We start from the raw sequence: 135,585 nt of genomic DNA, 5'->3' as shown, positions 1-135,585 counted from the left end.
TTTTGTGAATTTACTGAAAAAGATTGAAGAATATATTGTACAGTAATGATTATTTTTGGACAAGACAAATTAAAGTTGACAGTGGTGGTCAATTATTTAACTCACCTTCTGCAAGATCATTAATCATTCTTATAAAAAGAATCATTGTAATCGCACAGGTCATCCATGTCAGTGAATTGTTTGTGAACTTTGAGTCTCCTTCTTTCTGTTATCAGTTTTTGTCCCCAGTTGTTGGATTAAGGTAAGTGCTGTTCCCTACGTTTCTCTTGGAGTTGTCATGCAGAGGAAATAAGATCTCTTTATTAGTCACATGTACATTGAAACACGCAGTGAAATACATCTTTTTGCGCAGTGTTCTGGGGGCAGCCCGCAAGTGTCGCCACACTTCCGGTGCCAACGTAGCATGCCCACAACTTCCTAACCTGTACGTCTTTGGAATGTGGGAGGAAACCGGAGCACCCGGAGGAAACCCACGCAGACACAGGTAGAACATGCAAACTCCCTACAGACAGTGGCCGGAATTGAACCCGGGTCGCTGGCACTGTAAAGCGTTACACTAACCGCTACACTACCGTGCCTCTGGATGGTTGTAGACCACATCACAATTCAAGGAGCAGCTCTTTGGTGACTGGGAAGAAGCGGCTGAGAGGGACTCAGTCATGCTGAATTTGAACCTATGTTAGAGGCAAAACACTGACAATACTTAAGCTTCATTCAAACTTTTAATTGCAAGCACTCAGAGCTTGTTCAGTACATTACCTGTTAAGACACAAGGTGACCAATCTCAGTCAGAAACTGGGCACCCAACATTCTCTGAATCCCAAACTCAAGGACTCTCCTTGCAAGTGATAGTCCCAAGTTCTTGTGCTGTTCCAGGGCTTGGTAAGGAGTTAAATCCTGGTTCGAAGACCCACCTACTCCTTCTGTTCTTTGATGATACTCTTCCACCTTTGCCATACAGTCCCGATCCATCCCTTTCCAGCCACCTTTGTCCCATTGTACTTTTGGTTGTCACAGTCTCACCTTCCACATACAGCTTCACCGATGTGTGGCACCTTTGTTAACAGTACTAAGCTAGTCAGGTACTGAGGAACAGACGATAGATGGTCCCTGAGAGCACTACAAGGATCTTATTCTCCTCATGGTCTGGTGGTATCAAGACCGGGCATCATCACTTTGTAATTTCTCTACCTCAGCCTAGACCATTGGTTGTCTCTCTCCATTACCTCAGAAACAGCCCATAGAGCTGTTGAAGCTTTGGTTTCTACCAGGGATGTCTTTTCACATTCCACTTGAACTGGCTCCAGCCATTTACAGCTTTAGTTACCACAGGTGGCTTCTTCAGAATGACCCCTGATTCAGAATTCTGCCATCAATCAGTCTCAAACACTGATTCTCTGAGTTTACAGTCAGCTTCTGACTTCTACTCCATTGGATTCTCAGAGGGCAGAATCAGACCATTAGCCAACCTCATAGAAGCCATCTCTATTCTTCTATCCTGTGGTGGTTGTTTTAAAACATCTGACTACCACAGTGCCCCTGTTTAAACATGAAAGTTATGCCTGAAGGGATCACCTCACACTCTTGCGTCTCTTCACGGAGTACACTAGGAAAGACCTTCTATACTTTGCGATTTCTTAAACCATTTCCCTAACTTACAATCTGCACACATCTTTACAAATAAGATAAATATCGATATTGTGACCAAAGTATGAGATATAATCCTTATCCAGGGGATGTATATTTACATTCATTTCACAATCCCGAATATCATTCCATCAAGTAATTCCTCATACTTTAGTAACGTCTGCCTGGACTTCCTCACTTTCCGCTGCAAAGGGTAATAAAGCCTTATCCGTAATCTGCCCTTGTTTAATTTTTTGTTAGCTGTTCTGGTAAGAGAGGTATGAAGTAGGAACACTGATTTACATACAACCCTAGATTCTCTTTCAAACATTCCACAACATTAAAAACTATCATAAAGCCTTATCCGTAATCTGCCCTTGTTTAATTTTTTGTTAGCTGTTCTGGTAAGAGAGGTATGAAGTAGGAACACTGATTTACATACAACCCTAGATTCTCTTTCAAACATTCCACAACATTAAAAACTATCTCCTCTGGTCAGCGTACGTCCACCAATTCCATTTGTTTGATTCTCTGCCAAACCTCACCGAAGTCTCATCTTCCTGTCTACTCTTTCTGTCTTTACTACAAAACCTGCTGCAGCCAACTGGGCCCTTGCTTGCTAAGGCTAGACAGTAGTTATAACTCAAAATCCTGGATCACATTCCCCTCCTGATCCTGCATATGTCTTCCACATCCTGCACGGTTGTGTAGCGGTTAGCGTGACGCTATTACAGCGCCAGCGACCCGGGTTCAATTCCTGCCACCGTCTGTAAGGAGTTTGTATGTTCCCCCTGTGTCCGCGTGGGTTTCCTCCGGGTGCTCCGGTTTCCTCCCACGTTCCAAAGACGTACGGGTTAGGAAGCTGTGGGCATGTGATGTTGGCGCCGGAAGAGTGGCGACACTTGCGGGCTGCCCCCAGCACATTCTCAGTAACGCAAAAAGCCGCATTTCATTGTGTGTTTCGATGTACATGTGACTAATAAATAAATATCTTAATAGAGCTCCTTTTCCTCCTCCTGAGTGTTTTTGACATATAATGTCTGTAGGGGTGTTAGTTATCAAAGCATGAGATTTATGGAATTCACTGCAGGTAAATGGGACTAACTCAGATAGACGTCTGGGTTGGCATGTACAAGTTGGGCTGAAGGGCCTGTTTCTGTGCTGTCTAAATCTAAGACTCTATGACCCTGATACTTGAAATTCATTGGATTTTGCTGACTTCAAGTAAATACCCCTGTCCTGTAAAAACAATGTCCACTGAGTGATATGATTCTGGCTGATCCTATCATCATTGATACGATCTATCCAGCAGTGACTGTATTGAAGTATGTTTTGTCAAAATGGACTTAGGTCAGTACGTACGTAAAATCCTGGACTGGCCAAAGGACAGCCAACAGATGTTTCTCCAACATTGTGAATGTCTGTTATACAAATGTCAATGAATGTGCTACATTCTTTTCCTGAAATTTAATTGTTGATAAGTTGGCCCATGTGGCAGCCACTTGGAAAGCAAAGGGTCAGGAGGGGTCTGGTACTTGTAAGGATGGTGCTAAAGCTGCTTTTACAACAACTGAAGTTCTGGAGCCTGGAAGCACTCTGAGCACACAAACCCATCAGTGTGTCTCCAGCAATAGCGCACCAACTCTAGGAATGACCTCAGAGCTCTAATATCCTGGGGCAATGGCAAGCTAAGGATAGTTAGCATTTGTTTTTGTTTTAATTCTTGCTTTCCCTGTGTGATTGCCGTCCCTAAAAACAATCCCTTCTCTCTCATTATTTGTGCCTTTACCCTCACTATCTGCAGGAGCGGAAAAAGTTCTGTTTAACGGTTTCAAAAATTCCTCTGTGCTCTCCTTTAGAAGCAGAAGGTCATCTACATTTTGTATCAGCTATTCTCTTTTTTAAAATTTTATTTACAGCGTGGTAACAGGCCCTTCCAGCCCAACGAGTCCGCACCGCCCATTTTAAACCCAAATTAACCTACCCGTACGCCTTTGCAAAGTGGGAGGAAACCGGGGCACCCGGAGGAAACCCACGCAGACACGGGAGAACGTACAAACTCCTTACAGACAGCGACGGGAATCGAACCCCGATCGCTGGCGCTGTAATAGCATCGCGCTAACCGCTACGCTACCGTGTCTGATCAAGAGGAGCTTAAACCCCGAGCTAAGCCTGGTGAAATATGGATAAGATGTAATGGAATCTCTGGGGAAGACAAGTCCAGGTATATTACTGTCCCTGGAATATAAATGCAAATTTATACTGACATTCCTGAGCTAACAAAATGGACCAAAATCTATTGCTAATGTCTAATACCATAAACTACTTGGCCTGGGGAAACTGTTTCATTATTGTCCTGGGACTGTCAGCCACAGTGGGGGCCATTAAGGGAGTCACTTTATTTAATTCCTGGCAATCAACTGTCGGTCTGCAGGACCCATCAGGTTTTTGAGCAGGCCATATGGGAGAATTGTTAGTGGAAGTGCATGGGTCTAACTCCCCGCTGTAAGAGACTGTCAGTCACCCGTCAGACTTCAGACACTGCCTGCTTGAGAAATCCATGCTGTTTCTGGGGCTGGTGATCTGGTCCTTTAATTAACACATTTCCTTAGACTCTACCATTCTACCACAGCCCTGCTTCTGAGTGGCAAATGAGCTGCAATGTTCCTCTCTCTGCAGTCATTTTCTCTGGCTCAGCAGCGGTGCGAATTCTTTTTGTGTATAAACCTGCTGGCAATATGTTAGACAAATCAGTCTCAGTAACCATCTTCCAAATGCACCAATTCACTGGGTCAAAAGGTAAATCCTGTTTTCTCATTACATCTGATCCAAAAAATTCTGTTCCTGGATTTTCCCATTGGAACAACCAGGCGTGAGTGTTTAAAAAAACGTACTTCCCAAATCTGAATAACATGGGCTGTGTTTCCATTCCAGTCTGCGAGTGGCAATCTTTGTACTTATTGCTTACCATGAGGCGTCTATTCCTTTAATCAGATTTAAAACCGTTCAGGAGCTCCCTGCATCACATAAAGGCCTCCTACCTCACTCTGCACCATTGGGTACCCGACCTAATCTCACTCCCCTTTACAAAACTATCCTAACTAGGCCTGTCACCACTAATCATCTTGATTGGCATCTGGAACCAGATCTCGTGAAATTAATTTGGTCATTTTCCCTTCAGGTTGTCCCAGGATCAGCATCGCATACAGAAGCCTCAGGATGACTTGGTTCATTTTGTCCCAGCAGCAGTGCTGTGGGTTGATGACATCCCTTTGTTGGTCACCTAGTGTTAGTGCGTTAAAGGTATGGAATCCAGACAAATCTGCAACAATTTAAGATCTTCTCTGTCATCCAGTCTGTGTAGTGCATTTAGGTTACAGATCCTCCAGCCCATTATACAGAGGCACTTCCTTTATCATGTCAGATGACTGGATTGTAGAACAAGGTAGGAAATATGTCAAGGTCTTTCTATCCAGAGCCCCAACCCAGGAGATTGATGATGGTGCCATAGACAGATGGGGAGCTGTTGGTTCTGGTGGCTCAGGAGAGAGTCCATCTCATGGGTCATATCAGTCAATGGGGTATCTAGCAGCCTAAAACAGCTGGATCAGTCCAGTTAATCTCATCATCAGCGTCGCTCAGTGCTGTGATTCCCACAGGCACAAGTTATGCCTCTACGGGTTGAAAGCTGAGACTGATTTACTTCATAGAATCGGAAGAGGGCCTTTTCACCCCAACTTGTCCACATTGAACGTGATGCGTATTTATGCAAATCCCATTTGCCTGTACCCCTCTATGCCTTTCCTGTCTAAGTACCTGCACAAATGTCTCTTAAACGGTGTAATTTTATCTGCCTCCACTACCTCCTCTGGCAGCTCGTTCCAGATAACCACATGCTTATACAGTCCAGTCCATCACACCAACCAGCCACCCCTCCATTGCTGGAGGAACTCGGCAGGTCATGCAGCATCTGTGGGAGGAAAGGAATTCTCAACGTTTCGGGTCGAAACCCTGCATCAGGACACACGTCAATTCTGTGTATGGTCACCCGTCAGACCTGTGATGGTCAACCCTGCATCAGGCATCAGGACAATTCCTTTCCTCTCACAGATGCTGCTCGACCCACTGAGTTCGTCCAGCACCTTGTTTGTTGTTCATTCATTCTTCTTCTACCACCTTCAATGCTTGTAATATTTCCTCATTTTCTTTCTCCCCTACTTCTAATTCATGTGCACACAATGTTATCACAACCTTTCAATCATTAATACACTCTTCTCCCTATTGGGTGTGTGCGTCCTCCCAATGTTTCACCCAATGGACCCCTGGCCTCTACACTCTTTAACTACATGTCATTTACGTTAACCATTTCTTATCCAAATACTTTAACCACTAATTTGGCTGTGCCTCTTATAAATGGTTCACCAGTTCATTCATTATGTCTCTTTAATTTTTCACCCGGAGAGGAAGAATCGATATAATCCACTGCACAACTCTACAAATTGGTCGCGACAGTGTCCGAATGTTACGCTGAATTTGCACTTTATTGGGGACGCACCACTGAACATTGGTGAAAGGTAGCTATAGTGGTAGTGTAGTGGTTAGCGTAACACCTTACAGCGCCAGCAACCCGGCTTCAATTCCGGCCGCTGTCTGTAAGGAGTTTGAACGTCCTCCCCGTGTCTGCTTGGGTTTCCTCCGGGTGCTCCGATTTCCTCCCACATTCCCCCCCCCCAAAACCTAACAGGGACAGGGTCCCCCTTTGCCCTCACCTACCACCCCACGAGCCTCCGCATCCAACACATCATTCTCTGCAACTACTGCCACCTCCAATGGGATCCCACCACTAGGCACATCTTCCCCCTTCCTCCCTCTCTCTGCTTTCCGTAGGGATCGCTGTCTCTACGACTCTCTTGTTCACTCGTCCCTCCCCACTGATCCCCCCCGATACCTATGCCTGCAACTGCATGCAACCTGCCCCTACCCCTCCTCCCTCAACACCATTCAGGGCCCTAGACAGTCCTTCCAGGTGAGGCGGCGCTTCACCTGTGAGTTCGAAGGGGGCACTTATTGCATCCGGTGCTCCCGGCGTGGCCTGCTCCACATCAGTGAGACCCGACGCAGATCGGGTGACCGCTCCGCCGAGCACCTTCGCTCCGTCCGCCGCAACAGCCCAGACATCCCGGTGGCCGCCCGCTTCAATTCCACATCCCACTCCCATACTGACGTGTCTATCCACGGCCGCCTCTACTGCCACCTTGAGGCCAGACGCAGGTTGGAGGAACAACACCTTGGGAGTCTCCAACCTGATGGCCTCAAAATTGTTTTCTCTAATTTCTGGTAACCCCCCCCTCCCCTCTTCTCCCTCCTTTGTCCTCACTCACTCCTACGCCCCCTTCCCCCTTCTCTTTCCCCTTTCCCCGCTCTCATGACCTGCCCATCTATTCCCCACCTCCTTCCCTTTATTCCATGGTCCACTGCCCTCCCTTACCGGATTCCTTCTTCAGCCCTTCGCCTCTTCTACCGATCACCTCTCAGCTTCTTACATCCCCCCCCCACCCCCCACCCACCTACCTTCCCCCTCTCACCTGGACTCACCTCTCACCTGAACTCACCTATTCCCTACCTGCATGTACTCCTTCCCCTCCCTTCTTATTCAAGCTTCTGCCCTCTTCTTTTCCAGTCCTGATGAAGGGTCTCAGACCGAAACGTCGACTGTTTATTTCCCTCCATAGATGCTGCCTGACCTGCTGAGTTCCTCCAGCGTCTTGTGTGTGTTGCTCCAGATTCCAGCATCGGCAGAATCTCTTGCGTCTCTCTCATTCCTTCTGTTCTCCTCCAGTGAGACAGTTGCACCTTGTGGTCTAGTCCACATCAAACCCATTTCAGCTGGACTGGGAGTTTCACCTTTTTAGCGCTTCACCAATGTGTAGCATCTTAGTTATCAGTACTGAGCCAACCAGGTACAGAGGAACAGATGATTGATGTCCTCTGACAGTGCACGTGTACAAGGATCCCTTTCTCCTCTGGGTCCGGTGGTATTTCTCTATCTTAGCCGAGGCCTTTGATTATTTCCATTACCATAGAAACAACCCACAGAGCAAATTAGTCTTTGGTTTCTTCATTTCACATTTCAGTTGAACTGGCTTCAGTTATTCACAGCTTTAATTACCACAGGCGGCTTCCTCCGAACAATTCCCAATTCTGAATTCTGCTATCAATCAGACTCAAACACTGCTTTTCTGAGCTTGTTACTAGTTTCTCAGAAGGCTTCATCAGACCATTAACCAGCCCCATAGGGGCCATCTCCAGATGGCCATTCTTCTGTTGTGTGATGTTTGTTTTAACCCTGTGGGTTCCACAGCCTTGGCAATGATTTTCCCTGTGGCAGGCAGCAGGGGGACCCCTCTGTAGTTACCACTGTGGGACTTTCTTGAAGAATGTCCTCCTCTTCCACCAGGTTATGAGTGAAGTTCTTCTCCACCAAGTTTTAGCAGGATGACACCTTATTTCTCAGTAGATGTGTGGCCTTTTCAACTTCTTGTTGGTCCCGGGTGACAGTGAGAATGGACTGGTTGGTTCATTGTGGGACTGAATTGGGGTGCTCATCTCAGAGACAGAGTCACACCTGAGGAGCTCTTCCTTACACTGGACACTGTCTGCCACTCTGTCCTTGCTAGAGGCAGCATCAAGAGACTGCTGCACCCTTTTACCTCACCTATCCTTCAGTTGTAATGTTAGGCTAGAGATTTGTCACAACTCAGAAAAATAGCACTGTGCTGTTGAATATCAGCTTCAGCTGGAGTAGGTCAGCTTTGTGCACACTTGTGGCTGTCTTACTGCCCATTGGGAAATTTATCCGCTCGTTTTCAACCCTTCAAGTGATGGTAATGGGAGAGCGACGCGCAAAATTCATCTGCAGTTTATTTACTCATAGAAAATAAAGGCTTTTACTAACCAGCCCTCATAGAAGTTGTGCCAATTAAACTGTGATCTTTATCCTCACTGGGATGTGACCTAGGACCTCAGATACAGCCTCACTGACAAAACCCGAAACACTACAGTTTAGCAACAGCATAACCACTTTGAACTAAAATAGATTTTTTTTGTTCTAATTGTGTTCTTTCTTGTAAAATTTGTGTATAATTTATGTTTTTCTTGTGAATGTTGTGTATCTGATGCTCTGTGCCTGTGATGCTGCTGCAAGTAAGTTTTTCCTCGCGCCTGTGCACACATGGACTTGTGCAGATGACATTAAACTCAACATTGACTTTGATACATCCCTGGACTGCATTACCCAAAGAGATCAGGATCAGGTGATTCCAGACTGCTGCTACATCTCACACTCTGCTCTTCGTCCCTGCTTTAGGGAGGCCACCCAAACTCTTTACTCAACGAAAGGCGGCTTCATCTCAGCACACAGGAACAGGCAGGAAATATATCGGCATTTGCATGTCTCCCTAATATGCAGATATTCTTTGCCAGAACCCCCCTCCCTCCCTCCCCCTGGCATCCTCCTGGCTGCACACCTGATGAACCTCCTCAGCCCCCTTACACAAAGAACATGCCTGTCATGGTTCCGAGTGCTAGTTCTCGATTCTGCCCCTTATCCCCATTGATGGGGCCTTGTCGTGCAGCACATGGTTTCCATGCACTACTAGTTGCCTAATGACACACACCTGAGTTCCATCAGGATACTAGTATAAGAACCCTGGTTTCACAAACACTGGTTGCCAGATTATTAGTCAATTTCTGGGTATACTTTGTCTCCTGGCTGCTTAGAGCTGTCAACTCTAGAGCAGTCCTGGTTTTGCTGTTTCTCCTAGAAAACCCTGTTTCCATGTCAGAACTCTGTCTCAGAGCCCCGAGGCAAGATTCTTTCTGTTTGCCGTTCTGCGTTTGGTACTGAGGAAGCATCCTGACTCCAGTCTTGGACTGGTGTTCCACATTTGGGTTCTCCGCGATCTCGCTCTTTGTGTGACATTGTGACAATTCCTTCTCCAAGCAGTGTATTTTACAAGACTGTTCAGCTCCCTCTGACACCCTGGGAACCTTCCCCCACTCCCCATACTCTCTCATCGTTACAGCATCCATTTATTCAGCAGCAACTCAGTTTCTTGTACTGTGGATTGTCCCTTTAAGAATACAAGAAAGTAGGAGCAGGAGACCAGGCTCCTCAAGCCTGTCCTGCCATACAATGATAATGGCTGATCTATGCTGGCTTGCACTTCCCTTCTGATCCCCATAGCCCTCAATTCCTCAATCTTTCAACTATTTATCTACCTCCATCCTAAATATTTCCAGTGAATCAGCCTTCACCACCCCCAGGGGCAGGGAATTCCAGAGATTCACTCCCCTCTGCTTGAAGAAATTTCTCTGCACTTTAGTTTTAAATGACTGGCCCCTTATTTTGTAACTATGTCCCCTTGTTTGTGACTCTCCCGTGAGTGGAAACATCTCAACGTTTACCCACTAAAGATGTATGTTTGAATAAGGTCACCCATTGGTGTTCTAAGCTCCAAGCGATACAGATCCAAACTGTCCAGCCTCTCTGGCATACACTAAAGATGCTAATGACACAAACCTGAGTTCCATCAGGATACTAGTATAAGAACCCTGGTTTCACAAACACTGGTTGCCAGATTATTGGTCTATCTCTGGGCATACTTTGTCTCCCCAACCCTAACCATTGCCAGCTCCCTGACTAACCCTTGCCAACTCCCTGACTAACCCTTACCAACACCCCCACATAGCATTACCCTCCACAAACACAATTTCCCACCGTATTAAGATATGGAGTCTGGAATAAGGCACAGATTGCAATAAAGGCGGGTGGAGTGAGACCAGGATAATGAAGTCGTGAGCCAAATCAAAGTGGCAGGGTCCAGTGAGACTGAATGTCCAGTAACGAGATCAATGAACACAAGGGGGATAATTTTCCCACTGCCCGCTAACTCACGACCCTAACCCTGTTTCCGCAAAACGCGACAATGCTGGAGGAACTCAGCAGGCCAGGCAGCATCCGTGGAGAAAAGCAGGCGGTTAATGTTTTGGGTCAGGACCCTTCTTCAGGGCTGAAGATAGGAAAAGGGGAAGCCCAGTATACGGGAAGAAAAAGCAGACAAGTGATAGGTGGACATAAGAGGGGAGGCGGGGTGGGCACAAGGTGGTGCTCCAAGCGTGGCCTCCTCTACATTGGTGACCAAACGCAGACTAGGTGACCGTTTCGCAGAACACCCGCGTTCCGTCTGTAACCGCGATCTGCATCTCCCCGTTGCCGGTCACTTCGACTCCCCCCTCCCACACTATCACTGATATGTCAGTGCTCGGCCTCCTCCACTGCCGGGAGAATTCCAAGCGCAAACTGGAGGAACAGCACCTCATTTTCCGTCTTGGAACCTTGCAGCCTGACAGCATGAACATTGAATTCTCCCACTTTAAGTAATCAACCCCCCCCCCCCACCCCACCCCCCCCCACCCCCCCACCATGCTTCCTCTCTTCTTCCCTTTCCTAGCCTATCTCTCTTTTTTCTATCCCCCTTTGTTTCCCTCTCTCTCCTTACCTGTGACCCACCCCCCGGTGGATCTGCTCTCCCCTCCTCCCCCGCACCTGCCCATCACTGTCTCTTACCTGCATCTACCTATCACCGCCCTGTGCCCACCCCACCTCCCCTCTTCTGTCCACCTATCACTGCTCTGCTTTTCCCTCCTATATATTGGGCTTCCCCTTTTCCTATCTTCTGTTGTTGTTCAGTGTTAAAAGTGTCACATTAAATGCAAGTTATTGTCATTCTAGGAAGCTCATGTCATGTTAAGAAGCATGTCACCAAATACTCTAACAAACTTATATCGATGTACTGGGGAAGGTATCCTGACTGGTTGCTACATGGTCTGGTACGGCAATTCCAACATACAGGAACGCAAGAGGCTGCAGAGAGTAGTGAACACAGCCCGGGTCCACTGTGGGCACAGCCCTCCCCACCATTGACAGCATCGACAGGAGGCGCTGCCTCAAGAAGGCGGCATCTATTATCAATGATCCCCACCATCCGGGCCACGCCATCTTCTCACTGCTACCATCGGGCAGGAGGTACAGAAGCCTGAAGTCCCCACACCACCAGGTTCAAGAACAGCTACTTCCCTTCAACCACTCAGGCTTGAACCGACCTGCACAACCCTAACCCTACCTCAGCAATGGGACACTACGGACCAACTCTCGCACTAACATGGACTTGTCTATGATTGTGTTTTTTTTGAACTAAGGTCTTGTTTTTTCTTCACTGCCTTGTACAATTTATGTATAATTTATGTTCTGTGTGTCGTCTGTACCTATATACCTGTGATGCTGCTGCAAGCAAGTTTCTCATTGTACCTGTACCTCACTGTAGTTGTGCACATGACTTTAAGCTTGACTTGACTTGTTGTGTGCTACGCTGTATAAAAGAATATTCCTCTAAAGGGTATGGGTCACTTTGCTGTATCAGTTTTAAGAAGTCACAGTTAGACAAACAAACCTGAAGAAGTTATGTAAGCAATAGAAAGAAACCACTTGAGCACAGTGCAGAAGGTTTCAGCCCTAGAGCAAGCAACTTGGCAAGTATTCATCACAACATCAGCCCTGGAGCAGAGGTACTTGCACCCATTGGGTCATTCTCCTTCCTGGGAGGTAGGTACGGCTGCGTCACCTCAATCTTGTCCTGACCTCTTGGAGAAGGTACTCTGGAGGTAAAATCCTTGAGAGGGAAATTACCTCAAGTATTCCTCCTCTTGTAAATGGGTTAGGACCAGCCTGGGGACACAGTGGGTGGACAGATGTGTTAGTGTCTGGTACCAGAATGTAGAACTTTACAGCACAGAACACTGTTAAAAAATTTTAAAATTTAAAAGGTTATGTTAAGTCTTGGTTCTTGCCCGAGGAAGATGTTTCTAACACCTGCAGGATCCTTATTTACATCCTCCTATGATTATATTTGATGTTCCCATAGAATACATTATGCTTGATCATTAATTTTATTCTTCTTCAAAGGGATCTGTTTATCCGCAAACTTTTATGTAGCCGCCGGAAAAAAAGTGTCAGTCAGGTTTATAAAGGAGATGCAGTTTTAAATACCAGGAATAAACATCTGTGTGTGGTTCATCCAAGGCTTGTAACAACTAAGACAGAATCCTGTGTTAGGTTTGAGACCAAGTAGTGCCTGGCTGAGGTAAGAGATAGTTTTTCTGATCCTTTTAAATGTACCTCCACATTAATTGAGGATTTTGCTTGAGGTAGGAATTACTTACTTAAGAATCATCCCTTTGAGGAATGACGCCCTTCAGAGTGGATTGGTTAACCTGAACTGATAAGATAAGAGAGGATCCCACACAGCTGCAGGGTCCTGCTTCATGATTCACATTTATTGTTGATAACTTGCTTCACATAGACAGCTTGCCATGGTGCGTTCCAGGATTTCAAAGTAATCCATCTAACTTTTATGGAAGTAAGGGACAGGGAGTTTTATTTAATCTCTTTGGGGCCAATGGCCACAGAATAAAGTTCTCTTCTATTGGCCTTACTCCCTAGCAGGGGTTTAAAGAAATACTGAACTATGAGTGGTTTTGCACTTAGAACATAGAACATAGAACATTACAGCACAGTACAGGCCCTTCAGCCCACGATGTTGTGCTGACATGCTCATATCCATCTAACCCTTCCCTCCCACATAGCCCTCCATTTCTCTATCATTCATGTGTCTATCTAAGAGTTTCTTAGATGTCCCTAATGTATCTGCCCCCACAACCTCTGCCGGCAGTGCGTTCCATGCACCCACCACTCTCTGTTTAAAAAACTTACCTCTGTATACCTTCCTCCAATCACCTTAAAATTATGTCCCCTCGTGTTAGCCATTTTTGCCCTGGGGATAAATCTCTGACTGTCCACTCAATCTATGCCTGTTATCATCTTGTACACCTCTATCAGGTTCCCTCTCATCCTCCTTCTCTCCAAAGAGAAAAGCTCCAGCTCACTCAACCTATCCTCATAAGACACGCTCTCCAACCCAGGCAACATCCTGGTAAATCTCCTCTGTACCCTCTCTAAAGCTTCCACATCCTTCCTGTAATGAGGCAACCAGAAGTGAACACAATACTCCAAGTGTGGTCTAACCAGTGTTCTACAGAGCTGCAACATCACCTCGCAGCTCTTGAACTCAATACCCCGACTAACGAAGGCCAACACTCCATACGCCTTCTTAAATTTAAATGGGAAGAGCAAAATTGAACTGGGGGAAACTCCAAATGACTGGAATGAAATTCAAGTAAAAATATCTGTGACCTGAAATAAATAATAACAATAAATAATAATCTGTATTAGTAGATTTATACAGCATGAAACAGGCCCTTCAGCCCACTGTGTCTATGCTGGCCATTAGGTACCTATTTCTACTAAGCCTATTTTCCACCACTTGCCCTGAAGCCTTCTGTGCCATGGCATTTCATCTGCTCATTTAAATACTGTGGGAGTACCTGCCTCGACCAGTCCCTCAGTAAGTGCACTATAGCTTTCAAATGCTCTGTGAAATTCTTCAAATCTCCCATGCCTTAAAACTATGCTCTCTAGACAGACACCTCTGCTCACTGTCTCTGCTCTTCATAATTTTGTATACCTCAATCTGCACCCCACCACCCACCTTCTCTGCTCCAAGGTAAACCAAGAAGCAAGCTCAGCCTGCCCACTCTCTCCTCAAGGCTGAAAGGCTCCATTTAGGCAAACATCTCAAGGAATCTCCTCTGCACTCTCTCCAGTGTAAATCACATGTTAGTCTTCTACCCTGGCAAGTGAATGTGCCGAGAGGAGCAATAGTGACAGAAGCTGCAAGTCAACACGTTCAAAGAACAGGTTCAAGAACGGCAGGTCCCCTGCCTCAAACATTTCAATCACAGCCTTAGTCCATGCTGTTTTAATCTTTGGCTGGACTTTATCTGTTGAAAATCAAAAAAACTGCAGTTGCTGGAAATTTGAAATAAGGAACACAAAAACACTCAGCAGATCAGGCAGCACCTATAGAGAGAGAAAACAGAACTAATGTTCCATATTTTCTCCTTTTATTTATTTTTGAACTATTTATAGTAGGAATTAGTTAACCTTCGTTTGGGACGTGGACTGGCCTGTAACATTTGCTGTGTGTCACCACTGACAGTGTTAGATTCAAACACCTGGAAATTCAATTCAGCCAGAAAACATAGAAACGCAGAAAAATAGTAGCAGACCATTCATCCCTTGAAGGCTGCTGTTCAATATGATGATAGGATCCCATAAGGTTTCTTTATTAATCACATGTACATTGAAACACACAGTGAAATGCATCTTTTTGCATAGAGTTTTCTGGGGGCAGCCCGCAAGTGTTGCCACGCTTCCAGCGCCAACATAGCATGCCCTTAACTTCCTAACCCGCACATCTTTGGCATGTGGGAGGAAACCGGAGCACCCGGAGGAAACCCACGCAGACACAGGTGTATACGTTCTCCCCGTGACTGTGTGGGTTTCCATAGAACCACAGAACCATAGAACTATACAGCACAATACAGGCCCTCCGGCCCACCATGTTGTGCCGACTATTAAACCACGCCTAAGACTATCTAACCCCTTCCTCCCACATATCCCCCTATTTTAAATTCCTCCATATGCTTATCTAACAATATCTTGAACTTGACCAATGTATCAGCCTCCCACCACCACCCCAGGCAGCGCATTCCATGCACCAACCACTCTTTGGGTGAAAAATCTCCCTCTGATATCTCCCTTGAACTTCCCACCCATTACTTTAAAGCCATGCCCTCTTGTATTGAGCATTGGTGCCCTGGGAAAGAGGTGCTGACTGTCCACTCTATCTATTCCTCTTAATATTTGTATACCTCTATCATGTCTCCCCTCATCCTCCTTCTCTCCAATGAGTAAAGCCCTAGCTCCCTTAGTCTCTTCTCATAATCCATACTCTCTAATCCAGGCAGCATCCTGGTAATCTCCTCTGCACCCTCTCCAACGCTTCCACATCCTCTTACAATGAGGCGACCAGAACTGGACACAGTACTTCCAAGTGTGGTCTAACCAGAGTTTTGTAGAGCTGCATCATTACCTTGCAGCTCTTAAACTCGATCCCACAACTATGAAAGCTAACATCCCATAAGCTTTCTTAACTACCCTATCCACCTGTGAGGAACTTTCAGTGATCTGTGGATATGAACCCACAGATCCCTCTGCTCCTCTACACAGCCCAGAATCCTGCCATTTACCTTGTACTCCGCCTTGGAGTTTGTCCTTCCAAAGTGTACCACCTCACACTTCTCTGGATTGAACTCCATCTGCCACTTCTCAGCCAGCTCTGCATCCTATCAATATCCCTCTGTAAGCTTCGACAGTCCTCGAAGCTATCCACTACACACCGATCTTTGTGTCATCTGCAAACTTGCCAACCCACCCTTCTACCCCCTCATCCAAGTCATTAAGAAATATCACGAAAAGTAGAGGTCCCAGAACCAATCCTTGTGGGACACCACAAGTCACAGCCCTCCAATCTGAATGCACTCCCTCCACCACAACCCTCTGCTTTCTACAGGCAAGCCAATTCTGAATCCACACGGCCAAGCCTCCCTGGATCCCTTGGCCTCTCACCTTCTGAAGAAGCCTACCATGCGGAACCTTGTCAAATGCCTGACTAAATCCAAGTAGACCACATCTACTACACTACCCTCATCAATCTTCCTGGTCACCTCCTCAAAGAACACTATCAGGCTTGTGAGACATGATCTTCCCTTCACAAAGCCATGCTGGCTGTCCCTAATCAGTCCATGATTCTCTAAATGCTCATAGATCCTATCTCTTAGAATCCTTTCCAACAGCTTGCCCACCGCAGATGTAAGACTCACTGGTCTATAATTCCCTGGACTATCTCTACTACCTTGTTTGAATAAGGGGACACATTTGCCACCCTCCAATCCTCCGGTACCATCCCCGTGGACAACGACGACTCAGATCCTAGCCAACGGTTCAGCAATCTCCTCCCTCACCTCGTGGAGAAGCCTGGGGAATATTCTGTCAGGCCCCGGGGACTTATCTGTCCTAATATTTTCTAACAGCTCCAACACATCCTCTCTCTTGATATCTACATGCTCTAGAACATTAATCTTACCAACACTGTCCTCAGCATCATCAAGACCCCTCTCCTTGGTGAATACTGAAGAGAAGTATTCATTGAGAACCTCACCTACTTCCACAGCTTCCAGGCACATCCTCCCACCTTTGTCTCTAATCGGACCTACCTTTACTCTCATCATCCTTCTGCTCTTCAAGTACATGAAAAAACCCCTTGGGAATTTTCCTTAACCCTACTCACCAAGGCCTTTTCATGTCCCCTTCTCGCTCTCCTCAGCCCCTTCTTAAGTTCCCTCCTTGCTACCCTATATTCCTCACAAGCCCTGTCTGATCCTTGCTGCTTACACCTTATGTATGCTGCCCTCTTCTTCCTAACTAGTTGTTCCACCTCTCTTGTCACCCACGGTTCCTTCACCCTGCCATTCCTTCTCTGCCTCACCGGGACAAATTTATCCCTAACATCCTGTTTCCTCCGGGTGCTCCGGTTTCCTCCCACATTCCAAGACGTACAGGTTAGGAAGTTGTGGACGTGCTATGTTGGCGCCGGAAGCGTGGCGACACTTGCGGGCTGCCCCAGAACACTCTATTGCAAAAGATGCATTTCACTGTGTTTCGATGTACATGTGACGAATAAAATGTTATCTTTCTTCTCTCGGAGGGGAATTGTCTGTCCCTGAAGGGTGGTGGGGGTGTGCTATGTGAAGGTGGAGATAGATAAATATTTGAAAGATGGGGAATTGAGGGCAAATGGGGAACTGTTGCAGAAGAGGAGTTGAAGTCAGTGTGATCAGGTTGAATGGTGGAGCAGGTTGGAGGGTCGAGTGGCCAGCTCCTGTTTTCTAATGCCCTTGTGTCCACCCACCGGTCTCCGAGGGCCTCCAGGGAGCCACCGTACGCTCTTCAGTAATAAACAGCATCTCATTCGTCGGTGTGAGCTCGGTCAGTCTGCTCCTGTGTCGTTGTCCGGTTGACCATGTGCTCTGGCAGACCGAGGCTCGCTTGGTACAGTGTATCTGATGGGCCATTCTGGTCCTGAAAGCTCCCACCTAATCCTGAGCAACCCCCACCTCCCCCTTCGCATGATCCTGCAGAGGTGTTGAAGTTACATTACACTTCCTTCCCTGGCCGGCCATCCCAATTTACACGGCCATCCCAACATCCCAACCCAGGACAGACTGCACACACCTCTGCACCAACACACTCAGCCGCCAGCACCGACCCGAGGGGACCGGCGAACCTCTCGCTGTCTCCGGGGACAGGAGGGACCGTCCCGCCACACCGACCCCTCCCCTCCCCTCAGCCCCCATGAACAACAACGGACGCACTTTGTCCACTCTTCATCTTTATTTTTAAAGTGTTTATTTTTTGTTGTTTTTAAAACGTGATCGCCGTAAAGCGACCACAATCGTCTGAAAACAAAAAAAACCATAAAAATAACTGATTAATATTGTCACTTAGAACCATTTTACAAATGCGTTAAACCATAAGAGTAGGCGATGCCGGGCGGGAGGGGGGGGGGGGGAGGTTGGGTCTACAACCCAACACTGAACACCAGGGCGCTCCCGGCGCAAACGCCGCGCCGAGGGATGGTTCGCTGCGTCGGGACCCCTGCGCTGGTGTCGGCCGTTCGAGGAACGCGGTGCCTCGGCCCCTCCGTTACTGCTCCCTCCCGTTCCAACCCGTCTCTGGAAGCTCGGCTCGCTCAAGTGAACAAATGTTTGCGCGTGTGTGTGTGTGTGAGTGAGGTGAGAGAGAGAGATTGAGGGACGAGGGGGTTCACTGGTGAAGATAGAAGATCACTCGGACCCAACGGGCATTGTCTTAAAACAAAAACATCGGTCACAATGCACACAGAAAGCTCTTAGAAAAAGGATCTGCTTTGGAAAGGCCAGTTTAGCGAATCTACTCACTACACAGAGAGAAACCATCATTTCTCGCCTTGAAAAGTGCAGTATATATATATATATATTTATCTTTACACAAAGTTTAACCAGTAATTGTAAGCTGAGGCTTTGTTTGGGGGAAAAAAGCTCAGTTTTAAAAAATAAATAAACCTTCAAAATCAAAGCATTGCCTAACTGAAGGCTTCTCCCCCCCAGTTATAAAGGTTACACCGCTAAAAGCTGGAGCGGTGTCGGACACTGGGGTCGAGTTTAACTTCAGTTAAACCCCCTTCCCCGGACCACACTGGGAGTTCCCACCCTGGCTCACGGTTCAGCTCAGTGGACATCGCTGAGTTTCTTTATTTTCTCTGTAAGCTGCCGGGAGCCTTTCAAAGAGTGGAGGTTTCCCGGGAGAGCTGGGCTGCGGTCAGCACCGATCCGGCGCCGCCTGCTCTGGATTCCAGAGAGAACGGTGCCTGCGACTGAGCGGGGGCTTCACCCAGGGGCAGGGGGCGATGATGCTCAGAGCGCCGAGGGAGAGACGGGGGCTGGTGTCCTTTGCCACTCCGGGAGACTGGCGAAAGGCAACGGGAGACGTAGAGCATTGCAGTCTGAAGGTGCATTCATTTCTGACGGAATCTGAGTCCGGGGTTAAAATGAAGGATCCCCGTTGGATGCGGGGATGCTCCAGCCCCCCCCCCCCCCACCCCGTTCTGCAAATCACTGGCCGTGGAAGAGGGTTTGGGGAGAGAGGGCCGGGAAGGGGTGCAGGCAGCTCCCACACCTCCGCAGCGATGCCCGGCTTGGATCAGATTTAGTGCAAACGTTTCTCTTTAAAATTTCACCCCCACCGAGACCAGTCTGGCTTTCAGATACTAGAGGATGGAATAAGGGGAGGACGGTGGGTGTCAGGGTGCGGCCAACCCACAGGGACCCGCACCGCTCAGTCAGTAAACAATGGTGCTCCGGCTGCATTCGGGCTGGTTACATACAGTCGGAATTTAACGAAACTGGCACTATTGAGGGTGACTGGGGGAAGGAGGGGGGTGGGAAGTGAAACGCTGGCCGGCGCCGGAGGAACTCAGCGGGTCTGTGGCGGGGGAGGGACCCAGCATCAGGGGCACCGCTGCTGTTGCAACGTGTCCTAGTGCAGGGTGTGAAAAATGTCGACAGTTCCTCACCCCTCCCCAAAAATGCTGCTCAATCTCTCCCCCCCCCCCCCACCCCCTAAAATGCTGCTCGACCCGCTGAGTTCCTCAGACGGTCTGTTGCTCCAGATTCCAGCAGGCAGCTGCAGTCCCTTGTGCCTCCTACCTGGGCTCCCACCAGCCTGCCGAGGACCCAGCCCACCTCACCACCCACACCCAGCCCACCTCACCGTCTGCTCTCTGATCCCAGAACCATTTTCACGCGACTCTGAACTGCCTCAAATCCAGGGGGTATTTCGTACCAGCACGTCCTACAGCGCTAGTGATATATATTTTTTTTTACAAAAAATCCAAATTCCAAAAGATCAGAGTTGGGAAGGAAAGGGACTATCGTTTGCTGTTTATTGCGAGACTAATATTGGAAATAAACCTGGCAAAATAACTATGCCTTTAATGGTTCCTCTAATCCATCGGGACTAGACCGAACAGATTCAGACTGTAACAGTATTGAACGGCGCTGCAGGCTTGGTGGCACAGATTCCATTCATTTGGTTAATACTATTGTTTAAACTACATGCTAATCATACAATATCCATAATATGTGCATAGGATATCTGCATAATATATTCAAGTTATACACAGCACCAGAGAGAGAGAGAGAGAGAGAGAGAGAGGGCAAGAATTGGTCAAAGCAGCAATTTAAACGAGGCACATTTACAGAGCCTGGGAGGGGTTAACAAAGCTGAAATCTTAAAAAATAAGCTCATGTCTTTTCTCCCCTTCCGAATTGCACACAATTCCTCTCCCAGCCTGTAGAACTCTCAACAGACCCGACATCAAAACAAAAACCGCCTCAATCGGGCAATTTTCTTTTTAAAAAAACTGGAATAACTATGCATAAATCACATATGAAATACAGGTTGGTGAAAGGGCAGTGCAGTACTTTCAGAGAAAGCAACCCCCAGTTTACGAAGGGAGGGGGTGGGAGTGTTCCTGTCACCAGCCCAGGCAAGAACTCCACTCCCTGCACCGGAGAGGCGAATACCAACAGCAAAACACAGACAGCAATTCATAAACACGGACTTCTGGAAGATTGAAAGGAAACCAAATTGAGGCTGAAAACCACCAGCAGGAGAGCAGAAGGGAATCAAAAAGGAAGGAACCGGGGGAAGAGTGCTGATTGACGAAGGCCACTAATGACCGGATGTATCACCAGCCCCGGGATAAATTTAATCCAACCCATCCATAGGGAAACCGAGGTCAGGAGTAACACTGGACGAGGTGTTTTCCTTTTAAAAGAAAGTCACTATTATCTGATCCAGCCGCTTGGGTAAAAAAAATTACCTACTGCCTCTGAGTTTGGGCCAATGATTTTTGGGTGTGTGTTGGGCATGTTGTAACTTTGCACCGTCCTCCTAGCAGCGGTGCACCGGTTTTGGTGCATCGCAGTGAAACCGGGTACTGGTTTACTCTTACCATCTAGGCAAATAAAAACTCCTTAGGTGGGTCCAACATCCAGTGAGGACAATTTCAGAGACCAATGCGTGCCTGTAAAAGTTGCAGGACCCTGTTACCCATCTTGTGGGATAGCAGGTGTTAAATAGATTTGAAGTGAACCATTCAAAGATATCCCATGAAAGGCCAGGATGCCGGCAACAATGGTGTGAACAAGATATCACACCAATAGCCAAAGTGATTTACGCCACTTGTGATTGGCGAGTTTCATGCATCCAAATTCTGCTTCCAACTATCAAGTAGCAACTTTCTGGGGGCCCAGTCCCATTGTACGCCATACAGAGAATTTTTCAAAGGAAGTATCATACACAGGGGTGTAGTAATAGGCACCACCATAAACCAAAAAGATGGATTCATACCACATTCACTCACCATTTTCAACTTTATTTGGCCAATAATGCAACAAATTGCAATTGGATGCCATTTTGAGGTGTGAGCTCATTTTAAAAGCCAGACTTTGGGGGAAGCTTTAGTCACTGAAACTGCTAATTCTGAGAACCAGGGAAAGCTATACTATAGACGCCAGGCTGCAATTGAGAACTTCAAACCTTCCTACCAGATACCTTGACAGAGGCAAGAACATTTCAAAAGCAACTCTCAATTAACACATGCCCACAATGCAATGGAAATCCATCAGGACTTTCAACCAATGAGAATCCTCAATTCCTTACCCATCCTGTCACTCTGAACAACTGGGATCGGTCAAATTGTGGGCTCCTCTGCTCTCCACAACCAACTGAGCAACTTCTGACAGAGGGAAGAAGTCCGGTTCTCCAACATCATAATCAAAAATGGAACCTGTTATGTGGTGAGCAAAATGCCAATAGATTTTCAATAAAAAAAAATTCCCTCTCTCGCCTTCCTTTTCCCAATCAAATCATCTGTAGTTTGTTTCTCCCATCTTCCCAAGTCCTCAGTTAGGGAACTTTGAGCTCAAGGCTAATTGAGGTGACCAATCAGAATAATTCTGCAGTGTGGAGCCACCTCACCTTAACCAGACTATATTTCAACCACAGACTCTGGGGAAGACTGCACCTTGCTCCCACTGTGCCAGAGTCCCAAAACGTGCAGACTGCTTTCTAAATTTTCGACGGGTTCCAGTCCTCACCACCCCCATCTCTCAGGCAGTGAAAATGAGGCTGGTCTCCACATCAAAGGGAATGGTTCTGCACATTGTTGTGCACCTGCTAAGAGATACCAAAACCGCCACAAATGGCGTTTTATTCCCCCTCTCTGGGTATAAAAAGGACTTAATGTCTTTGGTTATCTTCCCAACTACCTTGTAGCCTGACAGTTTTTTGTTTAAGCTGTACTGCACACTGGATTCACAGTATTAGCTCTGTCACGTAATGCTTTAGCTTTGCTCTATGTTCTAGTATAAATGCAATTTCTTTTCCCAATGGAGCTGGGACTTTACCTACAAATGTGTGTAGCTCAGCATCCCTACAGTGAAGAACGTATTTGCTTGCTTGTACATCTGTGGCAGACACTGGAGGCCATTGCTATTACAAGCATCTGCTTGTTACTCATATTACAAAATAGTGCAATGTTTTAAAAGTGTTCATAAATAACTCTAAACCCCTGTTTTTTTTAAATACAGAATGTTAGAGACACATTGATACGGCACTCAAAAAAACTGCCATCTCTCTCATCTGGGAACTAAACATATAGGCCATTTCTGTTACAAAAATACGCCTACTTCCACATGCAAATTTCTCATTAGACATATTGCAGGTTTTTCCAAACATAAAATTTTGTGCAAATGTTTCTTTAAAGTTAAGGTAATTAAAGACAGCATTTTTACGCACATTGTGTTACTTTTAAAAGAGACCTTAGTTTAAACAGGGTACTGGAACTCCCTTATCTAATGTAGCTCGTAGAACCACCTGAACCTTTTTGCTCGAGTGTTCAATTCAGATGCGATATAACTAAGTATTTTATACAACGGAGGAGTGTTTGGGGAGGGAGGGTGGGGGGGGGGTGGGTGATGGGGGGTGAATGGGAGACAGTGAGCACAGCCGGGCTAACCCTCCTGCTTGCTCACCCACTGCTCTCTGGCTTTTTGTTGAAGTGCACAAAGTTGGTCTCAGAAGGGATGTCCTGTCTTTTTGTCTTTGCTGCTCCGGAGAACTGTCCCCTCAAGGCCATTGTTCTGAGGTTGCTCTGGTCTGCTGCCACCCATCACAGAATGAACACCATGGCTCTGCTGGTGTTGGAAAAACGTCGACCCTGGGTAGTGGCCAATCACCTCGTTGTAGGTGGGCGGTGGTCCTTCCATGCGGCCGTTGCTGCTGTAGCTGGTGGCACTGATGCCCGAGTTACTGCTCGGAGGGCAGGGTCCCGCATTGTAAATCGACGCGTCTATCAGGTCACTGTCGAAGATCGTCCTGTTTGGGGGAGCCCGCACCGACTCCCGGTTCAGTTCCATCTGCTGCTCGGGGTCGCGGAGCTGGAGGGTGCAGGGGCCCTGGTAGGGAGGGGGCTCCTCGCCGTCAGACAGTGAGATGGTGGGAGGGAGGTCGATCTCGTGCTGCAGGTAGGGGTAGGTGGGCTGGAAGCGGCTGAACCGATCGCGGTGTAGGAACGACGGCACCGTCAGTCTGTCCGTCGACCTGGGCGTGTAGATCTGCTGCTGGAAGAGAAGAGAGGCAGTCAGTTGTATCCTTCCCAAGGGGCACCCGGCGTGGAAGGCAGCAGCCTGGGAAAGCTCGGTCAATTTCCCCCAACCGGGGCAGAGGGGAATTGTCTTGATTTACTGCCATGTACTTTCAGTGTGGTCAAACGGCTGTTTTATTTTAATATAAACATTTATTAACTAAGAGCACTACAAAAGGACAACCAGTATCAAAACACTACAACTAATACAGAAAGAGAAGAAAACAAACTACACATCTGCTTAATGCTCATGCAACACAGCAGAGAAAAACACCCGCACACTCAACACTTCAGAGAAGAATCGCATTCTCACCATCCACAACACACACGATCCCCTGGGGGGGCCCACCGAGCGCGGAACTCAACCACGGTGCCCGCGGATACCACGTGCTCCCTCTCCAAGGATGTAAGCCCAGAAGACGGGCGGGCAGGCAGGCGGACCAGCTGGAACCCTCGGCTGCCCGCCGCCGTGACCTGTGGATGGCCAGCTTGGCCAGGCCCGGGAGAAGACCCACCAGGAGATCCCCCCGGCACACCGGGTGACCGTAGATCAGCAGCATCGGGCTGAAGTGCAGCCAGAATTTGAGCAGCAGCCCCTTCAGATACGCGAAGAGGGGCTGTGATCTCTTGCACTCCACGTACACGTGGTACACCATCTCCTCCCGACTGCAGAAGTCACACAGCTGCTAATGTACAGACACCAGCAATGTACAATGTCACAGAGACCCCGTACATGTGAACAGATGTTTCGGAGACCGGCTAGATGGATTTGCTGGCTTCAGGTATCTTCTGCTAGGTGGGAATGGGGCTGGCCTCCCTTCCCCACCCCCCCAATCGAGGGCTGAGCAGAGATGGGAGGGTTCAGCAGACTCACCCACCCACTCGCTGAGTCAGTGAGGCTGGCTGGTGGCCACTCCTCCCGCGCCTGCCTGCTCTCCCCTCACAGCTGTTTCCCGTGACCCTCTCCCACACGCTGGCCGTTGCTCATTTCCGACTTGTGGACAGCCTGGGTCAGGAATAGTCCTGAGGAGCCGAGCCTGTCGTAACCTGGGGAACGCCTGTGGTGACAACCAGTCCAGTGAAGGAGATCCACCTCTGCCCTTCCTCGAGCATGCCCCTGGCACTCCACAGCCTCCAGTCGCCACTGCAGGCAGGACCTTGGGTTCAGCTCTCAACTGAAAGTCTGTGGTGTACGCGGAGGGGGCTGGTGGGTCGACAGCCTCCTGCCCCAGGGGCGAGAGTGTGCAGCAGTAGAGAGTGCTGGCAGGTACCAAGCTGTTCCCATCACTGCCTCGCCCTCCCACATCCGTCCTAATTCAAACATTACAGGTGGTGATTACGGGCTATTTAGTTTATGAAGGATGCTGCCCATATCCAGCCCGCCGCTGCTGTGTGTGTGTGTGTGTGTGTGTGTGTGTGTGTGTGTGAGATGCCCAGTTCCCTTCAGCCCTTTGATACCAGCCATACCATCATCACACGCCCCCCTCCCCTCCCCCCACCACCCCCCGAAATTGCCCCCGTTTGGTCCCAGCCAGTGTCTGGGTGGAGCTATTACAGCGATTCCTGCTTTTGGGTTGATGGGTTCACTGGCCACTGTCTAGTGCCCCTAGTGGGGGTGGGTGGTAGAATGTGGGGGGAGTGGATGAGAATGGGGAAAATATGCTACAGGAAAAAAAAGTGGGGTTCCTTCCTCCACAATGGGCTGAATGGCCTCCGTCTAGCTCATAAGGAAACGTGGTTGGTGGGACACGTTGTTCATGATCCGTGAGCCACCCTGGTCTCAGGCTGTGAGTGTAGCCCCTCCTCACCGTGACACCAATCCTCAGCTGGCTGATTGCTACACCCGTTAACTGAAACCCATTATCCGTTTAATGGAACTCAGTGGGTTGGGCAGCATCTGTGGTGGGAAATGGATGGTTGCCGCTTCGGGTCGAGACCCCACATCTGGACTGAGTGTAGAGCGGAGATAAAGAGGTGGGGGTTGGGGGGGGTGGGTGGGGTGAGGCAGGAGCTGGAAGGTGACAGGTGGAATCAGGTAAGGGAGGGGTGGCGGACAAGTGGAGTTGGGAAAAGTGAAGCGGAAACATCGGCAAGACCAAATGTAGACGAGCGACCGATCTGCAGACCAGCTGTGCTCTGTCCGCAATGGCCGTCCTGACCTTCCGGCTGGATGCTATTTTGACTCCCATTCCCATACCGACCTGGCTCTGCTGCCAGGGTGAAGCCAAACGCAGAAGAGGAACAACACCTCATATTCCTCCTTGAGTAGTCTACAACCCAAGGGCATGAACACCGTGTTCTCCAATTTCAGGTATCCCACACCTTGTCCCTTCCCCACTCACACCAGTGCACCCAGAATCTCTCTCTCTCTGTGGCAATCCTCACCTTTTCCCGTCCTCCCCCACCCAGACACGTTATCCTCCTCCACCTGCAACCACACATACACCTGGGTTTCCTCCCCTCCACCCACTTGCTTCCAACCACCACCCCCACCAGCTTCCCCCCCCCCCCCCCCCCCCCAACTCAGAGACACCAGTCACCTCCCCTCTACACACTCTGTCCTGATTCGGTGTTTCGACCCAAAATATCAACCATCCATGGACACTGCTCGACCCGCTGAGTCCCTCCAGCAGCTTGTCCTTTGCTCCATATTTCAGCATCTGCCACCTGGTCTCTCGGCTGTGTTTAGTGGACTGGGTGCTTGGCCTCTCATCACCTTCTGCTCAACTCAACCATCCCCCTCCCCCCCCCCGTACCAGTGAAGACAATCCAAGCTTGCTCAGTTCTGCCTCACGGCTAAACTGCGGCACGCTATGCAACTCAGTGAGTCTACACCTCCCTACACCCCTGCTGCGCCCTTCCTGTAACGTACACCGTGCTCCAGCTGTGGGCCAACTAACACTGGGCATTTCTCGCATAGCCACGTAGCTGTTATTTTCAGTGGCTCAGCCAATAAAGAGCCCAGTGTGCCCTCTTACCCAACCCGACCAGCCTGCTACCTTCAGGGTTCCTGAACACGTCCCCCCTTCCTCTTCCGTTCCATCACCTCATCTCTCCCTTGCTGAAATCGCCATGCGTTAATCAGCGACAGAAAACACCAATCGAATGCTCGTACAAAAGGTAAACGTGCTGTATCAATGCGTGGGGTGATGGATTCTGGCACCAACGAGAACACTGCCGACATCTGTGGCCCTGCCTCAGAACTCCTGGCAGCCAGTGCTGGGACTGGTCTCAAGCTGTCACCACCCGCTCTGACTGCACCCAAAAGGGGCTGGGGAGAGGGGCAAGCGATCCGTTAACCTGTACCCAAGCCCGATCTTACTATCCAGAACCCAAAACTCAGCACTCTTCCATTAGCTTAGATTCCCTTCTCCTTGATATATGGAGTCGGGGAAAAAGGATAATCAAAATCCTTCAGTGGAGTGTACATTGCAAGTAATCTTTAAATTCATTATTCACAAATTGTTCTCGTGACAGCTCATGGGACTATTACTTCAGTTAGTTTTGCATTTGCCCAGTGTTAATTATTTTAACATACATTCCCGATTTATACAGTGCGATTAACAACCTGAAGAGGAACAAGAACGTTCCCCAGTGTGCAGGCCAATAATACCTCTCTCTTGACTAACATCACTAACAGCAGATTGCCCAGCTGCTAACAAGCTGAAATGCACCACCAGGTGAAACAAGGGTCAGAGCTTCCAGCCTTACCTCAGACAATCCACTTGCTGACACTGTGTTGTCTGTTGGCCACAAGCTCCCTTCCTACACACAAAAAAAGAAAGGCGATCAACTGGAAGTGCGGGGGACTCGGGAACGGTCAGCTCCAGGTAGTGGAAGAGATGGGAGGTGCAGGAACCAGACCACGCTCGAGGTTCCCCACTGCACCTTAAAGTCACCGCCCCTGGCTGCAGTGGGGAGGTTTGAGAGACTGGCTCCCACCAACAAAAACACCCGAGGGACGTCCCACTTGGGAAGGAGGTTTCTGCGTGGCTGTGGTGGGACACACCCATCGGCCTCCACCTCCCAGTCCTGGCTCAGTGGGAACATTTAAAAACCTCAAAGGGCAGAAGAACATGGACAATGACCCCTCTCTGACAGAATACCAGCTACGATCCCGTTTGTTTTTTGATGACAGTGAATGACTGCCCAACACTGGGTGGGGGAAAATGTCCTTGTGACACCCTTCCCCACCTCCATCCCCATTGAGGCCAATATTCACATCAACCAATATTCCTAAAATTGATTACCTAGTTATCACTTGGCTGACTGAATTCTTGCAGTGTGCCTGTCGTGATCAGCAACAGTGATTGTGCTTTGAATGCTTGGAGGTGTCTCTTTGTTCATATGTTTATTAACATGGTGTTGGGAATTGAAACGCCTTCTGTTGGGATACTGGCTTTGTCAAACTACAGCACAGCAGCTTTGACTCTGCCCCAGCCCATTCCAACAGGAGGCAGCTTCCATCTCTCACACGAGCTACTCTGGAGTCTGAGCCACAGCAATGGAATGGGCTGTGTGGTGCAACCAGTCCAGCTTTGGTCAGATTCAGACTCCTTTGTGCTCCCATCTCTCAAACTGTTCTCTCTTTAACCGGGCATTTCCCCCCCACAGATGCTGCCTGACCCGCTGAGTTCCTCCAGCTTTTTGTGTGTTGCTCCAGATTCCAGCATCGATAGTCTTTTGTGCCTCTATTCTTTATTCTTACAGGCAGAGCAAAGCCTCAAAACACCCTGTGCAAAAAAAACCCTCCTGTGCTTGATCCTAATACTTTTTTGTACTTTATCTGTAAAGCACGGTAACAGGCCCTTCCGGCCCAACGAGCCCGTGCCGCCCAATTATACCCACATTAACCTACTAACCCGTACGTCTTTGGAATGTGGGTGGAAACCGGAGCACCTGGAGGAAACCCACGCAGACACGGGGAGGACGTACAAACTCCTTACAGACAGTGGTGGGAATTGAACCCCGGTCGCAGGCGCTGTAATAGTGTTACGCTACCGTGGCTGCCCATTATGTTTAATGTTTAGCCCTTCTCTTTACATTCTGTAGCTGAGCCTGAACCAGCAGGTGTGTGCTGGAAGTCCACTGGTTAACAAACCAAGTCCCATTCATTCCATGATCAAGTGGGGAGGAGGAAGGAACGAAGACCATCCTTTAGAGAACAGGAGACAGGGGCTGGAAGAGTGAGCAAAAGAAAATTGGTTGGGCTGGAGGGTGTATGGTGTTCTGCAATACAATTCGAGCAAACTGTTTTTGAAACAGAATACATTCAAGTAACTTTTTTCTGGAAAGCTGACAATAAGGCCTGAGGGTTAAGGAAAACTGGTACAGAGGCCAGCACAGATCAGCCACTATCAGACTGAATGGCAGGGCAGGCTCGGCTCGAGGGGCCGAGTGGCCTACTCCACCTCCTATCTTGTGGTGTAGCAAATTGGTTTGGCACAAAAATTCAAGGCGGGAGGGGAGAAGGAAGGTACGAATCACCACGTGTATTCTACAGGCTGTGTTTCAGCAAGGAAAGCAAAGCAACAGTGTCTGTTTTACAGAGACATGAACATTCCTCCCTGTACGCTGAAGCATATATCTAACTCAGCTGTTGCACAAAAGCTACTGAGATATTTACAGCCCCTTCTCCAAAGTAGCCTAGGTTCCTCTCGTACAATACATAGAAACAGAATACTGTCTCCCTGGGCAAGGGTCTCCTCCCTCCCCAGGTCTGCATTGCCCAATTCCTTCCCCCATCCCTTCTCCATTTCATCTCAACACATGGATGTCATCACAGAGTGTCAGATACTTGCCAAATGAAGGCAAAATTCATAGACGATGTAAACGGCTGCAACTTTTATACTAAAGAACAAGGAGGCAAAACTAAAAGCGTGGAACATTTCCTCCCCCTGCCCTCCCTCCTCCCATTACAAGCACTTGCAAGTGTTGAGACTTTGAAAAGCTACTCGACTGGATATCAAATTATTCTACAGGGAAGTTACTAAAGTCACATTCCTCTCCAAGAAGATTTTAAATTACTGACAAGTTCTGACCCCTGTAAAACACATCTTGACCTTTTCTTGTCACAATTATTCATAAAAAGGTTAGCTCAGAAGCACCTCACTAATCTGCGAGTGAGAAGTGACTGCCCATGAACTGTGCCTCCAGTAGGTGGTGCTGTTGCTCCAAAAGACGTACAGAGTTTGAACCTTTCCCCCGGCGTAGTGGCCGTAGTGACTGACTAGCGTGAAGGAGAGCGTCTAGAGGTGACTGAACAGTGCAGAGACACGTGGATGTCACCACGTATGACCTTTCTAGTAGCAACACTGATCTAGAACCACGTCCAACCACGTAGACGCCACGGCCAAGAAAGCTCACCAGCACCTCTACTTCCTCAAGAGGCTAAAGAAATTTGGCACGTCCCCTTTGAAACTCACCAATTTTTAATCGATGCACCATAGAAAGCATCCTATCTGGATGTATCATGGCTTGGCACGACAACTGCTCTGCCCAGGACTGCAAGAAACTGCAGAGAGTTGTGGACACAGCCCAGCGCGTCACGGAAACCAGCCTCCCCTCCATGGACTCTGTCTATACCTCTCGCTGCCTTGGTGAAGCAACCAGCATAATCAAAGACCCCACCAACCCGGGTCATTCTCTCTTCTCTCCTCTCCCATTGGGTAGAAGATACAAGAGCCTGAGGGCACGTACCACCAGGCTCAAGGACGGTTTCTATCCCACGGTGATAAGACTATTGAACGGTTCCCTTATACGATGAGATGGACTCTGACCTCACGATCTACATTGTTTGACCTTGCACCTTATTGTCTATCTGCGATGCACTTCCCTGTAGCTGTGAAACTTTACTCTGTATTCTGTTATTGTTTTTACCCTGTACTACCTCAATGCACTGTGTAATGAATTGACCTGTACGATCGGTATGCAAGACGAGTTTTTCACCGTACCTCAGTACAAGTGACAATAATAAACCAACACCAATAGAACCCTGCTCCTCTTCAGCACGTGAAGAGCAGTCATGTTTCTCCTTGCTCCGCATCTGTAATGTCAGAGCTCCCCTTCAACTGACAGGTCAATTAGGTGAGCGCAAGGGCTGCCAGAAAAGTGCTGAGAGCTGCAAATGTGGACAGGGTGGCCTCGGTTCAAAAAAGTGGCCGTGTCCTCAGCAGCCACTGGGGGCAGTTGCATTGTGCCTGGATGGGCTACATCACCTGTACCGCAAGTACACTCCAGAGGGAGTGTGCAGGAGCAGGGGGTGCACGAATGTTCATGCTTGGTCAAAGTCTGCCCATCGATATAACCGCGAGGGCAGTTTCTTTTGCTTTTGCTTCTTTGGTGTGAATTGGCTACTTTGCCAGAGCTGTTTCTCACAGAATGTACATCACACATCTATGTTTGTTCCCGGTTTTAACAGAAGAACTTGTGATGTTTCAGTGACAAGTCTAGCGATGTTGAATTATTCTGCTGAGTTCTAAAAAAAGGCATTGTTGCCAAGAGGCAGTTTTGGGGAAACATTCTCTCCAGAGCCTGAAAGAAAGCCATTTAAACAGAAAATGCTGGAAACACTCAGCAGGTCAGGCAGCATCTGTGGAGAGAGGAGCAGTTAATGTTTCAGGTTAATGACATTTCATCGGAACTGGGAAAAGTGGGAAGATGAGTGTTTAGATTGCAGGGAGGGGTGGAGATAACAGAGGAAGTGCCTGTGATAAGGTGGAGCCCCAGGTGAAACGGGCTGGCAGAGTCGGTAATGGTACTGGCAGAGAGAGGGTGGCAGGGAGCGGGTGTCACAGCTGATAGACTGCGGGAGCTGCAAGTGGAGGATAACGAGCGGAGGACAGAGGAAAACAAACAACATGCCAGATCTGTGAGATGCAACAAACAGCAGCTGCTGGAAATCCGAACTACAGCAGATTGCTGCAAACACCCAGCAGGTCAGGCAGCATCCGTGGAGAGAGAAACTGAGTCGACGTCAGCATTTGATGACCTTGCGTCAGAACCATCCACAAACTGGACAGGCTGGTTATCTGAGGTTATTGAATTCCCTGTTGTAACGTGCCCGGGCATTCCCCGTTAGTTGAAGTTGACCGTAGGGGTGTGCGAGTTTCCTTTCTCTCCTCCCTTTATTTATACCTTCTCCAGGCAGAGCACTATGGTTTGTAGCACCTGGTTTCCACCCGTCCCCCTGCCCACAACACAGAACACTCTTCTTTCCTCACTTTGCCCAGTTCTGATGGAAGGTTATTGCCCTGAAACACTGCCTGACCTCCCGAGTCCTGCTTTATTACAAATTTCTAGCGTCTGCAGTTTTCCTTTTGTTTTTACAACAAGGACAAATAAGGCATTGTTCAGTGCTTTAGGATGGCCTCCAGTCTCTTTATATCACTGAAATACTCTGGGGGCGCAAGAAATTATGTAAAGGCAGGAAACAAAGCAGCTGGATCGCATGCAGCAAAGCAGCAGTGAGATCCGTTCTTGTGATACTGTTTGGGGGAAAGAGGTGCCGGATAGGACACCTCTGCTCGAACAGTGCCATGGGATTTCGCTCACGTCCACCTGAACCAGCAGATGGGCCAAGTCAGAGTCACACAGACCCTTTGGCCCACCCATCTGTGCTGACCCTCATTCATCCATTTGGTTCTTGATTGGTAAAAGGGTGAGAAGGTGGTAGAATTGGATTGAACACAATTAAAACAGAGCAGACTCAATGGGCTGAATGGCCTATGGCGTTTCTTGCACGGATCCTACATTAATTCCATTTTATTCCCAACAGCTCCTCCCCCTCTCCCAGATTCTGCCACTCACCCACACACTAGGGGCAATTTACAGTGGCCCATTAACCGACCCGAGCACTCGGAAGAAACCCCGCACAGTTAGAGGGAGAAGGCGCAAACTCCAGACAGGCAGCACCTGAGGTCAGGATTGAACTGGGGTCTCCGGGGCTGTAAGGCAGCAGCCCTACTGGCTGCGCCACTTTGCCGTCGAGGGACAACATGTGAGAGACTGTGTCTCGGGTAGTGCGACACTCCCTTGAAGTTGGCCTGGGTTTAGGATGGCTGGTGACTTGGGGAGAAGGGTGCAGTAAGCAAACTAACAGGGGGAGCTTCAGCGCCCAGGTCACACTGAGACCACACGGCAGAAGTAACCACACGCAGCGCAGATGGAGGCCGACCTCCCTTGCTGGCTTTCATAGGACAGGAGGCCGCCATCATGGAGCAACACCACAGGCGCACCGCGAAACGTCAGGCCTGATAATGGTGATCGCACGGGACAATTGCCGGATACGAGGAGACTTTATAGGGGGCTGTTGTTCCTGGTAACGGGTTGGTGGACTTGGCTTCCCCTTGTCCATTGGATGATGCAAAGTCCTGCCCTCGTCGGTCAGCTGGACTCCGAACTGGAAAAGCACGGTGGCAACACTGCTGTGTCCGGTGGTGGTACCAGTGCCACGCATGTTCAGCCGAAGGTGCGCGTTCGTCGAGCCACAGCAGCCAGGACCTCCCGGTGGCCACCCACTTCAATTCCACGTCCCACTCCCCGTACTGACAGATCTGTCCACGGCCGCCTCTACTGCCACCTTGAGGCCAGGCGCAGGTTGGAGGAACAACACCTCATATTCCACCTTGGGAGTCTCCAACCTGATGGCCTCAACATTGATTTCTCCAACTTCCGGTAACCCCACCACCTTTTTCTTCTCCTCCCCCCACTCCTTTATTCCCTTATTCCTGTGGCTCCCTTCCCCCACCTTGATGACCTGCCCACCTCCTCTCCTCCCCTTTATTCCATGGTCCACTGCCCTCTCCTACCAGATTCCTTCTTCTTTACCCCTTTGCCTCTTCTACATATCACCTCTCACCTTCTCCCCCTCCCACCCACCTTCCCCCTCTCACCTGAACTCACTTCTCCCCTGCCTGCGTGCACCCCTCCCCCTACCCCCACCTTCTCATTCTGGCTTCTGCCCTCTTCCTTTCCAGTCCTGATGAAGGGTCTCGGCCTGAAATGTCAACTGTTTATTTTCCTCCACGGATGCTGCCTGACTGCTGAGTTCCTCCAGTATTTTTTGTGTATTATTCAACAAAGGTTTAATGCAAGGAGCCAACTGCACCTTCCACGTAGAGGGAATTTGTGGGGGGGAATTACAGGGAACTCCCAGCGGGTGAGCTCTCAGGAACGGCTGGCAATTTCCTGAAGTGTGGAGAAGCCACTTGGCAACAGGACTGTGCATGAACTTCTCAACACACTCCTCTTCTGAAGGGAATGCAAATCAGCTTTGATGAAGGCACACTTTAGGCCCAGCTCTGCTCAATTTTTTTTAAAACATGGCAAAGACTTCAGTGATATGCAAATCCCTATGACACACTTTCTAATGAGAGATCAGTCATTTCCAGTCTAGAGGAAATTCCCTCCCCGACACAAAATACCTTTGGAATTACACAAGAGTTGCACTTTCAGAAAATCCGGTCTGACGTTTAAATCTGACCCAGTGATCAACCCAGAAGTTCAAGCAGTTAAACCTGAAGGATATAAGGGAGCTGTCACAGTTCAGGATTCTTTGCCTGTGTTGCAGGCATTAAAATGAACAAGAAGGTTGACCAGAAAGGATTATAGTTCCAAGCCAGTGCCATGTGACGTCTGGATAAGCAGTCCATATAAACACTAATGACTATGCAAGATGGGAACTCCTGGGGAGTCAAACATGGGGGGGGGGGGGGGGGGGGGGGGGGGGGGGGGGGGGGGGGGCGGGGGGAAATAGTTAATCATGACTAGCTAGCAACTGAATGATTGAGGAACAAAAACATTGACCCTGGATCTATAGAGGGGTAACGGATAAGATTCAGCTGGGCACAGTCCCACTCTGTGAAACAGGGCAGTGTACACAGTGTATGGCCGGGAGTGTAACTAGATGCGTCAGGTCTTCCTCAAACTCTGGCTCACTTCCCCAGTCACGGGTGAAACCAAGCTTTGGCTGGACTCCTGCTAGATTGGCCCAGAGTTGCAGAGATTGAAGGAAACCTGCCAACATAATCAAGGGCCCCTGACACCCTGGTCACTCTCTCTTCTCCCCTTGGGCCTGAGAATACATAACCACCAGCTCAAGGACGGCTTCTAACCCGCTGTTATCAGACCCCTCATACGCTAAAAGATGAACTCTTGATCGCTCAATCGACCTCACTGTGGCCCTTGCACTTTATTCATCTACCTGCACTGCACTTTCTCTGCAACTGCAACACTATATTCTGCATTCTGTTTTCCTTTTACTACCTCGGTGTAATTATGTATGGCAAGACCTGGCACGCAAATCTTTTCACAGTCTCTTGGTACGTGTGACAATAATAAACCAATCTCTAAACCAGGCAGGTTCACAGCTACACTGCTGCAAGACCAGATGGGAGACCGAAGAGGTTGACTGACAACCGCAACTGCTGAGTGGGTGACCTATGGCCAACTTGGATTAGTTAACAGGGACTCTACATCGCTTGTGGCAGGGGACAGCTACAACACGGATTCCAGAGTACAAACGCTCCTGGCTTTATAAATCTGATGACTGCACAGTAGCAGTGCTAGGGAAATGTGATGTGATATGTGTGTGTGTGTGTGTGTGTGTGTGTGTGTGTGTGTGTGTGTTGTGTTTTAAAAAGACAGGAGAACAGATGGAGGTGGAGAGGTGTTTGTGTGTGAGTGCACAACACACAGAGGGCCAGGTGCAGTGTAGAACCCAGGTGTTCCTACACCTGTCCCAGTGACTGAAACATTAACCCACATGCCTTCACCGTCCCAGTACAATGGGTTACACACTGCTCATCCTGCCCAAGGATTTAAACTAAGGAGCGCTCATCTATCTACTGGGCACGAGTTAGTACTGATTAATGGAACTGTCAACTCCTACTGCGCCCGTGTGCAGGATCTACTGCTCAATGAGGAGGTCGTTTGTACCCTTCAGGTTACTGAGGCGGGACTGGTTCTACACAGGCAGCCTCGCACTATCTGGGTCACTTTCACGCTGCACGGCATACATGACAGAAGGAACCTACTCACTCCCATCTGCAGCAGCTCTGCACGCAGCCGGCAATACAAGCTGGCATCTCGTGCAGAGCACATTCTCTGGCCACCGAGTGGTTAGACGCGTGTGCGCGCCTGTGTGTGTGTGTGTGCGCGCCTGTGTGTGTGTGTGTGTGTGTGTGTGCCTGTGTGTGCCTGTGTGTGTGTGTGTGTGCGCGCGCGCGCATGCGCGCCTGTCTGTGGAAATCCACATTCTGGGAACTGCGGCTTACAAGTACCGCACAGGGAAAAACTGGCCAGTGCTGTGGTATCTCGGCTCTCCGAATCCCTTCCCACTGCGCTGTGCACTACCTGGCGCTGCTCCAGGCAGGAAGCCAGTCCATTATTCCCCTTCCTAGTGCGTGTGCACCTGTCCATGAGCCGAGACAGTGATGGAAGGCCATTAATTAACGAGTCATCTTATTGCTTGGCCATTCCATAAGATATAGGAGCAGAATTAGGCCATTCGGCCCATCAGGTCTGCTCCATCCTTCAGTTATGGCTGTTTTTTCCCTTCAATCCCATTCTCCTGCCTTCTCCCCGTAACCCTTAACCCCCTTACAATCAAGAACAATCAAGAACTCTGTCTTAAATACACCAGTGACTTGGCCTCCACAGCCCTCTGTGGCAACAAATTCCACAGATTCACCGCCCTCTGACTGAAGAAATTCCTCCTCATCTTCCTCCTTTATTCTGAGGCTGTGTCCTCGGATCCTAGACTCTCCCACTGATGGAAACATCCTCTCCACGTCCACTCTATCCAGGCCTTTCAGTAACTGGTAGGTTTCAATGAGATCCCCCAGTACAGGCCCAGAGACATCAAATCCACAACCATTGAGCCTTTCATTCCTGGGATTGTTGTTGGGAACCTCCTCTGGACCCTCTCCGGGACCAGCACATCCTTCCTTGGATACAAGGCCCATGTCCTCAGCTGTTCTCTCCCCATACTTCCCAGAGCCGGCAGGGAGACGGTACAACACACCTCATCACTGGCAGAATGTGCGACCGGAGATGGAATCTGCATCACCCTTTCAGGAGCTGGGGATGGGGAAGGGGGTGGGCAGGGCAGGTGCTCACTATAAAAGCCACAGGAGACACCCAAGCTATTTGCTGTACATCTGGTTTAGGCATGGAAACAATGCTGGGCAGTCCTGACTGTCTGGCCGTGCCCGAGTTGGTAGTTTGTGGCTGGCTCATGCCTCCGAGTCAGAGGCTGTGGATTCAAGTTCCACTAATACTCGAGGCTTGTGCTTTGGCACTGAACTCTCAGCACTTTGCTCGAGGTTTGCACTGCTCTCCCAGGTGATGAGACTGATTGAAGACCAAGGGAGTTCTCCTCCATTGTCTTGGGAAACATTTTTCCCCTCAATGAACATCATTAAGAACAGATTAGCAGGCTGTTTATGCCTCCCCTTGAGCACGGCTGAGGTGTTTGTTGTCTCTATTGTGACAATAGTAAGTGCTTTGCATTACAAAGGCACTTCATAACTTGTGCTACGTGTTGGGATGTCTGAAGCTGGTGACTGATGATTCCAGCTCACAAATTATCCTATTTACTGAATTCAGTTTGCATTGAGGTAATTATCTTCAAAACCCCTGAAGGGCGTAGGTTCTAGATGGGCATCTTACCGACTGCAGGTTGCCTTCTTGCCTTCGCATTTGGCTCTGTCTGTTTATTAAGGACCGCGTGGAGAGTTTGTAGTGGTTGAGGAGGCAGGTGATCACCACGACCATCACTATCATCACCACCACTATCACGATTATCTGCACAAACTCCAACTCGGCTGGAACAGAAAGCAGAAGGGCAACGTGAGACACGGCAGGGAACAAATCCAGGAAAGCACACCCACCGACGGAAAGCAGGAGCCAGAGAACAACTTGCGATTCATGGAGAGACAGAGCCCACGCTGGCCTATCACTGTGTAACACTGGGGCAAAGTACTGGTGGGGACGGGTCTGTCCCTGTGTAACACCAGGGTACAATACCAGTGGGGACGGGTCTATCCCTGTGTAACACTGGGGTACAGTACCAGTGGGGACAGGTCTGTTGCTGTGTAACGCCGGGGTACAGTACCGATGGGGATGGGTCTGTCACTGTGTAACACCAGGGTACGGTTCCGGTGGGGACGAGTCTGTCCCTCTGTAACACTGGGGGTGGGGCTGTCGCTGTATAACACTGGGGTACAGTACTGTGGGGATGGGTCTGTTGCTGTGTAACGCCAGGGTACAGTTCCAGTGGGGACAGGTCTGTCCCTGTGTAACACCGGGGTATGGTACTGGTGGGGGTGGGGCTGTCACTGGTCAACACTGGGGTACAGTACTATGGGGACAGGTCTGTCGCTATCTAACACCGGGGGCACAGTGCTGGTGGGGACGGGTCTGTTGCTGTACAAAGGTAGGATGCTGTGGTCCAATCTGAGTAAATCAGGGTGCTGTGGACTTTCTTCAGAATGCTGACATGGGGGTGGGGGGGGGTGTGGGTGGGGCGAGATTGAAAATCAGGAGCTAAACATTACTCTCCCACAAACCAGCAGCCACATCTTCTGCTGCCCATTTCACCAATTTCCTCCCCAAATCTCTCAGCTCTCCAGCTTAGCTCAGTTCATTCAACTGCTCCCATTGACCAAAGTCCTCTAAACGTGCCAGAGTTACTTCTTTTTAAATAGGATGTGACCCATGAGTGTTGCCAGTTGCATTTGCTAGATTTTACTTTGAAATGAGTCAGATGTGGGGTTGTCAAGGAGTTATGGGAAAGGCAAATCGCTGATGAAATTTAGGTTCAGGATTATTTAAATTAAGATTGTTTCAAAGAAAATAGCAGTAAATGACGATGTACGTGGACCAGTTACAATATTATGGGAGATCACACTCATTGCCTCTGCAAGCTTCTAACCTTAATGCCCAGACAGTGGCTGGGCATCACGAAAACAAGGCAACATTGTTAGTAGCAGTCCGTAAGATTGGAGGATTGTAAAGAGTCTTCATTAAGAGTGGATGAAAAGGAAAATAGGAAATGGTGAGCAACACACAGACGGAGAGACAGACAGACAGAGACAGACAAACCCCCCCGAACCCACAAGCTTCCAGATGAAATCCAAACCAAGTGGGGCACACTTTCAAAGCATGCAAATAAATGCATCAGCAACACAACAGCACGTTAACCCAGTGAGTGTTTAAGTGTGGCACTGTTGTCTCTCCATCTGAACACCACCTACCCCATGTCACTCAGAGCCCAGACTACACACACACACACACTTATATATACATATACACACATATATACATGCACACATACACACATGCATACATACACACACATTAAAAAGTGGTGAGAAGGCACCCCCGTCCCCTGCCCAAAGGTAAACGACTGCCGTTGTTGTCCTTATATTTACCGCTGCCACCTCAGGCATGTCGCATCACTGCTGAGACAGCTCTGAGCAGCCCGGCAGACAGGCGGGGTGGACTCGAGGGCAGTCTGGCAGTCAGCACTGCATTAAGCATTGACATGATGAACTGCAGCCACCCACTGCTCTTTGCTGGGGCTGGTCTGGGCTACACACACGATGGATTTCAGCGCTGAAGTTCGGGTCAGCTTGTCTGGGGGCCGGCAAGGGCTGGGGGGAGGGGACGCTGACAATTTGCTGCTTTGCACATCATTATACAAGAGCTCAGAGTCCCCCTGCGAGGGCTGGAGACAGCGGTGTGAATGCACATTGGAGTGGGGACTGAACAGCTGTCTCAGGCACAATGAGGAATCCAAATCAAGATGATACTCAGTGGGGCTAAATTGTCACCTTGTGCCCTGACAGCAGAGTGGATGGAGCCAAGAGAGGCTGGCCCCGTAATGTACTGAAACTCTATACAAGAGTGGTACACAACCTCAGCTGCTGCACGGGTTCAGGAAAGCAAACTGTTTATAACCCTCTGTCAGTACGACAGTTCCCAGACTAGAACCGCCTGTTATACAAGCACACAATGTAGCCCATCCCACCCTAAGCATTCCCTAGGCTTAAGTATACAAATTAAAAAACTAGAACCACGCCAGCTCATTACAGACTTTGTAGGTGTCCTGGCCGATATTGATCCCTGCAAATGATATCAGCACATCAGACTGCTGGCGTTCAATACAGCAACTGCTTTTTCCTGAATTTGGGAGTGAGCAAAAGGTATTTTCTTGGACCAAGGGAAACTTGGAAGGATGGGAGAGAGAGAGAGCGAGAGAGAGAGAAAGTGGGTTTAAGGCAAGGCTAGTGTAAACAGGTGGCTAATGGTTGGTGTGAACTCAGTGGGATGAAGGATCTGTTCCCGTTCTGTACGCCTCCACAACTCTAAGAGACTTTAGAAACCATTGGATAGCTCTTTTAAATAGCCAACAAGGCAATGATGTATCAAATGGGTCCCTCCACTCCTTCTACAGGCACCCAATTATCAGATCTCAAGGAACTACAGCCGTTAACCTACCGCTGCCTACAGCCAAAGTACAGGTGACATTGAAGGTAACTGGTTTGGATTACTTTAAATGTCACTGCACCTTCTAACTGTGGTTCACCCCAACACAGAAATACACAAAGCCCTGTGGGTCTTTTCCCAAATGCTGCATTCAGCTGTGCAAAAGGCCCACGATCGGTGCTCACTTTGGATTAGCTACCTCGTCAAAGGTTAATGCTGAAGGGAAATCCCTATTTGGAGGGGGGTCTCCTCAAATTCCAGAAGTTGGAATCTTATCCCACTGCCACAAGGGATCATTCCAATTGGTGGTGAAGTGTGTCGACTGGCTGGAACTTTCATGGTTAAAGGATTGGGGGCTGTTGTTGATGAGAGAGAGTACAAAGCATGTAAAAAAATTCAACTCCAACATTTGCAAAGCAAAAAAGTTGTGTAAATATTTGAATATCCTGCTGTCATTTTGAAAATAAAACTATCCCTGCAATTCAAACCTTTCACACCTATTAACCTCCCATGAAAAATCCCCTTTGAGAAGACAAGTCACTCTGGAAAGCAGTGCAGAGGGGGAAATGGATAAAGGTCAAAGTGAAGAGAGCGATGCGGAGATGTGGTGTGGAGTATGCTCACACTACCCAGTTTCCCCGAGAAAAGTTCTTAGAGGGGGGGAAAAAAATGAGCAGCATTGAGCAATTAGAAGACAGCGGCTGCTAATCACTATTACTATTCAATTAGCAGGAGACCTTGCTCAATTTTTCACCAGTAATTTGTCCTTGGGGACTCTTGATAGATGTCTAATAGTTTGCAAAGCAGTCAGAGTTCCTCTGAATACCAGGAAAAGATGTGGAATCGAGTTTAGCATACTTTTTTCCCTTTCCTGATATCTAATAATAAAACTGAAGCAAAGAGCACTACATAAATGTGCAAGACACTTCACTACAGGAGGTTGTGTGAATCACACCGATTGCTCTCATCAGTCAGTGTTTATAGAAAGGGGATGGGCTTGTGTGTGAGAGAGCAAGTTGTACACAAACCACAAACTCATTAAAACCAAGATGCTGTTCACTTCCTCCAGAATTCCCAGAAACCAAATCATTTATTTTCTCACCTACGGCTTCTGCACAAGCACCAGGGACCCAGTTTTCTTGCTTGGGTGAATGTTCTGCATGGAATGGCTTACAGCGAGATTTCCAACCACACCGGGTACTCAGTCCACACTGTCCAGTGGGACAGAAGCCAGGTTGATTGCAATCCAAGGTCAACCACATTCCCCTCCCCACTTCCACTGCTAATCTACAGAGATGGGCCATTTTAGGAAATGCGCTCAAGCCTGCATCACCCATCTTTTGCAACCATGACTAACCCTACCAGGATGGTTTGAATTTAACTTATCCATAGATCATTCCACCTCACCACCAACCTGCTGCCTATTGGTTCGTTTTACACACAAGCTCTTTCAGCTGCCAGGTGACCCAAGGACTGAAGTCTTATTGTTTCCAATCCCTACCATTGACATTTATCCCTGCCATCCCTTCAGTTTGGCAGTGACGAGAGGTGGGAATGGAAGCTGCGATCCTGGCCTGTCGGTTTAATAAGCCCAACAAGCTGCGGCCATGGAGTGTGAAATGCGCCAGTGTTCAGGGTGGGCAAGGACAGCTGCATCTCAGAAGGTTTGGCTCCAGAGCGCTCACCCCTACGATGATCTATGACGTTTGAAATCGAGGAACGGGTCTGGGAGGGAGAGGAAGACAAATGCAGCTTAATAAACACTCAGAGCTTTCAGCAAGCTGTTGTCATCAAATGTGTTTCCTTTCATCCTCTTCCTAAAGACGGGCACTTGCCGACAATTTCACTGCCCAGACTTACTGTAGAGAGACGGGGGGGGGAGAGAGAGAGAGAGAGAGAGAAGAAAGGGGGAGAGAGAAGAAAGGGGGAGAGAGAAGAAAGGGGGAGAGAGAAGAAAGGGGGAGAGAGAAGAAAGGGGGAGAGAGAAGAAAGGGGGAGAGAGAAGAAAGGGGGAGAGAGAAGAAAGGGGGAGAGAGAAGAAAGGGGGAGAGAGAAGAAAGGGGGAGAGAGAAGAAAGGGGGAGAGAGAAGAAAGGGGGAGAGAGAAGAAAGGGGGAGAGAGAAGAAAGGGGGAGAGAGAAGAAAGGGGGAGAGAGAAGAAAGGGGGAGAGAGAGAGAGAGAAGAAGAAAGGGGGAGAGAGAGAGAGAGAGAGAAGAAAGGGAGAGAGAGAGAGAGAGAGAGAGAAGGGGGGAGAGAGAGAGAGAGAGAGAAGAAAGGGGGAGAGAGAGAGAGAGAGAGAAGAAAGGGGGAGAGAGAAGAAAGGGGGAGAGAGAGAGAGAGAGAGAAGAAAGGGGGAGAGAGAGAGAGAGAGAGAGAAGAAAGGGGGAGAGAGAAGAAAGGGGGAGAGAGAGAGAGAGAGAGAAGAAAGGGAGAGAGAGAGAAGAAAGGGGGAGAGAGAGAAGAAAGGGAGAGAGAGAGAAGAAAGGGAGAGAGAGAGAAGAAAGGGAGAGAGAGAGAGAGAGAAGAAAGGGAGAGAGAGAGAGAGAGAAGAAAGGGAGAGAGAGAGAGAGAGAGAAGAAAGGGAGAGAGAGAGAGAGAGAGAAGAAAGGGAGAGAGAGAGAGAGAGAAGAAAGGGAGAGAGAGAGAGAGAGAGAAGAAAGGGAGAGAGAGAGAGAGAAGAAAGGGAGAGAGAGAGAAGAAAGGGAGAGAGAGAGAGAGAGAAGAAAGGGAGAGAGAGAGAGAGAAGAAAGGGAGAGAGAGAGAGAGAGAAGAAAGGGAGAGAGAGAGAGAAGAAAGGGAGAGAGAGAGAGAAGAAAGGGAGAGAGAGAGAGAGAGAGAAGAAAGGGAGAGAGAGAGAGAGAGAAGAAAGGGAGAGAGAGAGAGAGAGAAAAGAAAGGGAGAGAGAGAGAGAGAGAAGAAAGGGAGAGAGAGAGAGAGAGAAGAAAGGGAGAGAGAGAGAGAGAGAAGAAAGGGAGAGAGAGAGAGAGAGAAGAAAGGGAGAGAGAGAGAGAGAGAAGAAAGGGAGAGAGAGAGAGAGAAGAAAGGGAGAGAGAGAGAGAGAGAGAAGAAAGGGAGAGAGAGAGAGAGAGAGAAGAAAGGGAGAGAGAGAGAGAGAGAGAGAAGAAAGGGAGAGAGAGAGAGAGAGAGAAGAAAGGGAGAGAGAGAGAGAGAGAAGAAAGGGAGAGAGAGAGAGAAGAAAGGGAGAGAGAGAGAGAGAAGAAAGGGAGAGAGAGAGAGAGAGAGAAGAAAGGGAGAGAGAGAGAGAGAGAGAAGAAAGGGAGAGAGAGAGAGAGAGAGAGAAGAAAGGGAGAGAGAGAGAGAGAGAGAGAAGAAAGGGAGAGAGAGAGAGAGAAGAAAGGGAGAGGGAGAGAGAGAGAAGAAAGGGAGAGAGAGAGAGAGAAGAAAGGGAGAGAGAGAGAGAGAAGAAAGGGAGAGAGAGAGAGAGAAGAAAGGGAGAGAGAGAAGAAAGGGAGAGAGAGAGAGAGAAGAAAGGGAGAGAGAGAGAGAGAGAAGAAAGGGAGAGAGAGAGAGAGAGAAGAAAGGGAGAGAGAGAGAGAGAGAAGAAAGGGAGAGAGAGAGAGAGAAGAAAGGGAGAGAGAGAGAGAAGAAAGGGAGAGAGAGAGAGAGAAGGGAGAGAGAGAGAGAGAGAAGAAAGGGAGAGAGAGAGAGAAGAAAGGGAGAGAGAGAGCAGAAAGGGAGAGAGAGAGAGAGCAGAAAGGGAGAGAGAGAGAGAGCAGAAAGGGAGAGAGAGAGCAGAAAGGGAGAGAGAGAGAGAAGAAAGGGAGAGAGAGAGAGAGAAGAAAGGGAGAGAGAGAGAGAGAGAAGAAAGGGAGAGAGAGAGAGAGAAGAAAGGGAGAGAGAGAGAGAAGAAAGGGAGAGAGAGAGCAGAAAGGGAGAGAGAGAGAGAGCAGAAAGGGAGAGAGAGAGAGAGCAGAAAGGGAGAGAGAGAGAGAGCAGAAAGGGAGAGAGAGAGAGAGCAGAAAGGGAGAGAGAGAGAGAAGAAAGGGAGAGAGAGAGAGAGAAGAAAGGGAGAGAGAGAGAGAGAAGAAAGGGAGAGAGAGAGAGAGAAGAAAGGGAGAGAGAGAGAGAAGAAAGGGAGAGAGAGAGAGAAGAAAGGGAGAGAGAGAGAGAAGAAAGGGAGAGAGAGAGAGAAGAAAGGGAGAGAGAGAGGGGGAAAGAGAGGAGAAGGAAGGAGAGAGAGAGAGAGAGGGGGAAAGAGAGGAGAAGGAAGGAGAGAGAGAGAGAGAGGAGGAGGAGAGAGATCAGCTTCCAGCCCCACCCACCCTTAAAGCAGGCTGTGGCTTTCAATGGCTGATGGGTGCTCAAAACATTAAAAATGTTATTCCAAACAGCAGCAATGCAAGTCCTTTCCTAAACTATCCCATTACTCTGCTCTCACTGGGCAGTGTGCAAATATCAGGTATTAAAACCTTAAACTGTCTGAATTTTATGAAAATCTAATCTGGGCTAATGACAGCTTTCTATGTGGCGCGGCAGTGGAGCGAGCTCATTTACATTCTGACGATCAGCTCCCTGCTGACTCACTTTTGGCTGGGCCCACAGATTCATTTATCCTCTCTCCCCGAGCGGCAGCTTCCTCCGATCAGCTCGTTGCATTAGAGTGAAGGCTTCAGGAGGTCTCACAAAAGCAGGGTAAAGTGGCTCTGGGGAACATTATGCCCTGCTAGGGCTGGTGAGAATGGAATTTTACTTGCCAATAACATGCAGCACCAACAATTTATTAACTCATGACAGGACAGAACATAGCTTTATAATAGTCACAGTATATATTTTCTCATCATGGTGAGGGTTGCTTTAGTGCACATCAACCAGTCCTGTACAGGTACCACAGGGGTGGATTATCACTGGGTGGTAACTCTCATAGAAAATAGCATCAGCCATTTCAGTCTTTTCTTTAAAAAAAAATAAACTCCAGGATGACAATTTTACTGGTTTGTATTTTAATTGCAGTGAAGAAGTTGGGAATATGGAGGAATGCAGAATATATTCAGTCCAAAAAAAAATTCTTAACCTCTCTCCCCCACCAGACCGTAAAATGCTCAGGTCAAAGTTAGAACTCGTCATTCCTGTTCCCAATTATAACAGTTCAGGTAAAAATTCTTAAGAGCACTAGAGGCGTACGCCACACAGTTCTGGTCACCCCATTACAGGAGTGACGTGATCCCGCTGGAGAAGGGGGTAGAGATTTCTAAAGGTGCCACCAGCTTAGGAAAACTGTAGCTGTGAAGGTTTGGACAGGCCGGGATTGTTTCCTTTTTAGAGGAGGTTGACAGGGAACATAATTAAGGTGTTAAATTAAAAATTAATTATGAGGGTCCTCGATCATCTTAGGCAATCCCTCGGGTTTTGTGGGTAAACTAATGAGGCTACTGTGGGAAGGTGCAGATGCTTCCATGGATGGGGCAGGAGGTGGGTGGGTGTGTAGTTTGAGAGGTGGTTCACCCCTTCCGCTGCTCACGCAGAGCCTCCGTGCTCTCTCGGAGCACAGCCTGGAGGTTTTCAACACCACCTGTGATGTTCCTCCTACACTTTGAGGTGGTTATGGGCAAGAGGGGTCAAGGGAGAGCGACTAGGAAGGACTTCTTATCCGCTTAGCTGAAAGGGGGGGGCACAGGTATGAAGTGATTGGTAGGATTAGAGGGAAGGGAAGACACATTTAAAAAAACTAAAAGATGCAGCGGGTGTCTGGAGCTCATTGCCTGGAACTATGGGACAGGCAGAAACTCTCACTGCACTTGAACAGTGCCTGGATGTGTAAGCCATGACCTGCAGAGCTACAGACCTAGTCTCTGAGGGGGAAGGTATTACATTGGGTGGCTGGTTCTCGACTGACACTGATGCGATGGTCTCAGTGTGGGAAATAGAACCACAGAGCTGTACAGCACAGAAACAGACCCTTTGGTCCATCACATCCCTGCTTACCACCAAGTACCCACCTACCCTAATCCCATTTACTGGCACTTGGCCCATTCTACACCCCATGATTCTATTGATATTGGTTTACTATTGTCACTTGCACCGAAGTACAGTGAAAAACTTGTCTTGCGTAATCCCCAACCCAATTATCTAATGCCACCACTCATTGCTCAATCCCAGAAGGGAGAAGGTTTTACCTACACAGCCAGCTTGCCCCACATGCTAATTCCTGTAACGCAAGAACACCGTGCTTCTTCAGACGGTCAGGTCAGACCTGGCTCATTGCTTCATTTCTGGGGGGATCTGTGGTGGTGTCTGGATTCCATCACCCACACTACAAGCCGTGAGGAGCAACATGCCAGGGAAACCAGTCTGGGATTGCACTCGGGCTCACTTTGACATGGAAGGGATGCTCTGGGCTTGTGTAGTGCCAGAGAACAACATTTACCTCACGTCTTCCAATAATCACAGATAGGACCAAGACAACTGATAAATACTCTCTTAACTGCAACCTGCACACAGCAAGATCCCAGAGATGATAAACAAGGATAAATACTGTCCAGGATACCCTACAGATATCCCGTGCTTCCTACCAAATAGGATCTTTTCCATCCAAGGTTAGTGTTCAGATTAACATCTTATCCAAAAAGGTTTTCCCACTGATCCTCCATACAACACTGAAGGCTTTGGATGGTGTGCTCAGATCTCTGGGTGGTGCGCTCAAAACTCCTGGTCACAGTCTCACAGGTTTATGGAAGATTAAATTTAATGCTGCATTTCTTACTCTACAACAGTGACAACACTTCAACTGTGAAGTGCTCGGGAGGTTGTGGAAACAAAAACCTCCCACATTGCTTCAGCCCTGCTCTGCTGATGGAATTCAGATAGATATCATCATTGTCCCCAGACACTCTACAGATGGTGAGGGAGTCCTCCTCGTGTTCTGATGACAATGGTAAGGACACCACATGAACCCCTTGCTCTGCAGAGAGTGCTACGGCATTTCTTTACATCTCTGAAATGCATCACCAGCAAAAGAAAAAAAAATGATCCAGCCACTCACTTCTTTGCTGTTTATGGTACGTGCCTGTAAACAGAATCCCTGCTGCTTTACTGTACATCGATTTGTCCAACTGCATTGAGTACTCTGGGTCATCAATGGACACAACTACACAGATATAAGCTATGACCGTAAAAACAAAAGAAATGCACAAATTGAGCATTTGGATGAATTTACTCGATGATAGATGGTGAAAATGAAATGGACTATTTCTAAAAAAGTATCTTAAAGACATGGATACTTTGAATGATGCAAGTTGATGATAATCAGCTTGAAGTAATGAATGGGAAGAGTCTGGTCATGATTTTTATTCCTCTCCTCTGCCAGCCTGAGTTGACCAGAACTAAGTGGGAAAGGGTCATGAATTGGCCCCTGGTGCTTGGGGTACAACACAAGGATTGCTGGGCCATTTTACTGCAAGGTGCCTTCAGTGTCTGCTCAAATCCACAACAATCGAGTGGTGGCAAGTGTTCTCGATCTACACAAAATGCACAACATAGAAACAGCCAGCCAGCTCGAATGGTCTATGTTGTCACTTTTGCTCCCAACCAGTCTCTTCCCAGCTCTCTTCATCTAACCCCCATCTGCACATACCTCTATTTCCTTCCTCCCTCATGTGTTTATCTGTGCTATTAGCTTCAACCTCTCCACGTGGTAGCAAATTCGATTCTGCATTTATTAGAAAGGAAAGGTAGATCAGAAGATAACAAATTTGGTTCCATAAAATATGAAATAAAACAGGCTTTAATACTCCAGCAGTGTCACCGGTTGTTATCTCCACTATCCCTACCGTTCACGTGAATCGCTGCAACTCTGCCAAAACTGGTCTCCAATAATCAAGGCTGTAGTGCCACAGGACCCCCAGCGTTCAAGGCTGTAGTGCCACAGGACCCCCAGCGTTCAAGGCTGTAGTGCCACAGGACCCCCAGCGTTCAAGGCTGTAGTGCCACAGGACCCCCAGCGTTCAAGGCTGTAGTGCCACAGGACCCCCAGCGTTCAAGGCTGTAGTGCCACAGGACCCCCAGCGTTCAAGGCTGTAGTGCCACAGGACCCCCAGCGTTCAAGGCTGTAGTGCCACAGGACCCCCAGCGTTCAAGGCTGTAGTGCCACAGGACCCCCAGCGTTCAAGGCTGTAGTGCCACAGGACCCCCAGCGTTCAAGGCTGTAGTGCCACAGGACCCCCAGCGTTCAAGGCTGTAGTGCCACAGGACCCCCAGCGTTCAAGGCTGTAGTGCCACAGGACCCCCAGCGTTCAAGGCTGTAGTGCCACAGGACCCCCAGCGTTCAAGGCTGTAGTGCCACAGGACCCCCAGCGTTCAAGGCTGTAGTGCCACAGGACCCCCAGCGTTCAAGGCTGTAGTGCCACAGGACCCCCAGCGTTCAAGGCTGTAGTGCCACAGGACCCCCAGCGTTCAAGGCTGTAGTGCCACAGGACCCCCAGCGTTCAAGGCTGTAGTGCCACAGGACCCCCAGCGTTCAAGGCTGTAGTGCCACAGGACCCCCAGCGTTCAAGGCTGTAGTGCCACAGGACCCCCAGCGTTCAAGGCTGTAGTGCCACAGGACCCCCAGCGTTCAAGGCTGTAGTGCCACAGGACCCCCAGCGTTCAAGGCTGTAGTGCCACAGGACCCCCAGCGTTCAAGGCTGTAGTGCCACAGGACCCCCAGCGTTCAAGGCTGTAGTGCCACAGGACCCCCAGCGTTCAAGGCTGTAGTGCCACAGGACCCCCAGCGTTCAAGGCTGTAGTGCCACAGGACCCCCAGCGTTCAAGGCTGTAGTGCCACAGGACCCCCAGCGTTCAAGGCTGTAGTGCCACAGGACCCCCAGCGTTCAAGGCTGTAGTGCCACAGGACCCCCAGCGTTCAAGGCTGTAGTGCCACAGGACCCCCAGCGTTCAAGGCTGTAGTGCCACAGGACCCCCAGCGTTCAAGGCTGTAGTGCCACAGGACCCCCAGCGTTCAAGGCTGTAGTGCCACAGGACCCCCAGCGTTCAAGGCTGTAGTGCCACAGGACCCCCAGCGTTCAAGGCTGTAGTGCCACAGGACCCCCAGCGTTCAAGGCTGTAGTGCCACAGGACCCTCAGCGTTCAAGGCTGTAGTGCCACAGGACCCCCAGCGTTCAAGGCTGTAGTGCCACAGGACCCCCAGTGTTCAAGGCTGTAGTGCCACAGGACCCCCAGCGTTCAAGGCTGTAGTACAGGGGGCATGCCTCCAGTTGTCAGGGCCCAGAGTTCTGGAAAAACAAAACCACTCCACTATTGCTCCTCCTCCAATATTCTTTTAACATCCAACTTTTGACCCACATTTTCATCATCTTGCCATTACTTCTGTGGCTTAGAATCAATTAAAAAAAACACTCCTGAGAAACTGGTTGGGACGTAGAACTCAGAAGTTGTTATTTGCTATCAACCCATTACAGGGATGGTGACAGTAAAGGAATTGGGGTGGGATGACCGTGGGTCAACAGGGCACCGAGAGGAACCAGGTACACTTTGGGGAAAGAGAATCTAGTCTTTTTCACATTTGCAAGCAGAAAAGAGACTTGCAATTCTATGCCTTGGAACCAAAATATCATTAAACATGACACTGGTAGACAGCGAGGTGAAGTGCCTTTCAAAATAAAACATTTGCAAAAAAAAAAGCCTGCAGTGGATTATGAAAGCAAATCTTTTCCTTGGGTTTGTCGCAATAGAACAGATGCCAGACAGTGAGAAATAGCAACTGAATCGCGAGGTTCTGTGAGCACCTGATGTCTGATGCCAATGTGGTTAACTCACCTGGATTCAATTACCATACTGCATAGCATCTTCAATATGCATTATTTATAAATGCATAGTCAAGTACGCCAAGCACAGTTGGTCAGGTAAATTTGTCTCAGAGAATGGGTAACGACAATGAGTGCAGTGCAGTGACTTTCCTCAATATCTCTCTGCTGCCTGAAGTGTGATTGACAATTCTATTCCACTCCTCCAACAAAAGATATTAGACAGTGATTGGAACACCGACAGCTCACTCAGCATGGACCAAGCATCAAACCAGCAACCCCACCTTGGGCAGCACCCTTACCTTATCCTGCCCCACCACCAGAGATGCCAGCTTTAAATTGGTTAAGGATAATGGTTCAACAATGCCCATTCTTATCTGCTGGCTTTTCTCTTCTGCCTTAATGTCCCAGCTCCGTCCTACCTGAACTTTACCTTCACGAGCCTTCCCCTGGCCCTCGCTGGTGGGCTCTGGCTACCCTTCTGGGGGTGGGGAAATCAGTTCCACCTACACAGTGTCCATTGCTCCTGTCTGTATGAGCTTGCCTGTGGATGGAGAGCAGGACTGAGGTCACAGCTCCTGGCTGGTGTGGAGCTACACACCCCAGTACTGTATCAGCTGTTTTGCCACATTAAAATTGATGAACCCTCACACTCAGATCCTCGTGCTTTTTCTCCTGTCTTTCAAAATGTATTCTCTCACAGTCTGGTCCGCATCTAATTGTCCTCGAAGTGATGGTGGTCAACTTCCACCTTCCTGAACCACAGCAGTCCCTCTGGTGAAGGTGTTCCCACAGTTCTCCTGGCTAGGGAGTGCTAGGATTTAGATCCATGGACAATCAAAGACCAGCAATATCTCCTAGTCTTTTGGAATTTGCTGCAATATTCTGCCCATTGACCACCCTGTTCGCAATTCAGTCTCTCAAATGGTTGAAGCTGCAGACTTTTCCTTCAGTGAGACTATAGCAATAGTAGACACGAGCGACTACAGACGCTGGAATCTGGAGCAACAAACAATCTGCTGGAGGAGCTCGGCCGGTCCTGATGCAGGGTTTTCGACAATCCCTTTCCTCCCCACAGATGCTGCTCGACCGGCTGGGGTTCCTTTGGCAGATCGCTTGTGGCGGACATAGGAAGTCTACATTCTTGGGAAAGGTCGAAGGGACTGTCACAAATTTAACATTTGGGTTACAAATTAAAAACACTCAGATCCCAGTCTCGTTGATGGGTTAAAAAAAAACCAAAGGGATAAAAATGGTTGTTCAGTATGAAACAGAGTTGTCACGGTTCCTAGGGTGTCCAGGGATGGAAGCAGGGAACCTGCCATAGGGTACAGGCCAGCTGTTGAGGGCCAACCATTCACCAGCACCCTTAATGACACCCCAAACATAATGCCTCATTTTTCCCTATCCATCCATCCCTGAACTGCTGCAGCCATCCAGTTACTATTACGGCTGGACACCCTGTTTATTCTGTGTGTTTGGACACACACGAGCTATTAGACCAGAGGAGCCATCGTGGAAAGAGCCAACAAGTATCACTGCCCATCAAGCACTTCGTTTCAGTCGTTCAAGTCACCCAGCGGGCTGTACCCAGACATGTGAAACAAGCCCAGGAAGCGGGTCACAGAAACAAACTACTGGGAGAACTCAGTGGGTCCAATGATTTGCTTTTTGCTCGTTTCCAGTACCTGCAGTCTCGTGTCTCCAGAGAACAAGTTGACCAAGTGACACGAGCCCAGCTGATCCTCCTCACGATCCGTATCTCAGGTATCAGCAAGTACTTAACAGTAAACTTGAACCTGCCCTAACATACAACTGGCAACCAAACACCAATAGAGCTCCAGTGACCCAGGTTGAACCCTGACGTGTGGCACTCTGTGTGCAGAGTTTCCATGTTCTTCCTGTGACTGCATAGGTTGCCCCCAGGAGCTCTGGTTTCCTCCCACACCTCAAAGACGTGGAGGATGGTAGATTAACAGGCTGTTGTAAATTGCCCCTAGCGTGTGTAGGTGAGGGGTAGAATCAGGGAGGAGTTGATGGGAATGTGGGGGTTAGTGTAAATGGAGACTTCATAGAGTCATACAGCACAGAAACAGGCTCTTCGGCCCAACTGCTCCATACTGACCACAGCATCCTCCCTGTTGCCCACCCTCCAAGCCCCTCCCCTCCATGTACCTATGCCTCTTAAATGCTGCAATTGTCCTGGCCTCGACCACTTTCTCTGGCAGCTCATTCCAGGTACTCACCACCCTCTGTGTGAAGAAGTTAATGGCCAGCAGGGAGTCTTTTTCTGTGCTGTGTGAATTTTGGGGTGGGGGGTGGAATTGATGGGAATGGGGATAGAGTAAGATGGGGTTAATGTAACTGGATGCAGACTTGATGGGCTGAAGGGCTCATTTCCAATGCTATGTGGTGTCTTTATGATTGTTATCTGTGCAGTGAGATTGCCCAGAGGAACTACACCCCATAAATTTCTTGCAGTTGGGAGAGGGCATGTGTTAGGGGGGCATCCCATATGCCAGAAGTAAACCCAACCTGCACTACCCTCCCCTGTTAACTGAAGTGAAACCCCCCCCCCCCCTTACAGAAGGGATTGAATCCTGCTTCCCAACTCCATCTGCTGAGATTGCCCTCTGGATAAACTAATTTTAAAATACAAGGCTACTATAGGTCCAAGAATACGCTGAGGTTGCAGGAGAAAAGAGTGTAGTACGCATCAAGAGGGGAGAGTCAGACACTGACAACCCTCAGCTCTCTGTGGAGATCACGGCGGACAGTGCAAGAGCAGATACAAAAGGCTCGTTCTTTTTATTCAATGAGCTGAGTGAATTAACTTGGAGCAGCAGAGACTCTCTTTCTTTCAGTGAGAGCTGGCTACTGTTTATGTAGATGTGAAGTAACAGATCACTTTTGACCTACATTTGTCACATGCATGTCTGTCTGTCTATTGTGCGGGCAGAAGAGAAGAGAATGAGGCCCCTTTAAAACCTCGAACAGTGAAATCTGTTGTGCACTTCATTCAACGGGCTTTGGTTGGTGGGGGAAGGGAAGACAACGTGGACTTTCTCTGCATTTGGAGGAATCCTCGCTGAGCAAGCCGTCCGTCCAGGCTGCTACGTAATACTGCAGACAGCGGAACTCTGCCGGTGTCTGATGCACTTCACCCAGCACCGCACACAGGCTGTGGAAACAGGAATGGGACAAGGGAGCACAAACTCAGACTGCTCTTCAGCAGCAGCCAGGACCTGTCTCACCCATCACTTGCCGTTTTGTGTGCAAATATGAACAATGGATGTGACAAGAGGGAACAGCAAACTCTTTACATAAATAAACTCCCAGGAAATGGTTAAAAAGTACTGACAAGTGGAAGGGAGGCGAATTTGGCAGACGTTCCTATTCTTGTGAGACAAATCACTGCAAGTCCCTCAAAAGTGAAATGCTGTTAGAAGCATGAAATGAGGAGGTGGCAGAAGAGAGAAAAAAAATTGCAGTCGCAACAATTTTATCTTTGTATTGTCCTCACTGCAGTAGTGTTTTGGTGCATTTTATTTCATTCTTGTGTACAGATGCTGCAGTTTCTCAAGAACTCCTTTCAGCAGCTGAAGCCCTGCCACGTCAGAGGAGCCCTGTAACCTTTGGACGTAGCCCCTCGAGGTTTTAGTTGACCTTCCCCTCCCCCACCCACCCCCCCCCCAAATAAAAAGCAAAGCCCTTCTGGAGGAGGGAGCAGTCTGCATTTTTTGCCATAATTGAAGAATGAAGGGCAAAAAAACAAGACAGTTCCATTAAAAGAAAAAATATTAAATGGGAGCTATTTTTGTTAAAACCTTCCAACATCACATCCAGTGACATCTGCCGTTTCAAAATCAAATGCAAACCCCTTTTTATGCTTTGCTCTTCTAGAGTGTGATGCGGGGGGGGGGTGCAAGAGGGAGGGCAGTTGGAGGATTGCGCTAACTCTAGGAGTTACCCCTGCCTGATGTCAAAGTCTTCCTACTCAATGATGGCAACTGCTTTAATTAATGCCTTTAACTCAGACAACACAACACACATTAGGCGCACTTCAGAGACCACACAATGAAGGCCCTTGAGGTCTCTCTCTCTCTTTACCACATAGCAACAGTGCAAGAGCCAATCATCAATGTTAAGCTGGGGGAAGGGGTGTTTATGGGGCAGGAGGAATGGACATAAGTAGGGGGTAAAATACACCTGTCACCTTACTGCAACAGTTCTAAAATTAACCACTAGCACAAAGACCAGCAAACACTTCTGCACCCAGTTTATCTGCATATCCCAATCAGCCAGAGAGACACATTATGCTGGCTGCCTTCAAAAGCTGGGTATCGCACTCTGTAAACACAGGATACAGCCGCCCAGCCACCAGCGAACCTTGCAATCCAATCATTCATTCTTATTCAAGATAAGAATCACCATTAACTTGATATTGCTTCTTAAAAAAAAGAAACTTGCTAAGTCAGTGATGAAATATCACTGGGGACAGATAGTTTCGGAAAGCTCAGTGCTTTCAGGTGAACGCGACCTCTGACGTCCTGAAGGACTTCCGAGCCCTACCCTGTCTGCTGACATACACGGAGAATTGGTGAAGATGCTGACACCCCACAGATTTTATACTGCAGCACAGGGAGAAATTAAACCCTGCAGCGAGAGTCACAGAAGTAACCAATTGTTTCAGTAAATGAGGTCTACAAAGATGGCTGTATCACTGACTGAGGTGCCCAGAGCACATACACCTCGGTTACACTGACTAGTTTAACATAGCCTGTTACTGTGAGCGGTAGGTTGCCAACTCACCTGGAGAATTCAGAGGCATCACCTCACCTCCAAATGCTCCGCATCCTGTCCCGTCCTTGTGTTTGCCACACCTGCCCTCGACAAACTGGAGAGGGAATCTGAATGGGTTATTCAAATGACCCCAACTCACAGTCAAAGCTTTCCAGCATTAAGCAGCAATGTTCCACAAGGTAATTCGCCACACGATTATTTTTAGTGGCCCATTGACTTTCCACCTGCATGAACAATCGGAGATCAATGTCCTTCAGGTCAGTTCTGGGGTGTTGGCAATAGAAGAGCATGGATGTTCGGAATTCTCCTAGACCCTGATCCCCGTCGCAGTAACAATCTGCCCTGATCCTTTACATTCTGTTATGGTTATATGGGATCCCTGCATTACTTTATTACCAAAATGTTTGGCGATCTGTCCTTCAAGTGGAAACTGTCAACCTCGTTCATTCCACCCAGAACTGTAGAATGCCTTTCAGCCCACGAGGCCGATTTTAGGGCAGGAGCTTCCTTTGGGATTGCAGTGTTGTACACTCCCAACAGGTTGCAGTGTCAGTAGCACTAATGCAGCTTTAATGTAGGTTTGTCCCAACAGTAGGACAGGTGGAAAGGTGCAGCCAAGTGCATTAAACCTGCATTTACATAGCATGTTTCACACCCTGGATATGTCTTGCAGAGCTTCACGGGCAAGGTAGTATTTCTGAAATAGATGTTTTAACAAGTGCGGCAGCCAATTTGCAGACAGCCCAAAATGAACAAGATAAATTTCCAGAAAAACCTGGTTTTAGTGAGTTGGTTCAATGATAAATATTAACCAGGCTTGCAAACTTCCCTGCTGGGCTTTGGATTTTCATTGAAATTGAAATTTTGGGATCAGGGTATTTAATACCTTTTCTGCTATTTGCACAAAGTGGTGTCAACTTGCTGCAGTACTTCTGGTGAAAGTACCCCCAACAGTGATGTTGGGAAGGGATTTCCAGGATTTAGACCTAGTGATGATGAAGGACCCCTGATTTCAGAGGCAGGATGGTGGACTTGGGGCTACCCGCCAGGGGATGGTTGGGGGGGGGGGGGGGGGGGGGGGGGGGGAGGGTGGGGGGGGAGGTGGGAAAGTGTTCTTATATGCCTGGGGTGTCAGGAAGTAAATCACTTGTCACAGGATACCCAGTCTCTGATCTGCCAAAGCGTTTGGTGTAACTAGCTCATGTATTCAAAAGGCATTACCACTGCCAAGGATAGGTGGGTTGACTCTTTCATTGGAGATCATCAGTAGCTAACATTCTTTGCTGCGAATATTACTCATCACTTATTGGTCCATGCCTAAATCTTGTCCACACCTTGCTGCATGCAGGCATGGGCTGCTTCATTTGCTGAGTTGCAAATGGAATTGAACATTGTGTCATCTCCACTTGACTTTATATAATGGAAGGAAGATCACTGATGAAGCAGCTATAGATGACAGGGCCTTGGACACTGGCCTGAGGAACTCCTGCAGTGATGTCCTGGGGCTGAGATGATTGACCTCAACAACCACAACCATCTCGGTTGTGAGGTACGACTCCAACTGTTGTGGAGTGTTTTCCCCTTGATGCCCGTTGACTTCAGATTTTAACCAGGGCTCCTTCATTCCACACAGTCAAATGTTGCCCCGATGCCAAGGGCAGTTACCTCACCAATTCGGTTCCTTCATCCATGTTTGGACCATGAGCTATGGAGCAGAGAATGGTCCTGATGAAATTCAAATGGCATTGGTGAGCAGGTTATTGGTAAGTGCTGCTTGATAGCACCAATGGTGACCAGCTTGTTGATAATGGGAATGGATTGACTGGACAGCAAGTAGACAGATCAGATTTATTCTATGTTTTTGTGATCACAACATACCTGGGCAATTTTCCACATTGGCAGGAAACTGGAATAACTTGGGCAGAAGTGCAGGCCTTCAGAAGTGCTCCCAGAACGTTGACTGTCCATTGCTCTCCACAGATGCTGCCTGACCCGCTCAGTTCCTCCAGCACTGTGTTGTTGCTCCCAGGACGTTGCCGGGTCCTTGCTGTATCGTGTTCTCAGTTGTTTCTCGACAACACGCGGAGGGAATCAAATTGGCTAAAGACCGGCTTGAGATGGTGGGGAAGCCAGGTTGAATCATCCACTCATCACTCCTGGCTGAACATAGCTGTGAACGCTTCCTTTTCTTTAGCACTCACACTCTTGAGCCCTGCCATTATTGAGGATGAGAACGTACTTGGAGCCACTTGTGTTGGACACTTGATCGCCCACCACCCTTCATTAGTGGATGAGGCAGGATGGAAAAGTTTTGATCTGATCTGCAGGTTGTGATATCACACAGCTTTTCAACACTAAAAGCTGCAGAGGATGATACCAGGTTGATGCCTGGTTCTGCTCTCACACATCCTTCTGTGCTCCAAGGAATCATCCCAAATACACACCAGGGTCTGAGCTTGCAGGCTGCACAGCACACGTTTCTGCTGCTGTCAATGGTCCAAAGCCTCATGGATGCCCTGCTATGATCTATCAAATCTGTTCGGAGTACTGTCACACAACACCACGCGGGTAGTCACAGTAAGGAGATGCGACTTTCTCTCCACAAGGGCTGTGCAATGGAATTGGGTCCATTACGTCCCCTTGGCTCAATGTGTCATCCTAAAAATCAGCATTTTTGACAGTGCAATCCTCCCCTATTTAAGCCGAAGGTGGGAGATGCACTTGTTTAGTGCTGGGGAGTCTGTTCAACATAGTAAATCAGGCGTGGGCCATTATCGATCATGATGTTCCACCCAGGGACACCTTGGAGATCTAATAGGAAAACTGTAGATTCTGGAAATTTAAAATAAGAACAGATTTCCGCAAATGCTCTGTAGATCCAGCAGTATCTTTGGAGAGAGGGATTAGAATTTTAGGTAGAACTGATGAAAGGCTATAATCGATCTGAGACATGAACCATTTTTCTCTTCCCAGATGCTGTCTGTCCTGCTGAGTGTTTCCGGCATTTTCTGTTTTTATGTCAGAAATGTTGTTCAATATGGTGTCTACCTCTAAATGGGTCAAGACTAATGCAAGGGAGATGCGATCGGGACATTTAATATTATGGTACTTTGGAAATTATTCAGCACAGAACATTTCTAGACAGCAATCTTTGCAGGTTCACTTTCAGTTGTACAGGCACCAGATTTGTCTCTTGAAATGTAAAGAGATTATTTTTGTTTGATGGGACATTAAAATACAATGGCCAGTATTGGAGTGTCTTCTCACGGTTTTAGTCAGCCTTCAGCTTCTGCTGGTGGGCTGATCCACTCAGACCAGAATACCCCAGCATTGATGCCCAGTTAGAGCAACAATGCCTCACTGTACAGTATGTGCCCGGAGTGGAGACAGCCCTCTGCAAGCTTGCACGGGGGCTTCAACCACAAAGCATCTGTGGTAATTTTCTGTGTGCTCAAGCAAGACCCAGGACCATTACTGCAGTAAGGATCAGCGTCTCAGAGTTGGGGTGCAAAGGCAATGGGAGCACGCTGGTCATAAATTGTTTTACACCCTCCCCTACCCCAAAGATAGTCTTTAAAGCATCAACCAAACTGACTAGGGGGAATTTGAACCACAGAGAAAGGAAAGAGATGCTTCGATACAACAGCTGTCCCCATCGCTTCCTCCCCAGGTTGTATTGGGTCTATTTATACAACATTGTTAAACAGTCTCAAGCAGATTCCAAACACATGCTTTTCCTTTGGGACATATTACAGGCAGCACACAACACTGCCACAAGGTAGTGCCTTTCAGGGGTGTAGACCTTTACCAGGCAAAAGGCACCCACTTTCGTGCCTTGTACCCATCATTCGGGAAGCCTAGTTACAGGGATCCAAGAGTACCTCCCCACTACTGAAGACAGCGGCATTTCAAATCAGATGTCACATGAGCTGGGTTTGAGAGCCCTGCTTTTCACATACAGTGAAGACTTTGCGCAGTTTCCGCCAAGCTCCATCAGCCGACACAGAGAAGATCCTGAATGTCTACAACTCCGCCACCAGCCCAAGGTGGCTTCCCAGCCAATGAGGGACGGCCATTGCAATGTTGGGGAATACAGCAGCCAGAGCAACAGTCGGATAAAGAACTGATTATTCCATCAGAGCTGTAGAGAGATACAGCACAGGCCCTTCAGCCCATCGAGCCCACACTGACTATCAGCCACCCATTTGCACTGCATTAATTTTCCATTCTCCTCAAATTCTCCCCCTCTCCGATTCTATCACACACCCATGCACAATTAACCTACCACCCCACAAGTCTTTGGGACGTGGGAAGAAACCGGAGCACCCGGAAGGAAAGTCGCATAGTGACAGGAAGAACGTGCGAACTTCACACAGACAGCACTCCGAGGGTCTCCGTTGCTGTGAGACAGCATCTATACTAGCCGTGCTACAGTGCTGCTCATCCTGCTGAGACCATCTGAGGGAGAAGTACTCACCCACATATTTTGACACAACGCCCAACTCTCCTTCCAAGGGAAGGTTTTGCATCTGGCCGAGAGGACAGTTGACCAACTCATCCGAGAGGATAATTCCCCAATGGTGATCCGGCCTGGATTATCTGCTGACATTTCTTGAATGGCGTTGGGACTTCTGACCTCTTGCATCTCTCTCATTACCAAAGTTCAGGAGGCCTTCAGTCAATGGATTTTTGTTCTTTGGAAATATGAAGTCCTCATTGCTATTGATCACATCACCGACCAAAATAAAAACATTCTCACACCATATTACACTACGAAATGCTTTGCCATAAATATGGGGTAGGGACTGCAATATTACCCAACTTGATGCACTTGGGAAGTGCTGCGTTGTCAGAAATGTCATTTTCTGGATGAGGCCATTATGTAAGGCCCCTTTGGCACCTGTCCATCTGTGGGCAAAGACATATTTCAAAAGATGACCAAAGAGAAACTTCCCCAATGTCCTGGTTATCACTCGTATAACATCACGAAACTGATTACCTGGGTATTCCTACTGCAGTTTATGGGCCTCGCTGTACACAAAACCACTCATTTCGGACGTTACAATGGCAGCTACATCTCACAGGTTCTGATGGCACCCGAGAGATGTAGCTGCCGTTGTAATGTTTGAAACGAGCTACTTCAAACTCAGAAGTGTGAATAAAACCATATAGATTCTGCCACTCCCGTTTAGATTTTTGTTTAAGATATCTTTATTAGTCACATGTACATCGAAACACACAGTGAAATGCATCATGTGCATAGTGCTCTGGAGGCAGCCTGCAACTGTCGCCATGTTTCCGGTGCCAACATAGCATGCCCACAGCTTCCTAACCCGTACGTCTTTGGAATGTGGGAGGAAACCAGAGCACCCGGAGGAAACCCACGCAGACACGGGGAGAACGTACAAACTCCTTACAGGCAGTGGCTGGAATTGAACCCGGGTCGCTGGTGCTGTAATAGTGTTATGCTAACTGCTACACTACCGTGCCTGTATTAAAGGATCCAGAATTCTCATGCAACTGGCAAAAATGTAAAAATATTATGCAATTTCATAATTTTTTCCCCAAATACACAAATGGGAATTCTGCAATCATGTTCATGTGCTGTCTCCCAGCTAAGTGGTAGCCAGCCAGGCTGTCTGTAAGAATTTATACATAGCCTAAATAAGTGAATTTTATTTCAAGTACTTTGCAAAATAACTATGAAATAACATTTTTAGTGTATTACATAAGGGGAGTACAGTTGTAGGCCGATTAACAGCAACATCCTCTGAAGATTTGGTACTTTATGTGATGGTGGGTACTATTATTTGACTTACTTTTGCTGTACTTTACATTAACACTGTTTAGCCTTAAAATATAGAATTGCAGAGTAAAACATTGTTATGCTTGAGGAGCGTTTGATGATTCGGGATCTGTACTCGATGGAGTTCAGAAGGATGAGGTAGGGGATCTCATTGAAATCAACGGAATACTGAAAGGCCCAAATAGAGTGGATATGGAGGGGATGTTTCCATCAGTAGGAGTGTCCAGGATCCGAGGGCACAGCCTCACAATGAAGGGACGTCCCTTTAAAACTGAGACGAGGAGGAATTTCTTCAGTGAGAGGGTGGTGAATCTGTGGAATCTGTTGCCACAGATGGCTTTGGAGGCTGAGTCATTGGGTGTATTTAAGACAGAGATTGATAGGTTCTTGATTGGTAAGGCGGTTAAGGGGAAAATGGGGTTGAAAAAACGTCAGCTATGATTGAATGGCAGAGCAGACTCGTTGGGCCGAATGGCCTAATTCCGCTCCCATCTCTTACGGTCTTATTTAAAAGGGTAAGGAGATTACCTATAGTTTGGCAATTTAAAGGTTTCCACATTGAATACTAGTGTGTGATTTTTTTTTGGACAAAATTTTCATGCAACTGGCTCCCCCAATTCCCCATCGATGTTGGATGGCTGGGAGTTTGCTGTAGGTTCCAGCTCTGGTCGCCAGACTGTGGGAAGGATGCGACTGTACTAGAGGGGGTGCAGAGGGGATTCACCAGCCTGGTTTGGAGTGTTTCAGTTAGGAGAGACTGGATAAACTGGGTTTGTTTTCTTTGGAGTGGAAGGGTCAGGAGTGGGGAACCTGATCGAGCTATGCAAAAAGTTATGGAGGGGTATAGATAGGGTAGGTAGCAAGAATAATTTTATCCCCCTAGTGCGGGTATCCAAGACAAGAGGCCACAGGATTAAGGAGAGAAGTCGGAGATTCTGAGGGAATCGAAGAGGGGATTCTCCCTTGCCCTCCCCCACAGTGGTTGGAGTCTGGAACATGCTGCCTGAAGAGGCAGTACAGGCAGAGAGAACATTTAGACAGCATCTAGACAAGTACCTGAAATCGCCATGGCACAGGAGGTTACAGACCTAATGTGGGGTAAATGGCATTAACGTAGATAGGTACAATGGGTAGCATGAACACAGTGGGCCGAAGGGCCCCTTCTGTGCTGTATGACTCCATGACGTCCTTTTCCATGCACTTGGGTGTGGCAAACAGAAGTGGCCTAGGATGACTACCTTTCCAACAACCCTGCTATCTACCGCACAAGTGTCCCATCCCCGGCACCACAGAAGGGTTCATTGTACAAGCCCTAACCTCACAATGTTCAAGAAACCATGCTGCAGAGGACCACTCATGGACAGACTGGCTCACTGTCCACACCACAGAGAGCTCTGGTAGAAGGATTAGTGTTTAAAAACATTGCACAGACTTCATGTGGAAGACTCCCCATTGTTCACCTGCCCTTCTGGTGTGCTTCCTCCAAGGGGCAGGCACGGTGGTGTAACAGTTAGCTTAATGCTATTACAGCACCAGTGACCCGGGTTCAATTCCCGCCGCTGTCCGTAAGGAGTTTGTACGTTCTCTGTGTCTGCGTGGGTTTCCTCCGGGTGCTCTGGTTTCTTCCCACATTTCAAAGACGTATAGGTTAGGAAGTTGTGGGCATGCTATGTTAGCGCCGGAAATGTGGCGACACTTGCGGGCTGCCCCCAGAACACTCTATGCAAAAGATGTATTTCACTGTGTGTTTCGGTGTACATGTGACTAATAAGTCTTGTGCACTGAACCTCCCCACTCCAGTTTCCAGTGTGGAATATTTCTGCTCTCTGGATTACTGCCTTTTGCAGTAAGGTGACAACCAAGGCACTCAAAGTTACCATAATAAATTGCAACTGGCCCAGATCTCAGGTAGATGGATATACAAGACCTTGTGCAAACAGAGAAAAATTCTATGGAAAGGAAACAATTAGAAGGATATCAGGGAGAAGACACTGCCACTCAGAAGAGACAACCATCATCATTTAGTTCTGTTCCACCTCAAGGTGACCTCTCACCCACCTTCCCCACAAGCAAAACCCAAACTCATCCTCCCAATTGGTTAATTTTATTTTGTTCTCAGAATACCTGCATCAAAACACCTCCTACTTGTAAAATCTTGTTTTCCCTTCCAAATGCCGAACACAAGAGGTAGGGATGAGGGGCATGGGGGCTAGCAGACACACACAAAGCTGGACTGGGAGAGTAAGTGACAGAGTCGCTCAATGGGTAGAATCGACTCTGGTTCCTTTACAACAAATTAATCAACAGCAGAAAGGTAAAACCTGCAGAACCTGCATCATGTCTAGACAGTCGTAACAAAGAACAGATAAAGTACTCAGGCAAGCAGAGGCTGCAGTTTTCTCATTACATGCAGGAGCTGCATTTATGCTGTTTCAGCTGCAGGAACTTAAAAGGTGCTTTTTGTAAAAAAAATCACTGCGCTCGTCCCGAAGACTGGCTCAGGGGGAGCTGCCTGCATCAGGACTGATTTGGCTACTACTTTTTTCACTGTTCCCCAGGGGAGAAAAAATGTAAAGCCAGTATATAAATCAACTCAAAAAAAGAGTGCCCTATGGGTATCGTACAAAATGCTGGACAGCACAATTCTTTGCAAGGGCACAAACCAGACATCCACTTGTACACGTGGATCGACTTATGTTGGCCAGTAAGGTGCGGACCTTGAATGGCCAGTAAGGTGCGGACCTTGAATGGCCAGGACTGCTGATTGGAAACAATCCCACAGAAAAGGTTGGGAATTACAGCATTCATTTAAATGGCGCCTTTAACCTTGCAAAGCATCCCAAGCTGACTTGTCAAACAAAAGTTAACATCAAGCCACATCACGAGACGTTAATTCAGACAACCAAAGGGTTGGTCAAATAAACAGGTTATTCAAAAGCATTTTGAAAAGATGAAGTATGCCACACCCTACCCTCAACACATCAGATTACAGATCTTATAAAACAGTTTATACAAAATATCAGAGTTTTAACCTGCAAGACCAACCAAAATGTGGGGAGTTCTATGTAAGGAGTGGTCAAAGGAATATCCACTAATTGCTGCTGTAGGCAAGTTTTTCCATCACTGTACATGCCAACAAACTCAACTTGAATACTGGAAGCCAGCTATACACATTTTACAAATATCAAGCTCCTAATGTGCATGAAACAATCAAATATGACCCAGAAATTGGGAAGTCTCAACTAATACCAAGTCTAGAGTGAAAACCCCACCAAGGATGGATGTATAATTGCGGGAGTCATGGCATGGTAGCACAGCGGTTAGCGCAACGCTATTACAGCGCCAGCGATCGGGGTTCGATTCCCATTGCTGTCTGCAAGGAGTTTGTACGTTCTCCAATGTCTGCGTGGGTTTCCTCCGGGTGCTCCAGTTTCCTCCCACATTCCAAAGACGTACGGGTAGGTTAATTTGGGTTTAAAATGCGCGGCGCGGACTTGCTGGGCCAGCAGGGCCTGTTACCATGCTGTAAATAAAATTTTAATTTAAAAAAAAGGGTCCCTATATGGGAGAGATTTACAAGCCTGATCAATGGAGAAAGGGGTAGGTAGAGATGCTCAGGACACTCAAAAGGCAAGCAACAGCATGGGCACCATCACCATCAAGGTCAGCTTGTCAAAAATCTTTTGGAATCCATTGTACAACATAAGAGCAGGGCAATCTGCCCCTTGAGCTCATCCCATTATCCAATACAGCCAATCCTGGACCTTGATCTACTTTTTCTACCCCATCACAACATCCCTGGATCTCCTTAACATCTAAAAAATATTAGTCGTGTTCGAAAACAATTGAGCACACTACCCTATGGAGAACAAATTGCAATGATTTACAATGGTCCCTAGGATCATTTTGGTAAATCTCTTTCACACCTTCTCAAAAGCCTTCACATCTTTCCCAAGTTCTGGCACCCTGAACTGGACTCAATACTCCAGCTGTGGCCGATCCTGCGATCCAGAAAATATTGCTTTTGAGGTCTTGCCTCTAATCTCACTCCAATCTGCCGGTAGGACCTCCATCTCTCCTACTTAATCATTTGTACCAATATGGACCACAACCCCTCCACCACAGGTACCTCCCTGCATCCCTCACACCCCCTTCAACCTCCCGCACCCCCCCCCCATCCTAACCTCCCAGAAGGTTCTCTGTTCACAAAAGTAGTCAGTCCTAGCATCAAGGAAGCAATATACCAGCCAGAAAAAATACCTCTCTGCTCTCACCATCGCCACCCATATAAAATGACCAAATTCTCATTGTGTCAGCTCTCCTGATCTTAGACCTGTTTAGAGTCCCTCCCTTTAATTTTTCTTTAGTAATGTCGTTCACTTCATCGTCACTGGATTCCTGATTCTATACAATTTCTGATACATTTATCGCCGTTTACAGTGAAAACATTTACAAAACATACCCAACTTCTGATGAGAGTGGCTTTTATGCCATTTCAATCAACTGTGGCCAAAAATTGGTATTGGTTTATTATTGTCACTTGTACTGAGGTACAGTGAAAAACTTGTCTTGCATACCGATTGTACAGGTCAATTCATTACACAGTTCATTGAGGTAGTACAGAGTGCATTGAGGTAGTACAGGGTAAAAACAATAACAGAGTACAGAGTAAAGTGTCACAGCTACAGGGAAGCGCATCGCAGGTAGACAATAAGGTGCAAGGTCAAACAAGGTAGATCGTGTTCATCTCATTGTATAAGGGAACTGTTCAATAGTCTTATCACCGTGGGGTAGAAGCTGTCCTTGAGCCTGATGGTATGTGCCCTCAAGCTCCTGATGGGAGAGGAGAGAAGAGAGAATGATCCGGGTGCGTGGGGTCTTTGATTATGCTGGCTGCTTCACCAGGCAGCGAGAGGTATAGACAGAGTCCACGGAGGGGAGGTTGGTTTCCGTGATGCGCTGGGCTGTGTCCACAACTCTTTTTTTAAAAATTTTATTTACAGCATGGTAACAGGCCCTTTCGGCCCAATGAGTCCACGCCGCCTATTTTAAACCCAAATTAACCTACTTGTACGTCTTTGCAATGTGGGAGGAAACTGGAGCACCTGGAGGAAACCCACGCAGACATGGGAGAATGTACAAACTCCTTACAGACAGCGACGGGAATTGAACCCCGATCGCTGGCACTGTAATAGCGCCATGCTAACCGCTATGCTACCGTGCCGCCCAGTTTCTTGTGGTCCTGGGCAGAGCAGTTGCCATACTATGCCATGATGCATCCAGATAGGATGCTTTCTACGGTGCATCAATAAAAGTTGGTGAGTGTCAGAGGACGTGCCAAATTTCTTTAGCCTCCTGAGGAAGTAGAGAACTGGTGGACATTTGGTGAGCTAGATGGCAGTTTAAGCACAATCCAGCAGTTTTACCACAATCCAGCAGTTTTATGGTCACTGTTACTATTTGCCTTCAACCCTCCCCCCACAACCCCCCTTCCCCCCCAAACTTCACTGCTACCATTGAGAGATTTGAACTTCAGTGTCTGCCTAGTTGATCCAGCATCTTAACTGCTACACCATCACTACAACCTTGACTTGATCTCAATGGGACTCACATTTGTTAAAAGAAAGAGTTCAGCAAGATAAAAGATGAACACTTTCTTACCCCTCCCAATTTTCCATCTTATATTTCACACTAATTTACTCTCATTCCATCATTTCCCTCCTTCAACATTCTGGTTCAATGTTATCAGTTCTTAAAACAATCCCAAAGCTCAAGCACACTAAAATACTTGTAATGTTGTCAAGAAGAATAATCTAATCCTAGCCTGAACCTCATTAGCTAGCAGCGGATGGATCACTACCTTTGTAATTCACAGTGAATGTGCATTCCATTGAGAAATAAAAAGTGCGCAAAATATTTCTTTAGGCAATGACCAGTGTTTTGTTTTATAAATGCCAGATCTTATTTCGAAGGAACACGAAACAGACAAGAGGCTGTTGGGAGTCCTGCAGGGCAACGGAAAGGTACAACATTACTCCAAGCATTTTGGCAGCCAAGAGCTTCTTGTCACTTCATGCTGGGCACGCCACTGCTGAATTTTCTGCTCTCTGATTCAATGCTGCTTTTCCCCATCTGTTGCTATGCTGGAACATTAGTCATACCCACCTTTCTGCCATAACTAAGGCAGTGCTTGGAAAGCAGCAAGTCTTGTTATGTTAAATCATTGAAACAACCAAGTGCCTAACTTTTTTTTGGAAAATAATGATTAGAAGTTTGTGGAATATGGTGCAGAGCAAACAATTCCTTTCTATTGATTTTTTTAAAAAAATTGCAATTAAAAAGGATATAGGACAATTGATCAGGAGAGACAGGAAGAGAAAAGCAATAATGTGGATAGTTTCTACTTAACCCAGGGATAGTTAAAGTAAATTGGCAATAGTTCGAGTCATCCTGCTGTGTTGCTCTAAGAAAAGAGAGACAATAAACATTGCACATCATATAACAGACAGAAAATGCTGGCAATACTCAGCAAGTCAGTGTCTGTGGAATGAGAAGCAGAGTTGGTACTTCACAAGGAGTGGGGGGGGGGGGGGAATAAAAATTAGGAAACAAGTTTCAGGTTGCTGAGAAAGGTTGTGTGCATCTGTCTGCCTGCCTTGCACATTCCTGTCTATGGTGTGAGAATTCTTTTCCACACAAGGGCAACAAGTTCTGGAAATCACCATCTTAAAATAAAACAGGAACCCCCGCCTTCTCCACCTATCCCATTTACAAAGCAGTTCGATATGCATTAACATAGCATCATGCATGGCCAAAGACCAACAAGCTGGGAAATAAAGATCAGGTAGGATAGCATGGGTTCAAGGGCTGAATGGTCTCCTTGTGAGTAGTAAATTTCAATGACCTGCAAGGGTTGGAGCAGCAGAAAACCACTTGGATTTTAAAAACTGATTTATAAAATCCAGCTGAAATAACATCAAAAATCAGAAAGTGACACAGATGCTTATCCAATTTAGGAAAACACAGCTGGCTGAGTAACTGCCCCCTACTGCTGTCCAGAGCTGACGACGCTCTTCCTCAAATAGGTTCTAATCCCTGAAGCACTTGTCGGCAGGGACAGCTTCTACTTCACATTAAGGGCAGTGGGCTCATGGGGGGGGGGGGGGGGGGGGGGGGGTAGCTGTTTTGTCACCATGGTAATGCTACTTTATTTAAAAGGTGGTAGAGCATTTGATCTCTCTCTCTCCCCCCTCACCACCCAACTGCAAATGGCTTGGAACTTGCTGAGTTGACAGAGGAATGGAGCTGTCACCAGCTGGTGTGGGGTGGAGGGGAGGCAGGGAGTGGTGGGGAGTGTGCCTCCACCATGAGGGGGAGACGAACATTGACATTCCTCCTACAGGAAGGATGCTCTGCCTATTGCCTCTGCACCAGTTCGACAACAGTTATTCCCACCTCACTGTGTGATCTTTGCAAAGATGCTTCAGCATTGCTTCTTATACCATTTACCCAGTTCCCTCTTACACAATGGCACGATTGCACTTAGTAGCAATTTGATTCCAAATTCTCATTACTGCAAGTGCTCTTCCCACTTCCTTTGCACTAATCAGAAATTTATGCCCCTTGTGACAGATTCATAAACCAGTGGAAATCATCTCCCACTATTTACTCTCAAACTGCATCTGAAAGATTTACAAAGTCTCTCTACACAAGAACCAAAAAGAAAAATGCACACAACCTCCTTTGCAGCAAATGCGCACATTATTTGGGACTGATGCTTATCCTTGGGAATTCTATTATACATACTGGAAACCGCTCATCAGTCAGCAGAGAAGGGAACCAAGGAGCATTGAACTCTCTCCACATCGGTGACAGACAGTGGATTGGGAGCCCCATACAGAGACTGAAAAAAAAGGCCGTTTTTCCCACTTGCATTTAAAACATGCTAATGCAAATGTCACTGTACTACATAAAGCCAACTCATCTCATTTAACTCCTCCCCCCTCAAATCAGCTCTCTTTTTCATCCTAAATCTCACTCCCAAGACAACCAGTGTAGTCTACAAGGGTCCTAAAAGGGGCTGTCCACATAGATTTATTTACATTACTTAAATAAGCAACGGTACATCACTAAGAGAATTCACAGTATTAAGCAGCACTGACTGCAATCCACGCTTCAAAAAGTTACATTGGAAGTGTAGCAAACAGCGAGCACCTTGCTGTAGTTTTAACCACAGTTCCAGGATGGATGGACACACAGCAGATGGAACTTAAATGCTGAGCAATGCAAAGTGGTGGGTTTTGGCAGAAGAGATGAGGAAGACAATATAATACTTACAGTATAACTGCAAAGTGTGCAAAACCTCTGTATAGGTGCACAAGAAAGATCGTTGAAAGTGACAGAATAATGAAATGAGGAAGCGACTACAACAGCAAAGGAGATCCCTGGGCTCTTTAAAAACAGAGGCACAGGAGAGGAGGAGGTTATGTCAAAGGTTTATAGAACACTGGTTAGGCCACATTAGAAGAAAAGATGTAAAAGGTTTAGTAGAATGGCTCAAGGGATGAGGGATTTTGGATTTGTGGATAAAGTGGAGAAGCTGGGATTGTTCTCCTTAAAGCAGAGGTCAAGGTGATTTGTCAGTGTCCAAAATAAATCTGGTCGCCCAATTACTGGAAGGTTGTGGATGCTTTGGAAAGGGTGCAGGAGAGGTTCACCAGGATGCTGCCTGGATTAGAGGGCAGGTGCTACAAGGAGAGGCTGGACAAACTTGGGTTGTCGTGAGTGGAGATAAGTTCAAAGGAGATGTGTGGGGCAATTTTTTTTAAACATAAAGAGAATGGTGGGTGACTGGAATGTGCTACCAGGGGTGGAGGCAAATGCGATAGGCACATGAATGTGCAGTGAATGGAGGGATGGAATTAATTTAGTTAGGCATTTAATCACTAGTTTAATTAGTTCAGCACAACATCATGGCTGAAGGGCCTGTTCCTGTACTGTTCTATGTTCAACATGCTTCCATTGATGAATCAGTCAAGGACGCAGGTTTAAGGTAATACAAGATTTCTTTACTAGTCACACGTACATCGAAACACACAGTGAAATGCATCATCTGCGTAGAGTGTTCTGGGGGAAGCCCACAAGTGTTGCCACGCTTCCAGTGCCGATATCACATGCCAACAACTTCCTAACCCGTACATCTTTTGGAATGTGGGAAGAAACCGGAGCACCCGGAGGAAACCCATGCAGACACGGGGAGAACATACAAACTCCTTACAGACAACGGCCAGAATTGAACCCAGGTCGCTGGCGCTGTAATAGTGTTACTCTAACCGCTGCACTACCACGCCTGCCCCTACACTACCGACAGGCCAGGGGTGTCAGCAAATTTCATGATCAACAAAGTCAGTCCTTGGAATGTTAATGGTAGCAGCAGAGAACTGGGTAGATGTAGGGAAATAAAAATTGCATAGCCATGGAGAGGGAGTTGGGGAATGGCAGTGGCTAGAGAGCTAACATGACCTCCGAGTGTGCAGTGAAAATTTTTAAATTCCATGTTCCTACAATATATAAATATGTATCTTTCCTGCAAAAAAAAAATCAGGTGGGCAGACAGGAAGAGAGGAAAAAGGAACAAAGACCAAAGTTAACTTTCAGCTGCTGGTAGTCTTTTAACAACAACGAGGGCCAGTTGAATGCAAGTTTACAGCTCAGGCTTTGGGCAACACAGGGCGTTCAATCAGTCAGTAACCAGAGTCCAGCACTTCCATCCACAATAAGTGTCAGAATGCACCTGCGAGATGCCTCAAGCAGCACCTTGAGGACATGAGGTGCAGGGTGCTGCACCCTGATCCTCTGAAGAGACCATCCTCCAAGGAGCAATCAACTCCCTTTGAGAAGGAACCAAAAGGTACACGAGAGCCACATTGGCAGATTGCTGTACAGAGCTTGGTTTCCCCTCAGATTGTAAAATTACTCTAAACTTATTCCTCACTCAGTCATCATTCATTCTTTTCCTACAAGATCCAATACCTTGGCTGCTTTCTTAGTCTATCTATGCACACAGTGTGAAGAGCATGCCCAAGCCAGAAATTACAGCACCAGGAGGGCCTCTCTGCTGGGCATGCTCCAACTAGGCCCTCCTGCAATCTCGCTTTCCCAGTCTTCCCTTTCACTATTTATTCCATTCCTGCCTCTCACCATAACAGGAGGATCCAAAATGCTGCACAGCCACTTCTGAATGACACTCGCAGACTGTGGCTGCTCTACAACTGAAGTAATCGCCTGACTATCACAATCGGAAACCAAGGATGAGAAAGACAACAAAAGATTTCAATCACACCCATTCAGTGGCAGTTGCTGGGGCATCAGGTGGCTGGCTTGGTCTTTCCAACAGAGTGGTGCTTCTGCGATGAGCAATGGTAATACACTTGAGGAAGATGAGAGGCAATACAGGTTCATGCTGCAGAACAAATGGGCATGTTTGTAATCTGGGACCAGTTGGAGTTTGAAATCTAGGGCACGTTGGAATCTCCAGTTAATTGAAGATACCCTGCATGGATCAGCTTTGGCAGGTTCAGGCAAATTTTGTGACAAGGAAGTTTCTCGGCTTACATCATTCCACAAAGTAACGTGCCTAGTACAACCAGAATGGTAGTACCCAGATTTTACTCTGCCTGCGAGACTCAGGTTTGGAGACAGAAAATGTTGGGAATACTCAGGCAACATCCGTGCTGAGAGTAACTGAACATAGTATATCAACCCGAAACATTAACTCAGTTACTCTCTCCATTGATGCTGTCTGCCCTGCTGAGTATCCCCAGCCTTTTCTGTTTTCCATTTCAGATTTCCAGCATCTTGCTTTTTGAAACCTTGTTGGGGTCATGAGAGAGTTCAAACAACTTTGGAGCCTGGTGAAAAACTCAGAGCAGACATCGAGTGAACTCTGCCCTTAGCACGCATAGACTTTCGTGTGAGAAGTTAACTTGATTTCATGCCAGTTCTTTCCAAGAGACCCGAGTAAAAGATTCCAAGGCATTTTGTAGAGGAGTTTACCCTCCGTCCTGTCACCAAGTATGCTAGAAAAGACACAGCAAACTTACTTAACATCACTTTCTTTCTCCCAGCAATGGGGAAATCAAGAACTAGAGGACATTGGTTTAGAGTGAGAGGGGGAGAGACCTGATAGGAACCTGAGGGGCAACTTTTTGCACCCAGAGGGTAGCTCGTATATGGAACGAGCTGCCAGAGGAAGTGACTGAGGCAGGTACAGCAACATTTAAAAAAGGCACTTGGACAGGTACATGGATAGGGCCAAATAGGACTAGCTTAGATGGACACCTTGGTTGGCATGGACCGGTTGGGCCAAAGGGCCTGTTTCCAGGCTATATGACCATCACTCCTTTAGATAATTTGTTCATTATCTCTTATGGAAGATGCCACGCAAGCATCTCACTGGAAATGTTTCATAATATTCCTGGATAACAAAGCTGGCCTGCGGTCAGTCATCCCTTGGCTGTTAGCGGGACCTTGCCGTCTGCAAATTAGCTGCCATGTTTCCTACTACATGACAGTGACTGCACTTCAAGTACTTTGAGACATGCCAAGCTTGAGGAATGCTGGACAAATGCACTCGTCAGAGTGCAACAGTCAGCGCTGAAGAGCAAGGCAAACAACACCTCGATCATCAACTAGGAGACAAAAGAAATATGTGAAGGTGAGCTGGGTGTCAGAAGGAAAACCACTTCGAGAAGAGCATCTCACTGGAAACGTTTCATCATTTTCCTGGATAACTCACAGCAGGCCCGTGGGAGACGATTTAAGCAATCAGAGACCGGCTGAATCACAGTTACATAACAAAAGAACATTGCTTAGCAGCACATCAACAACCCTCTTTTCCCCCATTCCCTCTTCACCCTCCCCCTCCCACACCAAATCCTTCCCCAAATTCGTATATTCCCCCCCCCCAAAAAAAAACCACAGGCATTGTGACTGTAATCATAATCCAATACTCATTGCCAAATAGAACTGGGTAGTTTTGTGCATTGTGAATATTGAGAGATCAGTGCACCTACACGGGGTCCTTCTTGTAATTGCTTCATAGATCCTGATCTCAGGCACTGCATCCTTATCCAATTATAGTAATGAGAACAAATCAGAAATTAAGCTGTGCTGCAAATCCGAGAACACCATAACTTAACCCTCTGTGGACCATTATGTCCCACGAGTCTTCAGACTAGGACTGCAAAGTACATTGGATATCTCTCGCCATATGCTGGGTTTCTGCTTCTCCTGCGCATCCTGGGGATGTGGTAATGCCAGCATTTGTTTCCCCATCTGGGGATGGCGATGGCCCAGCTTAATCTGCTGCCTTGCCAGTGGTGTCGGTGCTGTCACAGTGCCATTGGGGCAAGGTCCTCAGCCGAGTAGTTGCAAGACAGCTTCTCTTGGCTGGAAGCCTAGAACCAGGGCTCCTTTCAGGATTAGGTAGCTATTTCGGACTAGGCTAAAAGAAAGATCTGCACACCCATGGGTTGTGAAACACTCGACTACACAAGACAAATGTGGAAAGTCGGCCGTAGTCATAACAGAGATCAAAGGATTAAATAATAATGGCATTCAGGGGCAGAACAGGAAGTGATTTGGCTCATTCTCCTGTTTACATTGGTAGGCAACTCCCCGGTTAATGATGAAGAAACTGCTCAGTGTGTACAAGGTGAGACTCGTGGCACCCACAGGGAATTGGAGCTCTCCCCATTCATTGGCTGCCCTTGGTGGGGTGGGTGGGGGTGCGGCGGGTGGGCACTGACTTGGAAGCGTTGCTGAAGCTCCCTTAAAAAATGGTGCATTCCCGGTCTTAAACAGCAAGCTTCACCACTCTCCTCTCTTTAACTGGCATCATCTGAACTCCAGATCATCTCTTCATCTTCTTGGCCGTGAGGGGAACTGCCTCAGCTTCCCCAGTCCCTCAGGTGAGTCATTCCTCCTACCGCCAGACCCAGAAATTGCTCCTGGAATACCTCGTGGGTACCTCCTCAAGTCTTGCCAGGCTCCACAAACAGATCCCAGTCTTCCTATTCTGCTACTCCTCACAATTGCAGGGAATCCGTCACCTGTTCCCAAATCTGCTGGGTTTTTAGGTACAACCACATATCACTGGCAGGCACATACAGAGTTACACCTGAGACAAGACGACAACGACAAGGCCACATGTGGCTGTTGTACCAACCTGTATTTCACAAAAGGACATGCATTACTTGGGTAGATTAGTTACTACATTGTTAGTACAGTCCGAGAACAGGCAGCTCTTGGTCACAGAGGAGGGCAAGTTACCAATTCTGGCCCTCATTATCAAACTAAACCAGAACTGTACCACTCATTTCAATAAGTAGGGCATTGGAAGTCTAATTTTAAACAGCCTGGGACAGTAAACAGGAAGGCCCCAACCAAATCTCACCTTCAGGACAAGCACAACGTTGTGACTGTCACACTGTACAACCAGTGTGTTAGAAAAATCACTCTGTCAGACTGCGCTCCCAATAATCAATGTGATTCTGAGATGCTGTGAAAACGTTAAAGCGGTCTGCCTTCTTGTGGCCCATGCAGACTGGGTGGCAGAGGTGCTCCTGTACAGCTGGAAGGGGTCGAGGTATTTTGACTCTTTTAGTAGTTTGGGAGGACCAGTGGTTGGGTCACTTCTGGGGCAGGTTCAAGGCACTGGAGCCAGACCAAAGTTGCACGTGGGCCAGGTGGGAATGGCAATTTTCTCATCCTAAAGCATCCCCTTCCACCATAGTTTCCACAGTCTCTCCTCTCCAAGCCCCTACACCAAAATCTTGGGTGTCTCTGACTGCTCTCCTGCTCCCTCCATTCAACCAAAACACCAATAACATCTCGCCTGCCAACAACAGGGACCAACGACTTGTGGGCAGACAAGTCAGAAAGATGATGTTCACTTTTGCCAAGGCCAGCTTTTCATTTCGAAGAGGGAATCCAGAATCTCATACAGCCATGGCAGGGATTTAAAGTTAACATCTGGATTATTAATCAAGGCACCTGAATTACAGGTGTAGTGGATGCATCACTGGATTGCACTTTCTTGGACCACAATCCAGGCTGAGTAAAACACTGCCATCTTCTGATGAGATGTGTACCCCTCGGAGGGAGCCGAGGAGGACAACAACACTAATCTTAAAGAGCACTTTACTTCAGGAGTAGGTCACTGGCAGTGAAGCATCCTGGATGTCTCCTTTCACGTCCCTTCTTAGGACAAGTGAATGCAGGACTTTGCTTCTCTCTCCCTCCGACAGCAAAGTCACAGAATCAGTGAGCTTAAGCTCCAACTCCAGCAATGGCATTGGGATCATCAAGGCTTCAGTACCTAATCACCCCTTCCGAAGTCCAACACTAATCAGACCAGCTATCAGATCCACACAACTGGAAATCTCACACCAAATCATAAGGCGCAAGTCCTATGAGCAAAGACACAACTGAGATCAGTGTTTCAATAAGATAGCTGCACTCCTCTGTGTTGAACTGCAAGAACAAGGAACAGAAGCAAGCACACAAGCTAACAGTAGTCTATCTGACTCGTCATCCCAGCTCTGCATTCAATAAAATCACCACTGATTTTTACCACAGCAATGCTTCCCTCCACTATTGCTTAATATCAAAAAACCTTTTGATCTGTCTTGAATATGCTCAACAACCTAGCCTTGACAGCTCACTTAGATACAGAATTCTAAAGATTCACTACTCCCTGCATGAAGAATTTTTTTTCCCCTCAGCTCTGCCGCAAGTGGTTGACCCCTTATCTTAAGGCTGTGACCCCTGCTTCAGGACAGTCTGCTCACATCTATTAAGTTAAGCCCTGTAAAAAAAATTTGTACGGCTCACCCCACCTCTCATTCTTCTAAACTATCAACTCAGTCTGCTCAAGCTTTACTCAGCCAGGAAATCAATGTGGTGAATGTTTATTGTACAGCTTCTAGTCCAGACTTGATCACAGTATTCCAGTTGCAGTCTCACTAGAGCTCAATGTAGTTGCAATCAAAAGATGTTTAGTCTTGCAGGAGTAGAAGCCCTCTTGTTCTGCAGAAAACTAGAACTCCAGGAGGAATATTGTGGACTCGGGAACTTTAACAGTCTCACTGGAGCTCTTGTTTTCTCCTTTCGCTCATCCACCACCTTAAGAAGCCCATCAATACATCTGCTCAGATAATTGGCAATAGAAAGCATTATCTATTGAATAGATAGATAATATTGCTGAAGGTAATCTTGCTGAAGCAAGCAATTAAAGCCAAACAACAATGAGAGATGAAATGAAGTGCCATGGTAAGCTTTAGCCACATGCACAACTGCAATCTAGATTCCACTTTAAAACCTGAGCAGATACTTCCAGAGGGAGGGCTGCCCTATTCGAGGTGCCATCAAGACCACATAACATCCCTGTTGAAGTTCCAAAACTTGGCAGAGAGCATCTTAGTCACCAATTCAGAATCTCATCTCCTGCATCTCAGAAGAGGGGACCTCAAGATATACCACGGTTGTGACCATCTTCAAGAAAGGAGACAAAATCCGACCCCAGTAACAATAAAGGGGTTGCCCTAGCGACCACCAGAGAAAGTCTTTGCCAGGGTCCTCCTCAGTGGATGAACAGCTACTGCCCGACTCACGGTGTAGATACCACGCAGGTAGAAGCACAACAGATACAAGCTTCACTGCATCTCCACTTGAAATGCAGGGAGCGGCATCCAATCACTGAACATGCCCTTCAATTGTCAATCGAGGGGGACTGTGGAGCATCTTTCATAAATTATGGCTGCCCACAGAAATTTGTCTCCATCTTACACATGCTTCATAATGGAAAGCAAGTCATGGTCATAACCAAAGCACCCACAACAGATCTGATCTCAGGCAAGTATCAAGTAAAGCTGCAGCAACACCACTTTTCTCACTCTTTCTTGACATGACGCTGCATCTCATCTCCAACAAGCTTTCCACTGGAGTGCAGGTGTATGTACAGAATGGATGAGAAACTGTCCAGTCTATGTTGCCTTCGCTCCAGAAGGAAGACCAACCCAACTTCAGTTATCAAGCTGCAGGACTCACTAGTGACCTGCTCACCAATGTCCAGTCTGGGTTTCACCAGGACCACTCAGCTCTGGACCCCATCACAACCGAGGTCCGAACATGGACTAGAGAGCCAAACTCAAGAGATGCGGCAAGAGCGACCGGCCTTGACATCAAGGAAACATTCGACTTAATGTGGCATTGAGGAGCCCAGATAAAACTGAAGTCAACGAGCAAAAAAAAAAACCACTCCAGTAGCTGGAGTCACAGCTCATACATAGGAAGATGGTTGTGGTTGTTGGAGGTCAATCATCCCAGCCCCAGGATCATTGACTGAGTTACTATGGGCAGAATCCTGGACAAATCTTTGGCCGCTTCATCAATGACCTTCCTTCCAGAACAAGGTCAGAAGTGGGCATATTTGCTGATGGTTACACAACATTCAATTCCAGTCAGCACTCCTCAGCAAACTGAAGCACACAATGCCAGCAAGATCTAGATACCAGTCAGACACAGGCTAACACGTGGCAAAGAATGTACCAGGTAATGGCCATCTCCAGCGAGAGAGAGAGTCTGACCAGTTATTCTTGACGTTCCGTTACCTAGTCCCCTGCCATCGACATCTTGGTGACTATCCAATGACCAAAATCCAACAAGTCCAGTCACATGAACATTGCAGCTACAAGAGTAGGGCAGGCACTGGGTGTCCTGCAGCCAGTGACACATCTCCTGACACCCATCACCTACAAGGCACATCAAGAGTGTGATGGAATATTCTCTACTTGCCTGGATGGTCTGCAGCACCAACTACATTCAAGCAACTCAACACCATTCAAGACAAAGCAACCTACCCATCCACAGCTCCAAACATCTCCTCTACCACTGGTGTGTAGTATCTGCAGAGTATGCCATCTACAAAATGCAGGGCAGCTACTCACCCAGGCTACTCTGACACCACCTCCCCAACTTCTACCGTTAAAGGACAAGGGGCCGGTGCATAGGAACACCACCATGGCAGGTTCCCCTCTGACTTGCACACCATCCCGACTTGGAAATATATCATTGTACCTTCCTCATTGGGTCTAACTTTCAACCCAACAACACCTTCGCTGGTAGGACGGCATAAGTTCAAGGTGGCAGCTCACCACCACCTCCAAGGCCGATTAGGGGCAGGGAATAAATGCTGACCTCGTAAGCACTGCCTAGATCCCCAAAGTGATTAAGTAAACAAGTCCTCAGTTGGGACCATCTGCTACCCTGTCCCTGTATAATTTTTCCACACATTGGAAACAGGCAACAGTTACTTCAGAACTCCAGATCAGACATTAGGAAGGATGCCAAAGGAAAAGAACATCACGTCATTTCAAAGAACGCTGATGGCTTCCAGATTCCAAGTAGTTTCAGGACAGGAGGAGGCCAATTCCGTTCACTGTAATCAGTCAACATCAGAGCTATTGACTCTAATCCCATTTTCCTTCTCTTTCCTCAATCTTTTAATATTTTTTTAAAAAAGATATTTTTCCAATCACTGGGTACTTGTGGTAATGGATACCACATTTACAGAACCACAACGTCTTGCAACAGAGGAAGGCCATTTGTTCCATCAAGTCTTTACTCCTCCCCTCTTGGTTTTCATCCATTCTTTAAGGCTCCTCTTCAAGCAACTATTCCATGCCAATCAAGAGTTTAGAGGGTCAGAATCTTACAGCATAGAAACAGTCCCTTCAGCCCACCACATCCATACTGACCATCAAATACCTAGCTATACTGATCCCGTTTACCAGCTCCCAGTCTATTCAAGTGCTCGTCTAGATATTTAATGATGTGAGAGTACCCGCCCCAACTACCCACGTAGGGAGTGCGTTTGCAGACTCCTCAGATCGCCTCTAAACTTCTTTCCCCTTACCCAAACTTATGCCCTCTAACTTAAAACAATTTTGCAATGGGAGAAAGTTCTTACTACTTACCCTTTCTATGCCACTATTTTATGAATCTCAATTAGGACATCTCTCAGCCTCCTCTGCTCCAAGGAAAACAAACCTCAACTCTTTAGAGCTAAAATGATCCATCCCAGGCAACATCCTGGTGAATTTCCTCTGCACCCTCTCCAGTCTGACAGCATCCTTCTTATAGTGTGGTGACCAGAACTGTACACAGTACTCAAGATGTGGCCTAACCAATGTTTTACAAAGTTTTACCATAACCTCTCTCTTTTCTTATACCCCAGCTAATGAAAGCAAGCATCTCTTGGGCAGCACAGTAGCGTAGTGGTTAGCGTAACGCTATTACAGCGCCAGCGACCCGGGTCCAATTCCTCCTGCCGCTGTCTGCAAGGAGTTTGTATGTTCTTCCCGTGTCCATGTGGGTTTCCTCCAGGTGCTCGTTTCCTCCCACATTCCAAAGACGTACAGGTTAGGGCTGTGGGCGTGCTACGTTGAGCCGGAAGTGTGGCGACACTTGCGGGATGCCCCCAGCACATTCTCGGTAACACAAAAAGATGCATTTCACTGTGTATTTCGATGTACATGTAACTAATAAATATCACACACACACACAGATATACACATCTCATCTCCCTGTATCTTTGCACCTCCAAAAAAAAAGTTTAAAAGGGGAAGTTACAAGTTAATTCTGTGTCTTGATACCGATTCATCAATATAAATAAATCAGGAGAGCAGGGACAAAACTGGAGCAGACTCGATGGGCCAAATGGCCCACTTCTGCTCCTTTGTTTTGTGATCTTGTGAAAACTTTCATACCTCTGCTCAAATGGGGTGCACCCCATTGGGTATTTGGGCAAGTGCAAACTATGCAGATTTACGTGTGTCTTGAATAGAAATTCTGACAGCATGCTTAGATTTCCTTCATACAAGAAACAAATCTTTTCTAGTGAATTTGCACAGAAAATTATACTAACCTGGCTACTAGCTTACAACAAGTATATGCTAGAACAATGCAAGATGTCTTTATTAGTCACATGTACATAGAAACAGTGAAATACATCTTTTGCGTAGAGTGTTCTGGGGGCAGCCCGCAAGTGTCACCACGCTTCCAGTGCTAATGTAGCGAGCCCACAACTTCCTAACCCGTATGTCTTTGGAATGTGAGAGGAAACCAGAGCACTCGGAGGAAACCCACGCAGACACGGGGAGAACGTACAGACTCCTTACAGACAGTGGCCGGAATTGAACCTGGGTCGCTGGTGCTGTAATAGCGTTACAACTACCGTGTATATGAAGATTGAAGCTTACATCGTTATAAAATTGGAGCATGTTAAAGAGTATTAAAGAAAATAACTGCAATGAATTGCAGGAGTGCCGACATCTCTCATGTGGGTTATCTCACTGCAAGAGTGATGTTGATACTCTCGTGACCTAATCTTTATTTTAAATTTTATTTACAGTGTGGTAACAGGCCCTTCCGTACCAACGAGTCCACGCCGCCCATTTTAAACCCAAATTAACCTACCCGTACGTCTTTGCAATGTGGGAGGAAACCGGAGCACCCGGAGGAAACCCACACAGACACGGGAGAATGTACAAACTCCTTACAGACAGCGACGGGAATCGAACCCCGATCGCTGGCACTGTAATAGCATCGCGCTAACTGCTACGCTACCCTGCTGCCCCAATCTTAAAAGCATTGCCTGAGCAACTGCAAAGTACACCTGCATTCTCACAAAGGGAGCCTTTGTTGTAAGGGAAAGGTTGTGACTGGGGATTTCTTAGAATTCCTAGACAGATAGTCAGGAGATAAGGTGTTGACAGCAGACAGCCAGTATCCCACTGCACTCTCATCTGAGACACCTGAATAAACGGGAAGCCTTTACCCCTTCAGCAGACCCACCAACTCCACAACCACCTGATGTTACAAGATGGCTATTCTTGTCTCACTTTGCAAAGCCAAGAGGGAAACAAAACATTTTAAAGACTTATGCCCAAGGATCATCTCTGTGACACATGGAGATGCTGGTGCTGTGGGCCTACCCTGCTGGAAAAGGTGTTTTTTTAAAAAAAAAAGTGGCATAATTGATTAGTCTTGATCTTCAGGCTGTAGACATCAGGTAAGCATGAAGGTCAACAACAAGGAAGGCACTCTCACCCTGACCACCACCACCACCACAAGAAAAATTCTGGAGCACTCCAATGTTCACTAATCTACATCAGGCAATGCCTCAAAGCTCCCAATCACTCTCATGGCTGTGTCCAAACAGCAACAGGAGCTGCCGCTGCCCCCACTGTGGTTGCTGGGAGGATGCCAAGACAGCAAACTACTTGCTGTCTCGTGACAGTAAGGCGCCAAAGGATCAAGCAGCCTTCATCCTGGACTCCCAAGCCATGGGCGAGATCCCCCTTTCTCACCAACAGACATCCCATTGTGTGGAGCATGGATAGTAACATTTGGTTTGCTGCTTAAATACTTTCCCTGATAATCTGGGTTTAGGCAAGACGATTCCAAATCCAGGACTCACTAAAACATCAGGTCCTGGATTTAGAATCCAAAATGAAAAGCCTGGAGTTTCATCTTTAAAAAAAATGTTTACTGATATAAAACAGTGTGGATGCAAAACACACTGCAACATCTGTAGTGCGATAGACATGCTAGACTGTTTAATAGACAAATAGAAAATGCGATGAAAATAGTGTTCTACAAATAGCTTTTTTCTCATACTAAATGGTAATCAGAAGTCACACATTGGAGAGTACCGACACAGCCGGTTGGGAAAAAACACTCGATAAACACAAGACACAGGCAGGCTAAGTGACATCTTGCTAGTCCTAAAACTGATTGATCAGTTCGACAAATCTTCTCATCTATTCTAAATCCTGTGCATCGCCTCTGATTGCGGTTATGAATCGAATTGCCATGGGTACAGGGGGAAGAATGCACAGGAATGGCACCCAAAAATCAAAGTAACTGCAGATGCTGGAAACACTCAGCAGGTCAGGCAGCATCCAAGGAGGGAGAAAATGATAACTGCCTCTCCGAATTTGGAATCAGGGATGAAATTTACCCAAGAATTTAACTTCATTATAAGTTTTCTCCTCCTCCTGAAGTTGTTTACACAAGGAATGTGGTTTCACAGATCAAAGTTTCTTAGTGACCGACAGCTCTGCATGCACGAGCCAGGAGTGTGAGTGTATTCCCACTGTCCATCGCAATCCAGTTCTCCTTTGATGCCCCTTGAGGTACTTTCCCCAGGGGCAAGTTGCATCATTAAGAGCTGGACATTCCCCTCCTCTGGCCCAGAGACATGGGGAATAGCTGCAGTGTGCGTTGCTGTCCTCAGCTTGGAATTGTGTACCCCTGGTCTGAACAATTCACTATTGCACAACCTTGCAATCTGACCGGGTGTTACAGTTTAAGTTGCTGAAATGGGATAACTTGCAATGCTGTGAACTAGCACATCTCACTGCAAGATACAAGCAGTGGCAAGGGTTGGTATGGAAAGTCACAGCAGAGGCAATATGAAATTCCAAAGCCAGTCTACCAAGCGCAGGATACGATTCGCACCAGTGGGTTGGTTTGGGACCGTTTCAGGCTCACAACAACTCTCTAGCACTCGGCATTCTTCGCAAGGGACTTCCGACAGATGCAAGGCCACCAATGCGAGCAGGGAGCTCTGCTCTGGGAATCCTTGCCATACGTCCCTCTGGCCCGTGAGGCCCTGCTTGTTCAAACACCGCCCTCTGCAGCCATTTCATTCCCCGCTGGGCACCTGATACGTTGCCACAGAGCCCAAGGTCAAACTTGAGGCTGCTCTGGTTTGATTGTGTCTCTGCCTGCATTTAAAAATGAGGGAATCTGATGGAACGATCAGGGAGAAATTGTTCCAAGTGGCAGGTGGAGCAGTAAACATTACAAACAAAAAAACAGTGAGCTGTTGCGATCTGGAACACAAAAAAGGGAACAGGATTTGTTAGAGGAGGACAAAAGATGCAGGGAGAGAGGCAGAGAAATGGGTTGAACTGGACCATTGTTGCATGGAGCCAGCACAGCCTCGATGGGCCGGGCGGCCTCCCCCCCCACGCTGCAACCTGCGGTTCTGCATTGTTGGATAATTCTTTCAAAGAGCTAGCAGAAGCATGATTGACCAAATGGCCTCCTACCTAGCTGGAAGACTCTAAGAGTAGTAGATGGGGGCAGTCCATTCACCTCCCATTCTGAAGCTGCTATAGGTTTCTACCAGCTTCAAAGATCACTGGTCAATTTGTAACAGTTCTGCAAGAACCACTTCTTGGAAAATTACACACAATTTTTTTTTGTTGAAAAATTCTGTGTGTCATTGGGGGAAAAAAAAACAAAGCAGAAAGGAAGGAAGGTACAGTTATCAAAAAAAGATAATCATTATCACCTTAAGTGAAAGGGTGTCATTGTACTGCAGGACGCCAATCAGTCCCTGTCCCCACTGGCACTTCAGAAGTCTTGTCATGCTGGTTTGTTAGAGGTTGTTGACTGCAAGATAATTAGACTATTAACTCACTAGAACATTTTGTACAGGGAAAAGGTCAGACTTCAGCCAATTTGGCCCACGATGTAACCTTCTCCAGCTCACGGACCAGTGTCTCTAAAGCTGTGCTGTCAACAACAACACAGCCAGAACTCAGAGTTAAGAGGACTCGGAAACTGGACCCACGCCTCATTATTTGTTTTAAAACAATGTGGAACAGTGACCACGTCGCATAAAATAGAAAAACGTTCCAATATCCTAGCAAATGGAACACTGGGAGGCTATTCAGTCCTTCTATGCTGTGCTACCATTCAATCAGATCACCTCAACTCCCTTCTACTTTGACCGTCATCCTTAGTATCATTAAACTCACTTCCTAGAAATGTTCATATCACACCCAGCTTTCTGAGGAAAGAATTTTTAGCTTTCACTTTAGAAGTTATGCCCCTTTTTTTTTGAAGCTCTGCCAGGAAGGAAGCAGGGAAAATGGAAATTATCAAATTCATCATCTTAAACATCTCAATTTAGTCATCCATTAATCACCTCTGTCTGCCTCGCCTCCTTTAAGACAGTGCTCAAAACCAACCCCTGAACATGTGTTTGATTTCCTGTCCTAAACTCTCACTCTCTTGTTACCGAGTCAAAGCCATCACCTGGTCTGAGCAAGGTAATTTTTGCCATCTGTATTTACTCAATGTATCTGGTGTGCTAGATGTGCACTCTTATGCAAAACAGGTCATTTTCAAAGTACACAGTAAGAGTGGCCATTTAGCTAACCAAACTTGCCTTGTAATATATTGAAGAGCAAACCATAATAAATTAGTGAGATGCCAGGACAACAGGATTCAAACTAGGGTCGTTCTCCAGATAATGAGGCCGGGGGAAAGGCCATTTTAGTTACTCTAGAATCATATAGTGTCTGGATGGACCAAAATCTAACTGACCAATCTCCATTGCAAACCCTAGGTCCATGGACTGAGCACAACAAACCTTACAGCCCAGAGGCACCCTGACTTTTTTTTTAAGTCAGTATCCATGTGAACTTACTTTCGTCCATTTGAACCAATCTGGCACATTCGTGGGAAGAATCTTGTGTTTTGTAATATTTCTACACTTATTATTTGCCATTTCCAATCTCCAGCTCAACATATCTCAAAATAAAATTCTGAGGTTGTCCTATGTGAATGAGACCACACATCATCACCCCCACAACACTCTCCCGTTAACCCCCTTCTCTCTGGGGCTGTCGGGTTTGCTTGTTGCCCACAGCCCATGACACTTACAATAGGGATACCCAAACCTGCAGATCCTTGGAACAATCTTGGTTTGAAGCCAATTGTTTTGATGCACTCTTCAATACATTACAAGGCAAGTTTGGTTAGCAGTCTTTTAGTGATTGGTTCACATTGAGCAGGATACCCAAGTTTGACCAAGGCAGTGGTCAGGGGAGGACATTCTCTCTGTCCTACTGTTCTCTTCACCCTTCCAAGAACTCTGCATTCCCCCAGTTTGGACCTTATCCATCCACACTTCCTTCATTTGACTACAGGCAGCTGCACGCTTTCACTGGTAAGCGAGCCTTAATGACCATGCCACAGAGATCTCTTGGCCCCCTCCACTCTGCCACCAGACCAAGACCTCGTTCTGTCAACTCTGCGTGGTGGCTGGTACGCAATGGATGCACGAACTGTTTTAATGTGGAGTAAGGGAAACATCCAGTTCTCAGTACCAAGCCTGGGACCTGGGTTATCAGGATCCCCATAGTCAACCCTGACAGTGAGAGCAAACATTAGCCCACTATCACAGCATGGAAACTCAGATGCTTTGACGTCAACACTGGGTGCCCCAAGTGAGACATGACAGGCAGGAGTGGGCCAGCTTAGGCAATGGGTACACCACCTTCTGAAGTGGGAAACTGGAAGGGGAACTCTGTGATCATGGGGTGGGTTTTGCCATCAAAAGCAAGCTGGCATGGCGTCTCAACAACTCCTCCTGTGGGATGGATGGATGTCTTCAGCTCATGCTAACACTGAGCCAACACTCTACAATCAACATCTGCAGACTCTCGTGTCTACACTATAACCAGCAGTGCATAAGCCCAACCTGGAGGCAATGGATGAGGCCAAAGACTTTGCTCCGACTTCACAGGAGGGAAACACTAGCCGTGTCTCAGATGGAGACGGACTGATCCTCCTGGACAATTTCAATGCCTGGGTCTGCAGGGACGGAGTAGGGAAAGGCAACTCCAATACTCTTTCTGACTAAAAGAGTGAGCATGGTCTGATCATAATCAATACCTGTTTCATAGGCACATGCAGAAGACCTCAAGGCCACATCTCCAGTCCAGACACTGGCACCTGCTAGATTACATCATTTCAGCAAGAAACCACAAGAACGTCCGCATTACCCTCGTCATGACAGCTACAGATTACTGTTGGGCCGAACACACCTATTGTGCTCTGTTATTTCCATTAACCCAGGCCCAAATCAATAAGGCAACAGAAAAGTCATCACAAGATCTCAGTGGCCCCTTAAAAGAAAGCTCTTCTCAGACAGTGACTCACGAGTAACCCAAGGACCAGTCAACAGGAGGTGCAAAATGTCCACAGCCCACGAGCTGCCTTGATCCACTATAATCAGCGCCCAAGAGACTCTTGACTTCTCTATCGGAAAACACCAGGACTGGTTTGATAAGAATGCAGAAGATAATTCACCACAAACACAAGACATTCCAGGATCAGAAACTACACCGCCTCCATCAAGAACTTTACACAGCTCCCGCGATAGGTGCAACACCTGCCCCTACAACACCTCCATCTCTAGTATTACCATTCCACAGGCACCTGAAGGCAGAGGTCCAACAATGAAAACAAACCTGTGGCCCAAAGAACAGACGTTGGTGGGGAAGTGCACAGGGGACCCAGTAACAGGCTGGCAGCCATGAAATGAGTGAATTCTACAACATTGACAAGGGCAGCTACTTCTCAAACACCCATGGACCCAGCCTGCTGAGAGCAAAGGATGGAGGCAAACCTACATGGACAGAGGTAGTTAATGCCCACTGAAAAAGGCCACTTCAAAGATCACCTCAACTCTACCCACAAAACATTACATCCAGCCTTGCCAACACTTCTGGACAAGACGTCAAGGCAGCCATAAGCCAAATGAAAAACTCAGGAGCAGGTGGTATCCCTGCTGAAATTCTAAAACTCAGCATCTCCAGACACAAATTCAAAGCCCTCGCCTCCTATGTCTGGAAAGAGGAGGATGTGGCAGATGCTGTAAAGGGAGGCAGCAAATCCAACTGAGTAACCACTGGAGGGGGGGGGTGGGGGGGGGGGGATCTCCCTGTGGTCTGCCACAGGGAAAGCCACCCCCCAGATCTTCCTCAACTACCTGCGCCCAATGGCAGAAGAGCTGCTCGCCAAATCACACAGCGTGGATTCTATCCATCTAGGAGGCAGAGTGGACACGACCTTAATGCACCAACTCCGAAGGAAATCTACCATTGGCATTTTTGATTTGAGGGACTGTGGAGCAGCCCTTCCCAATTGTCTGCCTCAGAAAGGAGTCTCCATCTTATGCTGGTTTCCTGACGGCATCCAAACCACGACCTTAACCAAACTCGGCACAGATGGGTGTCCAGCACGGCTGTGTCACTGCCACCACCACTTTTCTTGATATTTCTTGCTGTGATGCTGTGTCTCACCTCCACCGAGCTTCTCCACCGCCCCCCCCCCCACCCCCAGAGTGGAACTAATCCATGGAATAAATGGAGACTATCTAGCCCATGCCACCTTTGCTCCAGAACCAAGATCATCCCAACTTTAGTCACTGAGCAGCAGTGCGCAGAAGATGCTTGTGCACGTGAACGTTCAGACAAAATCAAGTCACCGTTGTCTTGTTCACCAAAGAATCAGAAACCAACCGCACACTTCTGCAAAAACAATGCTCCGCTAGCTATCTGCCCCCAACAATTGAAGTCCACGACGATATTCTGGAATGTGGACCACTTCCCACCTCCCAGCAACTTTAATTTACCATCATCTTCAGAACAGGCCCAGCTACACATTAAAACACCCAAGGAAGAAGTCTGTAAAAGATCAAGTCCTCGAGCTCAGCAAAAAAAACTCATGTTCTTTTGGAGTAGTGATCTCTGCCCTCCTGTGCACTCGAGACCTGGTCTACACAAGCATGCACCTCGAAACAACCAAGAGGTACCATCTCTGCAAAACTCTGCAAATCCACTGGCAGGATAATATGAACTGTTACTGTTCCCTCCCAGCCCAATATCCCGAGCACTCGAAGCCCTGACTGCACTCAGTCAAATCTGTCAAGCAGGTCTGGTTGCTCACACATTCGACATCAGATATTCTGCTCTGAGCTCCGGCACAGCAAGAGATCACAAGGTGGACAAAGGATGTTCTCAAAAGCTTCCTTAAAAATCCACACTGGCTCATAGGAATCGCTGGCCCTCAACTGCTCAATGTGGAGAAGGGGAATTCCTCTTGTCAGGAACACCCGATGTAAACAGTGCAGGGATGGCACTTCCTGAATTACCCACCTCCTGCAGCACAGTCTGCAGATCCCACATTGCCCTCATTAGTCATTTCAAAATCCATAGAACCATCCTTAACCCTAGGAGACTACTCAAGGTAGCAGAAGTCTATAGCTCTGAAACTTCCTTGTTAAAATGGAGTGACAAGAGGTAGAAGCTATTAAAATCTGCCTGACTACATATTTGGTCTTTTGCCCAAATATCTTGGTATTTACTTTTCCCAATTACACTATCACATTAGGACATTTTACCACTTTAAAATGTTATACAAAAGCAAGTCATTGTTGGTAGAAGGATAAAAATAAAGGATCAGCTTTTGTACCTTCTCTGCGTTTGTTATCCAGTAACAGAGCCACAAAATACAAACCAACCCGACATTTATATGGCCCACACAATTAAATATTCCATGGCTTTTATGGAAGGCAAGGGATGGAATTGCTAGGCAATGAATGGAAGGAATATGTTAGGAGGATATAGACTATCCCAGCACCACATTTACGTCCACGGCTGCCCTTAACCTGCACTTTCATTTACACATTACTGAAAATACCCACACTTTGCGAGGTGGAAATGCTCAACCTTCGTTCTTCAGAGGAATGAGCTGGGGTTCAAATCCAGGCCACACCTATCTCCTCTCAAGTCACTGGCAGAGGGAAGAACATTACAGCTGAGACATCCAACTTCCGCAACAGGTCTGGGTGTTTGACACAGCTTAATCATTAACTCATGTGAATGGATTCAGTCTCTCTAAAAGGTAGCTCAAGAATGGAAACCGGTATTATTTTTGCATGACTTTGAAATACCAGCAGGCTAGATCTTCCTCAGGAACAAAACAAGCACCACTTGCTGGTTTCACAAAGGTCGAATTTTGGAAACAGAATCTGCAGCTGCGATTTATATCACAGGGGTCCGAATGAGTGCATTTAAACTCTGCTGTGTGCACACACTACCAGGAACACCCTGTACACCTTCTAGTCTGAAGCCACAGGCTCTTTAAGGCTTATGAACCACCAAGGCAGCGTCGGCTTAAAGAACAGTTCCATAAATGGTCCCTGGGTACTCCACATAGGCTGCAGAGAACGAAAACAGCTGCATGAACATTTTAAGGATTGTTCATCCATCAAAAGGCACTTAAACGTTGCCAAGAAGTGGTGGGAGTTGGCAAAAGCAAAGCCACCTCATTGTAGTTAGTGCTGTCTAGATAAACAGTCTCCCATCTACCTGTGCGCAAAGACCGACAACTAACTGCGGGATTTCTGTTCGCGAATGGGAGTCAAATCAAATGATGTGGTGACGGTTAACAAGTGGCTTCCTAGTAGACAAAACATGCATTTACATAGTACCTTTAGCTCAGATAAATGTGGTATTACAGTGGTACACCCCACTCTTAGAGGAAAGGATTATTGTTAGCAAACCCCCATGAAACTATGGATACTGATCATAATACTCTCCCCCCTTTCCCACAATGTCCCGATCACCATCCTTCCCCTGAATGCTATGGTTTTGTCTTGAGGTAGAGTGCCCGAAGCCATTTGCAGCCCTTTGACACTCCTGTGCAAATGCACAATCTTCGTATTAACGGGAATCAAATCAAATGATGTGGTGACAGCCAACAAGTGGCTTCCTAATAGACAAAACATGCATTTACATAGTACCTCTAGCTCAGATAAATGTGGTATTACAGTGGTGCAAACCACTCTTAGAGGAAAGCATTATTGTTAGCAAACCCCCCACATTCAACTGTGAGGGTCATCCCATCTGGAAGTAATCTCAGCTACAGATGGACATTGCTGGCAAGATTCAAGAACAGGAATTCTGGATGAACTTGTCTTCTCCCATTTCAGAGACGTGGAAACCAATTGAAACAAATTCAGCACTGGCCAAGGATGCTGAATTTTGAAAAGGGAAGGTCATGTTTGATCTTTATGAGGGAAGAGACAATGATAGTGGGGAAGATGGAATTATTGCCTAGATTTTCAAAAGGTCATCGCTAAACTTCCCCATCAGAGATGAACAAGGTCAGAGTGTGTGGAGTTAGAGGACAATCTGCAGAAAGGATATCTAGCTGGCTTCAGGGCAGAGCATAGGGAGTGGAAGTAAAGTCAAGTCACAGTGGAAGGGAGGCAGTGGTGTGCTACAAGGGACAGTACTGGGATCACTGCTGTTCACATTGACATTAATAATTTGAACTCTGGAATCAAAGTGACGATGACTAAAATTTTCCAAATGATACCCAGTTGTGAGGAGGGAATTAATAAACCACAGAGTGGGCAATTAGTGATAGGCAAGGTCCAACACAAAAAGGCAAGGTGGTACATTTTAGTGGCAAGCTGACTTGGAAGGTTAGAGTCTCAGGGTATAGATACACAAACCACAAAAGGTTAACCTTGCTAACCTGGGGGTCATAGAGGAAGCAAAGCCAGCAATAGGGTTTATTTATAGAAAGAATTGAAAATCCAGAGTTATGATGAATTGGAGTTGAATCTTGGTCAGACCACACAGAGTGTGGTGTATTTTTCTGGTCACCATATTATAAAAAGGCACCGGAGAAGGTGTAGAGAAAATTTGTAAGGATAATACCTGAACGCAAGGGCAAAGACTTCAGGAAACAATGGACAGTTGCAGCTGTGGGGGTGACCTACAATAGGTCTATAAATTATGGGAGGTATTGATGGAATGTTTCTACTTGTGGAGGAAAGAAAGCAAACTGGAGATCTCAAAACAGTCACCAAGTATTCCATTCAGGAAATCGGAAGAAACTGCTTCTCGCAGTGAGAATGTGAAACATGCTACCGCAGTGAGTAGTACGGATGCATTTAAGAGGAGGCTGGACAAGCACTTTAGGAAGAGGGGAAGTTGGAGAGTTTAAAATGAGAAGAGATTGGGGGAGGGGTAGGGGCAAGGAAGGCAGCTAGAATCAAGTGGAGCATAAATGCCAGTGTGGATTAATTGAGCTGAATGGCCTGTTTTGTTGTGTACATCCCACGTATGAAAAACAATTTATGTATTTCTCTGACAAAGAGAAATAAGACTGGAGGAAAATCTGAGCACAGAGTGCATGCCGCACTCTAGCAGGTGCTTCTGGATAGGTTGCTGTACCTGCCCCGAGGTACCATAAATGATTCATGAGCAGAGAGACAAGACTGCAGATGCTGGAATCTGGAGCAACACACAATCTGCTGGAGGAGCTCAGCAAGTCGAACAGCATCTATGGAGGGAAAGGAATTGTCGACATCGACGATTCCTCTCACCTCTCCCCCGCCACAGATGTTGCTTGACCCACCGAGTTCCTCCAGTAGTTTGTTTTTTGCTCAGTGATTCACCAGCAAAATGAAGAGTAGGATACCTGCCTGACATTCTTACCAATACGTAAAGATCACTGAAATAGTTTAACTGCTCCAATATTTCATTGCTGTTTGTGGAACATTACTGCACGGCACATTTCAGCTACCCTTTTCCACAGTGTTTTCTTGGTTGATAATTATTCTGGGATGTCCAGAGGTAGTGGAAGGTGCTACATTAGTGCATAATCTTTCACTGCATGCTCAGATCAAGGGGAGGGCAGACTCAGCACAAGGAGTTCACTCTGGTTTAAGGATGTGTGGTCAAAGATTCACAGGCAGCCACTGATGTAACAAAAATGTCTAGGGAGAAACCAAGAGATTAAAAGACAAGTCTGCGTTTGGCTGTGATCGTTTCTTACATGCATCATTAGTCTGAACTGCAGTCTGGAAAAGGAGTATTAAAAGAGAAAAGCTAACAGCAGCAGGAGCTGCCATTGGAGTCTATTCTCTGCTACCCCAGACCTCCACACAATAACTAGTTACGCTAACTTCCCTTGTCAGAGAACAGGCCACACAAATTAAGTACAGAATGAAGGGCAAGGCTTGGTAAAGGGACAACCCACAAGTGTGTCACAGCTTGGTCATGGGTCACATATCCAACAGGAATCATTGGACCCACTCCAGGTACGGTGGCCAGGGTCAACACCGAGCAAGGGTCCGCACAAAGCAGCAAGGGCAAGAACCTAGGAGACCCGAGATAGTGCCGTCTGCTGTATTAATACTAAATTAACCATCATTTTCCAATCCTCCCTGGCTACAGGAGTGGTGCCAGAGGAAGGCATAAACAAGATGGGCCAATGACCAGTGTTTGTAAATCTTCTTGTTTTCCTTTATGACCATAACTAATCCTCTGAAGTCAAGTTACCATTTTGCTTCAGTCCATCTGAAACCACCTTCTCAGCCCCTACATATAACAGCCCCATTTACGCTGTTGGAATGAGCCTATTCCCTTATCAATGAATGAACCAAGCAGCTGAAGAAGCTGAAGGTGATGTGCAATGCAGGGAGAGTGAGAGCTGGGTACAGAGCAAGGAGTCATACAGCACAGAAACAGGCTCTTCAGCCCACCACAACCATGCTGATAATCAAATCCACTTCACCAGCACTTGGTGCTTAACCTATTTTGCCTTAATGATTCAAGTGCTCGGCCAAATGCTTCTTAAATGTCGAGAGCGTTTGCCTTCATCTTCTCAGGCAATGTGTTCTTTCTGGATGAAAAAAATTCTTCCTCAAATCCCCTCCCAGTCTCTTGATCCTTCTCTAAATCCAAGCTCTCTGATCTTAGACACTTCTGCTGTGGGAAAAAGTTTGTTATCTACCCTATCTACGCCTCTCACAATTTTGTACATCAGGTCCCTCTGCCGTCTCCTACACTCCAAGAAAAGCAAACCCAGCATATTCACTCTCTCTTCATAACTGAAACATCATGAAACTGGGTCTTAGATGGGGCAGAATTCATTAGACCATAGGAGCAGAATTAAGCCATTTGGTCCGTCGAGTCTGCTCCACCATTCGATCGTGGCTGATTTATTTTTCCCTCTCAACCCCATTCTCCTGCCTTCTCCCCATAACCTTTGACACCCTTACTAATCAAGAACCTATCAACCTCCGCTTTATACATACCCAGTGACTTGGCCTCCACAGCCGTCTGTGGCAATTAATTCTACAGATTCACCATGCATCTCTGTTCTAAAGGGACGTCCTTTGATTCTGAGGCTGTGTCCTCTGGTCCTGGACTCTCCCATTACTGGAAACATCCTCTCCACGTCCACTCTATCCAGGCCTTTCAATATTCTGTAGGTTTCAATGAGATCCCCCCTCATCCTTTTAAACTCCAGTGAGTACAGGCCCAGAGCCAAATGTTCCTCATGTGTTAACCCTTTCATTCCCGGGATCATTCTTGCAAACCTCCTCTGGACCCTCTCCAATGCCAGCACATCCTTCCTTAGATATGGGGCCCAAAACTGCTCACAATACTCCAAATGTGGTCTGACCAACACCTTATAAAGCCTCAGCATTACATCCTTGCTTTTATATTCTAGTCCTTTCGAAATGAATGCTAACAGTGGATTTGCCTTCCTGGTTAGGTGCATCCAGAAAAGTTCAGATGAGTCCAGATGAAGGGTCCCAACCTGAAATGTCGACTGTCCATTTCTCTCCACGGGACCTACTGAGCTCTTCCGGCAGTTTTTTTTTGCAAGAGATATTGCAAAGTTTAGTCAAAAAGGAAAAGGAAGCTGAGATTGGACAAGGCTCTTTGTAGTATATAGGAAGCAGGAAAGATTTTTAAACAAGAAATTGAGGCAGCTAAAAAGGGCAAGTATCCTTGGCAAGTAGGATCAAGGAGAATCTCCTGGAGGAAGAGTGTAGTTAAGAAAAGAGTAGGTCCACTCAAGGGCAAAGGAGGGAATTTGTGCGTGGAGCCAGAGGAAGTGGGTGAGGTACTAAATGAGTACTTAGCATCAGTATTCACTAAGGAGGACATGGATGATAATGATGATATCATGGTGGGGTACGCTGATACCTAGGGCTTTTGATCTCATGGAGGAGGTAGTGTTGAGTGTCTTGGAAAAAAAAGGTGGATGAGTCCCCATGGCCTGATGGAATCAATCCCAAGAAAATGAGATAGGCAAGGAAGGAGACTGCTGGGGCCTTGATAGAGATCTCTGTATCCTCATTAGCTATAGGAGAGGTCCTGGAAGACTGCAGAATAGCCCATTTGTTCTTTTATACAAGACAGGGATAAAGTTGGAAATTATAGACCAGTGAGCCTTACATCAGTGGTACAGAAGTTATTGTTGAAGCTTCTTAGGGATAGGATTTACTCACATTTAGAAAAGCATGGACTTGGTAGGAATAGGCAGCATGGCCTTGTGTGGGGGAGGTCCTCTCCCTCAAATTTGATTTGAGTTTCTGGAGGTGATGTAGATGATTGATGAGGGTGGGCAGTGGATGTTGTCTACATGGACTTTAGTAAAATATTTGACAAGGTTCCTCATGGTAGGCTCATCCAGAAGATTAAGTCACATGGGTTCTAAAGAAAGTTGGTAAATTGGATACAAAATTGGCTTGGTCAGAGAAGAGTGTAGTGGTGGATGAATGTTGTTTTGACTGGAGATCTGTGACCAAGCAGGGAATAGAGGGATACAGACCAAGTGCAGGCAGATAGGATTAGTTAGATTAGCATCACAGTTGGCACAGACATGGTGGGCCAAATGGCCTCTTCCTGTGCTGTATCCTATGCTATGTATTCCATCCCAGGCAACATCTTGGCAAATCTCTTCTGTGCTCTCTTCAGTGCAAGCACATTATTCCCATAGTGCAGTGATTGGGATTGCAGACAATATTCCAGCTGTGGTCAATGTTTCATAAAGTTGTACCAAGACCTCACCGCTATGATACTCTTTGCCCCTACTTATGAAGACAAGCATCCCCTCTGCCTTCTTCACCATGCTACCTACCTGTGCTGCCACCTTCAAGGATCTGTGGACTTCCTACGCCAAGATCCATTTGTTCCTCAATGCTCTTTTGACCAACCATCCATGGGTTATATCTTACCCTTTACATCTCCAGAAGTTATCACTCCATACTCATCAGGATTAAATTCCATCTGCCACCAGCCTGCCTAATTTTCCAGTGATATCATTTTGTATCCTAAGATTATCCTCGTCACAGTCAACAACACCACAGATTTGTGTGCCATTCCCAAACTTACTAATCATACTTCCTCCATTCACATCCAAGTTGTTAACGTATATAACGTACAGTACTGATCCCTGTGGTGCACTGCTAGTCATAGGCTTCCAATCACAAAAGCAACGCTCCACCTTCACCATCCGTTTCCCATTACCAAGCCAATTTTGGATCCAATTTGCCAACTTGCCTTGGGTCCCACGGACTCTAACCTTTTGGACCAACCTTCTGAGTGGGACCTTCTCAGAGCCCTTACTGAAATCCCTGTAAACCACATCAACTGCACTACCCTCATCAGTATATTTAGTCACAGGATTCCCCCACCAACAAATCCATGATCAATACCTGCCTTTCCAAGTGTAGATTAACCTATCACTCAATTTTTTTTTGTAAAAACAAACAATAATTTCCCAACCACTGACTTTAGACAAACGGGCCTACAAGTTAGCTGGCATACCCCTGCTGCCCTTCTTCAATAAAGGATACCACATTTGTTATCTTCCAGTCATGTGGCACCTCACCCAAGGCCAGAAAAGATTTAACTATCTCTGCCTTGGCCCCAGCGATCTCCTCCCTTGCTTCCTATAGCAGCCTGGGTGAGCTGTAATTTTTCTATCGGAGAGGGCAAAACAAGGAGGAGCTCGCAATTATTCAGTGCAGTGAACACCCCTTCTATTTCATCCAAGTAAGCCTGAAACCAAAGAAGCAACTCTAAATAACATAGATGATTCTGGTGGTGGTGGTGGTTCCTCTTGTTGAGATGGAATTTCTTAAGTGTAGCTCACACAATGCACACCTCCTTTTCTATACAGTGGTGGTGAGCTCACACGCTGCTCCTACAAGGGCAGTTTGACAGGATAGTCAGGCAGCATGGTAGCATAGCTGTTAGCGTAATACTGTTAGAGCACCAGCTACCTGGGTTCAATTCCTGCTGCTGCCTGTAAGGAGTTTGTACGTTCTCCCTGTGTCTGTGTGGGTTTCCTCTGGGTGCTCCGGTTTCCTCCCACATTCCAAAGACGTACAGGTTAGGAGCTGTGGGCATGCTATGTTGGCACCGGAAGAGTGGCAACACTTGCGGCTGCCCCCAGCACATTCTCAGCAATGCAAAAAGACATATTTCACTGTGTTTCGATGTACATGTGACTAATAAATAAATATCTTATCTTATTTCTTATCTTAGAAATGGACACTCCTTCACAAGAAGGGCAACTTAGACCTGGGACTTCTACCTCAGTGCTGCCGAGTCTGGGAGGAATTTAACATTTCGAAACCCACTGATAAATGTCATTGCCAAACAGAAATCCAAGGGTTACAAAAGCAAAGATGGAGCTAAGCCACAAATGAGGAGCTTACTGCAAACTGGCACAGAGTGTGTGCGTGTGCGTGTGTGTGTGCGTGTGTGCGCGTAACCAAAGTGTGGGGGGGGGGGGGAAAGAGTGGTTGGGGTTGCTGGAAAGATCAGACTGAGAATAAGTAAACGCTTCTGGCACAGGAAAACCTTCACTATTTCTCCATCAGGACAGGAGGAATTATCTTCTGACATCTTCAACCTCGTGATTTTTGTTTTAAACATTACTGTTTTAAACTGCCTCATGGAAGCTTACAAGACAGCTGGCCAAGTTCACCCTGGCAGACTATACAGTTTGCTTAAAACCCAGACAGGACGCACCACATCCACCACACAGGCTGCGCTTGTGAGAGAGGGAGAGAGAAAATTACAACCACCGCACAAAAGAATCAGCTGATGCATAAAGGATCTGACCAAGGGAGAAGGCAGCTGTCTCCTCACATTGTGCTGCTGCTTGCAGACAGTTTAATCAGGGCATGACTGCTCACCCAGTACAGATAGGATAACTCTCTGATGACAGAATTACACAGCCCTTACTCTTCCAGCCACAGTGCTAACACTCTCTGGCATTACTGGGCTCACATAGCATATTATAGTCCCGACCTAGACTTCGGGATGAAAGTCAAAAACACAAAATTACAGCTAAATTGCAGACAAGGCAGACAAAATTGCAGAAAAGTAATATTTATATTAATTGCAGTAATTTGCAAAAGTCAGTCAGCGTTTAGGTATGGGGGCAAAAAAACAGCCTAAACTTGGTATACATTTTACAAACTGTTCATCATGTCTGTGGAGCGTTTCACCTTCGTAACCAGCATTCTTCTTCAGTACACATCCCTTGCTGCACTGCAGTGCATTGCTCCAATCCAGTTTATGTGATTGGGTTCTACTGTAGACACAGCCAAGACTGGGGTCTGGGACTGGGTGGGCTGATGGCCAGGGACTCCAGAGATGGGGGACAGAAGCCCCATGATGGGAGTGGAGAGGAGCAGACAGTCAAGTAGAGGCCTGATATTGTAATATAGATAAGGCATAAAGCACATTGCACCAATATTATTGTTTTGGAGTGGAAAAAATTCATACATGCCCATATAAGAACCTGCATTTACAAAGTGAAGTATCCCAAAGCAGTCCACTGGAGTTTTATCAGCAGAAACTTACTTGAGCAGATATCAGGACAGGTGACTAAAAGGGTAGAGGCAAGTTTTCTCCCTAAACGGAGGGTTTTCCAGACCTTCAAGGACCAGCAGTGATGGAAACCAGAGCCCAGGACTGGAAGTGCAGTGATCCGAGAGCAGATGGCTGGGAGAGGTTACAGACACGGGGAGGGACAATTCAGTATCTGTAATTATTCCCACTATTACTTGTACAGAGGGATTTAAGAATCAGGCAACTAAATCCATGCTGAGCTACTGTAGTTGGAGGTCTGGGGGTTGCTTCTCCTCGACATTGGTTCACTCATCACCACCATCCACAGCGCTGTACTGACCAACACTAATGAAGCACAGTACCTCTTCCTCAGAGTTCAAGGGCAGTCTGTGGTATTGTGTTGTTGTTGTTTCCAGTTCTATATTTCAAATGTGCACAGCACTGAACTTTCACACCCCCAGTCTTGCAACTGGGGGTAGAAACTGGTGACCAGTAATGGGTGTGGCCATTATAACCACACCATCTAATTTTAGTTACACACAACCTAGATACAGCGGAAGTGCAGTTATCTATCTAATTAACATCTACAATTAATCAGAATACACACACACACACACACACAATGAAAAAGCACCCATTTGCTTTCACTAACAAATTCAAAAACCTTAGATCTGAGATAGCAGTGTGAAAATGGCTAATGAGATCACATTTTAAAATCAAAAATATACTTCATTCATCATATATGTAAATATATAGAATGGATTTGCATTGAAAGTTAAAGGAATTGCAGATGTTGGAAATCTGCACTTCGTCTTTGGTCTAGGAACACTGCAACCCTCAAGGCTCAATATGGAATTCAACCATTTCAGATAACCAGCCTTTCCAGTTTATGTCAGAACTGGCAATCTCTGATGCATCCACCTGTAACAGGTATTTTTCTCTCTCTACAGATGCAGCCTGATCTGCCGGGTGTTTCCAGCCACTGTCGTGTTCTACATCTCGCAGCTCCAGCACTGTTTGCTCAGGGAATCATCCCAGGACATTCCACGTGGACCACTGCCTGGCTGATTTGTGGTGTTTTTCTCCGGAAGAATTCCTGCAAGGGACCGTTGGTGCAGCATGGCCCAACTGAATGGAATGTCCCATGGCAACATGGCCAGGCCCACCATTCACAACATTGGGATGGGTAAAACCTCAACAGGCAGTGACATTTGGTGCTCATGTACTCAAGCTCAATGCACAGCTTTGTGCAACCACACACAAAGGGACGCAAGTACATCCTCCTCATTTTCTCTGGAATTTTGTAATTACATTCCCAATATCCAACATCCATTCGGCATGGAAGATGGCATGGGTGACAACAATGGTGCAGCCACATGGTATGTGTAACACCCACACCACCTTGCGCCTGATAACCCTGTACTTCCTGCCACCCCACATTTCCAGCTTAAGTTCCACCTTGGCCGTGCACGCAGGCCAGTTCTCCGAGCACAGCCCATCTCCTCCAAACTACATTCCCAACATCTTCCGGTAACTGGAACTAACCGCAAAGGGAACAAGGGATTGAAATGGACCAGGCACTAAAAGGATATGGACTCACTTTTCCTGCAACGTCTCTGGTTCCACCCCCCCCCCCCCCCCCCAAAATCAGGCAGATACTCATCAACTTGCAAATAGACAATAGAAGACAGCAACGTTGTCCATGAAATTGGGTCCGATGTGCATGCCGATTACTCATTTTTAAATATACTAATTAGAAGTCCAACTAGTCAGCATCTGGATTCCCAATTTGCCACGTGACCCGTGGTAAACGGTACTGGATGGATGCCGTTGGTGTAGGGGATGCAGTAGGATTCACCTCTGAAAACAAAAGTTTGAAGCTGCCTCCAATAACTAAACTGGTTTATTAAAAAGCAATACAAATCTGTTTAGCAGCAAAGAGCACCACTCGTGATGTACATGCTGTCAGACACAGCAAATCAATTTAATCCTTCTTTCAACATCACTCCCCTCTTCCCCTCCCCTCTCTAGGATTATTCTGGCAACTAAAGAGCTGTGTGGTTCAGACAGGTCAAGCCCTTTTAAAAGAGTCTTCTTAACGGTACAGATTCCCCCAAGACTCATCAACAGTTAGAAAGTGAAAGCTTCAGTCCTTAATTAGTGCAGGCAACTGAATTAAAAGGTGCAGGTAACATCAGCCAAACCAGCAACATATGATGATTTACATAAATGAGAACAAGAACAGAAGCGAGGGAGCCAGAGACGCAGGCGAGCCAGGAGAGGAATTGTATTCAAATAGAACAATAGCAATGGAAAAATGATGGGGGAAAGCAAATACAAAGAACCTTGGATTAAAAAAAAGACAGAAATGAGATCAGAAGCAGACAGACAGCAAGATAAACAGAGAGTCTCGTGGGGAATACTGATTTCATCGACCTGGACAGGACCTCTGTATAGGGAATGAACGGGCACAGGAACAGTTCCTTTCAGACCACAAATGTGCCAGTCTATTACAACCCGTGTACTCTCACAGAAATGTATTCTAAACCATCACCACTTAATAGATATTGGGCTGTGAAAGTGGGAAAAAAAAAATCAGCACAACTACTTCATGCAGAAAAAAAAATCTACATTTGTCTTAATTAAAATAATTCATACCCTGTCTCAAAAAATCCATCATTCATTAGGGATCAACTTCCCTTACAAATGAAACAATTAAGGGTTTAAAAATATATATGCAAATAGGTTTTTTTTTTTGCAGATGTCTCTCATAAGCAGCTGATCATTCAGACCAAAAGCACAAGACCCCAAGTCTCTTGGTATCTCATGGTAAACATTAGAGATGCACGAACTTGCCACAACTCTCCTCATCCCTTGCATCGCACAAGCCCAATTGGTGTTCCTGCCAAAGAATGATTCTCATTGCAAAGGGGGAAAACGAGAGTGCTGGAGCTCACTGCACATTTTCTACTTCACCCTCCCACAGTGAGGGAGGAAGGAATGGAGTCAAAACGTTAGCTCCTTCCCTTCCACAAAGGGGCCAACTCTTAGGGGCTATGGTCCCCTCCTCACCTCAGCAACCATGCTCAATATGAGACGCGGACAAGAGACGTCAGAAGACTATTTGAGTTGGGAAGGCAACCCTCCAATTCCAACCCGGTCCCAACATCGTATCCACCAGCAAACAATGCAGCAGACCTCCCTGGAGCATTCCTCCTTTCCATGATATGTGTTAAATGACAACATTTTGCAGGAGAAGTTGTGTGTACTTGCATAACTCATACAAGAAAAAAATTTTACACATTTACAGTCAATACATTTCAACACCATTACCACGGAGGCACAGAATTATATGGCATGGAAACAAGCCTTTGAGCCCATCGAACCCCACTAACCAAGCACCCATTTACACTGATACCATTACAATCTCCCCACATTCCCCATCAACTACCCCCATACTCTACCACTCACTAGGGGTGATTTACAGTAGCCAATTACCCTACCAACCCACTCACCTTAGGGATGTGGGAAGAAATAGGAGCACCCATAGGAAACCAATGCAGTCACAGGGAGAACGTGCAGACTACATAGATAGCACTGGAGGACAGGATTTAACCTGGTACTGTACCTTTGAGCCATGCTGTTGTGTGCTGAGCAGGTTATTTAAGAGAACAGCACACTGGTTGTCCTTTTGCAGTGAACAAAGTAGGGTAAACATTTGGGGGTGGGGTGGGGGGGGGGAAAAAGGAGGTGGGCAACATGGGACATTTCCCCCAAAAGTCCGACCCCAAGTCACTCCTTGCTGGAGTGCACTCCAGAGCACACAGTCCTTGACCAGTGTGCTGGTTGGTAACACTTGGTTTTAGATGGTTCTGTCTTCTGGAAGCTGATAGGTCTCTGGACTGCTTGCACCAAGCAGATGGTCTTCCAGCAGCAACTAATGTGCATCTTGTTATGTGCCCCTAGGAATGGGCCACAGAGCTCAAAGGGTGCATGTTGTTGGTGAACCAGGATGTATACCAAGGCCTCTCTTACACCTTCTATCCAAACGGCTACAGAAGGTAGTGGGCAATGGGCCCTTCCTCCGAGAGGAAATACAACCCCAAAATTATATCCTGGCTGAGATCAACTAACTTGAGGTAGACCAGAGCTGGAATCAGGAGCTCTTGGTGTATACACCTCAAGATTACACTAGGAAATGCTCAAACTATTGCAGTGGGCCACAATTAACAATAACCAACCTTTCTCGTCCTGTGTATTTGCAACTTTGTTCCTGATATTCGAGACTGGGAACTTTCTGATCAATCCAATTATTGAAAACAGCATCGGTGAAGCTGGAGTTCACCCCACACCTCTACCAGGCCTTGCTCTTCACCAAATCAGGCATGTGTTATTTAAGGTAACGTCACATATCCCAGAGTGAGTGGTGTTGTTAAACAACCTTATAGGGTGAACCATATTTTGCAGAGGATTTTCAGCCCAATCAGGTTCACAGCTGTATGTTCCCTATCCACAGCAGCAGTTGTCCTACTTCATTCTCAGTCACTGTACCCAATCACTAACTAGGATGCTGCATTCACAAGATGTTACCACTGCTATTTGTCCTAAACCTTCAGTAACCTTTAATCCCATTTATATGGCAGCTTCACAGGAGTATTATTGAACAGAGCTTGACACCAAGCTACACCGGAATGCATCAGGGCTGATGACCAAATGTTTGATTGGAGGCAAAGACTAAACAGCATCAATAAAGGAAGTGAAACAGAGGGATTTCCAGAGCATAGGGCCTGGGCAGCTGAATGCACAGTGCTCAATGACAAGGCAATGAACAAATGCAAAAAGAGGACAGAATTAGAGGAGTCTGGTGACTGTGCAAGGCTGTAGATTATAGACACAGGCTGGAATAATGACCTATAAATTCTTCTGATTTTTTCCAGCATTAATATTGTGTCAGGAATCTCTTTAAGCACAAAATATTCAAAAAAAGCCTCAGAAGATGGTATGAATTTCACTAGCAACATTTTCAAAACAATCCCAAGAGCTCCCTCATGTAGAGTTGCTCTGTAACAGGAAAAGCAGGTGTCAGACATCGAATTTCCCACATTGGTAACACCTTTCCTCACAGCTCTGATGTTACAAATTAGCCCTTGTAACAATACAACCAGCACTCTTCCAGGTCCTGGGGATTGCTGCCAAGGGATGAGTGCCTCTTACAAAGAAGGTGGCAGATTGCTCTGGGAGAGGAAGAGGGCATAGGACCCTGGAGAGGCTGAAGAAAGGCACATGGGAGGCTTCCTCTTTGTGCAAAATGGCACTAACAGCAGGAAGTTGCAGGAGAGATGTCTCCACGAATACCTGCACTTTGGGAGCCTGCACTCTAGCCAAATACCCATTACAGATGTGACCCCAAAAGTTGCACATCAAAACTGAGAGGTTCCCCACTTTGCCAAATGACCTTCGCTTTACATCTACATAGTGTGGGCAGGCACGGTAGTGTAGCAGTTAGCGTAAAGCTTTAGAGTGCCAGTGAACTGGGTTCAATTCCAGCCACTGTCTGTAAGGAATTTGTACGTTCTCCCTGTGTCTGCATGGGTTTCCTCTGGGTGCTCCAGTTTCCTCCCACATTCCAAATACATACAGGTTAGGAAGTTGTGGGCATGCTATGTTGGCGCTGGAAGTGTGGCGACACTTGCAGGCTGCCCCCAGAATGCTCTACGCAAAAGATGTATTTCACTAGGTGTTTCGATGTACACGTGACTCAAAGATATCTCATCTTATCTAGAGTAGTGAGCAGTAGATCAGCATAGCGGCATCCCCCAGCAGAGGGGTACAATGCCCGATTACATACTCACTTATGAGACAGCAACCAACTACCTGCACTGTGCGGCAGAGTCCTGTGGCAATCCCTGCACACAATAACCAATAATTCAGCACTAAATCTGTACTTATCAGCAAGCTGCTGCTGTAGAATGAGAGAGTAATTTATAACTAGCGCAAAGGATAGTGCAGATAGATCTACTCCACATACAGCTGTGCAATATCCAACTTGTTAGTCCCCATGCCAACAGATGCTATGCACTTTAGCTGAGACTGCAGTTACACAAGCATTGGTTGTGGATTTGAACAATGAGACACTTAAAAGGTAGTACGGCACTCCCATTTTCAAAAGGTTGTAGCTTCAAGCTACAAAAGGTGTTTCAGCACGTAACCCAAACTGAAGCTTCAATGCAACACGGTGAGTTCAGCTGTCAGACCTTCCATGAGTGCTGCCAAGCACTGGCCTTGACCGCTTAAGTCAATGTTAAAAGACCCCATGGCATTATCCAAAGAAAAGCAGCAAGTTCTCCTGGTGCCCAGATCAACAATCCTCTGAACCACTACCAGGAAGAACAACTTTAAAGCACACTTATCCCATTGTTGCTTGTGGGACTTCGTTTTACGGAAAAATTACAACCGTGTTCATTTAAGTACCTCAGGGCAAAGTACTTTGCAGAACTATCCTAAAAATTCTTGCGTTCAACAAGGTGCTAAATATATATGTTCGTTCCTTCCTTATTCAGTTAGTGCTAGCATGACCCGGACGGAGGGCTACACTGACCACGGTACCACGTCTGATCTCCCTAATGTACCCCGATGTCATCACACAATCTGTGTATTCCTTGCACAACTGGGAGTCCAAGGTGAAGAGGCAGAAGGTGACCCCAGCACACAATTGCTCCAGATTTCTGATCTCACCAGACAGGTGACCTCTCTGCTGTGTCTGGTCTTTTTCCTTCTACCCTGTCCCTCACCCGTCTTCTCCCACCTTGCTCCAGCTTCCTCCCCACATCCTGCTCTCTCATTCTCACTCAACCTTACGAAAAGGTTCTTGATAGAGAAACTACTTCCAGTGACAGCAGTGTTAGTAACCAGAGTTCAAATTTAAGATAATTGCAAAATGAGAAGAGGACAAAATTTTATTTTATAAACAAAAACGAGTGCTCTGCAATGCACTGCTTTGAATCAGAAAATTCAGAAGTTTGATAAAGAAATATGATACAAACTTGAAAGGGAAAGAGCACGGAATTGGGACTAATCCGATAGTTCCTTCAAACAACCGACATATACAAAGCGCAAAAGAATTTTCATTTGTTATTATACCAGGTGCTACAAGAAACACTAAAACGGCACAGACACTTGACCAAGTAGCAGGCAAATCTGACATAAGACACACACCCTGAAATGAGGCGAGAACAACTGTCACCAGCAAAACAAAGTTAGTCCTGGGAACGACTGATACTTCTTGGGAATAAAAGGTCAACAAAGGTCTTATGAAAGGATACAGCAGGAATTCACAGCATTCCCATTTCCCCAGACTAATGGTGCAGACAAAAGGTTGTGAAACAAAAAGAGACAGACAGTTTTAAGGCCTTCTCTTTCCTGTTACCTAGCCCACCGTGCAGAGGTTGCATGTATAGATTCCACTTAATATTAAGGCCCATAGTCAATAACTGAATGGTTGCAGAAAGGTTGCCATCTCACTGGTACTGTACACTGGGACAAGGAGCCAAGAGGGAAGAAACGGGGAAGGAATGGAATCAGCATACGCTCCTGTTTCCAAACGTGGTTTTGATCCAATGAGCCACATCCCAGGAATGATTCTGATTGGGATTTGATAGTGGAATGCTAGCCTCCTGTTGCCTGGCAAGGATGGCACCACCCAGTGATCACTGCCAATCTTCAAGGCTACAGAATGCTTAAGCTTCTACACAAGAACGAGACACAGTCACAGTATCCTCCACTGCTGCAGACACTCACTGCAAACATTACTACTTGGGACAAGGCGCGAATGAGCTGCGTGATGTGCAGTCACATCTAGTTAGAGCTGAGATCTGATTGGACCAGGGTGGCGGTGGGATAGGTAGACAGAGACCTCGCACATCTAGATTATGTCCTGAGGTCTGATGAGAGAGAAGAGGCAGCACAGAAGCTAGGAGGTAGATCAGGAAACTACACAGTTATACCAAGTTTAACCGCCTAATTAAATTTTGTCAGGCTTTGCTTCTCATTTTTGCAACTCTGAATCAGGTTGCATTTAGAATAAAATGGTTGATTTTTCGTAGGTGCCTGCCTTGGCAAACCACAATCAGTCTTTCTAAAAGGAACTGTCTGCTGCTTTGGAAATAGTGCTCGAAACAAAACAAAATATTCTCATAAAAGGACAACAGAAAAACTATAATTAGAAACATTCAAAAGAGGCTCCCTCGCACCAAGAATACTTAATGCCGGCTCATAACTCAGTGGTCAATTATAAGTTGAGTTCGTTGCCCCCTCCCCACCACCCCCAAACCCACCCCACCAGGAACATGAAGAAAGCACTTGAGAATAAACTAAGCAGGTACACAAACTACTGACTGGAATCCAACCAACCTCTCAGCCTCCACACTTGGTTGTAATGTTGATTAGAATGTCAGCATCTGAAGTGTATTTGACTGCAGAAAGTCAGTAGCGTGGAAGGAAATGCGACATACTGGTATTTAAATAACAAAAACTGTAGCCGAATGACAGATCCTCCCCACAAACCTCAATCTGACAGAACAATCAAAACCTGTCAGACCGAGACACCACACAAGTGCACCCCAATTTTAATCCCACTGTCTAGACTCAGCAACCTGGGCTGTCTACGGAGCACTGAACAAATTAATTCATGGCCGTTCTGTAAATTTCTACGATTTTATTAGCCGTATCTTGCATTTTGTGTAGCCTGTAAACAAACGTCCGACAACAGATCATAATAGGAGCACAAGGGAAATTAAAAGCTGGTACAAGGCTGATGTTTAAATGTTTCTTAATGATTGACAAGAAGAATTAAGAGTCCACATTGAAAAATAATGCATCAGAATGGCATTTTAAGTGGAGAGAGAAATGCACAAGATATCTTAATCTTCAGCCCTCACAGGAACATCTGAAGTCTGACAGTGGGACCTTGATTTGAGAAATCTTGGCAGATGGCAAAAGATGATGCATTCGAATCAGGATCTGTGGTCTGACAGTAAATGTTAAGTAATGCTGAGCACACAGTGACACTGCTTTGAGAAAATTATTTATATAAACTCTTGCCAGACTCAACTGTAAACTGTTCCCCTGAAACCCGACGAGCCTGCACCATCAGTAATCAGTCAAGCAGCAAGCAAACCAGACAGTTCCTTACATCACAGAAAACACAAATTGCATAAAAGTCACAGAGCAGCAGCTGATCTACACAGACTGGCAGTGTGTAATGACAGGGATCCAAATATATGCACCCACCTCTGCAGGGTTGGGTGAACTCTTAATATCCAACAAGGGTGTGGAGAGAGCACAGACTGCTTCAGTTAACCACCATTCCAAATGAGTGAAGCAGTGAACACTTCAAAAGTTATAGACAGAATGCTTTTGTTTTAACTACCTGCTCTTACTTATCAGTTATTATCCCCAAGCTTAAAATAAACACAGTTGAAACAATCAACTTCTTTCAACTTACATAATTTTTCCAATACTGCTAAAATTGTTTAAAAAATGTTCCTTGTTCTGGAAAATAAACCCCTGAACATCATGTCTGATCACAGTACAATGCTATTTACTCAAAGTGTGGAACATTTTTACTCAAAGCAATAAATGAATTGTATTTTATAGAAAGCCAGGGAGTAGTAAAACATCCTACAGGAGAACTAGATCTTAAAAGAATGACTCACTTCTTTTAACAAATCATAAATAACATACTATAATGCGTAGAAAAGGCTGAAGGTTTTTTCCCCTTCCAATTCTTTTACTCTTTTGGTATCGAATTGTGAGAAATGCCATAAAAATGTGACACAAAGAATGCTTAGTGCGTTTAAATACACTGCATGACAAGGTCATCTGAAGATACGCTGGGTTTGACTAGACCAACCCGTCTCAGTCAGGTACAGACCGAGACCAAACATTCACAGATCCGAAAAGGGGTGGTGGGGAGAGAAACGGACAACAACAAAAAACTGGCAGAGGGTGGAGGCCAACCTTAAACGAAACCGCACACACTTGCCCAGGATCTGGCTGCTTCAACGGTTTCGTAATAACTGCTTTTTTTTTAATTAAGGAAAACTGAAAGTGTCTCAAAGCTGCGTTAATAGAGAAAAAAAATGTGTCGGGTGGTTGGGGCGAGCGGACGCCTTCGTTACAGTCCGGGTGTCGTGGCCTCGAACTTGGCCAAGGAGCGGGTGGCGGGGGGGGGGGGGGGAGAAAATAAAACCAGAAACACACGGGGGGGGGGGGGGGAAAGAGCTTCCAGAACCATCAAAAAGTAAAAGAGCGACACAAAATGATAGAATATTACTACAGAGAGGAAGCACTTCAAACATGAGAGGAAGGGAATTTTTTCTTTTTTTTGAGGGGGGGTGGGTGGAAAAAGCACAAACTCTGACAGGAGCGAAAAAAAACTCCAGGCAGTCGAGGCTGAGACGCCGTCTTCACTAACAATACTGCCAGACAGGCAGCCAGACAGACAGACAGCCCACCCCCCCCCCTCCACTCTAATCACCCCCCCCTTTTATTTATTAAAAGGAGTCTCTTTATATTAGTTGCAAGTGTCAACAATCAGGATCACCCCCTCCCTCCCCAAACAATGCCGCATTTAATTAAAACTATATAAATAAGATGTTTCGAGTACTTACTAATCTCCATACTCTGGAACAAAGAGCGTTTACAGTTGCATGTGCAGGAAACATTGGGCTGATTCGTTGCGGCTGTGCTGTTCAGACCCATCAAGTTGTACATTTAATATTTGAGGGGGGGAAAAGAGGGGGGGAAAATAAATAAAATTAAATAAAGGCAGCCAGGCGGCCTCGGGAGAGACACACAGGGAGAAAGAGAGATACAGAGAGGAGCCTTGGCTGGGCTGAGAGCTTCAGGCTGGCCCCTGGAACAGGGAGGGCAGCTGAGTCCGTCTCAGTTGTGAGAGAGCATAGTCAGGGAGTGCTAGTCCTGTCCGGTCCGGTCCCCGTTACTCAGTCTCTGCCTAGCCCGGCTCCGGAAACACCAAGTGCTACTTTGTGTCTGGCTGCTTCTCACTCGGATACAAGTAGCGCCGCAACCAAACCTCAGCCGCTGTCACTCAACCAGTCCCAGGGCTCAGCCCCGCCTCCGCCCGCCCGATGGACCGCGCGCCGGGCCAATCGCCTCGCCGCCTGCCGGCGCGCGGCGACCAATGGGAGACCCGGGAAAGTCGACGGGGGCGGGAGCTCAAGAAGTTCGAGTTCGCCTCTATGACGTCACCAGCTAGACAGGGCGCGACCGGCCAACTTCTTCGTCCGGCCCCCTCCTGGTGATTGGCGTGGGTCTCGCCCAATGAAAAGTTCGCAGCGGCCACAGAGGCGCGCTGCCATTGGAAGCGCCGGAGAGAGCTGGCCAATCGTGGGAGGGAGAAGAGGCGGGACGGCGGAGTTTTTGAAGCTTTTACGCAAGGGACTGGGAGAAGCCAGGGGCCGAACTTGACGTTCGCGACATTATTGACGTAGACAGGAGCCAATGAAAATTAGGCTGGCTTGGTCTCCCGCCTTCTAATTGGTCAATGGGCAGGAAGGGCGGAGCTAATTGGAGCGCACACGTGGGGCAGTGCCACTTGTTTCAAATGAGTGCAGAAACTGGACAAGGAGGGGAAAGTTTGCTGGAATTCCTCTTTTATGCTCAAAATAATGCAGGGTACGAATATGAACAGGACTTTAAGCGTTTTTTTAGGTTCATTGGTCTGCAAGGCGGTTTACCAACAGAGCCAGCTTGAAATAAATTAATCCAGCTCCCAAAAATAATGGAAATAATAATCATGTTAAACAGATGGAGGTTCTCAGAGTGATTGAACTCTTGGTGCAGCCTGAGTGCTGATGTTAACATAAATAAGCAGGCTTACAATACTGCATTCTTCCTTATCTTGGGAAATCAACTAAAAATGAGGCGTAAGGGAGCTAATGTTTGCAAAATAAAATATTCAACTGAGCCAATGTCGTTTTGATATTTCCAGAACAAATTTGGAGAGCTGTGGATGAGGGGAACAAACAGGATGCAGCAACCCAGATTACGTTTACATTTTCCCTCGCACTTCGTATATACACACACACACACACACCTCTCATTCCTCGTAACGAATGAAAACAAAATAAAGGCTGTGGCTGGGGGAGGGGACGTCTGTGTATTCAGACAGACTTTACAAGGCAATCTGCTCTTGTAAAGCGTAACCTTACTTTGACCCGAAAATGATACAAACCGAATAGACACCCGTTTTCTCCACATCCGTCTGAACTCCCTCCATTTCCTTCAGACTAATATCGTAAATGCAATAGTAAGAATGGAATTTCGAAATAAAAGCATAGGAAGTATGAAGATTAATGCAAGCTGTAAAAAAAATGAGCATGAAAGCTTCGGTGCAAATAACAAAGCGTGATATGAAGTTATCCTGCTGACACCCAGGAGCCTTATCTGCAAGCTGCGTGCAAATCTCATCATGTAAACGTGATATTTTGTGACCTTAGATCCTTTTCCAACTATTGCAGAAAGTGTGGTGCGACTGATCTAGATATTGCTGATAATGTGCATTTAAAGTCTTTCCCTCGCTCTCTGTATTCGATATTTCCCACAGGAGGCGAGAGAGTGTTGGTGGGAGTGGAGAATTTAGTCTGTTCTTTGTGCCTGGCCGGGCACGGTTGCCCAATAGATGGGCTTTTCGCCAGCCAGCTGAAGGAAGCCTGTGGTTTTTCTCAGCGATTGTTGTCTGCATTTGCACTTGGACTTAATGCCTGGTGTGTGTGTCGGCGACTGGGAGTGGATTAGAAAACAAAAAAAAAGGCAGACAGACACGAACCCACCCTTTTCCAATGCAAACAGTACGACTTCCCGCAAGTGAATTGAAGCGGCAGGTTCACTCAGTTTCTCCGAGGCATTGCTCTGTTCCAGTCTGATACTTTACGGCGACATTAGATGCCCCTGTTGCATGAAAGGATATTAGACAGCTGTCGGTGGATTTTGCTCCACTTCCTTCATGACAGTCAATATCCCTTTACAAGCCCCAGCGCGGTGGCTTCTTGCACGATTGGAAGGACATACGTGACCTTCATGTTTACTGGAGTGCCGGGGTCCACCAGGACAAGCTGAGTTCATTGTTACAGAAGGAAAGTACTGCGGATGCTGGAAACATTCTCCAGAACAGAGGGAAACAGAGTTAACATTTCAGGTCAACGACCTGACACCACAACCTGTCTGATCTGCCGAGCATTCGCAGACTTTTCTGCCTTTTGTTTCTCTGAACTGAGCTTAACGCTTTCTCTTCAATTCCCTCAACTTTTCCTAACTTGCTTTCCAAACTCAGCCGGCTTTCTGTTCTCCGAAAGGACATGAACCCGAAATCTCGGGTTCCCTCTCCACGAATGCTGCTTGGTCTGCTGAGACTTTTTCAGCATTTTTTTTTCATTTCTGAATTCAATGTCACTTTAAATAAAGTTTCCCTTCCCAATTTCTTATCTTCCTTTCAAAAGTCTCATTTGGGGCTTCACATCGTATTCCAGGATTTGCAGTCATGGTCTGAGTTGACCATTGAGTGCTGCCTGTCTATATCAATGGTGCTGAGGTCAAGAGGGTTGAGAGCTTCAAGTTCCTAGGAGTAAACATCACCAATAGCCTGTCCTGGTCCAACCACATAGACGCCACGGACAAAAAAATTCACCAGCGCCCCTACTTCCTCGGGAGCCTAAAGAAATTTGGCATGTCCCCTTTGACACTCACCAACTTTTATCGATGCACCATAGAAAGCATCCTATCTGGATGTATCATGGCTTGGTATGGCAACTGCTCTGCCCAGGACCGCAAGAAACTGCAGAGAGTTGTGGACACAGCCCAGCGCATCACGGAAACCAGCCTTCCCTCCTTGGACTCTGTCTATACCTCTCGCTGCCTTGATGAAGCAGCCAGCATCAATAAACAAAGCAGCCATAAACAAAGACCCCACCCATCCGGGTCATTCTCTCTTCTCTCCTCTCCCATCAGGCAGAAGATACAGGAGCCTGAGGGCACATACCACCAGGCTCAAGGACAGCTTCTATCCCATGGTGTTCGGGTTCCGTTATACGATGAGATGGACCCTTGACCTCACAATCTACCTTGTTTGACCTTGCACCTTATTGTCTACCTGCAATGCACTTCCCTGTAGCTGTGACACTTTACTCTGTACTCTGTTATTGTTTTTAACCTGTACTAACTCAATGCACTCTGTACTAACTCAATGCACTGTGTAATGAATTGATCTGTACAAACAGTATGCAAGACAAGTTTTTCACTGTACCTCGGTACAAGTGACCACAATAAACCAATGCCCTGTTGTATGTGCATCATTTAGGCAAGATATGAAACTCTGCTCCTTTTCGGGTTGATGCTTAACATCCAAGCACACTGTTTGAAAAGGAACAGGACATACTCCTGTTGCTCTGACCAGTAATCTCCCCTCAGCACTCTGCATACTCAGATGTTTTATCTCACATCGTTATACTTTGCTATTTTGCAAACACAGCTGTATTCCCCTGCATAGCAGTACCACAGTTAAGAGCAATTTTTCAAAATTGGCCCTTCTGCTCAAGCTGCAGATGTGATTTAAAATAAAAATTGAGCTCTCATATGGTTTATTCCAATCACCAATAGCCTGTCCTGGTCCATCCACATACAGTAGACACCATGGCCAAGAAAGCTTACCAGCACCTCTGCTTCCTCAGGAGGCTAAAGAAATTCAGCATGTCCCCTTTGACTCTCACCAATTTTTATTGATGCACCATAGAAAGCTTCCGAACCAGATGTATCACAGCTTGGTTTAGCAGCTGCTCTTCCCAAGAACATAAAAAACTGCAGAGAGTTGTGGACACAGCCCAGCATTTCACGGAAACCAGCCTCCCCTCCACGGACTCTGTCTACACTTCTCGCTGCTTCGGTAAAGCAGCCAACATAAAGACACCTCCCACCTCGGACATTCTCTCTTCTCCCCCCCCCTCCCATTTGGCAGAAGATACAAAAGCCTGAAAGTACGTACCGCCAGGCTTCAGGACAGTTTCTATCCCACTGTTATAAGAGTATTGAATGGTCCTGAATACAGTAAGATGGACTCTTGACCTCACAATCTACCTCATTGTGGCCTTGCACCTTATTGTCTGCCTGCACAACACTTTCAATGTAACTGTAACACTATATTCTGCATTCTGTTATTGTTTTCCTTTCTACTACCTCAATGCACTGATGTGATGAAATGATCTGTATGGATTGCATGCAGAACAAAGTTTTTCACTGTATCTCGGTACATGTGACAATAATAAGCCAATTTCAGCTTCAATTTCCAGTGTTTATCTGTATGTACATGCCTGGGCAGTGAGTATCAAAGTTTATTCAACCACAGGGGTGTCATACCTGAGCACAGTTCTGTTCTTCCTAAGCAGGCAAACTCCCTGGTATGAGTCATTCAATAACCATCCACAAGTCTGGTTGATTATTCCAGTCTCCAACCAGTGGCACAGAAGCAGTGGACAACTCCAGCAGGGAACAGATCATTCAATGTAGGCCAGGGTTCAACTTAGGGAACTTCCAAAGCTGAACTTCTAATCTGCACCAAATCCAAAGTCAAAGTCAAGTTTATTGTCAAATGCACAAGTCCATGTGTGCACAGGTGCAATGAAAAACTTACCCGCAGCAGCATCACAGGCACATAGCATTGGAGACACAACATTCACAAGAAAAGCATAAATTAAACACAAATTATACAAATGTTTTCCAAGAAAGAACACAATTAGGACAAAGAATAGTTCATTGCAGTGCAAAGTGGTCAAGGTGGTCATAGTGTTGCTACACTGAGGTAGTGATTAGGGTTGTGCAGGTTGGTTCAAGAACCGAATGGTTGAAGGGAAGTATCTGTCCGATTCTGATCTGGGACACTCTCAATTTTTAAAATTTCTCTATGGCTCCATACCTTCCTATTTTCATAACCTTCTCCAGCCTTGCAAGCTTTCAAGGCCCCTGTGCTTCTCCAATTCCAGCTCTGATATTCATTCTTTCAGCCCTGGTGGCTAAACCTGCCTTTGACTAGGCCCCAGGCGTTGGAATTGCCTCCTAAAGCAGCTCCACTGATTACCCACACTTCACCTACCAGATCCCCTCCCCCATCTGGTCCCATCTGCCTTTTACCTCTCTCTTCATGGTCCCCCTAAACGCCTTCCTTACAGATTCCAGCACTGGCAGCCTTATGTCACTGCTTATCACTCTCCAGCAGTTGTCTCCACCTTCACCCTCCCGTCCCCCAACTCGGCAGCATGGACCCATTGTTTCCCTTCTTTTCTCTTTGTCTGCTTCCACCTATCAGCCACCCACCTCTGTCTCCCAACTCCACCCCTCCCCTTGCCCTACCTGTCTCCCTCTGCCCATCACCTTTCACCCCCCTGTCAGTCCACCTCTGGCCCCTCCACTTCTCAAGTCAAGTTGAGTTTATTGTCACATGCACAAGTACAGTGAGGTACAGGTACAATGAAAAACTTGCAGCAGCATAGATACAGATAACACACAGAATATAAATTATACATAAATTACACCAGACAGTGAAAAGAGAGAAAAAATAGGCTGTCAAAAGACATTAGTGCAAAAAAAAAGACACAATCAGAGACAAGTCCATGGCAGTGCAAGAGGTGGTCCGCAGTGTTCCATTGCTGAGGTAGGGTTAGGGATGTACAGGTTGGTTCAAGAACTCAATGATTGTAGGAAGGTAGCTGTTCCTGAACCTGGTGGTGCGGGATTTCAGGCTTCTGGACTCCCTGCCTCAACTCTTTATACCAGTGATCTTCCCTCTCCATTCTTAGTCCTAATTCAGGGTCTCGACCCAAAACATCAACAATTCCTTCTCCCCCTGTTTCCCCCCACAGATGCTGCTCAACCCACTGAGTTCCTCCAGCTGTTTGTTTTCAGATCCACCTCTCCTCCTCTAACTACATCAACCCTTTCTTGCATGTTCTTTTATTAAGAATTTCCTTAAAACCCATCTCTTTGATCATAGGTGTCAAATACTGTCTGAGTATACTCCTGAGAGATGCTTTGGAAAGTTTGCTATGTTAAAAAAGAAAACAGAAGGATAGCTTATATCAAGGATTTGTTCTGCTCCCGGCCTTGTTTGGCCTACAAATCCATAGCTTGCCAGCAGATGGTGTCCACTTTGGCCAAGTGGCCACACTTCTCTCTGAGCTGGAGAAGGCTGCTGCAAAGCTAGCCAGTTACTGTCTCCACCCAGCCCAGACCACCTCCATCAGGAGTGCCTTGAACAACTGAATGACAAGATGTATAGAGAACAAAATATAATACCACCCAGTTTAACTCGGCGTTAGCCTTGACCAAGCACTACCAGACAAAAGTCACCAGAGCAAGAGAGGAACAAAGGTCAAGAAATGTGCTAGCCTTCCTAATAAGCTGGTGGGCTTCTCACGGGAGTAGACACTTTTAGAACAACAGCTCTTGCCATCTTATTAGTAGAGTTCAGTGTGCCATTATTGAGTTGTTTAGCACACAGAAGACTAATAGATCTGTAGTTTAACTTAACGATGCACGCCATTACAGCAAATTCAAAACCAATTCATCTCCCATTGCTACCAATTCTTATCTGGGCCACAGCTGGAGTGTCCATGTTGCAGCACCGGGAGTCCGTCTGCCTGCCTATCACCATTCGCAGAGTTAGCCAGGACCACTGTGGCTGCAAATGGAAGGATCCATATCTTTGTTGGATAGAAACAAGAAGCAGAAGAAACTGTTTTTGGGCCACATTGTTCCCTCTCACATAAGGAGGGAGACGGCAACAAGGAAATCGCACTACAACTAATTCAGCTCACCAGCTACCTGTACTCCATCACAACAGCCATTATGGTCGAGGCTGCCTTCTCAGCTGGTAACCAAGGTTATCGACCTGAAACATTACCCCTGTTTCTCTGTCCACAGATGCTGCCTGATCAGCAAAGCATTTCCAGCATCTTCTACTTTTATCTCGTGTACTTCTCCGCTGGGTTTTAGTGATTGGACACTTGAACTTCTTTGCTGCTCCACAGGATGCTTCACCATCATCAAGCAGTGCATTAGAGAGTATGACAACTGGAAGCAACTGTGGCAATATTGTTTGACTTCCTTGGGTTATGTGTACTGACTCCATCTGACCAGCTAGACAAGCAGATGAGTGTAGACACTCTAACACCAGACAGGAGGTGACTGAATCAACCACAGAGTGTGTTATACTCACATGGTCTCGTCCCATCCAGTCCCAACACACACACAAGCAACTACTTCTATTGAATTTTGTTCTCCTAATTTGCCACCGTGCAGGTTAAGCCTGCAACCATTTGGGCTGCTTTTCCGCCATTGCAGACTCCATCCCCAAGGCATCGATGTCCCCATAAAGAGGTGCCAAAAATTCATGCCGCGTGAATTTGAGAAATGTTTGGGTGATAAGTAGGATCCTCACGCTTAGAGTGATCTTAAAAGAAGCACATTTAAAACTCCTGTTTCGGTCTTAACATTCATTTTTATTCATCTTAGATATTTGAAAATCTTAATTTTCTTCCCTATCTGTTCTCATTATTGTGTTACAATGTTTTTAATTGCATTACTTTGTTTTGTTTATGTTCCTTATTTTCCTTTTCCTCTGATTCTTTCTTTCTTCTCAATCGTGGGAGGGGTGAAGCTCACAGGCACCATTTTCCCCTTGACACCTACCTCAGGTAACGGTTCTTCATGTGGACCTGTTGATCAGTGAGTTTAGTCAGCTCGGAAGGTTCCAGCCGTAAATTGAGACTTACCCTCAGTGAACGTTGCCAACTGTGGGTGGAGATTTGATTATACGTCAGATCACACGCCACAATAAATTGCTGTAGTTGGGCATCTAATGGCATTTGCTTGTTTAAGTTCTTACATATTTGGCACGGTGCATTGATGTGAAAACAAGCTGATAAATCAAAGAGAGGAAAGTATGTGTCTACCGGAAACTCTACTTCCTAGTCACTGACAGAGCAGAAATTGGCCACTGGGCCTTTCAAACCTGCTCCACCATGGCTAAACTCCTGCTTCAGTGGGTGGAAATGCTTTCAGCTTTTCCATTGATCCGTGGCAATATTAATAGTCACCCTGAAGGAAAAAAGGATTAACTTAGGCAAGCCAGCACAGATTTGTTAAAGGCACATCATGTTTTATCAGTTTGGTAGAATTCTTTGGTGAGATAACAGACTGGGTTGATGTGGGTAATATAATCAGTGTGGTGTACAGAAGGCTTTTGATAAGGTGCCTCATAATAGGCTTACCAGCAGAGTTGAAGTCCATGGCATAAAAGGGATAGCATAGATGTGACCATATGACCACTAGACCATAACATATAGGAGCAGAATTAGGACATTCGGCCCATTGGGTCTGCTCCACAATTCCACAATTCCAGATTGTTTTTCAATTCTTCCACCTTCTCCCCATGACCCTTAACCCCTTGAAGTGAATGGTGGTGTTCCTCAAGGGTTGGTGTTGGGGCCATTGTTATTTTTGTTTTATATTAATGACCCAGATGTTTATTCAAGCATCTGCACTAGGTCCGTATCCCTCTAAACTTTTTCTATCCATGTACCTGTCGAGGTATCTTTTAAACATTGTAATTGTACCCGCCTCTACAGCTTCCTCTGGCAGCTCGTTCCACATACCCACCGCCCTCTGTGTGAAAAAAAGCTTCCCCTCAGATCTCTTAAAGCTTTCCCCTCTCAGCTTAGATCTATGGCCTTTAGCTTTAGACCCCCCCCCCCCACCCTGGAAAAAAGACTGTGGCCATCCATTTTATCTAATTAACAGATAGCAGAGGGTCCTGATGAATGATTGTCTCTTGGACTGAAGGAAAGTGGATAATGGTCCTTCTCAAGGGTCGGTGTGAGGGCTATTCCCTTTTTTCTTTTGGCTTATGTTAATGACTGAGACCTAGGGATGCAAAACACAACTTCTAACTTTGTGAAAGACACAAAACTTGGCAGTGTTGTGAACTCTGCAAAGAGGATGTTGATAAACTGCAGCTGGATATAAGCTGGCCTGTAGAATGGGCAGATGCATGGCAGGTGAAGTTTAACGTGGATAAACGAAAGGTGATGCATTTTGATAGGAAACTAAAAGTCATAGAGTTATCCAGCACATAATCAGGCCCTTTGGCCCAACTCGTCCATGCCGACCAGGATGTCTATCCCAGCTAGTCCCATTTGCCTGCATTAGGCACCTATCCCTCTAAACTGTTTCTATCCATGTGCCTGTCTAAATGTCTTTTAAACATTGTAGTTGTACCCACCTCTATAGCTTCCTCTGGAAGCTCGTTCCAGATTCACCCCACCCTCTATGTGAATAAGTCTCCCCTAAGATCCCTTTTAAATCTTTTCCCTCTCACTTTAAATCTATGTCCTCTAGTTTTAGGCTCCCCTTGCCTGGGAAAAAAACTGTGGCCATCCACCTTACCTACACTCCTCATGATTTTATACACCTCTATAAGGTTTCCCCTCAGCCTCCTATGATCCAGGGAAAAAGTTCCAGCCTATCCAGTCTCTCCTTATAACCCAAGCCCATTCAGGTCCTGGTGACATCCTTGTGAACCAATTTTTATTGATGCACCATAGAAAGCATCCTATCTGGATGCATCACGGCTTGGTATGGCAACTGCTCTGCCCAGGACCGCAAGAAATTGCAGAGAGTTGTGGACACAGCCCAGCGCGTCATGGACACCAGCCTCCCCTCCTTGGACTCTGTCTTTACCTCTCGTTGCCTTGGTGAAGCAGCCAGCATAATCAAAGACCCTACCCACCCAGGTCATTCTCTCCTCTCTCCTCTTCTATCAGGTAGAAGATACAGGAGCCTGAGGGCACGTACCACCAGGCTCAAGGACAGCTGCTACCCCACTGTGATGAGACTATTGAATGGTTCCCTTATACAATGAGATGGACTCTTGACCTCACAATCTACCTTGTTGTGACCTTGCACCTTATTGCACTGCACTTTCTCTGTAGCTGTGGCACTTTACTCTGTACTGTTATTGTTTTTACCTGTACTACATCAATGCACTCTGTACTAACTCAATGCAACTGCACTATGTAATGAATTGACCTGTATGATCAGCATACAAGACAAGTTTTCCACTGTACCTCGGTACAAGTGACAATAATAAACCAATACCAATACCTACTCTATGCCGATCATCAACCACCCATTTACTCTATTCCTACCCTAATCTGTTTTATTCCCTCCACATTCCCATCAATTTCTTTCCCCCCCCCCACCCGATTCCCGACCAACCCGCACATCTTTGGGATGTGGGAGGAAACTGGAGCACCCAGGGTCACAGGGAGGATGTGGATACATGCAAACTCTACACAGACAGTGCTGGGAGTCGGGATCGAACATGGGTTTGCTGGCAATGTGAGGTAGTGGCTCCTACTAGTTGTGCCACCCCACCGGACTCCTGCGTACCCCCACTTTTCATCATTAGCTGCTGTAACTCCAGTTGCCTAAGTTCCAGTGAGATAATTCTTTTCATAATCTTTACTGTCATTCTAACCTCTGAACAAGCATTTGGTCGTCCATCCAAATACCTCTCAGTGCTTGATGTCAATTTTTGTTCAAGAATGCTTCCAGGAAGCTTTCCGGGATTGTTTCATTTGGTTCAAGCTGCTTTATAAATACAAATTATTGTTTGAGCTTGGCTGGAGGAGAAGAGCAGTTGTACCTCCTGGACCAATCAAATTGGAGGAAGGTAATGTAAGCCTGGGGGTGGGGGGGGGGGGTAACTAAGGATGGTGAATTAAAGGGAATGTCAACTGTGGCTCACTTTTTGGCATCCTTGCTTCTGGGTGATCATTGTGGATTGAATTCTCCTGCCAGGGGACTTAAGCACAACAATCTAGACTGGCACCTCTGTGCTCTGCTGAGGGAGTGTTGCCTTATTCTAGCTGTTAACTTCAAGGTTATTAAAACAAAACCCCTCCTGCCACTTTCAGTGGACATAAGAGATCCCAATGCTCTATTTCAAAGAGGAGTAGGGAGTTTTACCTTTCAATTAGCACCACTGAAACAGATTATTTGGTCATCATCACTGTGTCATGCGCAAACTGGCCGGCGTATTTCCCACATTTCAGCAGTGAATGTTCCACAGAAGCAGGGAGGATCTGCTTTGAATGTTGCTTTACAAAGGCAAGTCTTTCACTTATGAATGCAACGTCAAATCAGGTCCAGAAAGAAAAATAAAGAGAAGGAAAGAAAGACTTCATTAATAAAGAGAAATAAAAAGACACAATGAGAAAGTGACAAAAAAATTAAAAATTTTCATTTTTTACATCTGTAGCAGCATTGTTTAATTCTTGGTGGAACAAGATGTGAAATGACTAATTTTCAGTGTCTGCGGTTGTTAACACTTACTTTGTCTTTAAAGATGTTTTTGCAGTGTATTTTACATACTGAATGCCTATACTTGATAGTTGTTCTTCTCCAAGGCAGCCGAGGTCATGGTGCTTATGGAGGATTACCTTATGTCATTGTGTTGATCTTTGTTTGACGCCATTACGTTTGACCTCTGTGAGGGCCCTATTTGCAGACATGTGCACTCAGCAGGCTTGAAGAAAATAAGTAAACTTCCTGAAGAACAAAACTCAGCCTTCACCCTTTTTTTGTATGCAAAAACAAAACTAATCGGTGATGAGGAGACAACGCACAAAATGCTGGAGGAATCCAGAGGGTCAGGCAGCATCTATGGAGGGAAATGGATGGTTGATGTCCCTTCCTCAGGCCTGGATAGAAAGAGGGGGGAGTGCCAGTATAAAAGGGCGGTGGGGGTGGGGGGAAGGGAGGGGGAGGAGCGCGAGCTGGCAGGTGATAGGTGGATCCAGGTAAGAGGGGGAATTTCGGCAGGCGAGGGAGGAGGGAAGTGGGAATGATGTAAGAATCTGGGAGGTGATAGGTGGGAGTGGCAAAGGGCTGAAGATGATGGAATGTGGTAGGAGAGGACAGTGGACCATGGGATAAAGGGAGGGAGGAGGGGAGGGAAACTGGAGGGAGGAGTGTGTGGGTGATGGGAAGATCGAGAGGGCAGGGTGAGGGAAAAGAGAAGGGGTATAATGGCCAGTAGGACAAGGGAAAACAAAGGGGGACGGAGGTTGAGTGGTTACCAGAAGTTAGAGAAATGAGGAAATTGCCCAAAGCCAAACAACAATGTTCAAACTTCTAAGTTTGATTCATGGTTAATGGAACATAATGAAACAGTGGTGAAGTCTGCAGCTGAATTGAGAAAGTTGTCACATGACTGTAATCAGGGCAACACACTCTTTCAGATGCTAAGGGACAGGTTAGTGTGCGGAACCAATGGTGAGCTGATTCAGAGACAGTTGTTATCAGAGGTGAATCTGACCTTTGAGAAAGCACTGAAAATTTTCCAAATGGTGGAACCGCCAAGTAAAAACTTGCAAGTGAGACTGTTTTTCCACACGACTGCATGCATGGTGGACAAGTGGTAAAACACCCTGTTCCAAAACAATCTGAACATCATTTTAAAAAGGTAAGCAGAGTGTCCTACCACTGCGGAGTGAAACATATGCATCAAAATGCTAATTTAGGCAAGAAAAGTGTGACTTAAGAGAACATATTGCCAGAGATTGTAGAAATAAGCATAAAGCTGAGCAAACAATATGAAAGTAAGAAACTAAAGGATGGTGCTCAACATCTCCAATCTTTCCTCCATTCTGGTAATATATAAGAAATAAGTGAAGGTTGTAATGCAGAGGAAGTGTTCGCAATGTTTAGTGAGAAAGAGGCTGACTTACCAAAAGTAGAGCAATTGTTGTGAAAATGAATGACAGACATGTTGACATTTGAGCTTGAAGACTAGGTGCAGGCCGACGCTGATAATGACTATGCAGCCAGTGGCCAGAGAACACACTTGAACTCAACAAGGCACAGCTAAATCTGAAACAGTGAAGGAGCTGGAGATGCTGATGTGACAATGAAGTACCGAAGACGGGTTTAAAAACTTACCACCAGTGAGTCCAGGCCAAACCTGATAGCTGGCTGACTGAAGACTCCCCTGGATTCAAGGAACATTCATCACATTAAGACAGATGAGGCTGGAACTTTGTAAGAAGTGCAGGAGATCATGAAGAGGTATTCAAAGATGAGCTGGTCACATTGAAGGGGATCCAAGCCAAAATTCGTGTTGATCCCAACACGCCACACGACGGTTTCTCCTTATGGAATGAAGCCAAAATTGGAGGCAAAAATTGACAGGCTTCCCAGAGAGAAAGTAATTGAGCCTGTTAAGCACTCTCCAATGTACCAGTGTAATAACATGATGGATCCTATTTCCTGTTCATTATTTCCTATTTCCTATTTATATTAATGACCACGAGGAGGGGGCAGAGTGTAAGGCTGATAAGTTTGCCATGATACAAAAATAGGTGGGAGAGTATGTTGTGATAAGTATATTTGAACTCTGCAATAGGATATAGATAGATTGAGCGAGTGGGTGAAAACTTGGCAAATGCGGGTAAGTGTGAGGTTATGCACTTTGGTAAGAGGAATCAAACGGCAGATTATTATCTAAATGGAGAGAGACTGCAGATGAGTGAAGTTCTGAGGGATCTAGATGCTCCAGGCAATGAATCTCAAAAAGTTAGCAGTCAGGCACAGGAAGTATTAAGAGAGCAAATGGCACGTTGGTGTCCATTGCAAAGAGACTGGAGTTTAGAAATAGTGAAGTTTTGTTACAATCGTGCAGGGTGTTGGTGAGGCCAAACCTGGAATACTGCTCACAGTTTTCGTCCCTTTACCTGAGAGAGGATATAGTAGCAGTGGAGGCAGCCAAACAGGTTCACCAGGCTAAATCCTGGGAATGTCCATTCAAGAGTCTAAACAGGTTGGCTCTGTATTCAGACACAAGAGAGACTGCAGATGCACTAACACACACACACAGTGCTAGAGGAACTCAACGGGTCAGGCAGCGCCCACGGAGGGAAATGAACAGTCGATGTTTCGAACCGAGAGCCTTCAACAGGAATGGAAAGTAAGAGGGCAGAAGGGTGGGGGGAGGGGGAGAAGCACGAGCTGGCAGGCGATAGGTGAATCTAGGTGAGGGAGGGAAAGTAGGAATGATGTGAGAAGCTCGGAGGTGATCGGTGGAAGAGGCAAAGAGTTAAAGAAGATGGAATCTGATAGGAGAGGACAGTAGACCATGGAATAAAGGGAAGGAGGTGGGGAACCAGAGGGAGGACGGTGTGGGTGATGCACAGGTTGTGAGAGCAGGCCAGGAGAAAGAGAGGGGGTAAAGGGGCCAGAGGGATAAGGGAAAACAAAAAGGGAGGAGGAAATGGGGGGAGTGATTACCGGAAATCAGAGAAATCGATGTTCATGCCATCAGGTTGGAGACTACCAAGACAGAATATGAGGTGTTGTTCCTCTAATCGGCGTTTAGCCTCAACGTGGCAGTAGAGGAGGCCGTGGACGGACATGTCAGTGTGGGAATGGGAAGTGGAATTAAAATGGCTGGCCACCGGGAGAACCTGAGGACAGAGTGAAGGTGCTCGAAGAAATGATCCGCCAATCTGCGTCTGGTCTCGCCGCTTTAGAGGAGGCCACACCAGGAACACTGGGTAAGATAAGATATCTTTATTAATCAGATGTATATTGAAACACACAGTGAAATGCATCTTTTGCATAGAGTGTTCTGGGGCAGCCCGCAAGTGTCACCACGCTTCCGGTGCCAACATAGCATGCCCACAAGTTCCTAACCCTTTGGAATGTGGGAGGAAACCAGAACATCCGGAGGAAACCCACGCAGACACAGGGAAGACGTACAAACTCCTTATAGACAGTGTCCGGAATTGAAGCCTGGTCGCTAGCGCTGTAATGGCGTTACACTAACCGCTACACTACCATGCCTGCAATAAGTGACCCTGATGGACTGTGTGTGTGTGTGTGTGTGTGTGTGTGTGTGTGTGTGTGTGTGTGTGTGTGTGTGTGTGTGTGTGTGGCTCTGTGTTCCCTGGAGTTTGAACAATGGTGTGAGTGGGGATCACCGAAATAAATAAGATCCTGAAGGAATGCGACAGGGTAGATGTCGAGACATTCTCACCAGTGGAGTCTCGAATGAGGGGAGCATAGTTTCAAGATAAGTGGGCAGTTATTTAAAACTGTGGTATGTGGAAATTTCTTCTCATAGAGGGTAGTAAACCTCTGGAATTCTCAGCCCCAGAAGGCTGTGGAGGCTGGAACATTAGAAGCATTTACAGTGGAAATGTTTGAAAGATCAGGAGACTGAGGGCTACGGGGATCTGGCTCAAGAGGCGGCGTTGTGGACTGGGGTGGATCAGCCAGTGATCATATGGAATGAGGGGTCTGGTGACCTACTCTTGCTCCTGCCTTTTTTTTGTTCTTGCCAATCCATCAAGATTTGTGGAGATTACCAGCTGGATGATAGATGAGTCTACTTCCTGGAACTAGATCTCATACCTAGAATAGAAGACTCGTTTGTAATGTTGACTGGAGGGCAGCAGTTCGCCGTTGGATATGAGTCATACATGTCAACAGAGAGCTTCGGAGGAACAGTCTGAGAAGGTTTTGGACTGTCAACATATAAGGGCTGATTCATATCTAACCAGCTACCCTTTAGAGTTTCATCAGCACCTACTATCTTTCAGAGAGCCATTGGAGGAGTTGATACATGGCATAAACAGAGCCACTGTATTTTTGGATGAAATCCTGGTCACGGGGATTTTGAGGGATGAATACCTGCGGAAACTGGAAGCAGATTGGGAAAGGTATTTAAAGGGGAGTGAGTGTGCTTACTTGGTGATTGAGGCAAAGTACTTGAGGCACTGCAAGGAGTACGTCCAGTTCATGAGAAGGTAAAAGCTTTGTTGCCCCAACTAATATCCAGCAATGCTCTTAGCTCCAGTGCACCAATTGTAAAAGAATGGGCTGCAGCCCAAGAAAAGGCTTTTGTGCATTCCAAAGAATCCCAACAGTCTGTCGATGTGTTGGTCCACTACTTAACAGCCAGAGAGTTAAGCTTACCTTGTGACACAGCACCTTATGGTAGGCTAGCCTGGAAGGTTAGGTCACATGGGATCCAGGGTGAGATAGCCAATTGGAAGCAAAATTGTCTTGGTGGAAGGAATCAGAGGGGGGGTAGTGGAGAGTTGCTTTTCAGATTGGAGGCCTGTGACCAGCGGTGTGCCGCAGGGATCGGTGCTGGGTCCCCTGTTATTGTCATCTATATTAATGATTTGGATGGCGTGGTTAGTAAGTTTGCGGATGACACCAAAATTGGTGGTGTAGTGGACAGTGAAGAAGGTTGTCTAAGATTACAATAGGATCTGGATGAAATGGGGAAGTGGGCCAAGGAACGTTGATGGAATATAACTCAGACAAGTGCGAGGTGTTGCATCTTGGTAAGTTAAAACAGGGCAGGACTTAACACAGTAAATAGTAGGGCCACGTAGAGTGCTGAAGAACAGAAAGACCTTGGGGTACAGGTACACAGTTCCCTGAAAGTGGTGACACAAGCAATCACAGGTGAAGAAGGCATTTTGCATGCTTGTCTTCATCCTTCAGGGCATGGTTGGGAAGGCTGGATAGGCTGGGACTTTTTTTTCCCTGGAGCATAGGAGGCTGAGGGGTGACCTTATAGAGGTTAATAAAATCATGAGGGTTGTGGATAAAGCGGATGGCCACAGTCTTTTTCCCAGGGTATGGGAGACTAAAACCAGAGCATTTAGATTTAAGGTGAGAGGGGAAAGATTTAAAAGGGACCTGAGGGGAAATTTTTTTCACACAGTGGGTGGTGGTATATGAAACGAGCTGTCAGAGGAAGCTATAGAGGTGGGTACAAGTACAACATTTGAAAGACACTTGGATAGGTACATTCATAGGAGAGGTTTATAGGGATATGGGCTAAATTCAAGCAAATGGGACTAGCTTGGATAGACATCTTGGTCGGCATGGACAAGTTAGGCTGAAGGGCTTGTTTCCGTGCTGTATAACTCTGTGATTCCATGATTCTTGCAGTGCTTCCGTGTTTTCACTTTGGATGTAAGATGGTTCTAAAAAGCCAATACAATTTATGTCCAGAATGCTGAATACAGCAGGGAGAAACTGCTCTCAGCTTGGTAATGAAGGTTTAGCCATCATGTTTGGAGTGCCCCTGGTTCACAAAAGTACGTTTATAGATATCAATTCATCACTTGCACAGATCACAACCTCTTGATTTCCATGAAATGAAACCAGTGCCTCAAGTGATTTCCCCATGAGTTCAAAGGTGGTCTTTGACCTGGAGTGGGTATGGATATTCAATTGGTTTCAAAGCAGAAAGATGTTCTCAGTAGTCTTCCAGTGCCAGAGGCAGCAACGCATGGATCATCTGGACATTGTACCTGCAAACGCAGCGCAAATCGGGTAGGAGAGAGGAAAAGATACTGTATGGTCTCAAGTGGAGGTCAGATGCTCCACCAGAGAGAGCAGATCTACAGTGTATTTGAAAGGTTTTGTTAAATAATGTTGAATTGGCTTAGGCAGGCAATAGGAATATAGAATGCATAAAACTGAATGTCTATAGTTGATAGTTCTCCTCCAATCCAATAGGGCTCATGGCACTTTTGGGGGCTTATCTTATTGTTTTAATCCTTGGCAGACACCATTTTGGCTGATCTCTGGAGACCTGCATTTGTAGACATGTGCACTCAGCAGGCTTGAAGAAAATTAATAGGAACTTCAGTGAGTCTAGTGCAACGGTGCAGCTTTAGATATAAAGAATTAAATAAATTAAATTATTCTAGCATTTGGTTTCTGCTTTGTGAGCTGATCTGAGGAGAAAGAGTCATGGCAAGGCACCTCAGACTCATGGAATGCACAGTGTTTAACGCTTGGGATCTCCAGGTTACATGGGTCCGGAGTATCAGAAGTCTCATCGATCAGAGGAGCTCGAGCTCCAGGTTTTGGAGCTTGGCCAACAGCTATTGTTCCTCAACCCATCCATGAGGCTGAGAGTCCCATGGAGAGCACCTCTCAGCAATTAGTGTACCCTGTCAATCAGACAGAGAGGCTCTGGGAAACTGCCTGACAGACATTAAAAAAAAAACAGGTAGTTCATGAGACCCCAGAGGACATCTCACTCTCTATTCTGTTAGGAGAATCATCAATTAGTTGTATGGGTTGAACTAAAGACAGAAAAGAGGCAGCCATATCGCTGAGAATGTACTTTACACCTTCAAAACATCCAAGGGAGGTATCTTATATTTCCTTTATTGGCCGATGTATACAATGGAAGAGCTTCAGTACTGAGGGGTGACCTCATAGAAGTTTATAAAATCATGAGGGGTATGGAAAAGGTGGATGGTCATCATCTTTTCCCCAGGGTTGGGAGTCCATAACTAGAGGGTACATATACAAGATGAGAGGGGAGAGATTTAAGAGACCTGAGAGGTAAATTCTTTACACAGAGGGTAGTGAGTACCTGGAATGAGCTGCCAGAGGAAGTGGTCGAGGAGGGTACTATTGCAGCATTTAAGAGGCATTTGGATAGGTACATGGAGGGGAGGGGCTTGGAGGGTTATGTGCCGAATGTGGGCAACTGGGAGGATGCTGTGGACCAGTTGGGCTGAAGGGCCTGTTTCCATGCTGTATGACTCTATGACTCTACTGCACACAGTTCTGGTCACCTCATTACAGAAAAGATGTGATTGCATTGGACACAGTGCAGAGCAGATTTATGAGGATGAGGATGTTACTGGGACTGAAAGACTGCAACTATGATGTAGAATTGGATAAACTGGAGCTGTTTCCTGTGGCAGTGAGGAGGTTGAGGGAGACGTGATCTGTGCAAATGGTGAGGGGAGACCTATTCACTCAGTAGTGTGGTCAGAAACGAGGGGCGTGAATTTAAAAAGAATGGGTAGAAGTTTGAGGCAATGATTTTTCAGCTGACGAGCAGCAGAGTGAACCATAATCCTCATGCAATGGCAAGCTCCTTGTGAATCTGAAATGATATTGTGCCCTGGTTTATATCTGCTCTCACCCCATCCCATTTTTCCCCATAGCTGCGATTTCTAAAACCTTTCATATCACAGTTTTTATCATTTCCAAAGAAAGACGAGCCAGGTGAAGCATTAACTCTGCTTCTCTTTCCACAGATACTGCCTGACCTGCTGTATCCGTCATTGTCTTCCTTTACATCAGGCCCTCATATTTGTTTGGCCACAGTTTTCTGAGTGATATAACTTATTGGGGATAACTGTGCAGTAAACATTGAGCCTTACAAATCCTTCTCCTTATAGCGAGATATGAGGAGAAACACCTTGCCACTCTGATTGCTTGGTCTTTATTCTCAAAGTATAAGAAGAGTTTCATACTCATATCGGTCAGAATTGCAGGATTCTGTAACTGCAGAAGAATTCACACTTCCTTCCAGAAATATAGAACATAGAACATTAAAGGCCCTTCAGCCCACAATGTTGTGCCAAACATCTTATCCTGCTCTAAGATCTATCTAACTCTTCCCTCCCACAGAGCCCTCCATTTCTCTATATTCATGTGGTTATCTAAGAGTCTTAAATGTCCCCAATGTATCTGCCCCCACAACTTCTGCGGGCAGTGTGTTCCACGCACCTACCACTCTCTGTGTAAAAAACTCACCTCTGACATCCCCCTTATACCTTCCTCCAATCACCTTAAAATTATGCCCCCTTGTGTTAGCCCTTTTCACCCTGGAAAATGTCTCTGATTGTCCACTTCGATCTATGCCTCTTATCATCTTGTACACCTCCTATCAAGTCACCACTCATCCTCCTCTCTCCAAAAAGAAAAGCCTTGGCTCACTCAATCCTATCGTCATAAGACATGCTCTCCAATCCAGACAGCATCCTTGTAAATCTCCTCTGCACCCTCACTAAAGCTTCACATCCTTTCTATAATGAGGCGACCAGAACTGGAACACAATACTCCAAGTGTGGTCTAACCAGAGTTCTATAAGCTGCAACAATTACCTTGCGGTTCTTGAACATCAATACCCCGACTAATGAAGGCCAACAATCCATACGCACTTCTTAACAACCCTATTGACCTGCGCGGGATACCTTTTGGGATCTATGGAGGTGGACCCCAAGATCCCTCTGTTCCTTCACACTGCTAAGAGTCCTGCCATTAAGCTTGTATTCCGCCTTCAAATTCGATCTCCCGAAGTGTATCACTTCACGCTTTTCCAGGTTGAACTCCATCTGCCACTTCTCAGCCCAGGTCTGCATCCTATCGATGTCCTGTTGTAATCTACAGCAACCTTCTACACTATCCACAACACCACCAACCTTTGTGTCACCAGCAACTTACTAACCCACCCTTCCACATCCTCATCCAAGTCATTTATAAAAATCACAAGGAGCATGGGTCCCAGAATAGATCCCTGCGGAACACCACTGGTCACTGACCTCCAGGCAGCATACGCTCTATCTACCACCACCCTCTGTCTTCTATGAGCGAGCCAATTCTGAATCCAATATAATAAAAGCTTACAGATTTCAGGGAACCCTAGATTTAATCAAACCTGGCCGCTTGAGGTTTGCCCACCCTGCAGCCAGTCATTGGCGACTTTGGGAAGCATAAACCCTAGAATTACCTCTCTACTGAATTTATAATGATGTCATTACATGTGTGGTGTAAGCACGTGTTAGTCGTTAGTCTGCAGTGAAGTGTACACCCTTGTCTGAAACTTCTGATGTCTCCAAGGGATTACTATAAATAATACTTAACAGCTCTACAAGATTGGCTTGCAGAACATTCCCTAATATACTACATCTGGCGCTGAGGATAGATCTAACATCTGATAAGTATTGGCTCCTGAAAGAAGGTGGCTGTGTGAATGAAGCTACTAAGCACCGCTGATTGATGGCCCTGGGGCACAGGACAGCTGGGGAAGAGAAAAGAGCTTGGGTGCTGAGAATTTCCTGGGTGCACAGTGAGCCAGTCAACCAGTGCTGGCTGTGGCAACTTTGAAAAACAGAGATAGTCCTTCACATGGACAGAAATGCTGGGTACTGGAGAAGTAAATGCACAGGCATAGATTCTGTCTACACCTCGCTGCCTCGGTAAAGCAACCAACTTAACCAAAGACCCCTCTCACCCCAGACATTCTCGCTTCTTCCCCCCCTTCCACCGGGCAGAAGATACAAAAGCCTGAAAGCACGTACCACCAGTCTCAAGGACAGCTCCTATCCCACTATTGAACGGACCTTGTACAATGAGATGAACTCTTGACTTCACAATCTATCTCGTTATGGCCTTGCACCTTATTGTCTGCCTGCACTGCACTTCCTCTGTAACTGTAACACTTTACTCTGCATTCTGTTATTGCTTGTTATTGTATTTACTACCTCAATGTCATGAGGTGATGAAATGATCTGTATGGAAGTCATGCAAAACAAAGTTTTTCATTGTACCTTGGTACATGTGACAATAATAAACCAATTTATCAACAGGGAAAGTGAGTAATGTGTAGGAACCTTTGAGCATGACAGGCATTGTTGTAGTGGAAAATGGGACAAGATGGTGGCTCAGGCACAGACAGGCAGCCTAGGAGTGTGAGTCTATCATGGAGAGAATGGGAGATGTACTTTATTGCTAACAAAGTAGAGGATTATATTGAGATCGTGCAGGCAGTGAATACTGCTGTAAGGGAGGTTAAGGCTACTTTATTGATGGAGGTTGGCTCTGAAACCTACCACGTGCTTACTAGTAGTCCCACAGAAGTCAAAAGTTGTTCCGTACACAGTGGTGAAGAAATTGGCAGATTGTTTTAATCCACAGCCACCCTGACGTAGTGGAGATTTACAAGTTTGATGCAAAGGATTAAAGAGAAGGAGAAACATCAACGACATAAGCACGGTAGTGTAGCCATTAGCGTAACGCTATTACAGCGCCTGTAACCCAGGTTCAATTCCCGCCGCTGTCTGTAAGGAGTTTGTACATTCTCGCCGTGTCTGCATGGGTTTCCTCCAGGTGCTCCGGTTTCCTCCCACATTCCAAAGACGTACAGGTTAGGAAGTTGTGGGCATGCTATGTTGGCGCCGGAAGCGTGGCGACACTTGCGGGCTGTCCCCAGAACACTCTACACAAAAAGATGCATTTCGCTGTGTGTTTCAATGTACATGTGACTAATAAAGATATCTTATAATGGTTCCGTTAGACAGGTTACCCTGTCATTACTCTTAAACTGTGCGGTGTGGGATGTGTTTGTGTGCAGCTTAAATGTGGAATGAATTCAGTCCAAATTGTTGGAATGGAAATGTCAGGTGAAAAATGCCCTGGAATTTCATTCACCACCAGGCACAAACAGGTAGTGGCTTGTCGTCAGAAGGCAGCAGCATGTGTTTCATTCTCGAAACACGATCAGCACCATGTGGGGGCAAGTGGTGTGAATTCTTACTGCAGAAGGAATGGCAGCCCTTCACCACAAAATGTTATAGGTGTCCGAGAAGAGACATACAGCATGTAAATCCCAACCAGAATCACTGACCAGAGCTGTGCTACATCCAACCCTTCAACAGAGAGAAAATATATCCACTAGGAAAATGTGGTCAACAACTCTGCCTAACCTTGAAGCTGTTGTAGACAGAGTGGAATTAGACTTGAAGCTGGAGCAACTGACCTGACTATTGGTACCAAATTGGTAGAAATTTCTACAGTAGGAACTCTGCATTAACATTGAAGCTATTGCAGACAGGGTGGAACTAGACTTCAACAGCATCCACACTTCTAATGGAAACGGCAGGAAGCAGCAAGGTTTCAAAATTAAAATACATTTCCCAGGTTTGCACAAGAATATCAGTACTGGAGTGAATTCAGCCATCTGCCTTTGACAGAAAGTACTATTAATCTCGAGGCATTCTCGGGAGAAGAACTGAAGGTACAAGGTGAGATACAATGCATGGTGTGTTATAGTGGTCATCTACTACATTTGCCAACTGACTGAACACAGTAACAGACAATACAAGGCAAGGATTGGCTGAGATTAATTGGAAAGACACATGGGACTGAAGAAATCTTTAAGGATGTTTATATTGGCACGACAGGCTCCAAGGCACACACGTACATCAATTCTCAGTTCTGAGGGTTTCTCTTTCCACTGATGCTGCTTAACTGGGGCAGTTCTTCCAACATTTTGTTTCAGATTCTAGCATCTGCAGACTTATTTGTTTTCTGCATGAATCAAGCCTGATACTGAAAAGTCATATCATGAACCTTGAGCAGAACCATTTTCACGTGGGAGAAGAGTCAGGCAAGCAAGGAAGGATGAGAGAAAAACAAATCAATGTGAACAGGCAATGCCAATCGTCAGCCAGGGCTGACAAGACAGATTGTGACCCTCAGCCAAGTGTCAGTGAGGAGTAATACCCAGTGCCAACATTGCAAGTTCTCTGTGGGAGGAAGTTCTTCACAAAGGCAGACTTTTTGCACACATTATCTCAACAAATCGTAGTTGAGGAGACATTACCTCATCGTAAATACATGTAAGGGTCTGTGCTCTTATACAGTGGTGGGTATAGAGAATGAGTTGCCAGAAAAAGTGGTTGAGGCATATATAATTTTAATGCTTAAAAGACATTTTGTTAGGTACATGGATAGGAAAGGTTTAGAGGGATATGGGCCAAATGCAGACAAATGGGGCTAGCTCAGGAAGACACCTTAGTTGGCATGGACGAGTTAGGTCGAGGGTCCTGTTTCCATGCTGTATGACTCTATGACCCAATTACCACATGGAGTTAAATCATCAGCGAAGATTTTCCAGTTGACAACGGGCCTATGATCCTGTAACCGTGATGACCTTCCCATTGCCATGAGCACCGAGGAAGAACAACCTTTGCAGTTTAGAAAAGGTTCTTGAATGATTACATCACCAAAATGTGAAACTCAAATAAACTGTAAGCAAGGCTTTTGTCTTACAAGTCTTAAATGTGGGTGCAAATGATTTACAACCCATTGAAGCTCAGTCAATGAATACATTCAAGTCTCAGATAAATCAGATTTTGGAAATTAAGGGAATTGAGGGAAAGAAGGAAAGTAGTATTGAGGTAAAGGTCACAGCTGTAGCCATTGCTGAGACAACACAGGTAAATACACTTCTGAAATGAGACTCCGGGCACGTTGGTCAAGTTGGACCATTGTTGGTAAATGTCCAAATTCTACTATTTTACAATCAAAGATTTGAATTGTGATGAAGGATCTCTGAAGCAGCAAGATAGAATATTGATCCCCAGTCAGGAGACTGATCTTAGATAGGTTACATTCAGAACATACTGGCATTGAATATATGAAGGCTATTGACAAAAGCTTTGCACGTTGCCCATTTATTGACAAAGGACCTGAAGACTTGATGTTAACATGCACACTCTGTCCAGAGTAGAGAACAAAACTACCAAGAAATCCCCTGCAGATGTGGAGGTGGCTCACATGACTGCTTCAGAGATCACATGTCAATTTTTGTCCGAAAAGCAACCGACAGTTTTCTGGGTCTTAATGATAATCATTCTGAATGGATTGAAGTTCGTCATGTGGGATTGAGCACAACAGTCCAGTGTACAACTGAGGAGCTGAGATTGGCTTTTGCAAACCATAGTTCACTTGCTGTCAGCCAATGGAGCTCAATCCATGTCACATCTGTCACTTCTGTTCTGAGTGGAATGGTACCAAGAATTCACTTATCCCCCCACATCTCTACTTCCCAGTGCCTCTTCTTCCTCAGGAGGCTAAAGAAATTTGGTTTGTCCCCTTTGACACTCACCAACTTTTATCGATGCACCATAGAAAGCATCCTATCTGGATGCATCACAGCTTGGTACGGCAACTGCTCTGCCCGGGACTGCAAGAAACTGCAGGGAGTTGTGGACACAGCCCAGCACGTCACGGAAACCGGCCTCCCCTCCTTGGACTCTGTCTTTACCTCTCGCTGCCTTGGCCAGGTAGCCAGCATAATCAAAGACCCCACCCACCCGCGTCATTCTCACTTCTCTCTTCTCTCATCAGGAGCTTGAGGGCACGTACCACCAGGCTCAAGGACAGCTTCTATCCCACGGTGATAAGACTATTGAACTGTTCCCTTATACAATGAGATGGACTCTGACCTCACTATCTACCTTGTTGTGACCTTGCACCTTATTGCACTGCACTTTCTCTGTAGCTGTGACACTTTGCTCTGTACTGTTATTGTTTTTACCTGTACTACCTCAATGCACTCTGTACTAACCCAATGTAACTGCACCGTGTAATGAATTGACCTGTACGATCGGTATGCAAGACAAGTTTTTCACTGTATCTCGGTACAAGTGACAATAATAAACCAATACCAATATCAATCTTTCATCTTTCAACGGTGTAGCAAGAAAGTCTGTACGTGCTCTAACAAAGCCTTGAAGGGACAAGTTTCCCAAAAACCATGCATCTTCATTTAGCTCTCTTCTTGCCCAAGTGTCATACCAAGTCACATACTACCTCAGCCTTCACCCCAGTCGAGCTGTTGATGTATCACAGGCGTCGAACATGCTCAAGTTTTCTCCACCTCAGCTGGGAGGAGAGAGTTGTGAGACAGTAGTGGAAAGAAAATCTGAACTGAACAAGCCAGCAGAGGAGACAAAGAAATGTTCAGACAACATGAGAAGGTGAGAGTATTAAGACAGGTGAACAAGTCCAACATGCAGAAGTGGGATATTGATGCGACAGCACAATTCTGTAGTACCAAGCAACACCGTGGGAGTTAGAGGAAAAGTCAGAAGTGTTCGTGATGGACCGATCACGTTGTGGAAATGTGTGATGAGGACTGTATTTCGGATGTGGACATTGAAGGGGAGACAGACCTTCATAATGAGCTGAATCAGGAATTTGCACCTCCTTCACATTAAGAAATAACCACAACACAAGAGGCACAAACACAGTTAAAGAGGCCTAAGTGTGAGATTGAACTTGCAATCGTACACATTTTTCAAAGGAGGAAGGCAGTGTGGTGTATTTGTATAAGAATGGTTATTATAATTAGTGCTAACCACATTGCAAATTCAGGACACCTGCAAATTCACCACAGAATGTGGGAGGTAGCAAAGGAGGAAGGACATTATGGAAGGCAGGAGAGGTTAAATGGGATTAAGATGGGACAAATAACAGAAATGTCTGGAAGAGCTGTGAATGGGAACAACAGATCCATTAGCTAAAATGGCCTGATGCAGGGTCTCGACCAGAAACGTCGACCATCCCTCTGCCCCCACAGATGCTGCCTGACCCGCTGAGCTCCTCCAGCAGTCTGATTTTCGCTTTGCTCCAGATTACAGCATCGGCAGACTCTTGTGCCTCCGTGAGATATAATAGTTGGACTGAGCGCTGAGTCTGTGAAGTGCCTCTCTGATGGATGACGAGCTGCTCCTTGAGTTTGCATTGAGCTTCATTGGAATTGGAGAGGAGGCTGACAACAGCGGTCAGAGAAGGAGTGGGATGGAGAGTTAAAGCAACAGGTGGCAAAAACTTGGGCTCCTGCTTGTGGACTGAACAGAGGTGATCTGAACACATGACAGCCAGGTAACGTTTGGTCTCCTCGGCGTAGAGGAGACCACATTGTGAGCAGAGAGTACATTGGAGTGTAGTGAAGAATGGAGAACACACACAAAGTGCTGCAGGAACTCAGCAGGTCAGGCAGCATCCATGGAGGGAAATAAACAGTTGACGTTTCAGGTCGAGACCCTTCATCAGGACTGTCTGATGTGTGTTGCTTCAGATTCCAGCATCTGCAGAATCTCTTGTGTCTCTGCGATGAAGAAGGGTTGCTTTACCTCAAAATAATATCTGGACTTTCAGAAGGGAGATTATAAAGGCAACTGCTGCAGCTACTGGGTTTGGACACGAAGGTGCCATGAGAGGGAGAGTAGAAGTTGGGAGTGGATCTGGGCACTGTGGAGGGAACCAATCCCTTCTGAGCACGAGGACGAGATGGGAGAGAAGATGCATTGGGTGGTGGAGATGGTGAGGGACAAACCTTTTAAATGTGGAGGCTGACGGGATGGATGAGAAGGGGACCCTGTCATTGCAGCCCTGGAACAGAGGGA

General features: G+C 46.7%; 1 protein-coding gene across 6 annotated transcripts; it reads right to left on the bottom strand.

The window, feature by feature from the left end:
• Positions 1–18,088: 18,088 nt before the first annotated feature.
• Positions 18,089–108,538, bottom strand: LOC127578888 (protein TMEPAI-like). 6 transcript variants are annotated; one of them, XM_052031428.1, is made up of 5 exons: positions 108,097–108,509; positions 48,037–48,111; positions 37,626–37,780; positions 27,666–27,719; positions 18,089–23,931 (listed from the first exon to the last, which is right to left on the bottom strand). In XM_052031428.1, exons 1-5 carry the CDS (start codon positions 108,197–108,199, stop codon positions 23,386–23,388), a joined length of 933 nt encoding a protein of 310 aa, XP_051887388.1. In that variant the 5' UTR covers positions 108,200–108,509; the 3' UTR covers positions 18,089–23,385. The 6 variants fall into 6 exon arrangements, with proteins under 6 accessions (XP_051887388.1, XP_051887389.1, XP_051887390.1 ...); XM_052031429.1 differs by having other exon boundaries at positions 18,089–23,928; XM_052031430.1 differs by lacking the exon at positions 27,666–27,719.
• Positions 108,539–135,585: the final 27,047 nt, after the last annotated feature.

This window comes from Pristis pectinata, chromosome 16 (assembly GCF_009764475.1).
Source record: "Pristis pectinata isolate sPriPec2 chromosome 16, sPriPec2.1.pri, whole genome shotgun sequence".
In the NCBI taxonomy this organism is placed as follows: Eukaryota; Metazoa; Chordata; class Chondrichthyes; order Rhinopristiformes; family Pristidae; genus Pristis; species Pristis pectinata.
The sequence above is the reverse complement of the archived record's forward strand: the minus strand, read 5'-3'. Positions and strand labels throughout refer to the sequence as shown.

Excerpts from the sequence above, each read along its gene's own strand:
- LOC127578888 (XM_052031428.1), bottom strand. The coding sequence starts at position 108,199 with ATGTACAACTTGATGGGTCTGAACAGCACAGCCGCAACGAATCAGCCC. Across the intron at positions 48,112-108,096 it reads GTTCCAGAGTATGGAGATTA|AATCGAATTTGCTACCACGT; the intron begins GTAAGTACTCGA and ends TAATAAATGCAG. Across the intron at positions 37,781-48,036 it reads GAGGGAGGAAGGAAATAGAG|CCGAGTTGGAGTTTGTGCAG; the intron begins GTATGTGCAGAT and ends TTTCTGTTCCAG.